Consider the following 141,031-nt stretch of genomic DNA (forward strand, 5'->3'; position numbering starts at 1 on the left):
CATTGCTCCCTATGGAGGCCTCACGGAGCCATCGGATTTCAACTAAAATATCTTAATTTGTGTTTCGAAGATGAACAAAGGTCTTACGGGTGTGGAACGGCATGAGGGTAATAAATAACAGATATAACAGTAATAAATGACAGAATTTTCATTTTTGAGTGAACTAACCCTTTAAGTCTGTGCTCCAAAACATTCAAGATTTGGGACAGTTTAAGTTGGAAATTTCATTTTCAGGTCTGTATATGCTCAAAAAGATTAACACATAATAAATGGATCATTACTATTCCATAAATATAATTTAGTACAATAAACTCCCCTAAAAATACAAAATATGAAATAAAAACAATATCGAACTAAAATGTAGTACATTCATTTCATTGAAAAATTTGGTCATTTTTGACAGCACCAGAGGGTTAAAAAATGCTGCATATAGGAGAGAGATGGACAGAGATCTGGGCTTCCAACACTAAGTTCACACATTTAATAGCCGGTTGTGGAGCTCCAGGAACTAAAGAATCATCTAACCAGCTGTATCATCAAGATAAATCTAACAGATTTTATCTTCTATATGCTTTTTGTAATATTATTTGAGGTTCTTCTGATTGGAAAACAGTAATTCCATAATCTTCTTTGTATTCCTTCTATGATGTATTATTTACCTTTTATTATTTTGGTTGGTTCTGTTATTTGCTGTTTTTTTATACATGCACGTTTCATATTTTGACAGTTTATATGCAATTTAATTGTAAAGCAACTTAAGCCGCATGGCATAATATGAAAAGATGTATGATTAAATAACATTAATTATTGTTATTGCTGTACATGTATTTTATATTCACAGGTGCAGGATTTGTCTGCACTGTTGTTATCATCACATAATCTGTATTCATTTAAGCACAAGTAAAAATAACTAGGACAAAAAAGCTAAAGCGCTTGTGGCAGTTGGACTCAATCCAGAATGACTTTGGGCTGAATGGCATTGTATTTCTAAAGCAACTTCGCCATTAAACAAAGGAGCACAACATTCTAGCAATAAAAAAACTGCACTCCAGCTGTGGCACAGATGATTCACTATGAGGTTACCTCTTCCTTCTTTTGTTCATAAGATATAAATGATTCTTAGGTTGAGAGTAGACAAATAAAAAGAGAAAAAGGAAATAAAATTGATAACTGATTGATTTCAGCTGATTTGACAGTGGATTTTACTTCTAAAGTCATGTAGTACAGTCACTGCGTACAAAACTCCCTACTGTACAGCAGGTACCAGCGGCAGCTCGTCTATATTTGGGCAGAGACCCACCAAAATATTCATCCAAAATATATAGACCTCTATATAAACTGAATCAATTATAAATTGTAAATGTGTTCAGCATTCTGTAACAAATATTTTTGGATTTCCTAGACTATTTAAGTCGCAAAGTGAACAGGGTATATTAAAATTTAACGTATGGCTTCGGCAGGTGTGTATTATGATACTAAGTGGCAGCGGGTGCCTGAGCCCTGCCCAGCTCTACAGTGCCCCACCATTTTCTAATGTAAATCTGTGGTAAAAAAAAAAAAAGGAACTGCAGCGCGCACCCTGCTTATTTAAAGCGGAACTCAGTAAGATTTGCGAAGCTCCCCCTACAGGTTCCTTCAGTGAATCACACTGTCGTAAAGATGGCACAACAATCAAATGACTAGACGTATAGAACTCCTGCTACAAGTTTGGAAAATTCTGCATACTTTGCTCTGGCCAGCGTAGCGCAAATCGCTTTGTATCTGAAGGGCTGCGCTGAACCCAGCAGTGAGCGCAGTTTCTAGCAGACCAATCACAGCACTTGTGGTCCGTGTAGAATTGACGCGTTGTTACAATTTTGGAGAGGTGCATGTCAGGCTATGCCATAGGCTACGCGTGCTACACAGCCCACAGACCTATGCTGTAGCCTCTACGCTGTAGGCTATGCATCGGTTTTCATTTATACTTCTGTGCCGTGCAATTACAAATGCAGACCACTAGTAGGCAGCGTCCACTGGCATATGAGGAAATGCTCCAAGTCCCTCAAGACAAACCAAGCAAACCAATCACAGCGCTTACGCTCTGTGTAGAATTGATGCGTTGTTACATGTTTGGAGAGGTGCACGTCAAGCTACGCCATAAGGCTGATTTATACTTCTGCGTCGAGTGTACGCCGTAGGCTTTTTGTACCACGCGTAGCCTACGACATAAGGCTGATTTATACTTCTGCGTCAGACCTATGCCGGAGCCTCTGCACCGTAGGCTATGCCTCTGTGTTCATTTATACTTCTGCGTCGTTGTCCGCATCGACGTGCATGCAGACCACTAGTAGGCAGTTTCCACAGTAATGTTGAGTATCAAAACAAAAGCCGAAGAAGAAGCAGCTTGTCATGTACGTTGTCAGAGAAGCTTACATAAAGAAACGGCAGAGAAGCGGCAAATAGGTAACGACTTTTGTTACAGTATGACTGCATGTGTCACCTGAAACAGAGTGTTTTTTCATTCTTATGTAAGCTGAAAAGGCTTGCTCTTCTCCGAGTGCTCCACGCCAGTTTTTTGACCCGAGGGAGGGGTTCTAGCAGACCAATCACAGCGCTTGCGGTCCGCGTAGAATTGACGCGTTGTTACATTTTTGAAGATGTGCACGTCAGGCTCGGGTGTGTCTCATACGTCCTGAAAAGTGAAGCTGCGGGCTCTTTGATCGCCCCCTGGTGGCTGGATGCAGTACAGGTCATAAACCCCGCCCGCTCAATGCAGACGAATGAGACTTAAGTGAAAACTTAAAAATAAATTCTGCTTCAAATAAAACTTTCTGAAAGATGGTTTTGGTCATTTAAGGTAATTGTTATCACGCTGATATATATTCAATTGTTCGTTTTTGTGATGATTTAGATTTTAGCTAGAAATTTGATGCTATAAAAACGGGGCGTGTCGTCATGATTCGAAGTTGATTGACAGCTTGTCTGAGGACTGTCGGAGCTTCGAGGGATATTGAAGATGTATTAACCGTTAATTTTCGATTCCTTTGTTATTTAACACCAACAAAATGAGTTGTTCAGCAGTAAACTGTACTAACAGAATCTGTAGCCTACTAACCTACAGGATCTGACGGATCACTGAACTTTTTCTCTGTAACATTAAATGTGGGCGTTATAAGCTAATTAATAAATGTTATTAGTTAAGATAACACACCTAATGTTAACCATGTCGGGAAAAAGCAGGTGATCGTTATCTCGCAGTTACTTATTATTTTTATGGGTATAAAATAATAATTAGCAGGACAAAACTAATGATAGCTTACTCTAATTACAGCAATCGATCTCCTGTAACGTTAGTTGAACTTGATTTAAAATGGCAGGACCGTTTCTGACGATTTAGAGTTGTTTCTAGTGGCATTATATTGAGTTTATCTACTGAATTTGCGGTCTCAAAAATATTATTGCTCTAGAAACAGAATAGCCTATTATTTTATAGGTAGAATTTTAAATTGTGTATAATTTTTATAGTCTATTTAAAATACATGAATGATGACGCAGTCCTCTGGGCGGAAGTTTGATACAGCGGCTCCGCCTCCGGTTCCACGGACGATACCTTCTGCGCATGCCCAGGTTGCAAACCTTTTTTTTTTATGACGTTTTTGCGTAACATGTCAGCGCCCATCGTCAGCCATTTTGGCCTCAGTTCATTACAATGGAAGGAAGCGGCGTCGCGTCGTCCATCTTTTTTTACAGTCTATGGTCAGGCTACATCGTAGGCTACGCGTAGTAAAAACAACCTACGCCGTACACTCGACGCAGAAGTATAAATCAGCCTGTAGTCTGACGTGCACCTCTTCAGGCGTAGGTCCGACGCAGAAGTATAAATCAGCCTATAGAGGGTATGCATCGACGTCACTTTCCCGCCGAAAGCGCGCTCCTTCAGCTGGACTGAGTGGCAAAAGAACCTGCTGCATGACTGGATTTAATAGAGGAAACTGCGAAAACGCGAGTAAAACAAACGAATTACACTAAAGGTTGGACTCGAAAATGTTTCTCACAACTTGTCAAATAAACCTAATCCATGGATATTGACATGCAGCCAGGAGTCGTGTTTCCTGACATTTATATGTGCCTGATTTCGACACCGGGGAAATACAAGCAAATCTGCCTGTGAATATTTTATATAACTACAATATAGGTAGGTTTAAATCCACGTAATCACTTATATCAATGTTATATATATATCGTCATATTGTCCAGCCCTAAAACATATATAGTTTTATAGTATAGTTTTTGTCAGTGTTTATTTAAAAACACCCAATTATGCAGAATATAAGATGGAAAATATTTAATTTATATTTAATTGTTGTTTCTGAGAATTGCGATCCATTTTCTTCTTTTTTCTGTTGGTTTCAGCAGTTTTTAAATATATACCTCAGGGTTTGTGTCAAAGCTATTTGTACAGTCAATCACAAAGCTCTTTCCCGTTTTGGATGTATTTTGTGTGTTTTTTGCTGCATTCACGCTGAAAACCAATGATGCCGCTCAGTCTTTTGCCACTCAGTGGGCGTGACCGCAGTCGTAACGGTCGACATTGACGTCACGTGCATACCCTCTATAGGCTGCTGCACACAACCTACGACGTAGCTACGGCGTTGCTTACGTTGCACGAGTGCGCACTACTGGCGGAAATCTTGCAAAAGGTTTAAATGGAGTGCACTAAGCCCTTGATCACTTGGAATTCACTATAGAGCTGATTTATTATTTTATACCTCCTTTTTTACTTATGCACCTTTCAATACACATGTAAATTGTTGGAGAAAATATATAAAATCCTATAGATATAGCCTAAAGGCTGTTGGAGAAAATAAAATTATACAAAGGAAAAAAAAACATTAATAGTATAAACTTTGACTTTGAACATAAGGTAGCTACAAGTATTGTGCGATTAAATTTATAATTAATACATAATTAATATATTATACACTTAAGCGATTAATTCTTTAAACAATTAATATATCATACAGTTAATGTGATCTGCTGTGACGTCACAATCAAGTTGAATTGTGGGATATAGAGCTGCTTGAAGTGTACATTGGAGTAAACTCGCTCCTTCGGTCAAAATCGAGGGGACGAGGTTCTATCAGCATAAACTTCCCTCACCTACTTAAAGTAAAACCCACTTCAAAACGGTTGCGGGCATTCCCCTGAGGGGAAATTCTTAGTGAAGTTTGTGAGTGTATGTCTAAAAGCGAAGTGGAATGCACCCAAAAAGTCCATCAGATGTGCACTTCAGAATCTTGCCGGAAGTAGTAAGACATCTGTGAACTTTTCACCTGCTATTTAATGAATACTATGAATTCAAACACACTGTTTGGCTCACATACTGTTTTTTTGCCAACTATATAGTATGGAAGTAAGCACATTCGAAGTTACGGATATGAGACTGGTTCCCAATCCTGTTCCAGCAGGGCCCACAAAAGCACACATTTTGGATATCTCCCTAATCAAACCTAATTCAACTCATCAGCGCATTAGTAGAGACATCAACACCTGAAATAGGAGCGTCTGGCAAGCGAGGCATCCATAACATTGTGGGGAACCTCCAGGAACAGGCTGTGAAATAGTGCTGTTGTAAGTAATTAACAGAGTAAGATACCTTAGGTAATATAATATTAACCATGTCTCTGAGGTTCTGTAACGACGACACTGGATATGACTCTGACATCAACACTGACATTTCTGACAAACATTTTGTTTTAAAAGAAATTAATATTATTGATTAAATTGATTGTTGCAAAAGATTTCTATTTCCAATAAATGCTAATCTTTTAAACTTTCTAGTCATCAAAGAACCCTGAAAAAATCCTGAAATTGTCACAGTTTCCACAAAAACATACAGCAGCACAACTGTTTTCAACATTGATGGTAATAAGAACAATGTTTCATGCGCACCAAATTAGCATATTAAAATTATTTCTGAAGAATCATGTGACACTAAAGACTGAAAATTCAGCTTTGCCATTACATTGTTAATAATGTAATAAATTATAAATTAAAATAGAAAACTTTTAAATTGTAATAATAGCCTATGTATTATAAGCTCAAATATTTGAGAACAGTAGGCTATACAGAGAGAGGGTGTTACACTGGCTGACTATGCCCACTGTTGCCAGGCAACCAGGTTTCAGGTGAAACATTACACAAACAGTGGGAGAGAGAGAAGTTAAAGTAAACTAGAAAGGGAGGGAGATATAAACAAATCATAAACATACAAAAAGATAGCAGATTAAACCAATCATAAAACCATGTATGAGTAAAATGATTTAACACTATATTTCACTCTCGAGATATGCTGCAGCTCTTTGCATTTGATTTCCAAATTAGCAACTCTTTTGCCTAGATATGAAAACCACAGCGACAAATCACTTACCAAGAGGAACTGTGCTTATGACAATAACAGTTTTCCTGAAGAGCAATATCAGACCTGATAACAACAGCTCACGCTGCTTACAACCACAATTACTTTGTGTGCTGCAGATAGCCTAAGTCAAATAAGTGATGCTTGTAATGTAAATGTTTAAATCTGTAAAATTGCATATTATGAAAAAACTATGTATTACATTATATATCGTTATTATTTAAGTCAAAAATCAAACTAATATTCAAATACTTGTCTCGGTTCACACACTGTTGAATTGATCCCCCCCCCCCCCCCCCCCCCCAGATAGGACAGATAGGAATGTGATTATGACTGACATCTAACCTGTCTCGCATCATCTCCTGTCCCGTACGACACTTTCCTCTTTCCTTATCAAAAATCTCTCCAAACCTGCTTCTTCCTGGTAACCCGGATGAGGCTGCCCACTAATATCCCTCAACAGTCAAGAGGATGTGAGAATGAAGACTATGGCCGTGTCAAAACCCAGTGAGCTGTCCAACATTTGGGCTTTACGCGTTTCCGGTCCACCAAATACTGTTTATATTGGCAGCTCACTATAGTTTTTGAGACGGATCAATTTTTTATGCATCAGTGATCTTCTTCATATCGTGACATAACATAACATTCCTGGGTTTTATGGGACACTTGTGTCACTCGCCATCTAAAACGAAACTCCTGACAGAAAATCTATTTAACTAGTTGCTTTATAACACTATGAGATTTATAACAAAAAAAGGTTTAACTGAGTGTAGCCTAAGGACAAGCGTAAGAATTACATTTTATAATTCACTTTTGAAAATGTGCGTGAAGCCACATTTTCCGATGCTCGGTGATCGTACCTCTTTCTAACCAAGACTTTATTAAATATTACTCACCACAAAGGAAACTCAAGCGAGTAAATGTTCCTTTTTACCCTTTGTAGTTTCGTTAGTTATTTCCCAGTTAGACTCAAACTTCTGGATAACTTATCCCCCATCACAACTCCCAAGGCGTAGGTTTGCTGTTACATCCAACGTAGACAAACTTGAGAGGCCAAATTACCGTAAAGCCCCGATAATGATCTCCAGAGAGAATGAATCCATAAGTGCGTACGCATCTAACGTTACCTTTTATCTACCCGTTCTGGCGCATATAGAAATGTGGCCCGTTTAGAGAAACATTCCATAGATAGACGATCTCTATAACTGTTGGCTGGTTTATTAATACAAATATTTCCCGATTGTATTTGACATTGGCGCAAACGTCCCACAAACACACCGTAATTTGCGTAGATGTGACGCGTGCAGCTGCAGCGATACGCAGCGTCTTGAATCCTCAGAGGCGCTGAAGGAGCATCTGTACTGATGGAACCGTGGTTTTAAAAGTACTCAAACAACACAACACACCGATAATATCCACATCAGAGGAGACACTCATAAAGCTCGGACAGCAGGATGTAATCCTACACGACAGAGTTACATTTGGGGTACGGCAGGAAACATAACACCCTCTTACTCAGTGCACTAGGACTAGCAACATTACAGGAAATCGTCATTGTGGGATTGAAAATACCGATTAAACAAAAGGCTCAACCTTTTCACATGAAACCATTTTCACTGTGCACTGTAAAAGATCCTTTTCACCTTATCTTGAAAACCACTACGTTGTGTCTGTAACTTTAAATATCGAGACACATCTCCACATTAAGGTAAAACTGCTCTCAGAAAAAATACGACAAAAGATGTCACTGGCTCTACGCCTTTGTATTTACCCCTTAAGGATGCGTATTAGTATACAATACTACCCCTTACTATACTACCCCATAGAGTGCACCATTTGTTCTGCGTGTGTGGTAGCCGAGCTCAAAAATAAATCAGCTAGATCTTTACCTTGAACAAGTCCGTCATTTTATTTACAGCACAGTGCAAGGATTTAAAATGTTATTACAAGCAGACTTTATACTTTTTTCCGTGTGAATTTGCAGTGCATATATTAAGACAGTGTTAATTAAGAAAATCAATTTATTCACTGCAAATTTCTTTACAGGACACGTTTCTTACCTATATGTGTGTGTGTGTGTGTGGTAAAGTTTATAGTAAATAATAAACAATGCAATGCAATTAAAAGAAAAAAACATTTTAAATGAAATACATAAGATAGAACAAACAAAAATGAACATGCATCTCTTTCTAATACATCTATATAATACTAATGCTAAATACTACAGTACAATCAGTAATAAAATTGGCTGATGTAACACACTGAACAGTAAACACACTGTAAACAGAGACTATAACCTGGGTTGGGGTACTGCAAAATGCAACCACAGTGAGCTGGAGAACCACTACATGGTATTAAATGAGCTGAAATCCTTAGCTAATTTATTATTATGAATTTATTATGTTATTATTTCACTAACATTTTTTGCACAAGCATAAGCAAAACGTACATTTCTGTAAAATCCCCCTTGTGTAAGTAATATTTAGTACAAAATGTTAAAGGAACACCCCACCTTTTTTGAAAATAGGCTCATTTTCCAACTCCCCTAGAGTTAAACAGTTGAGTTTTACCGTTTTCAAATCCATCCAGGCGATCTCCGGGTCTGGCGGTACTGCTTTTAGCATAGCTTAGCATAGTTCATTGAATCTGATTAGACCGTTAGCATCTCGCTCAAAAATGACCAAAGAGTTTCAATATTTTTCCTATTTAAAACTCGACTCTTCTGTAGTTACATCGTGTACTAAGACCGACGGAAAATGAAAAGTTGTGATTTTCTAGGCCGATTTGGCTAGGAACTATACTCCCATTCCGGCGTAATAATCAAGGAACTTTGCTGCCGTACCATGAGTGCAGCAGGTGCAATGATATTACGCAGCGCCTCTCACAAATGTCTCCATGGTTTCAAGGCACGCCGGAATGAGAATATAGTTTCTAGCCAAATCGGCCTGGAAAATCGCAACTTTTCATTTTCCGTCGGTCTTAGGATGGATCCGAAAACGGTAAAACTCAACTATTTAACTCTAGGGAAGTTGGAAAATGAGCCTATTTTTTTTTTTTTTTAAAGTGGAGTGTTCCTTTAATGCATGCATGAACACCCATAGTTCATAATATGAAATATAAGACAAGATCACATATCAAGTCGAACGATACTGTTCATATCATGTACAGCTTGTTGTACTTCAACTCCAGCTATAAAACTTGTCCCGGTATTTATTTTATGTACCAAATTATGTTCCATCTCTAGAGTCTTCAGAGCTTCTTCTCTACTCAGGTAAGTACTTTTTGTTCTCCCAAGGAAATGGGTACTCGGGTGCCTGGTTGAAGTGACCCATGAGGAAGATGGCCACTGTTCCAAGAGAGAATAGCGTGATGGCTGCCCAGAAACAAAGCTTGTCAATCATCTTTCCAATCAGCACCCAACTCTCCATCTCCTGAGAAAAAATGAGGATCAACATTAGGAAAAACAAGATGAATGAGGAAAACAGTGTGTGGATGGAGACGACTGCACTTTGGAGGTTTATAAAAGTGTTCTTTTGCTAGGACACAAACACACACTTACAGATCCGATGTCATTCTGCTGCTTAGTGGATTCAGCAATGAAGTTACAGGCATCCACACACTCTTTTATTTCTGGTGCTGTCTTTGCTAGACTCTTGTAGAGGTTTGCCGTACTGCTCACATCAATTTCATCCACTAGAGGGAGACATACACAAACACATTAGAAACTACAATGAAATTAAAAGTTTTGTCACACTACACCACTAATTCTTAAAATCAGCATGAAAGAGAGGTTGCAATAGTCTTTTCTTCCCTATTCTGATGTACATTCGAGTGTTTCTGGAATGAGAAAAAAATGTTGGACTGGATTTCATCCCCGGGAACCAATTGGATGGATATGAATGCCAGTTTACAGTCAGTGTTGTGGAGATGATTAGAAACAGGTTGATGGTAAAACCTGCTGGGCATCACTGCCTGATGCAACTCCGCCAGTGCCAAAGTGGCGGAGTTTTAGTTTACAGTTAGTTGTGGAGGATATTTAGTCCCACCTTCCGCCGAGGCATACATCATTAAGAGAACAAATGCTTTCGAGGGGGAGGGGAGATTAGCGTTGTTGATTAAAGATTACAAGTGCACATTCATTTTTTTTTTTTTTTTTTTTTTTTTATGAAATCAAAGTTTTATGGAACATTGCAGTGTTTATTATAAATGATTTATTATGTTTATTATAAATTATGCCTCATAATCTTTACTCAAAATAACTTCCCCTCCCTCTTGTAACGAAATCTCTTCTCTTATGACGTGTTTACTGCCGCAAGGGCGGGACAACCTGTCACTCGCATGAGATCACAGCAACAGCAAACCACAATCATCCAATCAATTCCCAATGCACAAGATCAAGTCCCGCTCTATTTTTTATTTTTTTGTTCAAGAAGACGTTTCACTTGGATATACATCACAATGGGCAATAAAAGACTATCGCAACTTCTGTTTAATTCCGACTGACCACATGTATGCATCTGTTGTTCACGATATTCTTATATAATAATCTTATCAATGCTTTAGGTAAGTGAATGTTTGAATTTGTGTTACCAATTGAGCGCATGAGTCCATGTCTCTCTCTTTGTTTATCAAACATCATCTCACTGCGTGGCTGTTTCAAAACATATTCCTCTGCCCTCTGCATCAGCCCAAATGAACTGCGGCGCCTCTCCCTCATTTCATACGTCACACCACCACCTGGCTCCTCCTCATCCACAAATGATGCCATGCCAAGGAAACGAGGGACCACCACGAGGAAAATCTAATAAATATATATATTTAATAAGATAAGTACAGTAAAAGAAGGACTACAGATTCAGTGATAATAGGAAATATGATATATTTAAGACAAAACACACATAAACGCACATGTTTGATGGTCTGTGACATGTTGTGTGTACTAGGACTGCGGAGGGAGAAGTTGAGGACAATAATGCAGTTGGTCACAATCAATGTGGTCATACACATGACGAAGATTAGATACCTAAAACAAAGCGAGAAAGAGTGAAATTAGATGATAAGACTGATAAAAGATGGTTTAAAAAATTAAACTGTCTGCACACTGACACTCACTTGCCAATAAGAGGCACGGAAAGTGACGTTTCTGGAATCTTCTGAGCAATTAGGAAGAGAAACACAGTCTGAGCCAACAGTACAGAAATGGACACGGTCAACTTCTGCCCTCCAGCTAAAAGACAGAAAGAAAGGAAAACAGTGTACAGGGACAGACAGAGTGCAAAAGAGAAATGACAGACAGAGGGAGTACCAACACTGTAAGATCTTAATATTTTGAGGCATACTGTACATTAACCTCAGAATATCTGCACATGCAAACACCTTTTGCAGGTAGAAAAAAGGCCAGAACAACCAGTGAGGAGATGAGAGAGCAGGGCAGGATGATGTTGATGATGTAGAAGAGTGGTTTCCGCTGGATGATGAGATTGAAATACACCTCCTGGTACTCCAGGTCATCAGGGGAGTAACGCTGGTCTGTCAGCTTACGGGCGGGCCGGTGCTTGATTGCCCACTCCCCGTTTTCTGCAGTGAAATATTACAATTTCAAATAACTCTCAGCATTATGGACTTTTAGTTTCCCTTCACTAGTTTGTCTTCCTTGACCTAGTTTCTCAGTTCGTTTGATTAGATATTTTATTTATCTGTTCTCTTTGTTTGTACCATGCATTTAAATCCTGAGTAGTTCTGCCATAGTCTCTGTCCATTCTCATCAGTGTTAAGTTGGTTGTTTTACATTTTCCTGGGTATTCCTTTAAGTGAGTTCTGAATTAAAGGCTGTATCTGTTATTTCCTGACAATAACTGTTTTCTATTTGAATATATTTATTAGGGATAAATATCGAGCACCGATGGTGTGAGGACCCTATTGTAATTGCTCGGTCAATTCTTCTTCTTCTCCGAAATGAATCGCATTTTTGAGGGCCTAAACATGCTCGAAAACTCAACTTTGCACACTCGTCAGAAGTGGTAAAAAATGTACGTCTGATATGGATTTCAGAATTAGGTATGGCAAAATGGCTCGATAGCACCACCTACAAAATTTCAAATAAGCGCCCTTCGCGCTACGTTTCACGTACAAGTATGAAATTCGGTAGACACGTGTAACATCTCAATACCTACAAAAAAGTCCTTTGGTCCAAAATCTGAAAACCCAACAAAAAGTGAGATATTTTGAATTTTGTCTGCAAAATGTTTGCAGTTTTTGCCATTTCCAGACATTGTATTTTAACAAACTCCTCCTAGAGCTTTGATCAGATCATCATCATATTTGGTCAGTCTAATCTAAAGGCCTTTGCAAAGTAAAATTTTTTTTGCAAAAAAAAGTTTTCGTTTAATTGTGTCTGTGGCGGCTTGACAAAGTCTGATGTTTCGCCATGAAAGAGGAAGCTGTTGTCAGGCATACAATGTCCGATCTGCCCTAGACTTCACATGTGTGATAAGAGTCTTGCCCTGAACATATATATGCAAATATTATGTTAGTCACAATGAAACACATTCACATTTAAATATGCCATAAAGTACCAAACATGCTAGAAACACGTTAAATCATGCAACACTTGGCTAAGTGCTAATGTAGGCGATTAACGCCACAAAAAAGGAAGCTGTTGTACATGTTTGGGAAGAGTCCTGCCCTGAACACATCTACATGACAGTATTCAATTACAGTAATAGTGCCACCCACTGGCAATAGGAAGTGATGTGTTTAACACTGTGATGCACTACTAGCAACATCCTAATACTAAAATATGCAATTGAGGGCTAAACATGCTTCAAACATTCTAAAACATGCAAGCGACACTTAGCTGAGTGTTAAAGCATGCTATTATTGTGAACAGGAAACAGGAAGTTGTTGTAACTCAAGCATACAATGTCCAATCTGCCTCAAACTTCACATGTTTGATAACTGTCCTGGCCTGAAGACATCTACATGCCAAAATTTAGTTATAGTCATATCGCCACCAGCTGGTAGCAGGAAGTGTGGCAAATAGAAATGACTTATGTAGTCCTCCTATATTTATATAAGTAAATGCATATTGCCCATCATGCTCTGTTTCCTAAAGCCACCGGGTGGTGGTGCGAGGGCCCTTTCATCACTGCTTGCAGCTTTAATTTAAAATGTAATGTATTCCTGTGATGGCAAAGCTCAATTTTCAGCAGCCATTACTCTAGTCTTCAGTGTCACATGATCCTTCAGAAATCATTCTGATATACTGATTTGGTGCTTAAGAAACCTTATTCTTATTATCAATGGTGAAAACTGTTTTGTTAATATTTTTAAATATTTGTTTAATATTTTTGTGGAAACTGGGATACATTTTTGCAGGATTCTTTGATGAATAGAAAGTTAAAAACAGCATTTATTTGAAATAAAAATATTTAGTAATATTAGAATTGTCTGTACTGTCACTTGTGTTTAAATTAAGCCTGTCATTAAATTAAGTATTAAGTATTAATAAATTAAGTACTAATGTCTTTAAAAAAATCTTTGTGACCCCAAAGTGTGTTTTTTAGTGTGAGTGTGTGTGTGTCTGTTTAATAGTAAATTGTCCACATGGCACCTGTGAAGGCCTCAGGGTCGATGTCCACCCACTCAATAGGCTTCCCTGTTTCTGCATCTTCTGCCAATACCATATCAATTTCATTTGCACTGTATGTCTGAGACCTGCAGATGTAAAATAAAATAAAATTTAAAATATATACATGCTAACTTTAAAACCAAAATTAAAACAAATTGTCATGAATCTCTATGAACCCATGAGACATGCATTTAAACACAAATCTCACTCTATGCCAACCTGAAGACTAGTGTGCAGTTCTGCCAGTCGAAAGGGAAGTAGGTGATCTCAATGGCACAGGTACTGCGGTAGATGGCAGGGGGAAGCCAGTACATGGAGCCATCACTCGAAATCAGCACATTGGCGTAGTATGCCACATCAAACTTGCCGTCAATGCTGTGAAGAGAATAGAAAATAGGTCATTACTCAAGTGACAGACAGAAAATAATGGAAAACTTACTCTTTTACTAACTCACTTGTTTTCCAAAACTATATCTGGTAGCCACACAGTGTTGTATGGCACACGGATCAGATCAATGCCATGATATTCAGATGTATTCCATGCAAGACGGTAATCATGCCATTGCTAAAGAGCAGAAACGTGAAAGAAGAAAAGCAGGAATTAGCGGGACATAGAACAGAAAAAAGAAACTGTAAAGTGCAGACAGACGCATGTACCGCATTATAAAATATTTTAGATAATAACTGTAAACAACTGAATGAGCAAAAACAGGACAGAGAACATTTTTCAGAAAAAAGGATGAAGTAAATATGGAGATGATGCAGAGGAATAAGAAAAAGCTATTTACTGTATCTAAATATTTTACATATTGAAATGTAGTATGATTAAGATAAACAGTTATAAAGATGAATTATTTCTTTGAAGCATCTTGAGGGCCTTTCACACAAAACAAGTTTTTGCATCCTACTGCAATGCTTTTCTATTGTTTTTCTATGTAAAAATACACAAAACAGATTCCTTTAAATGTTATTCTCATGCATGAGTGGCACGTTTGTAGAATGCCATGCCAAGTTTAACTTTTTTAAAAAGCTCAACTTTTAAAAAATGCTATTTTTTTTTAACACTGTGTATCACATTTTTAAAGTCTGTATGAAATGGAAATTCACCTATTCTAAATGCATGTTATTAATCTTATGTATATAGATTCATCTGTTTATACTTTTTTAGCACATCATTTTTAATCAAAATGTCATAACTGAGTGTTCCAGAGAAAAGTCTCTTGTGATGTATGATTTCTATAATAATTTAAATCTGCTTAAACCCCACCTCTTTCTAACAATCAACTGCAAGCTCTAATTCAGAACTGTCCTCACTGAACTTCTCATTCAGAAGAGTATGTTTCCCCACATTGTTTTCATTTTTGATCATCTGTTTCACTTGGATATATGAAAAGATGTTGTTACTTCTGTTACAATGTGACTTTAAATGTAAAAACACGTTTTGCGTGAGCGGCCCCTAGGAGGTTCCATAAGATACTTACAATCTCAATCCAAACATTTGTAGTGAGAGTCTCCTCTTTTTCATTCTGTTCAGGGAAGTAAATTTTCCAAATGTAAATAAATTACAGCTATTACATTGTGCACAGTCCCTATTGAATAAATTATTAAATTAACTAAAAAAACAAACAAAAAAATCTAATTATTACAGAAATATTATATAATATAGTAGCAATGACGTACATACAAATTTCTAAAACAAATTTTATGTTATTTGTTATATTTCAGCTTACATTTATTTTTTCTGCTAGTTATGCATAACATTTAGATAACCAATATAATGTAATGATATGTACAGGTGCTGGTCATATAATTAGAATATCATCAAAAAGTTGATTTATTTCACTAATTCCATTCAAAAAGTGAAACTTGTATATTATATTCATTCATTACACACAAACTGATATATTTCACATTTTTATTTCTTTTAATTTTGATGATTATAACTGACAACTAAGGAAAATCCCAAATTCAGTATCTCAGAAAATTGGAATATTGTGAAAAGGTTCAATATTGAAGACACCTGGTGCCACACTCTAATCAGCTAATTAACTCAAAACACCTGCAAAGGCCTTTAAATGGTCTCTCAGTCTAGTTCTGTAGGCTACACAATCATGGGGAAGACTGCTGACTTGACAGTTGTCCAAAAGACGACCACTGACACCTTGCACAAGGAGGGCAAGACACAAAAGGTCATTGCAAAAGAGGCTGGCTGTTCACAGAGCTCTGTGTCCAAGCACATTAATAGAGAGGCGAAGGGAAGGAAAAGATGTGGTAGAAAAAAGTGTACAAGCAACAGGGATAACCGCACCCTGGAGAGGATTGTGAAACAAAACCCATTCAAAAATGTGGGGGAGATTCACAAAGAGTGGACTGCAGCTTCAAGAACCACTACGCACAGACGTATGCAAGACATGGGTTTCAGCTGTCGCATTCCTTGTGTCAAGCCACTCTTGAACAACAGACAGCGTCAGAAGCGTCTCGTCTGGGCTAAAGACAAAAAGGACTGGACTGCTGCTGAGTGGTCCAAAGTTATGTTCTCTGATGAAAGTAAATTTTGCATTTCCTTTGGAAATCAGGGTGCCAGAGTCTGGAGGAAGAGAGGAGAGGCACACAATCCACGTTGCTTGAGGTCCAGTGTAAAGTTTCCACAGTCAGTGATGGTTTGGGGTGCCATGTCATCTGCTGGTGTTGGTCCACTGTGTTTTCTGAGGTCCAAGGTCAACGCAGCCGTATACCAGGAAGTTTTAGAGCACTTCATACTTCCTGCTGCTGACCAACTATATGGAGATGCAGATTTCATTTTCCAACAGGACTTGGCACCTGCACACAGTGCCAAAGCTACCAGTACCTGGTTTAAGGACCATGGTATCCCTGTTCTTAATTGGCCAGCAAACTCACCTGACCTTAACACCATAGAAAATCTATGGGGTATTGTGAAGAGGAAGGTGCGATATGCCAGACCCAACAATGCAGAAGAGCTGAAGGCCACTGTCAGAGCAACCTGGGATCTCATAACACCTGAGCAGTGCCACAGACTGATCGACTCGATGCCAGGCCACATTGCTGCAGTAATTCAGGCAAAAGGAGCCCCAACTAAGTATTGAGTGCTGTACATGCTCATACTTTTCATGTCCATACTTTTCAGTTGGCCAAGATTTCTAAAAATCCTTTCTTTGTATTGGTCTTAAGTAATATTCTAATTTTCTGAGATACTGAATTTGGGATTTTCCTTAGTTGTCAGTTATAATCATCAAAATTAAAAGAAATAAACATCTGAAATATATCAGTCTGTGTGTAATGAATGAATATAATATACAAGTTTCACTTTTTGAATGGAATTAGTGAAATAAATCAACTTTTTGATGATATTCTAATTATATGACCAGCACCTGTATGTTTGTTTACTAAAAACTCACAACACTTGTTACTGTTGGCAGGGAGATTAGTTACCAAAGAGATGAGGTTGGTGAGGGTTAACTTGACCTGAACCTTCACTTTTTCATCAATGTTTCTTGCTGGTCGAATATTTTTATTGTAGTTCTTAAACTTATCTGCAATCAACTGCCTCTCCTCATTTCCACTGACTGCAAAGTAAAAGAATGAAAGACAGAAATTAGCTTACTAACAAACACATTGTTGGTCGACAAATGAAATAAATTAAAGTGTGAAAATTGAGAGTTTATACATTTTATTACTAAAAGTCCAGAGGGCCTATAGTTGAAGAAATGGCCATTACAAGCACCACATCCATTTAACATTTTATATATATATATATATATATATATATATATATATATATATATATATATATATATATATATATATATATATATATATATATAATGCTTCTTCAATGTTTGTGAACCCTTTAAAATCTTCTATATTTCTGCTAAAATATGACCCAAAACATTATCAGATGTTCACAAAAGTCCTAAAAGTAGACAAAGAGAACCCAATCAAACAAATGAGACAAAAATAAATACTTTGTCAATTATTTATTGAGAAAAAAGATTTGGAGTGAATATTGTGCCATAATTAAACAAATCCAGCATTTTGCAAACAAACACGATCTGCTTTGCAAAGGAAAACTCGACTCGCAAATAAACAGAAAGTGATGTGCAAATACAAAGGTCAGTTTGAGTGAAAAAGCAGAGGAGTAACAAATATATGTATTGTGTTTTACAAATAATGTAAAGTAAAAAAAATAAATGAACCTACATCATATTTCACAAATAAAAACAAACCATCCTACAAATGGCATGTAACCTTTGAACAAATACCAAATCTAGTGCATACAAACGCACACCTGTCTGTTACAATTGTAAGACATTTGCCTTTTTATGAGATCTTTTGGCTTGATTTTCTCATAAATGTGTGCAGGCAGATTTTCTCACAAATGCAGTTGAGCAACTTCCTCTTCCAAAACAGCAGATGGCACTTTGCTATGGGTCAATTTACACTATTCTCCCGAGAGAAGCCCCAAAACATATTTATAATAATAATAAACTTTATTTTATAGTGTCTTTAAAAGTTGCATCTCAAAGCGCTTTACAAGAACATATAAATAAAATACAATAGGGGAAATAAAAGATATAATCAGTGGCGTGCAGTGGTGTTCTGAAATGAGGCACATTTTTTATTTTTTATGAATCAAATGTAAATTCATGTGCATTACTCTTAATGTTGACACATCTTCCTTGTTAAATGAACATTACATTACATCAAAAAAAAAAAAAGAAACCAAATACAATTCTATTTTGTAATTTTACATTAACAATGTAATGTTATCAAAACCAAGTCAGTCTCATCAAGTTAGTGTTTTAAGCATTTCTACATTCATTCCAAAATAATAACTAAAGGCTGTAACAATTTAAACAATAAATTTTATTTGTGTATTGATGTTTTCCTTTTTAATAGACAATTTAGGCTATTTTGGATCATCAGTCATACTCCATAAACACCATCTGATGTATTTTTACACGAAGATGTATTTTTAATTTCACCAAGCTGATTGCACTAAAAAACCCCACAGTCATCATGCTTTCAGTTCATTTCAAGTTTGATTGTGACGTGACATAAAGCGGTGATATCTAACTGGGTGATCTGTTTACTTACTTTTCAATTACTTTCTTCCCATTGACGCCATTATATGTTCATTCAAATTACATCCAATGGAGACATTGTCTCCTCTCACATGACTTTCCCCCATTCATTCTCAATTACCCCCCACAAAACCCACCGCACCGGTCTAATGGTTTTCTATGAGTGGAATTTTGCTTGGGGATGTCGCTGTTGGGCAGTGTTCCTTTAGAAATACGAGTGACTCGCACTCTTTTTAATGTCATAATTTGTAATATTTGTGTTGTTTTATATGTAATATGGAGTAATTTCTCATCCTATTTTTTTGAGAAGGCACTGCCTCCCTTGCCTCCTCGGAGGAAACGCCCCTGATATATAGATAGATAGAGATATAGAGATATAGATATACATATGTATATAACACAGCACCTTAACACAGAGACCTCAATACTTGATACACAATGACGGTAACATGTGATGGATCGTTTTTGAGTGTGAATGTGCCATTTTGAGTCGAAAATGGACTCCAAATGTCACAAAATGGCAAGTTACTAAACATAACCACAAAAGCAATGATAAAACAGTGTAAGTACAACTAGAAAACAGCGAAAAATCGACCTCATTAATTATTCAAGGAAAAAGTTGAGTAGTTTTACTTAATTTTATAATGTTGATTTACACTTTAATTTCTAAAAAGCTTAAATTGAGTACTAATATAAAATTTACTTACTTTTTAAATTCTTGCCTGAACTAACTTTTTCATGTAAAAATTACATTTGTTTTTTTCTGTAGTATTTACTATACCATAAAATATATATATATATATATATATATATATATATATATATATATATATATATATATATATTTTTTTTTTTTTTACAGTGTATGAAGTAGGAAAATATCTAACTGTATATTGTGTCACTTTGAACATCCAATTACCGGTTTATTTGTGGCCAAATAAGATCCTTAGCTCATACATCTCTTTAATTTGTGCCGTCCTAAATGCCTTACGCACTTTTGTAGTAAACTGATCTCTTGAATTTACTTTTGTGCAAACACGATTTTTAATTTTAACTAAGGGTTTTACCAGAGTGTGGAATGCTTTTTAACAACCTCAAACTTTGATGAATGTGCAGGTTTCAGTGCAATAGTCAGATGTGATCCAGTTGTAATAGTTTTAAGTGTAAAACAGCATGGCTTACTTTTCATGTGATCCTTCATCATAGATAACTGGAAATGTGCACTAAACGAAATATCAATTTAGTCAAACACTCTCAAACAGAAGGACTATCACTTAAATCCTTAATTTTCATTAATTCCTATAAACACTGAACGTTGTCAGCTCTCAAAGAGTCTTCACCTAAAAACATACAGTCCAACAAACAAAATATGAATAGTATCATCTGCTATCTGAACAACATGACTAAAAAATTATCATTTACAAAACCATATTGACACACTTTAACAATTGCTCACAAATGGATTTGTGTATTTACTGTATTATAAACAGCATCACAGTGGTGTGACAAAATATGCCGGCGTGTAGGCAACAAATACGATTTTAGCACAACTGTTTAAGCACATTCAAAGTAGGAGAATATGAATGTTCCAGTTTATTTGGGGGCAGAGAAGATCCTTAGCTCATACATCATGGGGTGGATGTTGAAGTGTTAGTTGAAATGTATTAGTAAATAACAAATAAAAATCTTTAAAGCAACATGAAACCATAATATTCATATTGAAAATATTGTATAACATGTTGAAGTACACTCGCAGTTTGACTTCCATAATATTTTCTCTTAGTATGAAGCTTTGTCTAGAGCACCTAACTCAAAGTTGAAGTGTTCTGGGTGAGAGCTCACAAAGATGACACCAAAATGAGCTTTCTTGAGCACTGCATGTTTGAACTATGCCTGTAGTGATCAACATTTTAGGCCTGAAAAGTACAAAATAAAAGTAAAAAACAAAACAACTATAGGCCTGTAGCTAACTGGGAAAAATAACTGTTGGGGGTAAATGAAACAATCTTTTTGTTTTGTTTCAGTAAAATAACAGTACTTGATAAACTAAAAGTTGCAGTAATGTTATCGTTTTCATCAATTTCTTGTAGAGAAAACCTACGTTATATATAGGTTTACAATGCCAAACAAAGTTCAAAATGCTCTCCCAGATTCACCAGAGCTGTTGTAAAACACCCCGAAACAACCTTAGATGTCTTACAGCCTTTGAAGAGCTAATATCCATGCGTTACTGATTCTACGTCCCGACCAGACATCCTTTCTCATTATCTAACAGATACAATCACTCGCGATTGTCGTAAAAGTTTAGACGTTCAACTGTGTGTGTGTGTGTGTGTGTGTTGTTGTTGTGGAGGGGGGAGAGCCTTGAAAGGATCTAAGAGTAAATATAACTAAATTAACTAAAATGAACAAAAATCATATTTTTAAATGTTATTTCATTAGGCTATTTTGTTTGTTGTGTGTAGGCTATGTCTTTCCTTTGGATGCACATGCCGCTTTACACACTATCCTCTTTCAAACGTTTATCGTTTGCGAGTGATGACGTCTCAAACGGGACAGATTGAGCTACTGTTAAATGTTCAAAACAGGAAAACTTCTTGTTGGACATATTTTAACCACTGTTGCATGTTATGTTTAATGCTTTATGCATTGTAAAGGTCACTTTGATCATTCACGGTAATTTGAGTTAGAATGACAACTGCGCATGTGCATAGAGAGTGTGTCTGTAAGAGACATAGCAGGTGAGCAGCAAAAGAGATAACTGCATCTCTTTGTTTAATTTTCCTCTTTTATTTGTGACCCGAGTTGAATGTTTATATACTTTTTCTCACTCAGTCCTCCATGTATGTGGACGAGTGTAATGGTGTTTAAGTTTAGCTATATTAGCCTTTTAAACCATGGGGAGTGGGGAAATTACGACAGCTCTCTCTCTCTCTCATGCATCTTTTCATTCGGTACAATAATGTTTTTCTCTCTGGACTAAGGAACATTTTAAAGGTGCCCTAGAACACTATTTCACAAGATGTAATATAAGTCTCTGGTGTCCCCAGAATATGTCTGTAAAATATATATGTAAAAATACCCCATAGATTTTTTATTATACCATGTTTTAACTGCCTATTTTGGGGTGGGATTAAAAATTTGATTTGGTGTGTGTACACCTTTAAATGCTCCCCGCCCCCAAGCTTGCGACTGCATTAAACATTGCATAAACAATACTGAAGTTCACAATATAACTCTCAAAATGGATCTTTACAAACTGTTTGTGATGCAGCATATCAGATCACGCAAGTATGGCATATTGTGGATGTTTACATTTGATTCTGAATGAGTTTGATAATGCTGCATGGCTAAAGCTACACTGTTGGAGAGATATATAAAGAATGCAGATGCGTTTATGAATTATACAGACTACAAGCATTTTCGGGTTAAAAATGAAAGTAACGACATGGCTCTGATCTCCGTGAATACAATAAGAAACGATGGTAACTTTAACCACATTTAACAGTACATTAGCAACATGCTAACAAAACATTTAGAAAGACAATTTACAAATATCACAAAATATATCATGAACAGTTATTATCGATCCACCATTTTCGCTATTGTCATTTCTTGCTTTCCTCACAATACCTGCATAACTTCTGATGATTCGGCTCTGCAGTTCCACAATGTTAATACTGGCTTGTCTAATGCCTTGAACATAGGCTGGCATATGTAAAAGTTGGGGGCGTACATATTAATGATCCCGACTGTTGCGTCACAGTCTGTGTTATGTTGAGATTCGCCTGTTTTTCCGTGGTGTTTTTCACGCACAAGATTTACATATGAAGGAGGAAACAATGGTGTTTGAGACTCACTGTATGTCATTTCCATGTACAGAACTCTAATTATTCAACTATGCCAAGGTAAATTCAATTTTCAATTCTAGGGCACCTTTAACTTTGCGTTACAGCATGTTTGAAACATTGTTTTAGAAAAACATTTTACCTCTTCTGAGATTGTTTAACATCATGTGAAAAACTTAACCGTTTTGGCTTTTTTGTTGTTGTTGTTGTTTTTAAGATTTTTAATGTTGTTTGTGGGGGGAAAACACTCTTCAAATGTATTTGTGAAAAGGGTAATCAATCAATCATTTTTGACAGATGGTGGCCTATATATCTCTCTAACAGGTGAGTATGATGATTTCTGAAGGATCATGTGACACTGAAGACTAGAGTAATGATGCTGAAAATTCAGCTTTGATCACAGGAATAAATTACATTTTGAAATAAACAGTTAATTTAAATTCTAATAATATTTCACAGTATTACTGTCTCACAGCCTTGGTAAGATTAAGAGACTACTTTCAAAAACATTAAAAAAACCTTAATGTTTACAAACCTTAACCGGTACTGTACATGCAGTGAAAATAATCAATGTAAGCGCTGCATGAACCAAATTTGTGTGGCTATTAATATGTTTAAATGAAAACGAAAAAAGGCAGATTGGTGATTTATAAGATGTTTTGTATTACATGTTGCTGGCAGTTATACAGAGATAACCGGAGTAGCCAGAGTGAGCCAAGTGATGTTATTAAGATTGCTGCTTTTGCATTTTGCAGATAATGCAGAATTACTGAACTTTGCATACTTGGTATAGAGAAATGCTCAACTCACCTGTTCCCCGCTCATTTTTGTCAGCTGTAAACTCCTTGTAAACTTATTTTTTCAGGCTATACGTGATTATTTTAGTTTTATATATAATTATATATGTCTTCAAATGTGTTTTGATGTATGTTTCTATCTGTCACCAGTTCAATGGAGCCATGCCCACACTCCCACCACTGAGAGTGAATTTCTGGCATGCACCATAGACTATTATTTTGATTTTGGAGAGGATCCCCTACCCCCTGCAATCCTTCCTGAGCCTGTCTACTCTATTTTGGATGAGCTGGTCCCGCCCAGCCTCCCTCTTCCTCCTCCTCTCCATTCATCTACCCAGAATTTTTTGTTTTTCTCCAGTCCCTCTGTTCATCATCAGTCCCTTCTCCAACCCTCAGCCATGCCTGTTACACAGCCTTCGCTGTCTCCCATCACTTCCTCAGTTCCGCATCAGCCTCCTCTCAGTGGCGCGGCTACACCTGGGGCCTGCTGTGAGCCAGCTTCTTCTGGCTGTGGAGATCCTGTTGTGCCAGCCCGGCCCATCGTCCTGACTCCTCCGCCTTCGCTCCTTCCTCCCTCAACTTCAACAGCTACCATCGAGCTTTCAGCTCCGCCGGACTCCCTCGGACCATCGACTCCACCTGGCTCAGACATCGGCATCACATCGGCACGAACTTGTGGTTCGTTGCTCTCCGGCCCTCCACCCCTACTGCTCCATTTGGCTCCGCCTTCCCTCAAGCTCCGCCTCTGCCCTCAGTCATTCCAGCTCCACCTCAGCCCTCCGGTACCCTGCTTCCGTCTGCGACTCCGTTGCGGACTCAGAGACCTTCTGCATCACTCTGCTCCTTCGGCTCTCTGTCTGCGCCCATGGCTCCTCCCTCCAGCAACGCCGCCAGGGGATGCCATCCTGGCCGTGGCCTGGAGCAACATCAGGACATTCCTGCTCCATCACCATCTGCACCTCCCTGGACTTCCCTCTGTTCCAGCCCTCTCCCGGACTACCGTCCTCCACAGAAACCTTCTCCATCCATCTGCCGGCGCAAGGACGCACCTTTCCGGGAGGGGGCGTTATGTCACTAGTTCACCCTGTTTGGACTTCTGTTTTGCACCATTTCCCGCCACTAGTCTGTCACCATAGTGGCTGATCACTATCATAATCACTGCCAGCTGTGTAGCGTTATCACCTCATTTGTCTGTGTATATAAGTCATGTGTTTTCAGTTCCCCTTTGTCAGGTATCGTCTATGTATGGTTGTGTTTCATTGTTTGCCTGTGTGGATTTACTTGCCTGTGGATTTATTAAAGACTGTTGGACCCTTCATCTTCTTCTTCATGCGTGTACTTACAACCAAGTGTGACACTATCTTTTATTTCCCTTATTCCATTGTATTTTAATTGTATGGTCTTGTAAAGCGCTTTGAGATGCAACTTTTAAAAGGTGCTATAAAATAAAGTTTATTATTATCATTATTATTATAAATGCATGTTTTGGGACTTCTCTCCGGAGACTAGCGTAAATTGACACATAGCAAAGTGCCATCTTTGGCGCCATTTCTTTGTTTAATTATGGAATAAAAAGATCCCGTATTACATATCTGTGAGTGGAAAAAGTATATAAGGGTTTTGGATTTCTGAGTACCTCAGAAAAAGAGTTGTTATTCCTCATCAGACTGGAAAAGTTTATAAAACCATCTCTAAAGAGTTTGGACTCCACAAATCCACAGTCAGACAGACTGTGTACAAATGGAGGAAACTAACATCCTCAGGAGTGGTCGACCAACAAAGATCACTTTAAAAGCAAGACATGTAATAGTCCAAGAAGTCACAAAGGATCCCAGGGTAACTTCTAAGCAACTAAAGGCCTCTCTCACATTGATGATGTTAATGTTCATGAGTACACCATTAGGAGAACACTGAACAATGGTGTGCATGGCAGAGTTGCAAGGAGAAAGACACTGCTTTCCAAAAAAACATTGCTGCTTGTCTGCATTTTGCTAAAGATCATGTGGACATGCCAAATAGTTATTGGGAAAAAAATTGTGGATGGATGAGACAAAAATAGAACTTTTTGGTTTAAATGAGAAGCGTTAGCCCGTTTGGAGAAATAAAACACTGTATTCCAGCATAAGAACCTTATATATGTGAAACATGGTGGTGGTAGTATCATGGTTTGGGACTGTTTTACTGCATCTAGGCCAGGATGAATTGGCATTATTGATGGAACAATTAATTCTGAATTATACTAGCAAATTCTAAAGGAAAATGTCAGGACATCTGTCAGTGAACTGAAGCGCAAGACAAAGTGAGTCATGCAGCAAGACAACGAGCCCAAGCAAACAAGTCGTTCTACCAAAAAATTGTTAAAGCAGAACAAAGTTAATGTTTTGGAATGGCCAAGTCAAAGTCCAGACCTTAATCCAATTGAAATGTTGTGGAAGGACTTAAAGCAAGCTGTTCATGTGAGGAAACCCACCAACATCCCAGAGTTGAAGCTGTTCTGTACTGAGGAATGGATTCAAATTCCTTCAAGCCAGACTGTTCATCAGTTACCGGAAACATTAAGTTGCCGTTATTGCTGGGTCACACCAGATACTGAAAGCAAGAATTCACAAACTTTTGCCACTCACAGATATGTAATATTGGGAAATTTTTCTCAATAAATAATTGACAAAGTATATATTTTTGGCTCATTTGTTTGATTGGCTTATCTTTGTCTACTTTTAGAACATCTGATGATGTTTTGGGTCATATTTTTGCAGAAATATAGAAAATTCTATAAAGGTTCACAAACATTCAAGCAGCACTGTATATATTTAGATTTCCTAGGAAGATTGATCAATTATACTGCAGTTTGCAAAAGATTTCACTTTTAATAGCTTATGTGTGTTCCAAGACTACAAATCATAACAAAATATTCATAATAGGCTATACATTAGCCATTTAATTTTTCACTGACTCAGCACTGTGAATCCCATACAGTACAATAGCTTATACTGCAGTAACCCCTAAACACAATGTTAATGTTTGTAACAGATATATATCAAAAGTTTATAGCCTATTAAAATACCCACAAGATAGAAAGGACATTTAGAAAATATTAAGCACTTTTCCATGTCTGCGGTCACAGTGCAGTGGTAACGTTAGTGTGATAACGACGGACAGCCAAGTCAGTCACTCAGTTTTGAAGTACACAACAGCACGTACCTTGTAATACAGTGACCACGAGCGCAAACGCAATTACACACGTCCTGCCGAACCGGTCAGTCATGGTCAGCAAAACACGGTCCTAAAAGTTGGTAACAAAGAGACAGACACTTTACTTTCCAGCAGTCAGTAACCGAGCTTTCTCTTCTCTTCGGTGCTACAGCTGTCACTGCACGAGGCTCGAATTACAGCGCTCGAGCGCTTACAGCGCTCTTAAAGTCACATTCACTAATCGCCAATATCAAAATGGCTCTAATTCGCAACAATGATTCAGATTATGTGAGTTACTTTTCAAGTATTACTGTGAGTGATATCAGATATTATGAATAGAGCCAAAAACATGCTGATAGAAGGAGCATACTTCAAGTGCCAATTGCCAAGACTTCGGTTCTCTCACTTTTGCGCGTGCTCATGATGATGCTTACAGTCGTACATTTCTAGTATCACATTGGCTTAATGACGATACGTATAACGGTTATTGATAGTGTTGTTCAGCCTTGGGGAATTGTGTTTCAGAAATAAGCAATGTTAACAGGTGTACGTGTGGGAGGGGGTTTAAGGGCCATAGTGTTGATGTCGCCCATGCACTTGGGTATAAATAACCAGTGTCTGTCTGGACAGTGTGGTCTGTTCTGTATAGCACTGAAACGAAGTAAATGCAGCGGTTATAGAGCCAAGGGTGTGTTTTGTTGTAATATTTGCCTATACACTAAGAAAAGTCCGTAAAATTAGGCTTCAATGTAGCCTACGTAATATGAAATATTGATTTTTATTATTATTTTTTTTTTTACATGTGTTTTAAGCGTATTTTGAATTACGCATTGCATCGTGCTGTTTTCAGGTTAAACAGTTTGAAACTTAGATATCGTCATGGCAGAAATAACCAGCAGCGTACCTTTAAGGTTTTCTAAAGTCTTGTTTTTCTTTCTCACAGCTACATAGTGACCACATGTCCTCAAAAGAATAGTAAAACCTGGAATGATCTACATTGGTATGTCCTAATGAGGAAAACAGCTAGTAAACACTAGTAAGGACTTTATAAAAATGCATTAAGATTTGGCATTAGGAGACAGATATTAAAGTTCAGTATCAAGCAATAAATGTCAATAGAAAAATGTGTGTGTGTGTGTGTGTGTGTGTGTGTGTGTGTGTGTGTGTGAAAGGGAACACAGAGAACTGTTAAAGTTTCTTTTTGTTCCCAGCAGGTCAAAAGTTCAACAGTAAGTTATGAGAGACGTCTAAGTGGTGAGCTCATGTACAAAACTGTCCTGCGTGTCAGGTTCTAAATGATTTATGAGGTCCAACACACACTATGATAACTGACACTATCAGTTATATATCAGTTATTAAAGGGCACCTATTATGCAAAATTCACTTTTACATGGTGTTTGACCATAAATTTGTGTTGGCAGTGTGTGAGCAAAACCACCCTAGAATGAGAAAAATCCACCCAGTGGTTTTTTTACAATCTCAATAATTCATAAGCACTGTCTCAGAACCATAGACTGTAAAAAAATATGGACGTAGCGTCCGTGACGTCACCCATAGAGTTCTGAACAGCAGTTCTGACGCCTAAATGAGGCCGCGGCCATCTTAGCTGCGCGTCACCGCACGTCACTCCCGGATAACTGAAAATGGGCAAAGAGGCGGGGAGGTGGTTTGAGCTGATATGACTGGTTGCTGAAACCACGTCTGCCTAGCTCGACGTGACCATGTTAGCAGCAAAGGAGCTATCTATCTATCTAAGATACGATCTAAAATATTAATGAAGATAAGTTTTATCATCAGAACGTTCTAAAGGTTTACTGTCAATCTACTTTGTTTTTTAAGATATAGATGCTCCAGTAGTGTTGGTTGTGCAAATAACAACATGGAAAATCAAATGGGACTTCATACCTTTATAATGAAATAGAGATCGCGAGATGAATCCAATCCGTGGCACTTGGGTAAAATATGAATGTCCATTGCAAAACAAAAAAACGTCACATTTCTTCTGAATGATCTGCTCTCTGTCATCGTTCTTCAAGAAAGGATGCAATCTGAGCAGCGATCGTATCTAACAAACAAATAAGCCTGTGTCCAAAGTATATTTTTTTCAAAATAGTGCAGCAGTTTTAGTTATAATATCCAAGCAGTGCTGTCGGATTTTGATATCCTCCCACCATTGTCATTGCAGTAAATCTCACAACCAAAACTTTCAGCCAATGCCACGATCCAACAACGTGTGTTCTGTGTCTCTTCCCCATGCATGCGCATCTACACAGACACACATCAGTCTTGAATATTATGCAGCAAGCCATATTTTATAATTGTATAAAATAATCGAGCACAAATACGGCTGAGATGCCAAATTCAGCGGCAGCTGAGGTAAAGTGATGGCTCACAGACAGCAGCGCAATCCACCTGTCACTCAAGTGACCACGCCCTTAATTATGCAGAACTTTAAGGCTTAATATAATTTAAACGGATAAGTTATAAAAAAATCCACCCCCCTCAGAGTTGTCATGAAGGGCAAAAATAGCAGTATAGACCAAAACCACAATTTGAACCAACTTGTAAACATGTTTTTTTCTGCTATAAACTTGGCCAATTTAACATGGGACTCTATGAGATTCTGCTCTCTTTTGGAGCCTGTCCCTAGCGGCCAGTCGATGAATCGCAGTTTAAGTTACTTCCGTATTGGCTTCACGAGAGAAAGGGGGAGGTTGCCGCTTGCTCAGAACGCCCTGTTCTAAGATTGCTCTCACTGTGACGTAGAATTGCGCTAAGCCCCACCCACGTGGTTTGATTGACAATCTGGTTTTGGCATAGACCCCGACCTCGGTGATCTGTCAACCATCCTCCATTGTTTCAACGACAGCCGGTAATGTCTCCTAAGAAAGTGTTCTGTTGTGGGATGTAATAATGAACATAGTAGTTTTCACTTACTTCCGACATCAGAGCCACTGAAAACGCAGTGGATGGATTTTATTGACGAAAGAAAGGCGCCACTCAAAATTCCAAAATACGTTTATGTTTGCGCGAATCATTTTTTGACTGACTGTTTTGAGAACGAGGGTCAATTCAAAGCAGGTCTTGCTTCAAAGTTAATCATCAAGTGTGGATCGTTGCCTACTGTTCGCGATCCAACGTCACCTCCAGAAGAAGTAAGTGTATTTAATGTTTTTTGAGCAAATAGTCATTTCAGTCGATGTCAGCCAATTCAATAACAAATGCGTCTAAAGTTGTTGTCGTCGTCGTAGAATGTCTGTGTATATAATTTAAACCTTGTTTGTATAGTGTGTATCCACACACACACACACACACACACACACATATATATATATATATATATATATATATATATATATATATATTTCTTAAAGATATTGTATTAAAAACGGTGTATGTTTACTTAGCAAACGTTATCACAGTATTTGTGTTTGTAGTTTCAAAAAATTGCGCGAACGTTATCACAGTGTGTGTGTATGTGTGTGTGTGTGTGTGTGTGTTGCACATCCATAATTGCAAAGGGGACGCGATTAAAACTCTATAAGTAAATACATGTATCAAATAACCATTCAGAGACGTCCTGCTCCATTCTCAATTGTGTTTCTTCTGCCGGAGTCTCTTCATCATCTGGGTCTGATTCCGGTTCAAACATGTACGGCTGAATGCCATACAAAACAGCAAGGTCTCTCACTCTCAGCCATTCTGCTTCTACCCTCTGTTTATTGCCATAGGTATGCAAGTTACGCCCTCATCCAAAGGCAGGGCGGGGATATGCAGCTCATTTATATTTAAGGTGGTACACACCAAAACAGCTCTTTTTAAAACAGGCCCCAAAAATGACATTTTCAAATGGTTATAATAAATTAACTGTGGGGTATTTTGTGCTGAAACTTCACAAATACATTCTGGGGACACCCAAGACCAATATTACATCTTATAAAAAGCGGCATAATAGGTGCCCTTTAAGAATGTCTGCAAAACGTTTCAAATTAAATAGCCACCATGATCTACAGGATGTTTCAATAATCTTATGCACACAGACTTTAAAAGCAGGAGAGGCAGGCTCTTTAATGCCATTTAAATTAGATTATGACACAAAAATTTTTTTTACTTCATGGATATTTGTTTTGTTTACATTCTGTATAAGCCAAATGGCATCGATGCATTGCTTGGCCAGTTGCTGGCCACCGGGCTTAAGTGGGACATGGTACATGGGCTTAAGTGACACTGGATTGCAAAGCTTGTCGGTGGGCTTACCGGAGCATGAATTCCTGTCTCCTTTGTGTACTATTAATAAGACCTGAAATTGAACCGTGTTCCGTGTGGGTAACCGGAAACTCCACATCCGGGGAAACGTGACACAGTGTCTTTGCCAAATGTCAAAGATGCATGTGATAAGTGTCATGAGCAGTGACATTTTGTCTTAATTTGTCTTACCAAAATGTATTCATCATGTTGGATCCACAGGTCTCAAAACAGGTCTTAATCTTACTACTGAGGATGTAGCAAACATCCCAAATTGTTATACAGATGAAAAGCCTCCTGCAAAAATGTTGAAGATAATGGTTGCTTGGCTTACATCCCCACACCTCCTGAACTCCACATTTATTCTAGTTTTTTTCAACTGAAGAAATCTACAAAAGAAATCTTATTGAGAATTAACAGAAGTTTAGATGTTGATATTTTGGTGAAAATGTTTGGTTTGTTCACTATATTAGTGAACTAATGTAGGGAATAGTGAATGAGGGTATAGGGTGTGATTTAGAACACAGCCTCTGAGTGTTGACTTTGACCATTGTTAACTCACAGTATATTCCTGTAGGCTATTGGATGACAAATATTACCCAGAATGCAGTGTTTTCTACAGTATATTACTGTTTTAATGGAAAATGGTTTGTTACTGTCAGAATTTGGCTGTTTTTCTACAGCAAGGTCTAACAGTGTGTCTAAAATACCACCCTTATAAACCAATTAATCAAACACAGTCATCAGGTGTGCAGACACTTAATTGTAAACTCAACAATCAGGTGCAAGTACTATAAAAAGGAAAAAGGTGAGTTTATGTATATTCAACAAAATGGAAGGCATTGTTGCAGTAAAAGGAAGAGGGAGAAACATCATTGGCCACAGAGCTATTTTGAATATCCCGAGACAACGTGGTGGTAACATCACAATGTATGTTGCAATCACGCAGAATGTGGTCCTCCACCAGCATGCCAACTTAGGCCCTTACAACACGGCCCACATATTCACATTTTAGACAGACTGCACAAAATCGTCACAGCAGAAGACCAAATGAATATACTGTCCCTTCCTTAAACCCATTGAGGAGTCTTTGTTTTGTTTTGTTTTGTTTTGTTTTGTTTTGTTTTGTTTTGTTTTGTTTTGTTTTGTTTTTTTTGCCATGGAAGGTTTGCAATCTCTGTCACAGACACGTCAGGTTCCACCTCCCTCCAATACCCACGCACTCAGTCACCGGAATACTAATCACCGCCACCTGCACGTCATCAGCACAGCAATCACCACCACCTCAAAAAACCCACACTCACACACAGTCACTGTCCGGTCTTGTTCGTACCACAGCTACATGTGTACTTACCTCAAGGACTCCTACTTGCTACTTACCTGTCTCCAACGTCTCCAGTGTCTCCAGTATTCCTTGTGTGCTTCTCCAACTGTGTGTGAGTGTTCCCTGTCTCCAGTCTCCAGCGTGTTCATCCAGACTCTTCCTTCAATCAACAAAGGACAGTGTCATTCTTCTATCAACACCTCAAGTTTCAGTAATTGCCATATACTCACCCGATTCTCTGCTGATATCAATAAATATACTTTACTTGCTTTTACATCTGCCTCCGAGCCGTCTCTGTTGTAACAGAAGACTGGACCATACCAACTGGATATCAGCATGAGTCAACAGGACCCGTTTCAAGAGCTCGTTGACGCTTTGCGCCGAGCACTCACCCCACAACCACCGTCACCGTCACCATCACCTGCTGCCGCTTCCGCATCCACTTCTTCCACTCCTCCACCTGCGATACACGCCAATCCCATGGCCAAACCGGCGCCCTACTCTGGATCGGCGGAGGATTGCAGCGGATTCCTCCTGCAATGTGAGTTGGTCCTGGAGATGCAACCGCATCTCTACCCTACTGATACTGCAAAAATAGTGTTTATAATCTCCCAACTGCAAGGTAAAGCTCTTCACTGGGCCGACTCTCTCTGGACCCAGAAAGGCTCCGTGGTCAAGTCATATTCCTCCTTCGTCTCCCATTTCCGTGAGGTCTTTGGAAAACCCCTGACTGATTCATCTATTGGTGAGAAACTCTATAATTTAAAACAAGGATCCAAATCTGTGACTGATTATGCCTTGCAGTTCAGAACGCTAGCCGCTTGCAGTGGATGGAATGAACAAGCCCTCATCACCTCGTTTCGTCAGGGGTTGGAACCCAGAGTGCGGTTGCATCTCGCTGCATACGAGGATTCCATCGGCCTCGAACGCTTCACCCAACTCGCCATCCGCGTAGGCACTCGTATGCAGGTGTGTCTCAATGAGCACCAGGGCCAGCCACTTCCCAACATCTCTCTCCGTCGATCCGAACCCGTCAGCTCCCCAGAACCAGCCAGCGAGCCCATGCAAGTGGATAATTCCCGTCTATCACCCTCTGAACGTCAAAGAAGGCTGACCCTGAATCTATGTGTATATTGTGGCTCTCCTGGGCATGTAATCTCCGCATGCCCAATTCGTCCTCCTCGACCAATGGTGAGTGCCATCATTCCCTCCATTAAGAAGATGAAACCACTCACTACTGTTGTAAACCTTACTGCTGCTGATGTATCTGTTCCAGTGGTGGCGCTCCTCGATTCAGGGTCAGCAGGAAACTTCATCTCAGGCTCCCTCTGTCGACAACTCAAACTCAAAACCTCGCCCTCTCCGACTATCTATCAAGTCCACTCCATCACGGGCAAACCCCTGAGCCGTAAGAGGATCAGCCGTTGTGTGGGACCCCTTCAGCTCCATGTGGGTATTCTACACGTCGAGGACATCCATCTGCTGGTTCTGGAGGATTCCACCGCTGACGTGGTTCTAGGGCGAGATCCTGAAGTGGGGCAAACATTGCTTCTCCAATTGTTTCTCCGAGTTTGAGGTTCCTAAGTCTCCACGTTCCAAGAAGATCTCCATCTGCACCACTTCCAATGAAAGCCCCATAGAGAAACGCTCCATTGACATTCCATCCTGTTACGCCCCCTTCAGTGACGTCTTTTGCCCGCAACGAGCCTCCAAACTACCTCCACACTGGCCATGGGACTGTGCCATAGATCTGTGAGGATTTCCAGTCAGGATTTAGACCATACCATAGTACTGAGACTGCTCTCGTTAGAGTTACAAACGATCTACTCCTATCATCCGATCGTGGCTGTATTTCTCTATTAGTGTTATTAGATCTCAGTGCTGCTTTTGACACTATCGATCACAACATTCTTTTAAAAAGACTTGAAAACTATATTGGCATTAGTGGAATTGCTTTGGCATGGTTCAAATCGTATTTATCTGACCGTTATCAGTCTGTAGTAGTTAATGAAGAGATGTCGTATCGATCACAGGTTCAATATGGAGTACCACAAGGCTCAGTACTAGGACCGTTGCTTTTCACTCTGTACATGCTGCCCTTAGGAGAGATAATTAGGAAGCATGGTGTTAGTTTTCACTGCTACGCTGACGATACTCAGCTCTATATTTCCTCGCGCCCTGACGAAACCTACAAATTCACAAAACTAACAGAATGCATAGCTGACATTAAAAACTGGATGACAAGAAATTTCTTATTATTAAATTCAGAAAAAACTGATATCCTAATCTTTGGACCAAAAACTTCCTCACGAAAAAACCTTGAATACTCTCTAACACTTGACGGATGCTCCATTAAACCTTCGTCCTCAGTTAGGAACTTGGGTGTGCTCTTCGATACCAATCTTTCATTTGAAAGTCATGTTTCTAGTATCTGTAAAACCGCCTTCTTCCATCTAAAAAATATATCTAAATTACGACATATGCTCTCAATGACAAATGCGGAACAGTTGGTTCATGCATTCATGACCTCAAGACTAGATTATTGTAACGCTCTACTGGGTGGTTGTTCTGCTCGGCTTTTAAACAGACTACAGTTGGTCCAAAATGCGGCAGCTAGAGTTCTTAATAGAACCAGAAAGTATGACCATATTAGCCCAGTTCTGTCAACATTACATTGGCTCCCTATTAAACATCGTATACATTTTAAAATCTTGCTACTTACTTATAAAGCTCTAAATGGTTTAGCTCCCCAGTACCTAAGTGAGCTCTTAATGCATTATTGTCCTTCACGTTTATCGCGATCTCAGAATTCAGGCCAGTTGATAATACCCAGAATATCAAAATCAACTGAAGGCGGCAGATCCTTTTCCTATTTAGCACCTAAACTCTGGAACAATCTTCCTAGCATTGTTCGGGAAGCAGACACACTCTGTCAGTTTAAATCTAGACTAAAAACACATCTCTTTGCTCTTGCATACACATAACACATTATCAATACATTAACATTTTTCAAATCCGTTAAAGGATTGTTACGCTGCAATAATTAGGTCGGCCGGAACCGAGAACATTTCCTATAACACTAGATATACCTGTACATCAGAATAAGAATGGCATCTACGCTAATATCTGTCTCTCTGCTTATCCCGAGGTTTGCCGGGTGCTGGATCCAGGCCGTATCCAGATCAGATGGAGAACCTGTGTCTGGACCTGACTACAACGTAGCCCAGGAGACAATGGGCCTACAGATCCAGTTCTGGCTGCATCTATAATTTAGATTTTTAATCCCCGTATCTGCTTACATATATTTATATATAATCTATTTTTAATCTCTATAATAAAAATGTATAATTCAGATTTTGATCTCCATATCCATTTACATATATTATATATATCTTCCAAGGGTTTTTTTCCCTCCTAGGACTTTTTTCCCACGCTGGGTTTTCTCCTAGGGGGTTTTTTCCACCCCTGGGAGTCAGCCGACATTGGCTTAATGTAGCACCATCTTGTATATGTTACATATTACCACGCTTGTTTGTACAGCTTATTTTTAACCACTTCCCTTTTTTCTGTGCTTCTAATATGTAAAGCTGCTTTGAAACAATTACCAATTGTAAAAGCGCTATATAAATAAATTTGACTTGACTTGATTTGACTTGTTACCGGGTGAGCCAGTGCCTAGGGGAAGGATCTACCCCCTGTCAGTGCCGGAGGAGAAGGCCATGGAAGAATACATCGAAGAGGCCCTTAACCAAGGATACATCCGCCCGTCTACTTCCCCTGCTGCTTCAAGTTTCTTCTTCGTGGCAAAAAAGGACGGAGGCTTGCGGCCCTGCATTGATTATCGTTCCCTAAACAAGATTACAGTTAAGTTCCGGTACCCACTTCCCCTCGTCCCAGCGGCCCTGGAACATCTCCGTGGTGCCACTGTGTTCACTAAGCTGAACCTCCGCAGCTCGTACAACCTCATCCGGATACGCGAGGGGGACGAGTGGAAGACCGCCTTCGTCACGCCCACCGGCCATTATGAATATCTGGTCATGCCCTATGGACTTGTCAACGCCCCCTCCGTATTCCAGGATTTCATTCATGAGGTGCTCCGGGAGTTCCTCCACAAGTTTGTACTGGTGTACATAGATGACATCCTTATCTACTCCCGGAGCCTGGCCGAACATCGCCACCACGTTGCGGAGGTCCTCCAACGCTTACGGCAATTTCACCTATTCCTCAAGGCAGAAAAGTGCTCCTTTCACCAACCCTCAGTCCATTTCCTGGGATACTTAATTGATCACAGTGGCATCCAGATGGACGAGGGGAAGGTAGAAGCCATCAAGTCCTGGCCCATTCCCACAACCATCAAAGAACTCCAACGTTTCCTAGGCTTCGCCAATTTCTACCGCCGCTTTATCAAGAACTACAGCTCCATTATCCACCCACTCACCAACCTCCTCCGTCACCAGCCCAAGTCTCTGTCCTGGTCCGAAGATGCCACCAACGCCTTCGAAGCCCTCAAGAGTGCCTTCACCACCGCTCCCCTCCTCGTCCATCCGGACCTTGACCTGCCATTTGTCGTGGAAGTGGACGCCTCCACCACAGGAGTGGGAGCGGTACCGTCCGCCACTGAGATCTCGTAACCATACAAAACTGACAGCCTTTGTCTACAAAATCTCGTATGAAAACGAAGGAATGAAAGCGGCTGTCTTTTGAAAGCTTATAACTGAACAAACCCCACCACCACTAAGATTGCATAACCTAACAAAACCGGCCATTAGTGAAATCTCGTGACAGAACAAAACTGACCGCCTTTGTCTTTGAAATCTCGTAAGACAGCGAAGTATCAAAACTGTCCATCTTTTGAAAGCTCATGACAGAACAAAATCCCACTGCCACTGAGATTGCGTAACCAAACAAAACCGGCGATCAGTGTAATCTCGTGACAGAACAAAACCGACCGCCTTTGTCTTCGAAATCTCATGAAAGAGCGAAAAAAATGGCCGTCTTTTGAAAGCTCATGACAGAACAAAGCCGACCGCCACTGAGATCTCGTAACCGTACAAAACAGATGGCCTTTGTCTCCAAAATCTCTTAAGTGAGCGAAGGAACAAAAGCGGCCATCTTTTGAAAGCTATCCTACCGCCACTGAGATTGCGTAACCTAACAAAACCGGCTGCCACTGAGATCTCGTAACCGAACAAAACCGATGGCCTTTGTCTTCAAAATCTCGGAAGCGAAGGAACAAAAGCGGCTGTCTTTTGAAAGCTTGTAACTGAACAAACCACACCACCACTGAGACCGCGTAACCTATCAAAACCAGCCATCAGTGAAATCTTGTGACAAAAGAAAACCGACCACCTTTGTCTTCGAAATCTCGTAAGAGAGCGAAGGAACAAAACCGGCCATCTTTTGAAAGCTCATGACTGAACAAAGCTCACCGTCACTGAGATTGCGTAATCTAACAAAACCGGCCCAATGAAATTTCGTGACATAACAAAACTGATGGCCTTTGTCTTCGAAATCTCGTAAGAGCACAAAGGAACAAAACCGGCCGTCCTTTGAAGGTTCATGACAAATCAAAGCCGTCCACCACTGAGATCTCGTAACCAAACAAAACCGATGGCCTTTGTCTTTGAAATCTCGTAAGAGAGCAAAGGAACAAAACTGGCTGTCTTTTGAAAGCTCATGACAGAACAAAGCCGACTGCCACTGAGATCGTGTAACTGAACAAAGTAAGAGAGTGAAGGAACAAACAAAACTCTTTCGAAGATTGTTTACCGATTCAATTATCTTTTTTTAATCTCATTCTTTCTGCGTGAACTGAGTACATAACACTTACAGGCATACTTTTAAATTTCAGTTTTCACAATTATTTATTCTCTCTCTCTCTCTCTCTCTCTCTCTCTTTCTCTCTCTCTTTCTCTCTCTTACACACACACACACACACTCACTAAAGTGATCATCTTAAAAGACGAATGGGAAAGGTAGATATATTATCATGGTATATATATTGGGAACACCAAACTCCGTGTAAGCAGCATACTGTATGACTTGTGATCTCCCAAGTGTCGTACATTAGAGGCAAAGCTTTGCAGCAGCACGATTAACACATTTATTATTTAAATTTCAGCGAGTGGTGGTTCATGTGGTGAAAAAGTGGGATGATTTGTCAATGCCATACCGACTGTTATTCTACCTGACAGAAATAAGGCCGTCCTGAAAACGGCACGGTTTGACCAATCAGATGAAAGGGGTGTTTCAGCACCACCCATGAAATATCAAAGCCATAAACTAATTTTTATAAATCACAAACGAAAAATGGGAAATCGGGCCAAAATCTAAATTTCCGTTTGTTAGACTAAACGAAAAAAAAATTAGCCGTCTTTTCATTTCTCGTTATTCCATTCCAAATAGGAAATGAAATCAAAAACGGACACGGTCCGTGTATCTTTTGGTCATTCGTTTTTTGATTTAACATAGAAATTGGAAAAATTAAAAACGGCACCTTTTTCGTTTTTCTTTTTTTTCAAACAAAGCGAAAATCAAGAATTCGGCTTGATTTTTCGTTTTTCGTTCAGGGGTAGCAAATGAATAAACAACTTGAATATTTGATCTCTATGTAGACAGGAATGAAACACCCCTTTCCGCTGATTGGTCAACCAAACATTAAACCGTACCGTCATCATTTCTTCTGCAATTCAGCGCAGCAAAACAACAGTCCTCCACTGCTATGGATTCTTAACGCATTTATTGCAACTACATTCAATCTCTTTCTCATCAAACAGCCAGACTAACGAATGGCTTGACACATACCGTACCGAGGCAGAGCAAGGCTTTCTTCTGTGTGTCCATAAATGCGGCAACCTACGCGTGTTTATCTCAGAAATATTATTATTATACTAGTTTATCTATAATTTTATAAATTTCTTATAATTTCAAGCCATTTGTAATAAAATAAAAAAAATGTATTTAAAAAATAATTAAAAAGAGTAGAAAGAAAACACATTGTTACGAATGCGCAGACATGAGACAGAGTGAGAATCCAAATGCAAGCACCAACGTTTAGTAACAAAAAGGTAATCCATAAACAGGAGTAATCCACAGGCAGCAGACGAGAGCAACGGCAAGAACACACAAGGGCAACGACCAATAAACAACAACTGAACGTAAAGGTTTAAATAGACATTAACAATGGGCTGATAAGGGACAGGTGTTGGTGATATGATGTCATGGTAACAAGGCAAAACAGGAACCAAAACACAGGAAGTAAAGATTGAAACAAAGAAAACCAAGATTACGCTTCAACATAAAAGTCCTACAAAACACAAGACAACACAGGGATCGTGACACACATACAGCAATGTGAAAATCAAATAATACAACAGCAAATAAGTAAAAGTTCCTTACTGATCAATTAGTTTTTAATGGATCCAGATATATACTGGTGTCCACCTTTGTAAGAAGATGTCCATTTTCAGTTGGAGTTGGGTAGCTGAATATTCCATTTTATAAATAGATTCAAGTTTTTCTATCTATTGGGCCATTGTTGGAGAATGTGGCTTTCTTCCAATTAATTTTCATAGTTTTTTGTGCACTTAATAAGAGTACAAGCAAAATATAAAATGTGGATATTTTCGGACAATCCCAAAATATATGCGTGTGGTCTCCTACCTTCCCACAACCCCTCCAGCATTTCTCTGCTTCTGGACGGTTAACAAATTTTAATATTGCCAATGGTGTTCTAAAAAACCTAATTTTTGTTTTCCAGTCAAACTCTTTCCAGTTGTGACTATTGATTCCCTTGTGACATTTTGCACATATACTTTCCTATGTCTCATCCTCAGTTTCGTTTAGTTCAGACTCTCACTTTGTCTTTATGGAGTTTCTATGTCTCTATGGAGTGTATTATCTGTTGAATCAAGAAATAGTCTGCTATATATGTGTGACATATGTCTATTAATAGATATTGCTTCTTTATATCAGTGAAATACTGTTCTGCTTTAGTTGGGGCTTCCATAATTATTTCCTTGTCCTTATGAGTTGTAATATAGTTTCTTATTTGTAGGTACCGAAAGAAATCACTTGACGATAACATAAACATTTCTTTAAGATCAGAGAATGAGTGCAATGTGCTTCCCTTAAATAACTGATCAATTATGATAAGACCCTTCTCAGTCCATCTTTTAAAAGTACCATCTTAACTGGAGGGTAGAAACTCAAGGTTATCTGCTATAGACATGTCTCTTGATAAGGTTGCCACTCCTCTCAATTTTTTTGTTTTGTTTTCTTTTTCTCTTTTTAAATGTTGTCCAAACTCTCAGAGTTTGCTTAACCCAGATATTTTTTTTATTTTCATCTTTTTCTTAGATTGGGGTGTCATAAAACTAGTGTTGACAATGGCATTTAGTACAGAGCACTGTTCTATGTTAATCCATTCTGTTAGAACAATTTTTAGAACTGTATCTTTATCGTTATCTTTATCGTTCTTGGTGCGAACGGGCCTTAAAGGAGAGTTTGCAAAGAAACTTCTGTTGAAAGATGAATCAGCAAACTGCATTGGCTCTGACAGTAGCTGCATCGTAGCAACTAAACTTTTACCGTAAGTAAATTATTTAACAATGCTTTGTTTGTAAATGACAGTTTTATATGGATAATGTGTTCAAAACACTTACTCACGTGCAGAAATGAGTGGGTGTTGATACTGTTGTACTGTGTTACTGATAGCTTTGATCAGATAATATCACCCTTGATGAGTGACTATGTTTGCTTTTGTGTAAATGAACTGAGGTCTATAAATTAGCAGCTCTAAATATAGTGACACAGAGTCAAACTGCTAATGCCTACAGTCATACTTACTCTGCCAAACTGGGGCATTGAAATTCATCATCTTTCAAACCGGAGGGGTAAGGTTTTTAGGGCATGACAGCTTTTTTTTAAGGTGCTCACTGACATTTCAGGTCAGAGTGACTGTCCAGTGTTGACTTGGTTAACACGGGCCTTGTCATGCAATTTTTAACAATTCTAAATTAAACATCATGGTCTCTTTGAAAAGTGTGTCAGCTTCACTAAAATTATACTAATATATGAATTTAGGGTAATTAAAGAATAAAAACCAACATTATTTAGCCACCTAACCAGAACATTTGAATGTGACGCATTTGAATTCAACATTTGAATGGGACATTTGAATCTTTTAAACAGTGCTTATTTTTCGTATAAAGAAATCTCTCCCTCTTTTGCTGAGAGATGCACATATTGGGAAAATAAAAATGGGACCTTCCCCTGAAAATTTCAGAATTTCACAATTTATTTGTGACACGGGCGTAGCGTCTGTGTGCGTTAGTGTAAAGGTTACTACAGTTTGCTTAGGGCTTGCCTAATAAGGAGTGATTTGTTGTTCCTGACTAATCTATGGACTCTCAGATTGAGCAACATCACTGGAGACTGACAATACAGAGAGCAGGACAGGAGACGAAAGAAAGAAAAACAACATAATGCAAAAATCAACTTAGCATAAATTAGGCTGGTGGACTAAACTGGAGATACAGAAAGAGAGGAGTAACACAAAACAGGAAGTAACATAGAGACTGTCTGTTCAGTAGTGTAAACACATGAGGGTTAAGATTTGCCTGGCAGTTTGTGTTTGAGTGAAGATTGAAACCCAATCAAAAACACACCGTGTAAGAGAAGAAAGGTACTGAGCACAGTGGCGGTGGAGTAGAGATGCTGAGGAGAGAGAGTATGTGTGAATAGATTGAGAAGGAAAGAGAGGCCACCCGAGGAGCAGAGAAGAGGACAGTGGATCATTATGGGAGTCAAATTCAGGGCTTGTGTTGCTATTGTCTTTATCCTCCTTTTGCTTGGCTCCATGTGGCTACGTAAGTTTTGCAATTTTTTTTGAATAAAATATATTTGGTGAATGTAGAATTGGTTTATAGGCCTCATTTTCTTCCACACCAAAGCTACCTTACGGGGTTAGGTTAATAGATTTTTTTTTTTTTTGAGGTACTGTTTTCTAATTTGCATCTTAATAAGCTTGTAATTACATAAATATCAGTTTTGTTGATATTGAGTTACTTGTCCATCAGTATGGCTGTTACAGCAGAGCTAATTGATCTTGACACTGTAAAAGATTTCCACCTATTTCAAGTGAAAATCTTAAGTTCAGTTGCTGCCTTCAATTATTAAGTATAATCAACTTAAATTACATTAAACTGACATATTAAGTTGAAATTGCTTAAATCATTTTGATGAGCTAATATAAAAACATATGTTGTCATGACATCAAGGCAATAAACATGAGCAGATGCTGAAAAGACATTTTTATCCTGTTTCATATCTTAAATATGTTTAGAGTTCTTGAGAGAAGTAGCAGTGTCCAAATGACCAAATGTTGAAAAAATATATTTTTAATGATTCAGTGTACGATTTGTTCATGAATCAGAATGATTTAGTTCTCGAGTTCATCTCACCGGCTGAACAATCTGGTATGAGCGATAATATATGTTTGAAACGATATAAGGAAGAGCAAAAGATGACAGTTTTTTTTTATTATTGTTCTGGAGCTAACTACTCCTTTAATATTGAGAGAAATATTTACAATTGATTTCTTTATCTCATGCAAGTCAGTAATACAGTTTATATACCTTCTGGATGTGTTTATGTGGGAGTCTGATCAACTTCAACTCTGCGAAGCTAAATGATTTAACTATGTTATTTAACTAAGTATTGCTTTTTTTATTTTCTCTTCCTGTTTAAAATTATTTATTCTCTCATCTTCTGCCTCTCATTGTAGATGGGAACCTGGAGCACTGGAATACTTGTCCAATAGCTTCTAGAGTAAAAAACAAGGTAAGAATGGTGAAATATAAAAGAGAACACAATATAACATGAAGCTGTCAATAGGTCATTTTCAGTCTGTGCGTGGTAACAGGAACTTTGCCCATTTATTGTCACTCGTTTTATTGCACCACTCTCCTAGAAATCTGTCCTCCTTACCTCACATTTCCATCTCTTGTCTTTTCCCAGGCGCTGTCTTTGACTATAGTTAATAGTTCCGATGAAGGTGTGGTTCCACTGAGGGTGTGTCCTGGTCAGAGGTTTCAAATTGCCAAATTGCAGGCTCATCTGCAGGAAGCACCAGTCTCTGCAAATGATGTGCTACTAAAGCCGTACCTCGCAAGCTGGGATGAGCTTATCAAGTAGGTTAACGTACATAATTTCATCATAAATGAGGCTAGGCTATGCTAAATATTCCAAATTCTATAATTAAGCCATATATGAGCAAGTGTGCAGCATGATCACAAACACAAACTTTATTAAAGGTGCCCTAGAACTTTTTTTTAAAAGATGTAATATAAGTCTAAGGTGTCCCCTGAATGTGTCTGTGAAGTTTCAGCTCAAAATACCCCATAGATTTTTTTTAATAAATTTTTTTAACTGCCTATTTTGGGGCATAATTCCGATTCAGGGTGTGTGGCCCTTTAAATCTCGTGCTCCACGCCCCAAGAGCTCGCGCTTGCCTTAAACAACATAAAAAAAGTTCAAACAGCTAATATAACCCTCAAAATGGATCTTTACAAAGTGTTCGTCATGCAGCATGTCTAATCGTGTAAGCACAGTGTTTATTTTGATGTTTACATTGATTCTGAATGAGTTTCAGGCTGTGATCCGTGGCTAACGGCTAATGCTACACTGTTGGAGAGATTTATAAAGAATGAAGTTGTGTTTACTGCACATCCAGACGTTAATACTGGCTGCCCTTGTGTAATGCCTCAATCATGGGCTGGCATATGCAAATACTGGGGGCGTACACCCCGACTGTTACGTAACAGTCGGTGTTATGTTGAGATTCGCCTGTTCTTCGGAGGTCTTTTAAACAAATGAGATTTATATAAGAAGGAGGAAACAATGGTGTTTGAGACTCACTGTATGTCTTTTCCATGTACTGAACTCTTGTTATTTAACTATGCCAAGGTAAATTCAATTTTTGAATCTAGGGCACCTTTAAACAAGAAGTTATCACTGAGTAACTTATATTTTAGATACGTTATTTAGTGTATTTTTGGTTCTAAACTTTGGTTCTCAAGGTTCACTTTCCTGTAGAGTTTAGTTCCAACCTTGATTAAACTCACCTACCTGCAACTTTCTACTAATCCTGAAGTCCTTATCTTTCAGTGTATGTTTGATTAGGGTTGGAGTAAAACTCTGCAGGAAAGTGGACCTTGAGGGCCTGAGTTGAGAACCACTGTACTATACACTATTCACTTATAATGTGCAATACATGCATCCATCTATCGCATATTGATAAGATTATTTTGTCATCTGGCATCGGTGACTGATAGCCCCTCTCCCTCCGCTGCAAGGAAAGCTGTGACAATTGAGTGCATAAAGTGTCCAACATTTCATACTTTTTTTGTTGGTTAATTAAGTGCATCATCTGGGTATTTTAGGTACTTTTTCTTTTTGGAACTTTCACTGTGAACACACTACTCACAATATTTATACTACAAAATATACACAATATTTATACTACATGAATTGAGACGCACCATATGAATTCAGACATACCACTCTACAACACCACCTGGACAATCAAATCCAAGAACTGCAACTCTTTGATGATAATAATATCTATATGCAAGTAGAAACATGTTTAAAATATGTCTCCTCTTTTCTGTGCATTTAAGGTTTTTGGAAGCCTTAGGGCCAATGGTGGGTTTAATTTCACAAGAAATTGAGTCAAAAACCACCATCATCCGTGACCTGGCCCAAAAAGCGGAAAAAGAGGCAGAGAAGAAAATGACTCCGCAAAGAGACACAGGCATGGTGATATCTCATAACAGATCTTCTAACTACTCTGAATTGAATCACAGACTCTCATTTGGATACACTTCTATCCGGTCTATGATTAAATGGGAGTTAGAGAATGGTTTAGTAGATTTTCACCAGCAGACGAACTCAGGCTGCAGGACTCTGCTGCGCTTACACCGCGCTCTGCTTTGGCTGCAAAACTTCCTGCAGGAATTAGGGAAGGATGCAACTGAAGGAGAGCGTCTACAAAGCCCTTCTGACCTCTGCAAAGAGACTTACCAGCGCACGCTGGCCCACCATCACACCTGGTTGGTGAGGAAAGGAGCAGAGCTGGCCTTTCTTGCTATGCCTGAACGACCTTATTTCTACAAGTTGGTGTGTGTGGGAACGCAGGCAGAAGCCTCTGTGGTGCTGAACAGGGTAGTGAGAGCGATAGAAGAAGTGTACAAGAGAAACGAAGTTGCTCTACAGGAACACGGAATGCTGGATCTACCCTGAGCGTAGAAAGAGAGAGGGAAAAATGAGAGTGTGACCAACCTAAAGAACAGGACACTGAAATACAAGATTAGAACACTTATGAGAAAGAATGAAGACAGCTGGATAAATACATAAATATTTTTTTCCATCTTACTTTTATACTCAAAGAAAGGTCAATGTTCTTAAAGGATTATTAATGACAAAATTCATGACAAGTGGAATAGGCAATTTCATCTGAAATCTGTTAATGAAAAAATCTATTAGTGAATCAAACAAACGCCTTACTATCAAACATGTAATAGTTTTTGTATATATGTATATAGCTACTGAGAATCAGTGCTAATGAATGACCAATGGCAATGACCAGCACTTGAGTCCTTGTTGCATAAAGAGAACATAATAAGGTACAGTTTGTTTTACATCATATTGAATTACATCTACTTATTTATTTTATATCCAAGCACTTCTAAAGAAGTTTTTTTTTTCTCAGGAGACATATATTTTGTAATGTATTCGTCAGTATAAGACAATTTACATAAATACAGAATATAAATTAATAATAAATACTGTAAACATAAACATAACTATAGTAACTGTAGAGGAAACTGATGAACTGGTAAACATAGTGTTTGTCATCTGTTTTCCTGATATTGGAAAAAAAAGCCATGCATTGATTTTTGTGAAGATATTAGCAGATTTCAGTAGGTTTGCACCATAATAGTACAAGTTGATTATGAAAGACCCAGCAATGCAGACACAGCAGAAGCGACAGACTTGGTTATGTAAGTTCTGTTTCAACAGAAAAACATTTTTACAATCCATATGCTTATCAAATTCAGTTTTATAACTGCGACTGATACCTAATGATTGTCAAGGCGATATTCAACTCTCACACACTCATACACTGTAAAAAATTGTCCTGTGAATTTACAGGTAATTACTGGCAAAAAAGTTGTCAATACTTTACTGTTAATTTTACAGTTCTTTACCATAATCTACATTACAGTATGTTGCTGTAAAAATACCATGCACTCAATTAATAAAACTCGTCAACTAATTTCATTTGCAGAAATCGATTACCTTAAATTGTCTGACTGCCATTTAAATTCATCAACTTATATTTATAACTATATGAGCATATTATTCATTTGAACTTATTTCATTTGAGTCCACTAAACAAGAAATAACCAAATTAAATAAAATCATTAAAACTTGAAACATCATGTCAGCTATAATCTCTTGCAGATAACAGCTAGCTAATAACAGCACATATACAATTAGCTAAAAGATTGTCACTGCATCAGCAACTACACAGTTACTGCCTTTAAATAAAGCAACATGCAGCATAACATCAGTGAGCCTGGATCATCATTGACTGAAAACACACATAAAAAAAAAAAAACACTTCAATTCAACATTTACTCTGATCAATTATTGAGTTGTATTAACTTTCACTAATACTTCAGTGAAATTAACTTGTTTCATTTAATAAATTTGACTGTTACATTTTACAGTACATTGCTGTTTTTTCATGATTTTACAGAAAACAGTAAATTACTGTTTTTTACAGTTTGTTGCTGTAAATTAATTTACAGTTTATTACTGTAGAAAAATGTTTTTTCATCTTCCACCTTTGACCCTTTAAACGCCACAACAAAATCCCCCGTGTTTAATGAACACTTATTTGTGTCCACACTACAGAGTGTTAGAGTAACACTGAAGCAGTGTTGAAGTTAATGAGATAATTCAGTGATTAATTAAGTGATGATTGAGAATTAGTGATGAACACCTGCTGTTAACAAGCAGAATCACTGAAGGAAAAGAAAAAAACAATCAGATGAAATCAACTGAAGATAAAAGAAGACATTAAATCGCTCAATATCTCAGCAGAGGAGGGTTAAACAGCAAAAATAATATCACCAGCTTCACTTATTACTAACCAGATTGACTTTATTTCTGTCAGACATCTACAGAAGTTCTTATTGAGAACTAACAGATGTTGTTTTATTGTTTCATTTCACGTTACCATGATGGAGGTCAGTGCTCGCTTTAGTTGTGCTCATGACACTTGACTTGACTTTCTCTTCTGCTGCTGTAAATGTGTTTTTTTTAAAGACACATTTGTTATGACATGAAGAAGCTAAGAGAAAATAATAGTGTGTTTTTGGTTATGTAATGCTTAATTCACTGAACTTATCCAGCGTATAATTAAACCATTAAAAATGTGTGTGTGTGTGTGTGTTTTTAAATACATTTACTTTTATATGAACTTTTGTATTACTTTTATATTATCACTGTGATACTACAACAAAGGATGAAGCAGTGCTGAGCAATCAGTTAAGAATTTTTAAACATCATTTACAAAAAAAATTTAATCTATGGCACCACATAGATTCACACAGACATCAAGAATCATCATATGAATCTCAACAACGGTGACAATCAACAAAAAAAGATAAACGTCATAAAACACACTACTAAAAGTCAACACAAAAACAACAGCAAAAATAACCAGGCAATTTAGCTGCATAATTTATTCATGCTGCAATGCATGCTGGGAGTCATGGATGATTTTAGTACTATGCTGGTACCCAGCATGCATTGCGGCATGAAGCTTTTAATTGTCACCATTGTTGTGATTCATATGTCAATTCTTGATGTCTGTGTGACTCTTTCAGTAGTTCAAAATGTTTTGAGCACAAACTGTATTCAAAAATCCTTAATATTTTCTGGTTGTAACAGCACTGATAAATCTTATGTGTATAAAACATCACCTATATAATAGATTAGACTCTGATGAGATCAATTTGAGTCTATAAAATGATGATTGCAAGCATTAATAATGGGCAAACATCATCTGATCACATTTACTTTTTTTTTGCCATAACAAATGTTTTGAAAACACAAGTACAGCAGTCAAAGAAAAACTAATGTTAAATAATCAAGGGTCAAGAGTACAACTAAAGCAAATGCTGACCTCCATCACGGTAACATCAAACGAAACAATAAAACAACATCTAAACCTCTGTTAATTCTCAATAAGAACTTCTAGACGTCTGACAGAAATAAAGTCATCTGGTTAGTAATAAGTGAAGCTGGTAATGCTGTTTGTGGAGTTGTTTAATCCGATCTTGAGAGATTTAATGTCTTCTTTTATCTTCAGTTGATTTAATCTTTTTCTGTTCCTGTTTCTCTTTCCTTCATTGATTCTGCTTATTAACAGCAGGTGTTCATCAGTGTCCGAATTCAAACACGTGTTTTTATTCACTCTCTCAAGTGGACTATATTAGTGAACTAATGTAGGGAATAGTGAATGAGGGTGTGATTTGGAACACACCCTCAGAGTGTCGACTTTGAGCACTGTTAATTCACAGTATATTCCTGTAGGCTACTTTCTCGAAAACCTGGCCTTTTTTTACAGGAATTTTTTTACAGTGTACATCTATTCTGGCAAGATGACAAACTGGATAGCAATGCAACTTTTATTTTCTTTCACCTGTCTTCTTTAGTCTGCTAAATTATATTATTTTACAATCATCTTGAACGGTAAACTTGAAAATGTACTGAAATATATTGTTTAAAACAATGTAAAAAAATTATTTTAAAATAGTTGTGAATATATGATGATGAAAATATTTATAAAATGTAATTGTATTGGATATTTAACCTTGCATTAAGTCACATATGCATATTATTTCAGGAAACCAAAGCTTGTGCAAATAAAGAAAGGTTCTCAAATCAAAACTCTGTATTTGCAAGGTGATCTCATGAGAGTACGTTTGTATTTTTACGCAAAGTGTGGTTCTACCACATGCACATTTACTTACGTTTTTTTATACACACAAAAACATACAATATTGATGTATTTATAGCAGTAAAATATAAAAATACTTACGTATTAACAGCAATAAAATTTAAAATCATTTAGGTATCCAAGTGTGAATGAATTCTTATGCATTATTATTAAAATCATTATTAATTAGTATTGTTTTAAAATAATATTATTCAATTACCATATCAATACATGTTTTAGTCGAATATATTGAATGCAGATTACTCATCTAATGTTACTTAATATGAAATAACTTTTTTGTTTGTGACTAGTGCTGCAAACTCATTTCGGAGGGTTACACAATGACAAGACTAACCTTAAAATTACTAAAATTTCTGTAATTGTTTAACCATTTTGTAATATTTATTTTGTTTGCTGTGCGACACAGAAGGCGTTTTCTCGTATGCAGCGACTGACAATACAACCATAGGATACACCAAAGCACAACATAAATTCACAAATTACATCAATGTTATTTGCTCGCTGTACTCCAAATCTTTAGAATCCAGGGGCCTCATTTATAAAGCGCATGCGTACGCACAGATTTGATCTTGATTTGAGAGATTTGAGAGTGTGCGTATGCTTAAATCCACGCCAACGCTCATATTTATAAAAACAGTCTTTGACGTGGAAAAGTGCTTAGAGACGTCAAAACGATAAAAAATTATACATATATCTTTATGACATGAAAGATTCGTAATATTGTACTTTTTTCGCTTAAAAAAACGTAAGTATTATTACGTTTTAGGGCTATAAATATGTCAATATTGTACGTTTCAGCACCTTTCTAAATGTACAAAAATGTATGTTTTGTGTCTTTGAAAGTTACGTATTTATACCTACGTATTAAAGGTGATAGAGAGGATTTTTTTGTCGACTGAGAATCCAAAGACTGTTACTGAGTTTTTAAAATGAGCGCATGCGTAAGAACAACCCCCCTCCTTCACAACACATTTCAAAGGAACGCCTCCCAAAACTCGTAAACACTCGTATTGGAACACGAGTGTTTACCACCGGCATTCGCTGTGTCGTGTTTTTTGGATTCATTATGTCGGACTCACCGCAGGTAACTCATAATCTGCAGTTGTTACTCTTGTCTCCGGACAAAAACATTGCATGCAGCGCCTGTAGAGTGTGGAAAGTTACTGGAGAGCGCAGCCGCGCTCGTCTCTCAAAAGGAACGTCACGGCAGTGATTGACAAGCCAGACGGCCAATCGTTTACGCGATGATCGCGTAAACAATTGGCTGATGTTTTTAAGGCCCTACCTCGTGCACAGATGATGTATATTAATATTATTACTTTCAGTGCACCTAATAAATAGTATTTTATCAGTTAGTAAAGACAGTTTCAAGTAATATTGCAAAAATTTATAAAACAAAACATCCTCTTTAGCACCTTTAAAGGTCCCGTTCTTCGTGATCCCATGTTTCAAACTTTAGTTAGTGTGTAATGTTGTTGTTAGAGTATAAATAAAATCTGTAAAATTTTAAAGCTCAAAGTTCAATGCCAAGCGAGATATTTTATTTAACAGAAGTCGCCTACATCGAACGGCTAGTTTGGACTACATCCCTCTACTTCCTTCTTTAATGACGTCACTAAAACAGTTTTTTGACTAACCTCCGCCCACAGGAATACACAAGAGTTGCGTTTGTAGAGTGTGTTTGTCGCCATGTCGTCGAAACGCTGTTATTTTCATCCCGCAGTCCAATCAGGCGGGTCTGATTCCGGCTCAAATTGATAGGGTAAAATTAAAGACATGTTTACAATAACACTGAGCGCGTGCATCTCCACGTTATGGTAAGAGGCGTGACCTTTCCGGGCAAGGAGCGTTAAGCTGCTGTCGAATCACAACACAGGAACCGCTGGCACAATCAGAACTCGTTACGTATTTCTGAAGGAGGGACTTCATAGAACAAGGAAGTCATCAGCCCGTTTTTATGACAGTGGAAACAGCGGTATACAGATAAGTAAATTATGTGAAAAATACTGTGTTTTTTTACACGTGAAACATGAACACATGTTATATTGCACACTATAAACACAATCAACGCTTCAAAAAAACACGAAAAACGGGACCTTTAACAATGAGACCAGGCTGGTATTTATTGAGATGAAATTGGCCATGATTGGGATTAAGCAGAGACAACTCCTCGTGAAGTTCCTTATAATGACCACAAACTAACATGCATGAGCATAATTTATAAGGGCAAACTTACCCACACATTTGCAAGCTCAGCATTTCATTGTCCATATGAGAATATGAATGCAGTGTGTGTGTATGTCAACTCTGCTCTTTTTTAGTCTCTTTTAGTTGAACAAATACCCCTAATGTAAACTCATGAAACCTATGTTTTAACCATTTTTACCTCCAGTATTGAGTTCTAGAAGTTGACTATATTAATGAAGAGGAGACAGTGTATATATTTGCTCTTTTTATTAAGTTTGTTATTTCAATACATTAGATTAAGCTTATGAACATATACAGTATCAGGTGTTTATATAATTAATTCAACTAACTAGGTAATATAATTTCACCCTCTTATTGTTCATCAAACATTTAATCAAAGTTCTGTGTGAACCACTGAACATTGAGCCATATCGAATGAACTGCAGTTTTGTTCTGTGATGTTTCTGGGCCTGTTCACACAACCAACTCCATCTGTTCAAACACATCCAAACCACAGCATTTACTATATATACTTATTCATATACATTAGGTGAATGACTTGTTTTCAAAAGCTGTTCATTTGGTTAATATGTTCACAGGAGACATTTAATTTGTTCTAAGAGCCATGATCTATATTGTCACTGTGACATTTGTGGTTTTATGAAACATAAAAGTTGCATATATTTTGGTATTTCAAAGGCTACGATGAGATCCAGACTATTAAAGTGTCAATAAATGATTACATTCTTGGGTTAACACAAAGTCTTGTGACTTCCTTGTATTTTATTATAAACACTGCAAAGCTTAATGTGTATCATACATTCCCCAGCTGGTACATGCTTTTTTCATAAAATGGTCAACAAAAATAGAAATATAGGTTCTTTGAAAATATACAATCTTTTCTATATTGCATGTGATTTTACAATAAATATAGCCGTTTAAAAAAATCTCCAAGCCTGCATGCAGCAAAATCTGCACTTATAATAGTTGTTCTCTTTTGCCTTTTGTTCATGGTATTGAAAAAAACATTAAAGAGAGAAATGAGATTTAAAAAAAAAAATGAAGAGAAATGAGGTGGGTGACCATGTTTTTTGTTTTTGTTTTATTGACTCATGCAGGGTAAAGACTGGGTTGGATTCACTTCTGTCTCCCTTATCAGCAGAAACATAAACTTTTATTCCTGCTCTTAGAACCTCTCTATATGTCTCTATTAAATCACTTTCCCCAGTTGGTACATGCTTTTTTCATAAAATGGTCAACAAAAATAGAAATATAGGTTCTTTGAAAATACACAATCTTTTCTATATTGCATGTGACTTTAAAATAATTATAGCCATTCACATTTATATATTCACTAATAAATAATTATCTTCATGATCAGCCATTCTAAAGGAAAATAGCATATATTATGCAACTTTTCTTTATACACGAAATGGACACAAAATATAAATATATTGCTTTTCAAAAGATTCCTTCCTGTATTTTAAAGGTGCTCTAAGTGATCCTGGGTGGATGTAACTTCCTGTTGACGTTCAAAGTGTTGTCAAACAAAACAGAGGCTAGCTAGACCCTCCCTCCTCCTCCTCCTCCTCCCCCTCCCCTCCGTGCTTCCTGAAACAGTCATGAACGCGCATTTAAAATCATTCTTGTCGGTTATTGGCTGGAGCATGTTTATTATGATTCGTGGTCCAGGCTGCACCAGTTTGTTTTTATTGCCGTTTTTGGAGCTTGTGGCGACTACAGAGACTGCGTTTTTTTACAGTGTGTTCAGGGGACAGGCAGCTAGCAGATATTGAGGAGATGTTTGCTGTATGTGACAAAAAATGTTTTGGCCTCAAAACGCGTGACATCACTTAGAGCACCTTTAAAACATATGCTATAATACTGTATGAGGCCTACTATTAAATGCGTAGTTCACCAGTAGAAACAGTTGATGGCGTGGGGGCGCTGTTTACAAAATCTCCAAGCCTGCATGCAGCAAAATCTGCACTTATAATAGTTGTTCTCTTTTGCCTTTTGTGCATGGTATTATAAATTAGCTGCATTCTCCAAAAAAAAAAGAAAAAAAGTACAATAATTAGAATTAGTTGATTTTTCACTCCAAAGTGAACTATTGTACAGGATCAAGTTAATGAAATGTGAGCTGGGGCCTAAGGTAAATGAATATTTAATTTTGTTGATTTGAAGCTTTCTCTGCTGGGTCAGATAACATCCTCGCCGTGCACAAACATAAAATATGCAATATACAGACATCACAGATGTACATGTGAAAGTGATCAAATGTGATGAAGCATTCTGTCACTCGGTAAAATATTCTTCAGTAAATGTCTATCTATCTGTCAGACACTTTTGGGGAAATGTTGGTGTAGAGCGCCATACCTATTTAGGATTATCCTGTGAGATTAAAGGATTAGGGCATTAGAGGAAGTGTACACACTCAAACTCTCGTCAGAGTGACTATGACACAGAGAAGCAGTGTGTACATTCTTATGGACGATCCATTCTCTGTATGACAGTAGCCTTAGCATGAAACACAAGACACTTCACAGCATGGAGCATGAGGTGTATGTGTTCAGAGAATGAGCTTATGTGCTTAAAAATATAAAAGAGAGAAATGAGATTTATAAAATAAAGAGAAATGAGGTGGGTGACCATGTTTTTTTGTTTTATTGACTCATGCAGGGTAACGACTAGGTTGGATTAACTTCTGTCTCCCTTATCAGCAGAAACAAGCCTTCTGTTCCTGCTCTTAGAGCCTCTCTATCTGTCTCTATTAAATAACTCACAACAAAATCCAAAAATACTCAGAAAGTAAATTGTGCACAAAGATTAACATAAAAGAAATGAAATCAAATCAAATAACACACATATGCACATATTCTCACACACACACATACTGTATCAAACACACTTTTTCTACCTATTTTTCAGATTTTGAACTGAACTCAGGCCTGCTGTCATCCATCTGAACCAGTGCAAATCAATACAAAACATCATATCCCCTCACCATGTGAGACAGATTGGATTACACATGCCAAAAAAAAAAAAAAGGAAAATACTGCAAAATACCTATTTATACATATAAACAAACTTAAATAGACATGCCTCATGACAAATGAAACGTGACACATATGATAGTACAGTCTGTGCCGAAACCAATAGGAATGCAGAAATGTTTATGAATGTATCAGTTTTTTTTCCTGTGTGCTAGAGAGGAATGTAGAACTGACTTTCATCAGTCTTATCTACATGTTGATATAAAATATCCTCTTCATTTATAAATCAGGCAGAGGAGAGGTTTCAGTACCACTCTTCACAACTGATACATGCATACACAAAAAACAAAATAAAAAAAATTCCTAGCACTCAAGAGCATGAGATCCAAACATGAGATTTCACTCCGAACATGAGATCATGCCAGCGTAGCACATTAATCCATAGACACCTGCTTTGGAATCATAATTATTAATTTCTTCTAAATTAATACAGATATTGATGGGGGTTCTGAATTTTTCTCCTTTTAAAAAAACGATATCCCTTTATTCTTAATATTGCTTAATAGAATAATATATTATTTAATAAATAGCTCTGACAGCTGAGCATGCAATTTAAATTTTGTTTCAGAAAATAAATGCTGTAATATCTCAACTCACACATGCAAACACACACGCACACACAGATGTACAAAGATTAATACACACAAAACCACAACTTTGCTAACTCTCTACAACCTCACTAAAGTCTAAAATGAAAAAAAATAAAAAATAAAAATAGATGTATATTTTTCTTTGAAATTTTAAGTAGTATTCTCTGATCTGTCTGTGCTGAGGATTACTGTTTCTGGCTTATGTCTCTAGCTTTGCTCTCGGTGAATAACTGTACACTTGTACACTGCTGTGTGTGCGTGTGTATATGTGTGTGTGTCTCTGTGTGTGTGCGTATGTGTAAAATAGAGGAACACACTTTCATCTGTTTAATCTCTGGAGTTGATCCTCAGTTTGAAGGAAACGCGTCCAGCAAACTTGTCTCGTTCAGTGCCCTCAGGAATCGCATTAGAGTTGATTTTGCACTCCACGTTTACTTCCTCGTTCATGGTGATGTTGAGGAACTTAATGGCCACTAGAGGCTGAGAGTAGTTTACCTGCAGCAGAAGAAGAGTGAGATATTTAGTTTTTATTAAAGGTGAATGTATCAGATAGTTTATAGCAACATGTATAAAAGCTGTATTATTTTACATTTGCTCATGTGAGCCAACATGTTAAGATCACATGACCAACGGGATATGACTCGCTTTTATCTCAGTTGCCTCCTGTTATCGGACACCTTAGCAGTTTTGTGACTATACATTAGTAACTGACAACTTTTCCTCTGCTTTTTCTTCATGTGATGCTACATCCATATCACTAGGTGTCAGTAACAGATGAATACCATAACAGCACAACTGATTGCACCTTTAAAGTCCGCGTGAACCGGAAGTTGCAAACGACTTTTCTCCAGTGCTGTGACGTATTTCCAAGTGAAACGGAATATTGAATAGAGGGCAGAGTTTTACTTCAGCGCTCCTCCTCTCCATCTCTCGCTAATTGCAGACTAACGGTCGGAGGGGAGTGGTTTAAGCATTTTCAACCCAAGCCGTCAAACTGACGTTATCAGAGAAGGGGCACCGTTGCAGAGGGGAGGAGCATTTTCAGATTTTGATTAAATATTACGAAGCCAAACAATTTTTTTTTGTGTGGATTGACTTGCACGGATGAATTGTTCACCACAAAACTAGCAATTTGAGCTAACGAAATAAATAAGGTCAATTTTGATTTCATGTGTACTTTAAAGTCAGCATGAAATGGAAATTGTGAATCTCTTTTCTTCCATATTGTCACGCACATCTGAGTAAAACAGTTTGTAGGGAAAAAAAAAAACATGTAGTATGAGGACTATCCTATCCATCAATTGTTTATTGGATAGGGGCAGATCTGAATGTGATCTTTTGATTGTAAAAAAGGGAATATAGAACATAGTTTATGTGTGATACCTAGCGCCACCCGGTGGCTGATTTCTTTCATACTTCACACAGGCCGCTAGAGTCAAGAGTTAAACAGGCCCACCAAGTTTTGTTTTGATCGGCCTCTGTTAACCTGGTCTAACAGGTTTTTAAAATTTCATAGGCCAATGGGAGCCATGTTTTTTGAGAGACAAGAAGGTCCTTATAGATATTCATAGTACCTTTTTTTTTTTTTTCCTGTTATTGCGCCACCAAGTGGACAATCACTTTACCATCATGGCAACTTGTGCATGCAATGCATGCCAATTTTCAAGTCAATCAGATTGACCGTTGTGTAGTGGCCTGTTGCACAAAGCCGGTTTCAGTTGCTACCCAGGTAAGTTCAAGATCAATTTGAGCAAACTCTGGTTTTTCGGGCTCATGAAGGTGGATTGGTTTTTAGCGGGTTTCATTGCTATGGTAACTTATGCTACACGGCTAACCTGCTCCGGAACAGGTTTTATTCTGAGTTAGAAATCACAAACCCAAAATTGACCAATCAGCTGTGAGTAAAGTGACACATATCTGATGCAATAAAGCCACTCTCCCTGTATCTCTCGCTCCAAATGAAAGCATTTTATAGTAAAAACATTTTAGAGACAAAATTGCTCATCTTTTGCTGCAAATTATTCATTATATTTATATTAAATAAATTAAAACTATGAATAATTCATAAGACATATTCATATAATTAGGAATATTATATTAATTGACAATATTAAATGCTTTTAAATTAAAATAAATATAATACATGCATAATATAAAAAGCTTTTAAACAGATTAAGCTTACATGTATTTTTTTGAGCTCTTTGTGAAACTATATTTACTATTCGCTCTATTTGATTCACATGCATTGATATAATCAGATATTTTCTTTCAGCTGCCTTCTCAAACTTTCACAGCAGCAGTATTTATTCCTGCTTTGTAAATGAGTTTAATTTCATATTTTTCATAACGATCTCTTAATCTTCAGAAGAGACATGAATTGCGCGGCTCTCTCGCGAGAAGTGAATCAAACTGACGTTCTCCATGTTCCGTGTGACTGGCCGTTTGCCGCACGTGTCACACTTTCAGGTGTACGTGCTTTGCAAACTCTGTTGAGTTGACAGAGAAAGTTTATACCGAGTGTTGTGCAACAGTTGATCCTGATCTAAACCAGGTTGAATTTATCTGGATTTGTCAACTCCAAACCTACTCTGAAAATCAGAGTTTGTTCAACTAGCTTTATGCAACAGGCCACAGATGTAGTGGTTTTAATGTTTTTTATTTATCAAGCTACGCGCTTGAACCCCTAATAATAATGAACCATATGCAATATTTAATTTCATGCCAACATTTATTTACATTATGTAAGATGTGTGTCTGTATATGTGCTTACAGGTGTATTCTCCAAGTGTGTGTGTGTGTGTTTGTGTGTGTGTGTGTGTGTGTGTGTGTGTGTGTGTGTTGTACCTGGGCTTTCTTGCCATAGTAAGGGTAGTACATAAGGTTGAAGGTGCCATTGGGGGGAAAGTACGCCAGTTCACCAAGTTTATCTGAGTCATCCGCCTACAGAGGGAGGGAGACATTGAGTTCATCTCAGCTCAGCATTTGATCTGAGGGTATCAAGCTCTTCTAACACCAAAACTGCTATTACTGTATTACTGTAAAAAACTAATTGCCCCTTAAGATGATCTTATGCTGGAATTATCTAGCATATGATCTGACTATATGAATAATCATTTTATTTTTTTGCTGCAAAAAATATATGTAACTCTATATATAGGCTAACTATATAACTTATATAAAGATTGGTCAGTTTGATAAAATTATCCAAGTCTGGCTTCCAATTTTTCTCTCATTGCAGAATATCAAAGCTGTAAAATACAGCTAGTAAAATACTCTGTTAAAATGATTATTCTTTATTCTGTCTTTTATTCTTACCCACTCGTCTTTCCCAACTTTGTATTTCTGACAAGAATGGAGGGGGAGAACAGATGAGACAGAAAAACAAAAACAAATCATCCACATGAAGCATAAACGAAGATGATGAGCAATGGTGTAAAACAACACACATTGAACAAACACTGAAAACAACAATTAAATGACAACAATGCAGAACACATGAGGATGAATTATGAGAAAGGGCAAGATATTTTTTAATGAATAAGTGATTTGCAGTTGACAGAAGACAGAACTCGATTGAGGAACATATCTGCATGAGCCTGAATGGCACCATCAGATTAAACCGCCAGTCGATATCCAGCCTGAACCCACACAAACATACTTGATCCCAGTGACACACACGATTGAGAAAGCTCCGGGAAAGAGCATGAAAAACTTCCACTCTAATGCAATACAGATCAAAGAACTGCCTGATAATGTGTGGCATTACAGCGGGGTAACAACAACCTACAGTATGTGAATGCAAACAAGCAACAGTGCTGTTAACTAAAACTATTTCTAAACTCATTCAAATAAAACTGAAATTAAATAAAATATAAATATTAAATGGAAAGCTAAAACTTGAAATGAAATATTTTAAATGTTGCATTGGCAACTGAAATGAAATAAAGCTAAATATTTTAAACGAATAAACTATAACAGTGACCAGTCACCTGATTAATACCTGCACTCTAAAAAATGCTGGGTAAAAAACAACCCAAGTTGGGTTGAAAATGGACAAACCCAGCAATTGGGTTGTTTTAACCCAGTGGTTGGGTTAAATGTTTGCCCAACGTGCTGGGTAGTTTTATTTAACTCAACTGTTGTATAAAAATTACTGTATTGCTTAAAATGAACCCAAAATATGCTGGAAATTAACATTTATTAATATGTTTAATAAATGAGCATTTATTAATAAGATAATGAATAATAAACAATAAACATTTATTAAATTGCTTATTAATAAATGTACATCTTTTGATTATTATTGTTGCCTCTAGTAATTATGTGTCTATTTTGGATTCATTTTAAGCCAGCCATGTAGTCATTTTTAATCAGTAGTTGGTTAAATAAAACTACCCAGCAGGTTGGGCAAACATTTAACCCAACCACTGGGTTAAAACAACCCAATTGCTGGGTTTGTCCATTTTCAACCCAACTTGGGTTGTTTTTAACCAAACATTTTTTAGAGTGTGCTTAATGAATTATGCAAATGAGGTAATGGCTTAAACACGCCCACCTCTCAGTCTCATGGAATTCGAAAACAGACTGAATTTTGCATGAATGAATGAGTGAAAATGAACGGGAAACACCAACCTTACTTAACTTGCTCTCATTTCTGTTTGTTTCTTCTTGTTTATTTGCATGTGAATCAGCAGCACATAGTCTGTCATGACAGCTTTTCTCTGAAGCAGGCCACCGTTCTAATTACTAGCTAATTTAATCTGTTGGCCTTGTTGAATGGCTCATGTAACTTTAATCTGAAATCAATCCCTTTCTAAAAGACTGAAGGATAAGAAGAGAGTGGGAGACTGAAACAGAGCGCTCTTACCTTAGCGCCACAAGTGACGTAAGGAGGCTGCCCGTCCTTAGTAGGCAACAGACCTATCACCTGCAAAAGAGGAATAAAGACAGAAAGACTGAAATTAGAGAGAAAAAGAAAGAGACCCACAGATAAGAACAAAAAGAAAGGTCAAATTGGGTCTCATTAAAAAGCTAAAGCAACTCTGCTTAACTATTATAAACAGTCAGGCCGCTCTCTTTAATTCTGTGGTTTCAGGTCAAAGCCATCACTCACTGTTCAATAATAATAACTGGAAAAAACTCACTCAATGCCCTAAAATCAAATCAGACATTTATTTTGATTACTGTTTGTAATATAAAATATATTCAATTAGATGTGTCAAAACACTATGTCAGGGTTTGGTGGGAGAGTTCGCAGGAATACTTGACTCTGATTTGCCAATTGAAGGATTGAGAAGTACAGCATTTTTGCATTATAAACTGTAACTTTTTAGATATTATTGTAAATGTTTCCGACACAAACATTTCACTCAATTCTATTTCACGTCTTACACGGTTGAGCTTGATGATGACGCAGGGCTTGCCCTCGTTGTAACCATAATAACGATCTGTGAGCCCAGAGCAATCCTCCAATATGGTGCGGTTGAACTGGCAGGAACGCTTGGGGAAGTTTTTCAAACTGCCACTGTCCTCCTGGATGAAGTACCGATCCGGTTTACACTCGTAATTCTTCTGGGCCTGGACTGAGTCATTGTAGGCTGCATAGAAGAAGCAACAGGACATGACCTTCTGTGAACTTCTTGCTAAATGGCATGCGGAATTTCAATAGTAAAATAATTGTAGCAGTTTCTCTGTAATACATACTGTATGCGGTTGTTCGAAAACCTCCTGGTACTCACGTGAGAGGAAGTTATTGAGGGCCTGGACATATCTTTCCCAGGTCTCTGTGAACTCCACAGTGTAAGCGATCTCCAACTGGTCTCCTTTAGGTCTGATCATCATCCCTACAAAATAACAGAAAACCAAGATACAGAGTCTTTAAGTGTGTGTATTTTTGGGTCACAGTGATTTTACCAAGTACAACATGTTCCTGGATCAACATCTTTGTTGATCCTGGAACAACATTCTAATCAACCAATCAGATTTAAGGGACACGTTTACAGTTTATATCAAGTTTAGGCTTACAACCAGGGTTAGGTGCTTCTACATTAGTGTTATTCTCCATCTGATTTCAAGGATAAGTTATGGGTAGGGTTATGACTAAATTTTCAGACAGGAATGTTATGCAGGATCCACAAATTATGTTTATCCAGGAACATGTCTTACTTGGCAAAATCACGGCGACCTAAATCACGTTCACCACAGGTTTGCATTTATTTTACTTGTGAATGGTCTGTGTGTATCACCTGGAGTTGAAAGTCTATCTTGGTATGTTGGTCTGTGGTCATCGAGTGTCTGCAGCATTACGTACATGGTGAGAGCAAATAATCCAGCCAGGAAAATGTAGAATGCCAGATAAAATAACAGGATCAGACCTAAAAAGACACACATATTCAAATACAAACTCTATAAACAAACACATACTGCACTCAAGCTCTTGGAAATGTCACTGGAACACTGGTCAAACTTAGCATTTTACAAGAATTCTAGGAGAATAATATGAATATTATTAATTATTAATAATAATTACTACTACTACTACTACTAATAAATATGCCTATTAATTTAGATCGACTAATAAATACAGCTGAATGCAGTAATTATTGGAGTTTAAGCACTATAAACCCACATTTTGCACAACATGAATCATTTTTGACAGAGAGATAGCACAATGGCAATGCCCCATACATTTAAAAAAGCCTATGGATAAGGCCTTTTTGATGCCACCTACTGTCCGAGCATCATAAGCAAATTTTACACTCCTCCACATACTCACATTTTATATGTGTACAGTAGCCTATATTAGTTTTGAGTGGATCATTTTAACCATGTCTACAGCCAATACTGATTGGCTGATGGTGGCCATATTTTATATCTGACTGTCCTTATTGATGGAACCTTAGACAAGTATACTACATACAAAATAGATTTGACTACGTGTCTGTATAGTCAAAGCGGTTTTTATGTTTTTTTTCACTGTGATAGTGCCGCCAAGTGGCCAAGTCCCTCCAAATTTGTCACATGTCCTTAAATTGATTAATATTAATGAGTGATAAATGTTAATTAAGAAATATTGACAAAGGGACTTCAATGAATTTTTCAGATCGAGCCAGCAGTCTAGGAGTAGTTCGCAAAGTATGTTTTGCAAATAAATAAATGACAGAATTTAAAGGTGCCATCGAATTGAAAATTGAATTTTCCTCGGCATAGTTGAATAACAAGAGTTCAGTACATGGAAATGACATTAGATGAGTCTCAAACTCCATTGTTTCCTCCTTCTTATATAAATCTCAATTGTTTAAAAGACCTCCGAAGAACAGGCGAATCTCAACATAACACCAACTGTTACGTAACAGTCGGGATCATTAATATGTGTATTAATATTTGTATATGCCAGCCCATGATCGAGGCATTACACAAGGGCAGGCAGTACTAGGTAAGCAAGCAAGGACAATAGCGAAAAATGGCAGATGGAGCAATAATAACTGACATGATCCATGATAACATGATATTTTTAGTGATATTTGTAAACTGTCTTTCTAAATGTTTGTTAGCATATTGCTAATGTACTGTTAAATGAGGTTAAAGTTACCATCGTTTCTTACTGTATTCACGGAGACAAGAGCCGTCGCTATTTTCATTATTAAACACTTGCAGTCTGTATAATTCATAAACACAACTTCATTCTTTATAAATCTCTCCAACAGTGTAGCATTAGCCGTTAGCCACGGAGCACTATCAAACTCATTCAGAATCAAATGTAAACATCCAAATAAATACTATACTCACACGATTAGACATGCTGCATGACGAACACTTTGTAAAGATCCATTTTGAGGGTTATATTAGCTGTGTAAACTTTGTTTATGCACTGTTTAAGGCAAGCGCGAGCTCTGTGGGCGGAGAGCGTGCGATTTAAAGGGGCCGCAGCATGAATCGGCGCATTTCTAATTATGCCTCAAAATAGGCAGTTAAAAAAATTAATTAAAAAAAATCTATGGGGTACTTTGAGCTACAACTTCACAGACACATTCAGGGGACACCTTAGACTTATATTACATCTTGTAAAAAAACGTTCGATGGCACCTTTAAATCAGAGCTATTGTCATGGAAAGGTATAACATGCACGACTCAGAATGAAATATATGGTTTAAGTACAGGGAGCAAACAAAAGGAACTAATTAAGACCAGCTGAACAGAATGATGAATTAATGGGTAACCTAGGTCACAAACTAGGAAATCAGATCAAATAATGACCGGAAGACAAAACAGAACTGAATCAAATCACACTAAACAAAACCATGAACCTAACAGCTATACATTTTGTTTATCTTGACCCAATGACTTAATGAAATTTTATTGCACAAAACTTGTAACTTCTCCAATTTAACACTCTTTAATAAAAACATATTTGATCAGAGTGTTTGTAATAAGATATGCAGAATACTAGGAACATAACACCATATATTTTGCACTCTGTCTTGCTTCGTCTCTCTCATTCTGCTGATGTAACTGAGTAAAGAAATAAGGCAGGCCTAATCCTCTTAACTTCTCACCAGAGCACCCCAATCTCCTCTGCTCATTCATATATTTATATTCAGTGCATACATACACATTCACTGCAGCTCTGTCTTACACATATTCACACTTTTACACACAAATGTCCCTTAGAGGAAGTCTGGTAATCCTTTCTGGTCAATGTCTAGTCTTTGACAAAATTGAATTACTGCAGGGCAGATGTGGGTATTAAGAGGGGTGAAAAGGGGAGGGATGGTGACAGGAGGAGGAGAAGAGGGCAGATTAAATCACAAGGGGGATTTTCAGGGAATATACTGTATTATAATAATAATTGTATACACTACCGTTCAAATGTTTAGGGTAAGATTTTTTAAAGGTTTTTGAAAGAAGTATTTTCTGCTCACTAAGACAATCTAAGTATATTATTGTGAAATATTATTACAACTTAAAATAATGATTTTCTATTTTCATTTAGAATGATTTCTGAAGGATCATGATGTGACACTGAAGACTGAGGTAATAGCTGCTGAAAATTCAGCTTTGACATCACAGGAATAAATTAATTTGTAAAATAATATGCTGATTTGGTGCTCAAAAAACATCAGTTGCGCTGCTGAAACTCTGATACATTTTTTTATTAACAATTCTTTGATGAATAGAATGTTCAAAAGAACAGAATTTATTTGAAATAGAAATGCTTTGTAACATTATAAATGCCTTTACTGTCACCTTTAATGCATCCCTGCTAAATAAAAGTATTAATTTTCTTTAAAAAAAAAAGTATTAATCCCAAACTCTTGAACAGTAGTGTACATATATCATTTATATTACATATCAGAAAAAATATGCACAAAATATTATAGCTTGCAGGACACTTGGACAGCCTAAATTTTTTAATTAATTATTTAATTTATTTAAGTAATTACTTTATTATGTAATTATATTATTTGTTATTATTTGTTATTATTTTATTATTATTATTATTATATTTCAATTTAATTAATTATTCATTTAAATTAATGAATAATTTCAAATAATTGATAATTACCTGAATACTCTGATAAAATGTAGAGATTTCATAATTCATTAATTTGCCTCTGTAAAATGAATATACTTCAAAACATATTCATCAACACTAAATAATTTATGGTTGCTACACTGTAAAAAAAAATCCCAGTAAAATTTACGGTAAAAAAACGGCAGCTGTGGTTGCCAGAACTTTACCGTAAAAAATACAGTAGCAACGTAAAAAAAAAAATCTGTTAAATTTACGGTAAAATAACGTATTTCATTAACTGATATAATGTTAATTTACCAACCTAATGAAGTACTAATATCTGTTTTGTACCTTTATAATACACTGACAGTCACCAAACACAGTGGTGATAAGAGTTACATGATGAATCAAAATTCATCACAAGCAGATTTTCCACAAGCTGAGAAGGACAACACTAACATATAGAAGGAGCACACAGTGTCATTCACACACACACTAAACACCATCATGGTAACATGCATGAAATTTTAAAAATGCAATAAACATTAATTTAACAGCATTAGATGTAACATAAAACCCTAATGTACATAACTGATTAGAAAAAATGAGAAAAACTAAGAAGTAACATTTATTTCAACGAAAATATATCAAATGTGAAGTGTCACGCAGGGAATTGTGGGAATGTCAATGTATGGTTTTTCACTGTAAATTTTTACAATTAATTGTTATTTTTCACTTCCAAAAACTGTGAATTTAATGGTATTTTACCGTAAAATTACATTAAATGTACCGTTAGATCTATTACAGTTATTCACCGTATATAGTACGGAAACTTTCTGAAAACCAATCGACAGTTTTTCACCGCAGCATTTTTACAGTCTTTTACTGTTAAAATCACGGTCATTTTTTACAGTGTATTTTGAACAGATCAGGCTCTATCATTCCATAGAGGGGATATGAGGGATAGAGGAATATGTTTGTACACATATATGTGCACGCTTCAGTATGGTGGCTAGCAGGAGTGTGTACGCCTGAGGAGAGCTCATTAAGCTACAGGACACCTGAGCTTCACACAGTGAGGCCCCTGGGGACAGTCGATCAGGTTGCCCCTGGCCGAGGGAGGAGGGATACCGGATCTCTGCCCCCTGTTCTGCTGCATCCAGGAGCTCCCCGCACAGACAGGCTTTCACTGATCAATAACAGCAGTGCAATGTGAGGTTACTCTACAGGCTAGGATTACACAGGAGTGTGTGTTAATATACCTGGAGAGAGTGAAAAAGAACGCAATGGATGCGTAAGAGAGAAAGCGAGCAAAGATAAGATGAGAACGTTGTCTTATGCAGGAAGACTAACAAAGCCCAAATGATCAAACCATTAAGCATTACTTAATCTAACAGCAGGAGAGCCTCAAAATAACCACCATCTCTCTCAGGACTCCAAGTACCTGCATTATCAGACATTACTTGCTGAACTTGGTTAAGGGGTTAAAATTTGGTACATCCTCATTAGCTGTGCTGGCTCTCCTCGCGATCCGTGTAAGTGTGTGTGTGTGTGGCGAATTCTGCACCAAGCGAGAGTGATACACTATCGGTGCTCTTCTGTTTCTTTATCTGTCTCTCATCATGATGAAAGTCACCCTCCCTCTTTCAACCCTCTAATTTGAACGCAACCTGAAAGACAGGAACAAAATGTGCCGCTGTGATCTGCTATTCGCATGGTCATGATCATTAATACAGAGAAGAAACATACAAACAATCTCTTTAGATCTATCCTTTCTGATTTATCAATTCTAAAGTCCATCAAACCTACCATGCCACCATACTATCAAATACAGCTTCAGAGGAACACACAGCTGTGATATAGACAAAGGGAGCAGTCCGTCCACTGTTATTTCTGAATATCAATTTCCTGTTTTGGCAGCAAGAACTTATGCAAATAAATATAGAGATAGTAACTATACTGATTTTTTATTTTTTTTATTTTTTACCTTATAATGTGCTTCACATGGTAAGTAAATTAAATGATTTTATTCATTATTTAACATCACTGAATCAACCCAAATAGATTAGGTTACACCAACAAAGATAAGGATTAAATCAGGTAAATAAAGCTCCTCACTATAGCAGATAGCTTTTTATTACATAGCTAGCTCTCTGGACATTTGAACATTCAGTCGTCCATATGCTGTACTGTACTTGCTCAAAAACTGAACTGAAAATGGTGCTACTTTCAGAAGAATTCATATTAATATTACTGTCATTTTGTTACACTGTTTGCCATGCAAGGCTCATTGTTTTGTACATTGTAGTAGACTATTTTTGTAGTGCAATATTAAGGATAATAAGAGGGTAAAATTACATCATCATCTCTATGTATTTATCTATGATGTGTGCAGCTGTATAATAAGCTGGATTCATTTGAACAAGAATTCTGTGACTAAATTCAACAAGAAGATCTTAAAATACAGTATATCGTCTGAAAAGCTAATAATAATTATAACATAAAAATGAAAAAATAATTCAATAATTTTAAAACAAATCATTTTAAAAATAAAAAGTCAAAATTAAATACTTATTTAAAAAGATGATTTTCTTTCACTTGCATTTATTGTGACCGTTAACCAACATTGCTTGTGCAAATGTATTGTTAAATTATTGAAATACTAACATAAAATCTAACTTATTTACTTCAAGTTTTTTATGTCAAAGGGATTTGGCTGATGAAAAAAGTTTTGGAATCCCTAAAGCTAGAATATCAGTAGGCTACCACTATAATTATTCAGTCCCTCCAGGATTTCGCGATTCTGCGATCGCTGAATTTATTGCAAAATCAAGCAAACTCTGCAATATTTGGAGGAGCTTGCATTTTTTTCTTAATTGCCGCAGATTTTTTCCACAGATTTTGGGCTTAGACAAGTCCCGTGATGTCATCGCAACATGCATTTAATCAAATCGTTTGAGCAGCGCAGCTCGGACCAATAATAGACAACGCGACAGGAGTTCAGAGCAGCGGGCCGATCTTGATCACACGACAATATTTCTACACAGCGATGTGAAGGAAGCACTTGAATTCACTGCGGAATTAATAACATCGCTGTGAAATCTTGTGAGAAGCATTCACATTCGTCGCAGATTTCTCTGTTAAACCACAGATATCAGATCAAACAGTTTGATCTGATAATCTGGAAATCATGATAAACATTGTGCCACTGGTTACTCCACTCGAAAAAGTTTGGGACTAATGTTTTCGAGTGCTTTTACATGCTTCACACAAACTTTTCCCAGCACTTCAAAGCTTTAAATATTGCCCAATTTGAATGTTATTTTTAATGTGACATCCAAAACATTATTTGTTCATCCTTCATAGTTTGTGAAACTAAAGGTTTCACAAGGAAAGCAAACCCTTATTTAGAAATAAAAAAGACAATAAATTACCACTGTAGTGGATGCTGCAGAGGAGCACTTATTGGCGTATTAGCCATTTCCACAGCACCCTAGTATATATTTTTAATATTTATTAATAATAAAATAAAAGTTAATATTATCTGCATTTCAACTAAGGCTCAGTGCTTTTCTGTCAGTCCTCACAGCTCTGCCAAATCAGGGGTTGGTGCCACCTTAGAACTTAAAGGGTTAGTTCACCCAAAAAATGAAAATTCTGTCATTAATGACTCACCCTCATGTCGTTCCAAACCCGTAAGACTTTCGTTCATCTTCAGAACACAAAATAAGATATTTTTGATAAAATCTGATGGCTCAGTGAGTGCCAAAAAAACAAAATAGTGACTTTATTCAACAATTTCTAGTGACTGCTTCATGAAGCATTGAAGCTTTACGTATCTTTTGTTTCGAATCAGTGGTTTGGAGCGTGTATCAAACTGCCAAAGTCATGTGATTTCAGTAAACAAGGCTTCGGTATGTCATAAGTGTTTTGAAACATTTCAAAATTTCAGTGGTTCACCACTGGGGGCAATGATCTCTGTAAACCCATGAACCCACATGCTGTAAATATTGCCACAATTTTAAGAAAAGCCGTCACAAATTCAGTCATTTTAGGCCACAAAAATCAGAAAAAAAAGTCCTGTTAAATCCTGGAAGGACTGGATAATACCTTCAGAACTTTTCTAGGCAGTTAATTTCCAGGAAACCTCAGGGACTGTTCGTAAGCGTGCTTATAATAGAAGCGAAGCGGTCATGATTTGCAGGCGGTGAGACACGCTCGTTTTTTCCAGGCGCAGCAAAATGAAAAAATCGCAACTTTTCAGAATGCCGCAAGCGCACCACAGATCATGTGACAAGAACCAACCGATCAGCTACGGCCTTTCCGTAACAACATCGAAAGCTCAACCGAACAGCTGATCATTGCTGTACAGGTTTTTATTCCTCATCTCCATAAATATAATCTAGCAGTAAAGCCAATGCAAGGGCTAGAAATCAATTTATCCGTTGCTGATACTTTCTTCGTCATCATGGAAAGTGCAGTTCATGGTTGCATAGGAATGACGGACGCCACGGGAGCGCAAACGCTTTGGAAAGGAGGAGAAAGCGGCATGGCCGTGCTTTCCACAGGTTTTAGACGTGATATGTGAACGGCCCCTTATGCTTCTTTGAAGGTGGTATTAAGATCTTCTGATATCGGTTGCTGCATTATGAGCTGTAATTCTCAGGAGTGGTTTAGATATTCACTTACAGCCTTTGCAAGAGTGATGTTTAACAACAAGATGGAACAAAGGCTCTATATGACCCTCCAGAGGGCTGTAAGGTCAAGTGCTTTTATCGGATGTATTGACCCCTCTGTGCCCCATGGGTCCTGACAGCAACCCTGGATATGTTTCAATAGAAGACACAGCTGTATGAATGTAGCTACAGCTTCCACCGTCCTCCATAGGTCACTATTAAGCTTCAGTAATGAGGATGTACTTTGTTAAAGAATCTAAGCATACCCAGGTTCACTCTGGTTTGGGCACAGACAAAAATAGACTAATTAAGGAGTCTTAGAGAGCACACTGGCTTAACTAGGCAGCTAGTCCTCAGAGCATCACACACACACACACTCACTGAGCTGCCACACACTGAGCTCCCTAGAGCAAAATGTGCTGGCATACAGTCTTGAGGGCAGTGATCTAGCATTTTTCTAACTCAAGCATATTCACGCACACACACACACACACACACACACACACAGTATCCCATAGCATTGACAGCTGAGTTATAGATGCCCGACGGGCAGAGTCCGCTGATAGCTTTAATGCCATCACACCCTGATTAAAAGATACATTCAGTTCCAGAATTAATCTACGGCCCTAGAATAGGCCGCGTCTCTACATGATAGCCTCACCAAGGCAACCAATGAGCCTATTAGTAAAGGATTACATCTTACACTAATTCACCCCCCCCCCCCTCCCCCTACACACACACACACACACACACACACACAAAATGGCCCTTGGCTAGATTAAATCATCTCAATGTCACTGCAAAAGACAATTTGCAGCAATATGCAATGGGCTAAAGGTGTTTTATGGTTATTGTATTTAGTGGTTTGAATATGTTTGGAAAGTTTAAACAGGTTTAAACCAAATGGCAGAATGTAAATTTGTAAAACGTGAAACTGTAGGTAAAAAAACAAAAAAACTGGCAGCTGATGTTACCGAAATTAAGGGTGGCCATTTGTTGACTGTATATTTTACAGTTCCTAAATGTCATTCAATTATATTAAGTTTATATACCAACCTATTTTAAATATTAAAATCAGTTTGTCATGATAAAATGTACACTAAATGATACAGGTTGCACACTGGGGCTTAAAGTTGGCCTCCATAGCAACTGTCAGGGTAGCACAGGCTAACACACATGACAGTAAAATAATGCAATTAACCTGATAAAATACATCATAAAGCCCTCCAAACTACATAACTGATACCAAGAAAGAAACTAAAATTTATTATATGATTAGGAATGTTTAAGAAGGAAATAAATTAAAGTGATTCATACTTTTGACAAAAACATCACTTATACAGCATTTCACTATATTTGTACTGCCTCTTTAAAAATAATCGTTCACAAAAAGTATATAATAATTCATACTTTGTACTTCTATAAACATATAGTAAGGTAGCCTATTTAACACATTGTTACTGCAGAATTTTAAAATCCTTTTGCTTTTTAAATGACTGTTCTTCACAGAATGTAGTTGAGGAAATACTGATGTGTGCAAAACGTTTTGCCTGAAGCGCATTTTGGAGTTTTGCAGTGACTCGACGCATCACATTTTTTCGCGCTGTTCACTGTCTGATACCGCGCATTCAACGCTTCTATCCAGAAGAAGACAATAGGCTAATCATTAAGTATAGTAACTTTAATCTGTCTGTGGATATCAATTTCGTTCATTTGACAAAGATAAACACATACTAAGGCCAACGTATTACGTTTTACAGCTGCATAAACGCGCTGGAGAGGAAGAGAGGAAACGCAAGTGACGCATTACAGCCAGGCAACGCAACTGGAGTTTCAGCACCTCGGACAGCGATCAGTGAACTTCTCAGCACTGACAGAGTGAGGCGATTGCACCTCAGGTTCATATTATAATTGCAAAATTATGTGGCACTAATTAGCATACGTGCATGAGTATAATCCTGTCAATGCTTGTAAGACTTACCCCAGCTGCTCGCGGTCCTCCCGCAAAACTCGCGCGTCCTCGGGTTCCAGAAGAACTCTTTCCACGCGCTCTTCTTTTCATCTTTTGCCATTTTCCTAGACGAAATGAATGTGCACTCACAGAGTCAACGCCTCGAGGCTAACACTCTCTTTGAGAGTAATAAACAGCTATTCAGCCCTTGAATATTGTAGAGAAAGGGTTAAAGCGGTCTTTTAGGTCTCAATGGAAAGCGTTTTTAAATGAAAAACTGGGTAAAAGCGATACCCAAGGCACTCTGCCGAAACCTGAGCACACAAGCGAGAACTGAGTGAGAGTAGATCTCGCTCCCTATGTAACACCCGGTGTTCTGCACACTCACCAGTGCAGTGCGCATTCCGCAGAGAGAGAGAGAGAGAGAGAGAGAGAGAGAGAGAGAGCAGTGCAGCACTAATATGCCGATACTGCAGTAGAACAAGCTCTGCCTGCTCAGCCCCCCCCCCCCCCCCCAAAAAAAAAGAGCCCCTCCCTGTGCAAAACTCAAGTCACTTCTTGGCCAATAGCAGCGCTATGCGGCGCAGTTAGCCCCGCCCCCTCAGTAAAGTTACAAACTGTAAAGGCTGTGATGGCAGAGACTTGTCGGGGCATCCGTCTGTCTCTAGTGAGGCCGTTGCCATGGAGACACTTGCGTGCCCTGCTTTGGGAAGTATCAGGTGAAGCCAGGGAAAGCTCTCTCAGGATGTGTTTGGTGTTTCGGTTCTGGACTGTTTCGTGCAAAGAATCCCAGTGGCCTCAGATTTTCAGATGCACTGTAAAAACATAATCTTAGATCAAGGAAATGGTACAGAAAAAATAACCAAAGATTGAATTGATTTAAACAAAACAAGTAATGTAACTTGATGCAGCATTTGTATTACAAAATTGGCTACTACTCTGTCAATTGGCATTAGAGATTGGCATTAGAGATTGATACAATTGGATTAATGCATTCTTTTAATTCAGAGAGTGCTACATTAAAAAAATATTATTTGGCATCTTCCCAGCACGCACTGGGGCATTAATACTAGCCTATGTGGTGAATTCAGAACTGCATACTACCAGTACTATTCCTGATATAAGATATTATAAAAGTAGTAATAGTATACTAGTATGCGGTGGAATTCAGCAAGGGTCACATTGTTTGGCCACTTGCAAGTTTTATTTACATTGCCATTGATTTTATCATGTTTAAAACCTTGTGTTGATGTCAAGAATTAATTTTTAAAATGATAGCAGATTAATTGCAACGTGACATTATGTTCAGTAAGATAATACTTTAAAATAAGTATTATTTCTATAACTTCTTATAATAAAATAATAATATATAATCAAATACTAATTTAAAATTAAAGGTGCTCTAAGTGATCCTGGGTGGAGTAACTTCCTGTTGACGTTCGAAGTGTTGTCAAACAAAACAGAGGCTAGCTAGACCCTCCCCCCTCCTCCTCCTCCCCTCCGTGCTTCCTGAAACAGTCATGAACGCGCATTTAAAATCATTCTTGTCGGTTATTGGCTGGAGCATGTTTATTATGATTCGTGGTTCAGGCTGCACCAGTTTGTTTTTGTTGCCGTTTTTGGAGCTTGTGGCGACTACAGATACGGTATGTATGCGTTTTTTTACAGTGTGTTCAGGAGACAGGCAGTTAGCGGATAGTGAGGAGATGTTTGCTGTAAGTGACAAAAAATGTTTTGGCCTAAAAACGCGTGACATCACTTAGAGCACCTTTAATAACCCAAAAACACTTAAACTCTTGGTTTCTTTTCTTCAGTTCTACAAACATCCCAATTTTACAGAGCAGAATTAAGTAGTACCATTTTCCAAATTCAGGGAAATAAAAGTACTGGGAAGTGGCCAAGCAATCTTTTATTTAAGTAACTTTATTGGCTACTTTATTATATATGCTTTGAACAGCAAACCATTAAAGGGTTAGTTCACCCAAAAATGAAATTTCTGTCATTAATTACTCACCCTCATGTCGTTCCAAACCCGTAAGACCTTCGTTTATCTTCAGAACACAAATTAAGATATTTTTGATGAAATCCGAGATTTTTTTATCCCCCATAGAAAGCAACATAATTACCACATTCAAGGTCCAGAAAAGTAGTAAAAACATCATTAAAACAGTTGATGTGACTGCAGTGGTTCAACCTTAATGCTATGAATCAAAGATAACACTTATTGTGTGCAAAAACTAAACAAAAATAATGACTTCATTTAATCTCTCCCTGTCAGTCTCCTATGCTGTTTACGTTGTAGTGCAGTGCTTCTGTGATCTACATCAGAATGCTGACTCAGTACTGGCTGATGCTGTTCACGTGAGCAGATACTGTGTAATACTGGCGCTGGAGCTGGCCAATAATGAATCACCGTTCTGACGTAGAACACAGAGGTGCTGCACTGTCTATACAACGTAAAAAGCATAGGAGACTGAGGGAAGAGACGAAATTGTTGAATAGTCATTATTTTTGTTTTGTTTTTGCACAATTGCCCACATTGAAACTGGATGCTGAAACAACCAGCCTAGAAGGTCAGGATGAAGAGAAAGTGAATGAATGAATAAAAACATTACCACATCAGACTGTGACAGCAGATATCCAATTGGTCGTATCATGAGTGGTCTGCAGGACAAGAAGACATTAAATGTGGTTGCAACAGTTTGTTTTACTCCCTCTCTCTCTCTCTCTCTCTCTCTCTCTCACACACACACACACACACACACACACACTGTTACTCGCACACATGATGTTATGTTCATCATATAAAATTTATTTCATGACGATATCAATGCAAATATAGCACTACAGTGATTCCAAGGTACACCGTATCTTACCATACCAATATATTATGGCACTCATAATATGGCCACCGTTTATGTAGACACGCAAAGCCGACAGTTTCTGTAAACTAGTTTACCCAATAATACTTAAGTTACCCTTTTCATCTTAATAAATTGCCACTAGATGATTATTTAGTATATCTGAAGTACAAACTGGGCACAATTTATATAGACTGGGACGCAGCCCAACCTTGAACTGAATCTTTAAGGGAATCCGTCAAGAATTCCCAGCATGCATTGCACCAGCCCTCCTCTACTGTGGTCCTCCGTACTGTTTGATAAAGACTGTATTTCAAATGGCCACCCAGGTATTGTAGTGAAACCCCGGTGTCGTGGTGACAACGTGTCAAACCCTTGGCGACATCACTGCAAATGTTGTCATCGCGTTTACAGTAGTGTTGCCAGGGTGAGAACTGTACAGGTCGGTGCTGTTAACTATTCAAAAAATAACAACAACTTTTAAATACAACCACAACAACAACTGAGAAACATTCAATTGCCAACAGTTACAAAAGGATCCACTCCCCAAAACTCCATTGCATCCAAAAAGTAAAACATAAAAAAATTATAGAGCAGTCAAAAGAATGAACAAGAGAAATGAAATAACAGCAGTGAGGGATATGTAGGCAAAAGTAGAAATTCAGTATAGCAGCAGAAGTACTTCAAAAATATCCAACTGATATTCCAACGAGCCAGGTGGAGTGTGTTCATGAGGGTATGAATGCGATCAGAGTTGCTTAAAGGGACTTGCATGACACTAGCTGGAAAAACACTGGTGTGTGTGAGTGTGTGTGTCTGAGACTGTGCCTTTAGTAGAGAGGGCTCGCCTTTCAGCGGTCCATTCAGTACAGTGTAGACAGGTAGCCACAGATAAAACTACTAAATTTCTTTATAAAACAATTAAACACCTTGTACTTTTATACATTATATGCTACAATATATTTATTGATTACAAGTATGAAAGTGGAAATAATTGCTACATAATCAATACAGTTGTACATGTTTATTTTACAGATTTTAACACTTGTGTGTGTGTGTGTTTTTTTTATCTTAATGTCATGTGGTTCGCTTTGTTTTGTGCGGAAAGTTCCAACATCGGTCTGAGGAGCGCCCCTGCATGTTCATTTTTCCCAATAGGGCGCTGCGAGTGTGTGCGTTTGTGTGTATATGCATGTGTACATGAGCATTGGACAGTGTGGAAAGTTTTTTTTTTTTTTCGTTTGTTTTATTCTCAGGGTGACTGGATTGCTCAGTCTTACTGTACTTAAGATAAAACTGACAAGGACCTTTTATATATGTAACTATATGTTATTAAACGTTATGGCAACCCCAGTTGATTGACATATGTGACTGTGCTGCCAAAAGGACTGAAAAGTACAGTTGGATGTTAGCTTCAGATATGCTCAGATACAGATTAATTGTAAACAGATGCATAAATATGGTGGTTCGACAGTTTTTAGGTGAATACAATGACACCTTGTGTTAACGCAGCCCATGCATCGATACTCACTCTCTTTCCTATGATAGTTTTTGTAATGAAGCTCATCCTGTGATCTTATTGGTTGCTATTTTCATCAAGTAAATTTCAACAACTGATTTGCTCTTGCAATGCGGATCTGACCTAGGCGTTCTTGGTTATCTTTGTGATTTTGTATTGGACTGGGCCAAATGATCAGTTTCCTGCTTTAACAAATATTGCTACAAAGGTCACGCAACTTCTGCTGAACATCTTTTCTTATACTCCCCAGATACACAGACACACGCGTCATTGCACTCAGCAAATTGGCACTCAATCAATAGGCAGTAATTACACTTAAAATGGATCTCTTCTACAATCTACGACAGTACCACACAGCACTTCATCACTGTTTCCTTCATCATGTCTGAATGTGTAACAAGAGTTTGACTTTTTCTGTGTATACATATGTCGAATTTTGTATTTTATTAATGTTTCCCTGTATTCCTTGCAATTTTGTTCTCTGTGTGTCTGAATTTCCTCTCGTCTCTGGTCTACTTCCAACCTCACATGCCTCTAATGCAAAGATACAATTACAAAGTTCACCATGACACACACACACACACACACACACACACACACACGCACACACACACACACACACACGCACGCACTCATTCCGACACTCCTCTGGAATGTAAAAAAACATCAGTCTAGTGGATGCCCAGGAAACAGCAGCATAACTGAGTAAATCTGGTCAGTAAAAACACACAAGCTCAAAGTCACAGAGAGTTTATGATATGAAGAAAAGCCCCGCTATGATCTTTCAGCGTCTCTTCATTCTTTACGCATCAAGTTTTGATCATTTCTTCGATCCTAGGAGGAAAAAGCATGTCTATTCTCCTCGCTAATTGATTATATTTAGAGTACGAACGTTACGATGCTCCAAAGATTTCCAGTGTGTTTCAAAAAGGTTGTAAACTCAGCAGCACAGGTTATTTTTGCAGCAGGTCAGAGAGAGTTCAAACTCCAGTGTGTGTGTGGCTGCTGCACTTATATGGCACATAAACACTCTGTGAACAAATTTTTTCTCCTGCTTCTACAGAGAGATTTAATCTAAATCATGCTATTCTCTCTTGGCAAAACAGTCTCACTTTGTTTTTCCAGTTTTATTTTAATCTCTTCACTCAAAGGCCTCTTCTCTCATTTCCCCCGAAATTCCAATTTTGTCTTTTCACACCAAAAAGAAAAAAAGAAAAGAAAAGATTTCCGCTCACTCTGTCTCTATCAGTCATGACTTTCATATTTCCTAGCCTTTCCTCTCTCTACCTCGGTCAGATGGCCGTGTCCCACACCACAGCCTGCGGCCTCTGGCAGGGCGGCGTTCCAGTCTTGCGGGGCTCTGGCGTTCTCCTCCAGCTGGGTAAAATAGGCATACTGTCCTGCTTACATAAGCTTTTATCTGGCCGGCGATGAGCCTTAATCTCTTTACACAGGCAGCGCTTTCTCTCGATCACCTCCAGGAGCTTGCCGTCACGCTGGGCCGGAGCTGCAGAGGTGCCGGCTGTGCCCGCGCTGATGGGAGCCTGGGCCTGTGCGGCGAGCTGAGCCAGCTGCTGGAACTGGAGCTGGATCTGCTGCTGGTGCTGGTACTGCTGCTGCCGGCTTAGTGACGGACTGCAGGGAGCCTGAGACTGAACCTGCGAGAGAGAGTGGAACTACAGATGGTACAGATGGTTGAGAGGTGAAAGGGAGAGAAAAATGGAAGAAATGACTTTAGTTTGCCTAGATCAGAGTAGATAAATTACAGTGGTTCATCATGTGATTGTTTGATATAAAGATACAAAGGTTTGGCTGGTTAGCATGTATAGTCAGCCTCTGCTGGTCGAAGCCATCACTACACCATCTGGCTGCCGAAAGTGAGAGGTGCATTGAGGGTGATCAGTCCCATTTCAGTATTATTTATAAACTATTATATTATTTATTAATATTTTAAATGAGCTTTTATTTGTTTAATTCATTTCAATTAATTCATTAATTTTGTTTAGTAATTTTACTGTTTTTTATTTATTTGTATTTTTTATTAATTCTTTTTAGCTTTATTTTTATTTCAGTTTTAGTTCAATAATTTTAGCACCTCAACTTCAACTTTTTTTAATTTCTTATTTTTGTTTTTCATCTGATATTTATATTTGATTATATTTCAGCTTTATTTCAATATGAATCTTTATTTCAACCGAAATTATTTTTAGTTTTTAGTTAATGATAGTCATATATTTAGATGGAATAAATTGTTTCACAAGCAACTAATAAACAGAAAATACTTTATTATATTATAGTAGATATTTCAACATTTTCAATTTTTTAATTATTTAATATATATATATATAAGCATGCCATATGGCAGTTACAGAATCACTCACGTCAGGCTAGTCGAGACTAGTTATTACAATTTAACTTAAAGTTACTGGCAAGTTTTATTCACATTTTCCACTTTTTTTTGCACTCTGGGTGTGTGCTTTATGCTATATCAAAGAACGCCACCAGATAGCGGCATAGCGCCAACTCACAGCATCCATCCCATCCCCCTGCTCTGAGAGGGAAGGTCATATCAGCTCACAGAGTCAATCTCTGTGGTGTACACAAACACTATGACTGCGTCAGCATGTGAACTTTTGCCAAGAGACAACAGCACACCAGGGGAAAAGAACAGAGGCTTCTGTACAGCAGCTAACGTTCAACAAGATTGAAAATGAAAGATTCTTTCCTGCATGTGTTGCCAGATTCACACCAGTCTGTCTATAATACAACCCACATGCCGCTAGAACTATAGGAAGTGGAATATCCCTGTCTGTTAACACTTAAACATGAGCTGCTTTGCATGTGCGCAGTCTCTATGGATTCTCCTTGCTACTTTTCACACATTCAACAAACTAAACTCCAAAAATGTCTCTTTAACAAACTGCTGACAGAGATAGTCAGAAGGCAGAATCAAAGCCTGTCACCGACCGACGCGAAGAGACACCGGCAACGGAACTAGTTTTGAGTTTGATCATTCACAGATTGTTTGTCTGCCTGCCACAGACTGACAAAAAACACTCTTTCTTACTGCTGCACCTGTTTTCTCTGCCCGTGCTGCATCTGTCCCCTCTCTTTCATTGTCGCCTCTTTTTTTCTATTCTATGCTGCATTTTTCTCCCCCTTTCTCTCTGTCTGTCTTTCCCTCTGCTGCATTTCTCTGCCTCGCTCCTGCTCTGTATTCATCCCCCTTTTTCTCTGCACTCATTGACCCTGCAGCGGAGTGCAGTGCAGCTACAGACATGTTTGGGTGGGGATGCTGGTGACTCAATGGGCTCTGCGATTTACCTAATGACTGTCTGGAACAGCAGCCACAGGGGCACAAAACGGAATGAAATTAGTTTCAGATCACCTGCCGTAACTGTCAAGCTTGGTGTCAATTACAGTTACGCATGTTAACCAGTTGAACTGAATTTAATTAATTACTGCAGTATCTACACCGACTGAGGCTGAACAAGCCTGTGCAAATTCACAGCATTTCCTGAATACTTTGAACTGAAAAGCACAATATGCTAATACACTCTTGTCTTGGGGTTTTCTCAGAGTGTCAGGCTGGTGAAGAAGGTGAATTAAAGGTCATTGCAACAGCATCCACAGTACTATAAGCAGGCCCAGACAGAATATGCAGGCTTGTTTTTCAATTTTTGAGAACAGCTGTGGAGTTAAATATGGTAAAACTTCCTGTACTTTACACTTTTGCTACATTAAATAATTATCTTATTTTACAGCATTTATTTAAGTCACCATGAAATCAAAATTGACAACTCTTTTTATGGAATATTAAGGTATTTGTTATAATTGATTTGTCAGTGCACATCTTTATTTTTTAGAAGATCATGTGCCCTCATAATCTTTAATCAAAAAGATTAATTTCCCCTCCCCCTGGCAACAACATCTCTTCTCACAACTTGTGTTTCATGCCAACTTTTATCTTGGCTAATGTTAATTTCTACATATTTTCAACATATACAAATACATTATTTCAAGATACATAAACTAACATTAGTTAAAGGAATTGTTCACTCCTAAATTAAAATTCTGTTATCGTTTACTCACCCTCATGTCATTCCAAACCTGTATGACTTTCTTTCTTCTGTGGAACACAAAAGAAGACATTCTGGGAAATGTTTTTTGTCCCTACCATGGAAATCAATGGCTTCCAGTGCTGTTCTGGACCCCACTGACTTTCAATGTATGAACAAAACCATTTAAAACATTCTTCAAAATACCTTTTTTGGAGTTCTGCAGAAGAAATGGCCATTGGTCTAAAGTAAATTCATACTCAAAACGTAATGTGATCACAGTTTTACCCGGATGAGTGTGTTTAAACACAGCTGAGGAAACACTGCAGGTATATAATAACTCTCTGAGTGTGTGTTTATGTGGAGTTAGTGACAGCTTTAATAGTGCTGGCGTGTGTTACCTGGTTGAGTGCTTCTCTGGCCGGCAGGCTGCTCTGCCTTTGAACGTCAACTCCCGCTTGTCTCACTCCTGATGTGGAGGAAGACCTGCCAAGGCGACCCAACTCTAAAAAAGATCATTGACAGAGAGTCAAGCTGTTGTTTTGCAAGGTTAAGTCTCAATAAGTCTCAAGAAGAAATCTAAAATAATGATGGAAATAGTACATAGTCAGACAGTGTTTTAACCTTGAATCAGTTCCTATTGCCATCTTGCAGAAAGCAAAATTAATATTGTTAAAATGTACACTGATCAGGCATAACATTACAGGTGCTGGTCATATAATTAGAATATCGTGAAAAAGTTCATTTTTTTATTGTAAATTATTTTTAAAAATGAAACTTTCATATATTCCAGATTCCCTACATGTAAAGTAAAACATTTCAAAAGTTTTTTTTTTTTAAATTTTGATGATTAGAGCGTACAGCTCATGAAAGTCCAAAATCCAGTATCTCAAAATATTAGAATATTTCCTAAGATCAATCAAAAAATGGATTTTCAAAACAGAAAAGTTCAAGTTCTTTAAAGTATGTTAATTTGTACACTCAATACTTGGTCGGCAGTACATATTACAGCAAATGACTTGCTCCTAGCACAAATTACAGCATCAGTGAAGTGTGGCATGGAAGTGATCAGCCTGTGGCACTGCTGAGGCACTATTGAGCCTTCAGATCATCTGTATATTGTTGGATCGACTGTTTCTCATCTTTCTCTTGAAAATATCCCATAGATTCAGGGGTCAGACATGTTGGCTGGCCAATAAAGCACAGTAATATCATGGTCAGCAAACCACTTGGAAGTGGTTTTTGCACTGTGGGCAGGTGCTAAAGACCTGCTGGAAAAGGAAATCAGCATCTCCATAAAGCTTGTCAGCAGATGGAAGGATAAAGTGCTCCAAAATCTCCTGGAAGATGGCTGCATTGACTTTGCACTTGATAAAACACAATGGACCAACACCAGCAGACGTCACGGCCCCCCAAATCATTACTGACTTCAGAAGCTTCACACTAGACTTCAAGCAGCTTGGATTCTGTGCCTCTCCAGTCTTCCTTCAGACTCTGGGACCATGATTTCAACATGAAATGCAAAATTTACTTTTATTTGAAAAGAGGACTTTCGACCACTGTTCACTGTCCAGTTCTTTTTCTCCTTAGCCCAGGTAAGATGCTTCTGACATTGTTTCTGTTTCAGAAGTGGCTTGGTAGTCCTTTTCCTGAAGATGTCTGAGTGTGGTGACTCTTGATGCGCTGACTCCGGCTTCATTCTACTCATTGTGAAGCTCTCCCAAGTGTTTGAATCGGCTTTACTTGACAGTATTCTCAAGCTTGCGGTCATACCAACTTTCATTAGCTGTACACTCTAATCAACAAATTAAAAAAAAAAAAACTTTTATCTCGTATAATCTAGTATTCTAGTATAAATGAAAGTTTCATTTTTTAAAATAATTTACAATAAAAAAAATGAACTTTTTCATGATATTCTAATTATATGACCAGCACCTGTATGACTATCTTCCTAATATTGTGTTGGTCCCCAGTTTGTAGCCCGGTTTGTAGCCCCGGTTTGTAGCCCTGACCCATCGAGGTATGGACTAAACTAGACCCCTGAAGGTGTGTTGAGGTATCTGGCACCAAGATGTTAACAGCAGATTCTTTAAGTCCTGTAAGTTGCGAGGTGGGGTCTCCATGGATCGGACTTGTTTGTTCAGCACATCCCACAGATGCTCGATTGGATTGAGATCTGGGGAATTTGGAAGCAAAGTCAACACCTCAAACTCGTTGTTGTGCTCCTCAAACCATTCCTGAACCATTTTTGCTTTGTGGCAGGGCACATTATCCTGCTGAAAGAGGCCATAGCCACCAGGGAACACTGTTTCCATGAAAGGGTGTACATGATCTGCAACAATGCTTAGGTAGGTGGTACGTGTCAAAGTAATATCCACATGAATGGCAGGACACAAAGGTTTCCCAGCAGAACATTGCCCAAAGCATCACACTGCCTCATAGTGCATCCTGGTGCCATGTGTTCCCCAGGTAAGCAACGCACCCGGCCATCCACGTAATGTAAAAGAAAACGTGATTCATCAGACCAGGCCACCTTCTTCCTTCACATGCTCAATGGTGGCGCTTTCAGAGGTGGACGGGTCAGCATGGGCACCCTGACTGGTCTGTGGCTATGCAGGCCCATTTGCAACAAACTGCGATGCACCGGGAACACCCCACAAGAGCTGCAGTTTTGGAGATGCTCTTACCCAGTCGTCTAGCCATCACAATTTGGCCCTTGTCAAACTCGCTCAAATCCTTACGCTTGCTCATTTTTCCTGCTTCTAACACATCAACTTTGAGGACAAAATGTTCACTTGCTGCCAAATATATCCCACCCACTAACAGGCGCTGTGATGAAGAGAAAATCAGTGTTATTCACTTCACCTGTCAGTGGTCATAATGTTATGCCTGATCGGTGTACATGACAGCATTCAGGAGCACGGAGTATCACTAAGAAAGAATTGTTCCCACTCATAGCATTATTAATTTAAAGGAATTATGCAAATAAGCTTATAGAGCTAACATGGACAAAAAATAAGGCTGATGCAATTTGCATGGTGCAGTTCCACAAGGTTGTGGAGGATGGGATGCAGTACACCATGATCTGGCATGTTTGACATGCATGCTGGGACTGTACAGCATCACGCCGCCACTGCAATCCAGCCACCTAAATCATTTTTTAAAATGCAGAAAGGGGGCTCAGCTAAAAGCTCCACCTGGATTTGTGCTCATTTATAACACTCTTATCCTTCATTATCATCATTTGATGAATTGTTGCTGCCTTGATGAATAGAAGCAGTACACAAACTGTTTCTACACATATTAATGAAATTCTTTTTTTTCAGCCTGCTTTCCACCCTACTTTCCACTAATAGCGCAACATTAATTGCAGCAGGCGAATAGCGCTGACGTCTGTGAATGTGTTGCATTCTATAATGAGCCTCATTTGCATTGAAAGCAGGTGTGTCTGCATTGTAAAAAAATGACACTGACTTTATTTAAATGTGCATTGCACAATGTAATGCAAATATTGCTTGGTTAAGTTGGATCGCGGGTGGTATGTGAATAAAACGCATGATGTGCAGTGCAATACTGTGTGGCTCAAGTGTTTAGTCAGTTCACTCCCAGTTCACTGCCATGAATATATCATGGCATACAGTTACCAATTTTTAAATATCCAATAATTCATGGTGCTTAACTGAAACAGGTACTGCAGCTAGTTAGTTTGGCTGTTTCTAGCTAACACTGTGTGCTGCTTAGCTAATTGTGCACCATTATTTTTTTGCAGGTTTTAGTAGGTTTAAAGTTTAAAAGCTTAAAGTTTACAGCTTATAAAGCAACAAACCTTTTCAATCAGTTGTTTATTAGCTAAGACTACAAATGTTTTATCTCTATCCTAAACATGTTTGAACTAAATCCAGAGTTTTAACTACTGAGGTCATGGCAGAAAGCCTAAGCTAATGTCATTTCATTTGGATCTCACCACCATTGCGGCATGCAGGGAAGGTTTGGCAGGGTAAGGGCAGTCCCGCTCGTATCAGTCCTCTCAACCCTGGTGGTCCATCTGCCCCAGCCAAGCTCTCGCTGTGTCTCCCTGTTGCCCGCACAGGTATTCCAGAGTGTCCACCACCCCGCATGGCTGCTAGGTCATCCTTCTCTCTTCTCAAAAGAGCATCTGCACTGCCATTCCACACACCTCCGTCGTCCTCTACAGAGTATTAGAGAGAAAAACACAATTAAACATCTATGATAGTACAATAGAAAGAGAACCCCCTCAATAATCATCCCTCATACTCATTCCACCCTCGCTACAACCATTACTCACTCTCAGTGTCTCGACTCCCATGACTGAATGATAATTTTCTGTGCATAGGCCAGTAAGCCTGTTCTTCTGTGAGCCCCAAGGCAGCTGCACTCTCCCAGGGAATGAACCCAGCCTTGGCCTGCAATGCCTGGGCTGCAGATCCAGTTTTAGTGGGGTCTGTGTGCAAGGATGGCAACTGCGAGCCCCCTCGCAAGCTATCGTAGGCAGGCGGTCGGCGGAAGCCAACCGAGGGGTAGGTCCAGAGCAAGGGGCTGTCAGAGTGGGGAGGTTTGTAAGCAGGAAGGCCATGAGACAAGTGCGGGGTGTGTGACCGGTGCATGTGAGAGCGAGACGGAGGGCGCTGAGTGGAGGAAGATGAGGAGGAAGGTGGCGTGGCTGCTGTGGACGATGACGACTGACTCGGGGTTGGAGTGGTGCTCGTGCCAGTTTGAGAAGTGTGTGTGTATGTGTTTGAGGAGGGGGCATCAGAATGACTGGATGATGGCGTGCTCAGGTCTCTCTCTCGATCACGATCCCTCTCTCGGTCCCTTTCAGATTTTTCGGACTTGAGCAGGAAGCTGACAGACTTGCCCTCCTTAGGTTGTGTTTGCGTCTGGGTGGAGGACTGTCCTGACCCCTTGCCCGCTGATGACATCTCTTTCTCAGGCTTGCGGTAATGGTGATAGTGGGAAGGCCTGTGGTGAGGGTGGTGATGATGATGATGGTGCGAATATGGAGAGGATGACTTTGATGATGGAGGAAGAGGAGTGGAATGACTGCGGGCTCTGAGTCCCGGTGTCGGCCCCAGCTGTCCTTCCCTCCTCTCCTTCTCTCGTTCTTTCTCGACTCCAGAGGACTCTTTGGAAGTGCTGGTGGAGCTTGTGCTGGAGGAGGTGCTGGTAGATGTTGGCAGGCTGGAGGCTGATTGCACACTGATCTTGGCCGAACTGGACTTGTGTTGAGCCCCTACCCCACTAGAGGCAGCGGCCGGCTGGGGAAAAGCCAGGAGAGGAGGCTTGTGTTGGAGCAAGTTAGGGAAGGGTGCCGGGATCTTACTGGAGCTGGGCTCATGTTCAGGCTTGGACCCTGGAAGCAGGAAGGGTGTAGGAGCACGGGGAGGGTGTGGTGAGGAGGAGAGGACTTGGGGTACTGGAGTGGATGATGCAGAGGAGCAGGATGAAGGCAGAGGAGAGGAGTGAGAAATGGAGACGGTAGCTTTAGGCTTGGAGGAGGAGCAGGCGGGAGAGGAGGAAGAAGGGCGCGGGAGCGAGGAAGAGGTGGAGGACGAGGAGGACGAGATGATGGAGGAGTGGTACGCTTTAGAGGACTTCATACGCTCATGTTTGAGTGGCAAGCGGCGGTGGGCTTCTCGAGCCGCGTCGTCTGGTAGGGGGTACTTCATCTCTTCATAAATGGCCTCTCCTTGGTCTGAGTCAGAATCAGGCGTGGTGGCGGAGGGCGTGAGTGGGTGAGGAGTCGGGGCACTGTGAGTCTCTCGGGTGAAGACCTGGCCCACCATCTCGATGTAAACTGGCTCGTCATCTCCACCCTCATCGCGTGGTGAGGGCTCAGAGCTCTGGAAGGGAAGTGGTGTGGTTGGGGGCGGGACCCGTGGGGGTGGAGGGTCAAAGGAGAGCTGTGTGCTTGGACTCCGTTTGGGCTTCAATGGAGGAACCTTCCGTCCTGACATTTCACCTGAATCAGATTTTTTCATTGCTGTTTAACAGAGAAAGCAGAAAAAATGTGAAAAAAGAGTGGCAAAAAGGCAAAGAGATTTTTACAAAAACCACAGGTCTTTGTACAGCTTTTTCCATTAAATCAAAAAGGACTCTTTTTACTTCTATTACTATATGTTCCTGGTCTTATTGTGCATGATTTTATTCAAAATAAAATTGCACCTTTTCTTTTTCTCACAATGAATCAAAATGATAGTGAAATACAAAAGGAGAAGCTGCTTTCATAGATTTTATCTTATGAATAAAATCATGTCCGGAGCCAGAAATGTAATATTCATTATCATTCATTTTTAAGTATTCTGATTGTTCACAGAACAAAGGCCCAAATTACAATTTCTGTACATATAATAAAGTTATCTTTGATTCACATCAATTTCATAATAGTTCAATCAAAAATATATATGAATGACTAACAAATATACTGCCATGGAACAATGAATGGTTTAATAGTCATGAATCATTAGCACTTATAATTAAAGGATTAGTCCACTTTTATATAAACTTTTCCTGATAATTTACTCGTTTCGCTAGATAAGACCCTTATTTCTCATCTGGTATCATTTAAAGCCCTTTGAAGCTGCACTGAAACTGTAATTTTGACCTTCAACCGTCTGGAGGCCATTGAAGTCCACTATAAGGAGAAAAATCCTGGAATGTTTTCATCAAAAACCTTAATTTCTTTTTGACTAACGAAAGACAGACATGGACATCTTGGATGACATGGGGGTGAGTAAATTATCAGGAAAAGTTTATTTAAAAGTGGACTAATCCTTTAAGAACCAGAAATGGGTGATTCCAAGATTCTTGGCAACAAATATTTAAAAATAATTCACTAATTTAGACGCATTTGATAACAAATAAACATTATACTTTTGAATCTTTGCCTAACTTTCATTGTGTTCTAAGTTCTATCAGTGGTACCATCTTTTTCAAATTTACCCACCCCTAAACTTAAGAAAAAGCAAACTGTTAATGGTTTTGTTACATGTGATTCAGACAGCTCCATATTGATATCCGAAGCATCCAAGTTCCAGCAGTTTATGAGAACTTTCCTCCACACAAGAATCATTCCTGGGCAAGAATCATTTCTGAATCACATCCCTAATTTTTACATAAATATACAATCGATTGGCTCACTTACCATTCCGCTTCTCTGGGTGTTTGGGTGGGTGATTGGGAGGTGGAGGTGGCGGAGTGTCAGGTGGTGCATGGACCCCACGGGAAGGATGCTCCTGCTGGGCCGTAGAGCTGAGACGAGTATTGGGGTGGCGTTTAGGCTTGGCTGGGGGGCAGCGGGATGGATTTGACTGGTTTTGGGGGTCTGAGTCTGGATAATATCCGTTCTCTAGCTCCTCTCCCTCACCGGTGCCCACGGCATGGCAGGATTGAGAGCGTGGGGCCATGGCAGCCGCACAAGAATGAGGCGACAGGTCCTGAGACGCTGGCATCGTCATAAATCCCATTCGGAAATGACGCCGAAATGACGCCAGATCCCGAACCTTCCCGACTGTTGCAGAGGAGGCATCTTTATAGCTGGAGCTATGAGAGATGGGAATAGAGAGAGAAAGATCAGGGAATGAGAGATGGGATCAGAAATGAAGAAAAAAAAGGAGAGATTCTTTATGAGATAAGAATAATAAATTTGTTTCTCATTGTGCTGTAGGCCTTTCACTTTCTCCTCTTTTCTCTCCCTTTCTCCTCATTTAAACTGATAAAGGCCCTATTAATAGCTCACAGTCAATTTCATTTTTGTCTCTACAGCCTCCGTTATACACTGTCATTCTCTGCTCATTTCCGGAGTTAAAACATCTCCCCTACTACTGCACAGTCAAACAGACCAATACAAATAAAACATACACTCTGTGTCATAACAGGGATTTTCCATTGACTTATATTGTTTTTATACTGAGTTAATGATTTCTGTATTTTAAACCTAAACCAAACCCTCACAGACATATGTTTAGACTTTCATTAAAACAATATTTAATATGTTCATTAAGCTGTTTTGTTGTGGTTCTCACAATGAAGGTAATTTCAGGTTTTACTATCCTTGTGAGGACATTTGGTTCTCACAATGTAAGCAAAACCAGACCACACACACACACACACACACACACACACACACGCTCAGTATGAATGATGAGAGAGGAAACAGTTCATGCCAGGCTGTGAGAGACCCAACAGCCTCCTTCACCCTCCCATCCTCCTCTTCTCCTCTATTGTCCTCAGGTCCCCTTCCTTTTTTCTTATTCTTTCATTGTTTTTTTTCTCATCTTCTCCCTCTTCAATTTTCTTAAAGTCAGCATAAAATCGCAATTCACCCTATTTTCTAAATTCATGTTATAGATCTTATTGTGAATGATCTATCCATGTATTTGTTTATTTTATTTACTTAAAAAAAAAAAATTCTAAAAGTCATAACTGGATCTTCCGGTTTAACAACACACTCCTCTCTGGTGATGTATGCAGGACTTATCTGATCATTTAGTCTGCTTAAACCTGCTCCTGCAACCTTGCATTTATCTGCCTCCTTTTCCTTTTCGATAATCCACTACACTGTGATGTACGTCACAAAATGGAAGAAACGATCTAACGCTTCCATTTCATTGTGACTTTATATCCCGATTTCTTAGGGATAGTTCATGCAAAAATGGTTGACCTATCCATTTAATATTTCCTCATGACATGTTTGCAAGCATTGTTTAATCAGCTGATCTTTTGCTCTCATCCTTTCTCTCTTCCCCAACACAAAAAAGACTTTGTCCACAGGCCCTGTCTTTCGTTTCATCCCTCTCTCTGCATTTTTTCTTATTCTCCTGAATCTACTAGTATGCTCTCCCCGTTTCCAAGGCAACTAGCCTGTCATTTGTTTATTGTTTGCCGATTTTTTTTCTCTCTAAACACACAAATTCACAGCACACTGGCATATGTGCTTGTACGCGCACACGCGCACACGCACACACACACACACACACACACACACACACACACACACACACACACAGAGTTGCTAATTCAGGTGTGGCAAAGCAGCATATTGTGGGTGGTAAATAGTGGGCTGCCATTAGTACACACACACACACACACACATACAATTAAAGAGAAATGAATCACTGATGCTGTTTTCTGGCGGTGGGGTGAGTTAGAGGATTATTTGGAGATATTTAGAGATAGAGATGTTTTTCCATGTTACAGAACCACCCAGAGGAAACTGATATTGCTAAGATACTGCTCTTTTTATAGCTCAAGACTTAATGGAGTTTCAGCTAAGTATCAAGTGTTTTCTAGATGTTCTTCTAACATTTCTTTGAATGAATAAAAAATGAGAACAGAAAGGAGACAATGCTTACAGTAAAATTATAGAGCAATATAATTAACGTGGATAGCATTACAGATAATGTGGTCTTTTCAAAAATTTGATGAGAAATGTTTGATTTCATGTTAAAATTATGAACTCAAAATCTTTGTGATTTTTTTTCTTCCTACAAGCATAACTGTCACATTACAAATTCACAAACTTCCTCATGTCAACTTTTATGATGTGTAAACATGTCTAGAGACCACCGTGTCCTGCTTGTCTGACCTTTATGAAGGTTGATGTGCACAAAGTCCAGATGGAAGCGACTCATCAATACACTGTTCTGCAGTGTGTGTGAGTGTTCATGTGTGTGTGAGTCTCTGTTGTCAGGCAGAAGGCAGAGAAGATGCTGAGCTAGTAGAGTGTGACACACACTAACAGAAAAGAACAGCACCACAGGACATGATGTGCAGGCAGGACACAAAGCGTATGAGTTGGCAATGGAGACCTCACAGTACAGCTGTCTTCCAGGTATAAAAAGACCTGAATGTCTTTAATCATCCCATCATAATATCCATAAAAGACACACAGTTTCAGCTATACACACCATAGTAATATATTCAGAACAATTTCTGAATTCTCATTGTGTGATGTTTAATTTACTCAAAAATCCCTTATTCCACACTAGATCAGTCTAACAACTACATATGTGTGTCACCTTCTGGTAGTTGGTGATAAAATCAGTGAAACGTCCTAGTGCTAAATATCAACATCCCTGGAATGTCACATGTCCAAAACAAATTAGATGGCTGATAATATTGCGCAATACCATTCAAAAGTTTGGGGTCTGTAAATTTTTTTAAATGTTTTTGAAAGAAGACTCTTATGCTCACCAAGGCTGCATTTATTTAAACAAAAATACATTAAAAAAGTAATACTGTAAAATATTATTGCAATTTAAAATAACCGTTATATTCCTGTAATAGCAATACTCCAGTCTTCAGTGTCACATGATCCTTCAGAAATCATTCTAATATGCTGAGTTGGAGCTCAAGAAATATTTCTTATTATTATCAATGTTGAAAACTATTGTGCTGCTTAATATTTTTGTGGAAACTGATACTTTTTTGGGGATTCTTAAAGATAGAAAGAAAGGAATAGAAAGTTCAAAAGAACAGCATTCATTTGAAATCTTTTGTAATAATGTTACTGTCACTTTTTATCAATTTAATTCATCTTTACTGAATAAAAGTATTAATTTATAAAAACAAAATACTGATCCCAAACTTTTGAACGGTAAACTTTTATGCTAATCAATGCACAAAATAAACGCTATGGTTTGTAACCCATTTGCACCAAAAAATCTGAATGTTTGAAAGAAAATCTGTCTTTGCCTGAAAGCGATATGAGAGGGAACAGACTGTGAGTCAAATGAGGTTTCCTCTCAAAACTGAAGATTTTGGGTTGTTCGCTTGTATTTGACACGATGCTTCACGTGGCAGAATGAAAGCTCAAAGGTATGGAAACTGAAGTGATTTATGTCTGCTCTATTTCTGTTGTTTTGCTTAAGGCTACACAACATGTGGCTCTTACATGGCTTTCTCTGAGTCTCGAGTTTAAAGGCACATTAGTGTCAGAATCAGTTTACTAACATACTAAATGATTCACTTGATTCATTCATTCATCTGCTGCCACTCAAATGCAAAGACTAACAGCAAGATGCGAGAACAGCAGAGGGGAACTGGAAGAGATGGATAAATGAATGAGAATCATCTGCATTCAGCAGCAGAAAGGAGGAGGATGGAGGGATTGAGTGGGAGGACGAGAGAGGAAGTGGACAGATCCTCCAGACAGAAAGCGAGCATGCGTGGGTGACCTCTTGTGTATCTCTTTACATCTGTAAAGGCGAGAGAAAGAGCTGGAAAAAGATCGAGATCATTGCTTAAAGATACTGTGCATTTATCAAAGCATGTTTGATGTGACAGCACGTCTGTCTGCATGTGTGAGCAGTTTATACTAATAGCAGGCGTGTTTGTCTGAGCTCAGGATGTGTTGTGGGTTCTGCGTGTGTCATGAATGTAGAACACAGAGTGGATGAAAAGCGCTTTGATGTCCATTTGCACAGGTGTCAGAGACAATCATCTAAATGCATTCTCCTCTTCATCCAGAAACACAGAGATGGAGAGAGAGAGAGAGTAACTCAAAGGCGGCAATCAATCCTGCTCAGCTAAAAGGAATTAAAGAAGGAAAAAAGCACTCGAAAGAACACAGCTGAAGATGTAAACAAAGCATTGCAGAATATGGTAAAATACAGACTTATATATGAAACTTTATGGCAAGGTTTCACAGACAGGCATAGCCTAAGCGGGGATTAGGCCTTAGTTCAATTTGGATATTTAAAGGTGATAAAGAGGATCTTTTCGTCGACTGAGAAACCAAAGACTGTTTTTGAAATGAGCGCATGCGTAAGAACAACCCCACCTCCTTTCGAGGGAATGCCTCCCAAAACTCGTGCACGAGTATTGGAAAACGAGTGTTTACCACCGGCATTCGCTGTGTCGTGTTAGTGGATTCATTATGTCCGTCTCACCGCAGGTAACTCATAATCTGCAGTTGTTACTCCTGTCTCCTGACAAAAACATCGCATGCGGCGCCTGTGGAGTGTGGAAAGTTACTGGAGTGCGCAGCCGCGCACGTCTCTCACAAGGAACGTCACGGCAGTGACTGACAAGCCAGAGGGCCAATTCGCTGATGTTTTTAAGGCCCTACCTCGTGCACAGATGATGTATATTAATATTATTACTTTCAGTGCACCTTATAAATAGTCTTTTATCAGTTAGTAAAGACAAGTTTCAAGTAATATTGCAAAAATGTATAAAACAAAACATCCTCTTTAGCACCTTTAAGTATATTTTATAAACGTACACTAGAAAAACAACAACAACAAAAAAAACATTACTGGTGTACATCTTGAGACAAAACAACGGCACTGACACATTTTAATATATGTCAGTATAAGTTGCTTTCAGTTAAAATAGCTCAAACAAGCATTTTAGTCTAGCTTAAGCCTTGTCTGTGAAACTGGGGGAACTTTGTCAGGTTTTTTTCTTTTTTTCTTTTTTGCCCCCAAAAGGAGTTTTTGTCTGATTTAGCTCACTTCTGGGTTTATCTTTGTGATCATAATACATTTAATAATGCTGAAAAATCTAAATCTGAAAAATTAATCTCAAAATGAATATCCATTTTTCATGCATTATGTTGTGCCTAAATTCACTTGTCACATTTACATCAAGTGAGTTTATTATTTTTTAGTCTTTTAGTTGAATACATTTAGATTAAATATAGGAGTGTAATATCTTGGTTATCAGCCATGAGATTAAAATAATTATTGGTCAGAATTTTAATATCGGTGCATGTAGCTGATTTTTCCCCCCTATTAACGACAGTCAGATTCATCTGTTGATATATTTAAATAACATGTAACTTATTATAATTTAAAGTTAACTAATTAAAAGTAAAAAACTGGATAAATTGATATGGCTAATTGTATTTGTTGGTAAGATAATTAAACAAAAAGTCTGTTTTTAAAATCTCCAGCTGCTGATCCACTGAGACACCAGAGGGGCAGATTGTGTTGGAATATATCCTGTTCTCTCCCTCCTGTCTTTCTGTCTCTCAGACGGAAGGAAGATTTAGATGTTTGCATAAAATATGAAAGACAAATGTCTCTATTTCAGAGTTAAGACTTCTCTTAATCGTGTTGTATTCCTTTATTTCACTCTCTCTTGATAATCTTTTTCACTCTATACTCTCCTCCTTCCGTTTCACCTTTTTCTCACCTTCTTTATCAAGTCAGGATTTTACTAATCTTCCTCTCACTCCCTTCTTTCCTTTACCTTTAATTTTTTCACTGCAAATCATCTCTGTAACCCCTTCCTTCCTTCTCTCTCCTCACATATTCCTTTATTCTATCACAGCAGGCTCACAGATTTCTTTCTTTCTATCTGATTATTGTCTACCTCTTTTACCTTTTCTTGCCCTCCTGATCTCTGTGTCTCCAGTCCAGTCGACTCTTGCGGTACAACAGGTTCATGTCGCCACGGGGATGCTCCTCCTCACAGCCAATAACAGCGCAGTGCAGCCACTGGCCCCGCCTCTCTATGTCACGCAGGAAATTCTCCACCGCCACATCCTGGGCGGAGCCAGAGCTCATGGTATAGAGAACCAATCAGGAGCAGAAGAAGGTATTTTAAAGCTTTCCCCTGTCCCAGTTACCTGTAAAAAAAGAGGAAAATGCAGGCCCTTAAAGGGGTACTTCACTGGCAAAATAGGCTTTCAATAAAACTTGGCTGCTTATACAGTAGTAAGGACAATTTTGTCTTTTGTCTCCCTTTTGGTCTCCCAAATAGGTAGGAAAACTTCAACAGCCATAATGCACAGAGTATGCGGCCGTCCAAGGCCACTCCCACCAGTCTGCTATGGATACGCTAACCAGAGTCAAATAGCATCTTGCTTTAGTAGGAAATACTTCTTTGCAAACTTTTAGTTATATTGGTGTCGACTTGTATTGTTACTGGGTGCATGGATTCAAAGAGTTAATATTCAGCGAGTGAATAACTTTCGGTTTCCATTTAAGGATCCAGGACTCATCCAGGCATTTTAGAAGAAGACTTAGAGCTGTTATCTTGGAAAAAGGACGTTGCAATAATTGGGTGCCAATAATTGTGGCGCCAATAATTGTGGCCAACGTGAACTACAGAAAAACATTTATTTCATAATGTGAGTTTCCCCCCACTTTCAATTGTTTTACTTCGATGAAAGGTTAGAATTTTGTGAATTTTTTGAATGAAAGAGCAAAAGGATAAACTATGCAGATTTATTTTCACAGCCGCCTTTGCTCATATTTACTAAGGGTGCCAATAATTGTGGAGAGCACTGTATTTTAGGCAGTGGCTAAAGGCCGCAAAGAACTGTAAATACAGAGAGAATGCCACGACTGAAAAACCTGAAAACATTGTTCATGTACATATACATACTGACAACAATAATAAAAAAAAAGGTTGAAAATCAATTACACTTTAATAGTTTGCATTTTCAGTTCTATGCAAATTAATTCCAATCTTTCTGATAGAATAAAATCCCAGCCGTCCAAATGAACTGAAACAATTAAAAAAGCACAGACGCTTTAAATGCTTCACTCAGCCTTCTTTATATTCTGCATTTCCTTGTGCTGTTCATTTCCTCTTGGAAAAGGAAGACAGTTTTGACCAAGTGTCCATAATAAAGTCCCTTCGTCCCTGAATATAACAATGACTGGAGAGGAGATAGGGGTAAGCAGCTGTTTATTTTCCCTTCATGATAAGTTAGGTTATAAACACATGCTTCCTTAAAAAATTCATTAGGAGCTTCATTTTCAAGCCCTTCACAAGGCCTTTTCATTTCCCTCAATTTTTGACCAATTAATTTATAAGACTTTACAATGACCTTTCTAGTTGTTTGTGATTACTATAGGGAAAAAATAATTAAAAATCATTGTGATTTGCTAATTAATCATTTATACAAATTAGTTTGACTAAACTTTTTGTTAATTGAAATAAAGCTGAAATAAAATACAATATAAATATTAGAAAAACTATTATAACTTTAAAATATTATTAAAAATGATTAAATATGAAAAACTTGAGAAAATTAGATACAAAAAAATAAAGAAATATATATAAAAATTACAGAAGCAAATAACAAAATTACTAAACCTAAACTAAAATTTAAATGAAATTGAAAATACAAACTCAACTCAACTCAACTCAACTCAACTCAAAAAAAAAAAAAAATATATATATATATATATATATACATATATATATATATATATATACATATATATATATATATATATATATATATATATATATATATATAAAATCACACTATTATTTTTTGACAAATAAGACCTCTTTACTACAGAAATCAGATCAAAATCTGTGCCAGAATACCAACTGGAAAATGTTATATTTATCTTAAAATACTTCTCACACTTTTGCCTTCAGAGCTGTCTTGCACATTTACACATCACACATGCAATAAGGTGGGAACATTTCAGGTTGTGACTTAAAATCATCACCACTGCACTTTTATTTTCATCTTTATCTCAGCAGACTGTAAAGGGCATGTACCATCTCTCTCTGAGCAGAAGATCCGAGTAAGCATGAGAGGCTCAGTTGGCTGCAGGCCCCCCGGGCTGCCCCGGCTGTGCCTGTGTAAATCTGTGGTCTGTAATGCAGCCTGTCACATGTAGTACACAGGCATTCTGGCAGTAGATAGAACAAGCAGTAAGAGAAAAAGAGAGAGAGTGTGAGCGCGTTCGAGCTGCTTGTTGTGGGGCAGATATTGTACAGTGCTCTGAGTTTGAGTGCCGGTTAGTACGAAAGAGAGCTCTGATTGGCTAAAAAGGCTACAGCTGTCAACTGCTGTGCTTTTCCAGTGTTTTTCCAGCACAGAGAAAAAGGGAAAGCGCGGGAGAGGAGGAGAGATAGGGACTGAGAGAGATAGAGAGCAATGACGAGAAGAAGGTGAGTGGGTTAGCTGAGTATGTTGCTGAATGTGCAGATACGTGTATGTCCAGCGCATCAGCAGTATTGCTATGTAACAGGAATATAGCTGGCCTCCAATGTTTTCACACAGTTTTAGTGTCCTAAAGACAACAAACACAATTAATACACACACACACATACACACCACATAATGATTCATGTGCATCCAGGCACCCACTTACGCAGTCATGCATCACTAACCAGTTCATAAAGTCAAACACGACCAAACACACATGCAAACACACAAGCAGATGTAGTTTATTTGGATCACATTTGCAGTTTTACTTTGCCTAACTCAAGGAAGAGCTATGAATGAAAAATAAATGAATTTATATAATTACTCATTAAACCCATGCCTGCAAGTTAAACTTCATAGTAAACTGGGTCAGATCTTACAGTAGAGGAAAGCTAGAGATGAATATGGAGCAATACAGAGTGTCATAGATGAATACAGCTTACACTGACTCAAACTTTTTATACATGGCAGCTTTAACTGCATCAACTGAGACACATATATTGATACTTGACTGAGAAAACAAAATGATCAATGAACCGACAAAGTCACTTTATGGACTGATGGATAGAGATCCAGACATATTCCAGAATAATAATCATACAATCCTGCCATTAAAATGTTAGATAAACAGCCTATGCCTACAATTTATCAGTGTTAAGAGTGAGCCAAGCTTCTGTTGTCATTAACAGGGGTGTCCAATCCTGCTCCTGAAAGTTTCTAGTGATCCTAAAGACCCTTCTTGTGTCCGAATTTGTAAGACCAGATTCTGAAGTGCACATCCACTGGACACTTTACTATCCCATGAGGCCACAGGAGAGGATTTGTGAATGCCAGTGAAGCGACGCAACTGACACACAACAACATGGGGAATGTAGTAGGCCTATGTAGGAATTTCTTTCATACTACACACAATCATACTATATAGAACATACTTTTTAATGGTTACGAAGCAAGTTTCAAACCAAATGTAGCACCTAATACAGTATGTGATTTCTGACGCAGTGTTTGATTTAGCTGGTTCAGGTGTGTTTAATTAGCAATAGAGCTAAACTCTGCTGGTAGGTGGCCTTCAGGAGCAGGATTGGACACCCCTGGGGCCTGATGTATAAACATTGCGTACACAAATCATAGAAATGTGCTTATGCAATTTTTCCCACACATATTGGGATTTATAAAAAATAAACTATGCAATAAATCAAAGCATAAATATGTGCACATTGTCCTTACAGCAAACTGCGCGTATGCACAATTTTAATGGAGTGAGCGAAGTAATGAAGTAAACAGAATGCTTTTCATTTTGATATAAATATTTAGAATTAATATTCTCTCATTAATGGAGTTAAGCACTCAAATTTAATAAAGTCATTATCCAGAAGTTAAAAAAAAAATATATGAATTTAAAATATTTGTAGTGGATGCGCTGCTTTTGATTTTGATTTCTTTCTGTGAGCTTCCAGACATTATGAAAAATACCACTGTATTTGAAGGATAGAATTTAAAGGAAACGGTAAGATTGCATGTTTTATTTTTAAAATATTTTGTCAGTGACGTGCTTATCTGTTTCCATTAAAGGTGCCCTAGAACTTCTTTTTAAAAGATGTAATATAAGTCTAAGGTGTCCCCTGAATGTGTCTGTGAAGTTTCAGCTCAAAATACCACATAGATTTTTTTAATTCATTTTTTTAACTGCCTATTTTGGGGCATCATTAACTATGCACCGATATATAGGTTGCGGCCCCTTTAATTCTCGTGCATCATGGATCATGTCAGTTATTATTGCTCCATCTGCCATTTTTCGCTATTGTTCTTGCTTGCTTACCTAGTCTGATGATTCAGCTGTGCACATCCAGACGTCCTGCCCTTGTCTAATGCTTGAACATGAGCTGGTATATGCAAATATTGGGGGCGTACACCCCGACTGTTATGTAACAGTCAGTGTTATGTTGAGATTCGCCTGTTTTTCGGAGGTCTTTTAAACAAATGAGATTTATATAAGAAGGAGGAAACAATGGAGTTTGAAACTCAGTGTATGTCTTTTCCATGTACTGAAAAAAAGAAAAAAGAGAATAACTCTTCTCTGAAAACTTTCTCTGAAAAGTATTTTATGCAATTTGTTTTTACAGATATTTTGATGTATTCTAAAACAAGACAAGGATACTGAATGATTTTTAACAATGTAATGTGACGGCACAAATGGCATTTATAGTTTGTATCTCATATGCAGATGACGTTATGCAATAGTAAAACTAGCCGTTGTAAGCTCCATGTACAGTATGTTTATTTCGGGGGGGAGATGGGTTGAGATGACCTTCCTCTGATTGGGTTTTATAGATGGAATTTTGGAACTTTTTGGAACTTTTAGAATGAAATCTACAGAAAGTTCTATACATGAGGCCCCAGGTTTTTATATTTCTAAGTGTCACATCAGTATGGTGATGCTTCAACTGAATAAAAAAATACAAGGACAGCTCTGTTTTTCAGTTACCTTTCAATTGTTTCAAATGTCAACTTCATTGTGTTCTCTACAAACAAAAAGAACCATACAAAATAGAGGCAAAATCTGTGGAACTCAAGAAAAAAGACAAGAAAATCTATCTGCAGAAATCAAAGGAAGGAAAGAATGGATAAGAGTTTAGAAGAATGTGCTCACCTTCATTGACTTCCGACCTCTAGTCTGGTCTTTACCCAACCTGAACTCCACCCTTTAATCAACACTTAATGCTCTCAGTACTATACTGTATATACAGTTGTTCTACCACACTCATAACCACTTCATCGATCTTTAGGACTCAACAGAATACCACAACATACATCAGAGAGGAAATTTAAAGGGGACCTGTGTTATGCCCCTTTTTACAAGATGTAATTTAAGTATCAGGTGTACCCGGAATGTGTCTGTGAAGTTTCAGCTCAAAATACATCACAGATCATTTATTATACCATGTTGTATACCTATTTTTGAGTGCTAGCAAAAACGTGTGGTATAAATTCCCCTACTCACCTGACTTAAGTTAAACTAAATGAAACATCTCCTAATCGACACATACAAACTCCAGCACTTCTACTGGTGACAACTTGCTTCGAGTCGGACAGCGTCTCACCATCTATGAACATTAAGATCTTGGGATTAAGATCTTTAGTGTTCCACTAACCTGCTGTGCAGCAGTAACCAGACAGACTCCAGACAACGCCTTCGAATATGCTTTAATCACGGCCAGGAGGATCTCAGACCAATTTCAGAGAAAATCCCCCGACAAAGAAAGTACAACAGTTTTTATAAATATAAAAAAAACATGGTAAAGGTGACACGATTCATTACATCATTTTCCTCCAACTTGATTGGTTCTACAAATGTATAATTCTTTGTTACTAGGTAGGAGCAAATCTGGATACCTCTACCATGAGGTTGGACATACATAACAAAACTGGACACCTGTCTAGTTTTATTTCTCCTTTTGTTATTTTCAGACACACACTGACTTTGGCCAAAGTGTTGGGGACATTTACATTTCTAAAGCATATAAATATTGATCCTGCAAGAAAAAAAAAATGTTAGTTATGATTAATTTAAAAATTCCTTCAGTTTATGATCACTTTGCCCAGAATCTGCGAAAGGCTTGTTCTGAGACACTGCTTATAGTTTATGGGGATTTAAAAAAAAAAAAAAAGGAGTGGATGCATTTTTATCATTATAGGGTGGTTGTGTACACACACTGCCAACACACATTTATGTTCGAACACCATGTAAAAGTGAATTTTGCATAATAGGTCCCTTTTAAGACAAGCAAGTACTACTAGTAGTAACCAGGGCTGTCGATAAGCCAGTAGCCCCTCACTGCAGAACACTCGAGATCCAGGGGGTGGAGACAGGTAGGTTAAGGGATATGTAAAGTGGGAGGAGTTGGATCCAGATCCAGGGGGTAGAGATGGGTAGGTTTAGATCCAGGGGGCGGAGACGGGTAGGTTTAGGGATATGTAAAGTAGGAGGAGTTGGATCTATATCCAACACTGCCCCCTGGATCTTGTGTTCTGCAGTGAGGACCATCTCCAATAAGGGGTTAAAACTGGCCCCTTTTTCTCGAGCCCAGGACATTTTTTAATGTTCTACCTGAATAATGGTAACTATCAAGTCAGTTGGAGAGGCTCACTCTGTTCACCACCTGAACAACACATCCATCCATCCATAGAAGTAACCAGGGCTGTCGATAAGGGGGTAAAACGGGACCTTTTGTCCCAGGCCTATAGACTTAAGGAGAACCTGGACTGGATTGCTGAGGGGGGTGGATAGTAAAGGTTTCACTGCTAGAGTTTACTTATTCAAAACAATAACGATAGCTTGATGACTCAGTGATGGAGCATAGAATCATGGGAGTTGTCGCATTTACCTTCAGCCGTTTTCGCTTGGGGGTTATCTTTGGCAATAGAACTTGAAGCAAAGAATTATTAAAGGGTTAGTTCACCCAAAAATGAAAATTCTGTCATTTATTACTTACCCACATGCCGTTCCACACCCGTAAGACCTTCGTTAATCTTCGGAACACAAATTAAGATATTTTAGTTGAAATCCGATGGCTCCGTGAGGCCTCCATAGGGAGCAATGACACTTCCTCTCTCAAGATCCATAAAGGTACTAAAAACATATTTAAATCGGTTCATGTGAGTACAGTGGTTCAATTCAGTTCAATCAGTTATCACTAAAGTCGTTATTTTGTTTTTTTTGGCGCACCAAAAATATTCTTGTCGCTTTATAATATTAATATTGAACCACTGTACTCACATGAACCGATTTAAATATGTTTTTAGTACCTTTATCAGTGCTTCCCACACATAGACTTTACTTGGGCGGGCCGCCTAGGTATAATAACGGCCACCCAAGTATATTGGAAACACATTTTTGCTTGTATTATTTTTATCCTCTTATACTTTTATATCCGCCCAAGATAATGAAACCATCCGCGATCGATTAACTAGTCGTTCCGTACCTGCTCGTTGTGTGTGCGTCAGAACTGTTTACTCCTGCGAACATTTCCACAGGTGCTGCATGTTGCAAAGTCACAAGGGGGCGCTGTTGCGAGTCCTACAAGCTCACGCAACAGCGTTTCAGTCTGCTTCAAAGTGATTCTCAATCAATGAAAAGCGCAGATTTATGCCAAGCGATTGCTAATGAACTCAAGTTAATGAATTATTACAATTATTGTTTTTTCTTTTTCTTTTGGGCATTATTGGTATTTTGGTTACACAATAAATTGTATTTAATTTGATTTCTATTTAATTCATATTAAATTATTGTAGTCTCCCCCACAGGAAGAAAAGACTAAGAACATTATTTGACACAAATTATTCATTATATAAATTTTACTTGTAAAATCTGTGTCCCATTCACTGAGAGAGACACTATATGACAGCAAGGAGAACATAGAAAAAGGATAACCATTTAAGTGCTGTAATTTTGCATAATAATGCATAATATTAGTATGTAATTAAATGTAATAGTATGCTATGTAATTAAAATTAAATGAATAAAAATAATGTTAAAATCACACATTATTTGTTTGTCACATGTAGTAGACCATTTTTGTGCCGTGGGTAATAGGAGATTTTTTCACCCGGCTACCACCACAAGTATACTTCAAACCTGTGGGAAGCACTGCTTTATGGATCTTGAGAGAGGAAATGTCATTGCTCCCTATGGAGGCCTCACGGAGCCATCGGATTTCAACTAAAATATCTCAATTTGTGTTCCGAAGATTAACGAAGGTTTTATGGGTGTGGAACAGTGGCGGCTACTGGTCTGTCAGAGAGGGGAAGCTCATTTTCGGCCTACATCATAAAATTGTCTATTTATTTAAAAGTAAATTCTGCCCTACGTTCCTTTTCAAGAAAATGGTCTGTGACCCTGTCGTAACAACTAGGAGTCTTTTCAAGTGACTTGACCAGTGTCCTCTCAATGGCCAGCAGAGCTAGGCTGCTTAAACGGCCTTGGCCCATTGTGTTTCGGGTGTAGGACTTGAGTCGCTTTAAACAGGAGAAGCTCCTTTCTACACCTGCAGATGGTTTCATCAAGAGGCATGGCCAGCAGTACATTTTATTTGTCACAGCACTTCCAGTCAGCCAGCTAACTTTGTCATACCAGGAGAGCTGAAAAGACCTGTTATTTTTCCCTATCTTTTGCACTAAATCAATCTTAGGTGTTGATCTGCCCTGCTGTTTAATTCTAAGTTTTTCCTCGTAAGGAACACTTTCAAATGGCTTCGCCAAAATCAGGTCGACAATATTAGCACCGTCTGCCATCGTGCGCAGTTTCCCCCACGACGCTAGCCTAGCCTACTAACGTTATATGAATGAATGAATGAATGAAGGAATGAATGAATGATCTAAAAAAAAAATATTAAACTCTGTAAAACTGAAACAAGGAATGTGGTGTATAATTGTGTGAAATGTATGATGAAAATCAAGCAATTTCGCCAAGCAAATATCAAAGAAATAGGTTGCAGCAGTTTTTATTTCGACTGAACTTGAGAAATCCGTGATGGGACTGAGCGCGAATGGCTTCAGTGATTCCTTATAGTACAGAATCGCTGTCAGTCAAAAGGCAGTCTTTCGACAGACCCTCCAATCATCACGCAGAAGCTCGGAGTCCGGGCCAGCCCACTCCCCATTCACCCCCAGAGACGCTGAGCGTCCGTGGGCGGGACATAATCGCAGCGTTTATCCAATGACCGTCTAGTTTCGAAGCGCTGAAAAAAACCGTTCAAAGCAGCCCCATTGAAGTCAATGGACGCTGGGCTTCAATAGGGAAATGCACTGTGACGCTGCGGGAATGTATGAGAAGGAAATCGAGTCAGCCGACCTGCTATATGTAACTGATTCTGAACGAACTCGTCTTTGAGATGAACGTTTTCTAACGCATTTTTAGTCAATAAAATGTTAATACAATAGTACATATTTGACCATTAATTTTGTGACATTATAAGGGAAGCCGAGCTTCCCTTGCAGTCTTAAAGAAATCGCCACTGGTGTGGAACGGCATGAGGGTGAGTAATAAATGACAGAATTTTCATTTTTGGGTGAACTAACCCTTTAATAATTGTGGTCCATCAAAAATGTGCAAAACAAACAACTGTGGCTTGCTAGACACTACCAGAGATTGTTGGTTTTGATGCTACAACTTTGATGCTAACTACTTACATACTAATCTTACATATCGCACCTTTACTTCTGTCCGAACATGCAGAACCATCAGAAGGTACAGTGCATATAAAGTGTAATGTTGTGTTTAAAAGCCACAACTGGTAATACAATGAAAGGTACATGTATAAAATGTATCAACCCCTGAATCACTTCCCCAGCAGACCTCAGTACATACCACACCTTTCTCCATATTCCTCCAGAATTTTTTTGTCACCACGAATCAGCAAACACATGAATGAACCGTTTAGCCTCTAACGTATGCCCGTTTTCCACCTTCTCATCTTTCTCTATCCTCCCCCACGTCCTCCTGCCTCCACACACACTGCTGAAACAAACACAGAGGCAGAGTGAAACATTTTGAACAGTGGCCATCATTTGCAACTCCACCAACACTGACACTACCCACCACATGGTCCAGTCATCCACCCCGCTGATGACTGCCTCAGATGAGAACATATTCTAATTCTTCTGGAGATTTTGAAACTGTGAATTACACACTTATGATCTCCAGGCTGACATTTCTTGACCACTGTTTTATGTTTTACCTGAATAACATTAACTACCAAGTCAGCTGGAGAGGCTCACTCTGTTCACTCTATATTGCTCACCATCTGAGCAACTCAGCCAATGCCTTCTGCTTCTAAACCAGACTTCTCCATTGACAGTTTTTCTACTCACTACTATGCTGATAAATCAGTTCTTCATATTATCCTATGGTCCACATCTCATCTGCAAGTTCAGAACTTCAAGCTCAGTCTAGACCATTTTGACCATTTTCATCTATCCATCATCCATCCATCCATTTTTTTTTAGCAGGCATCATATGTTCCCATCTGCCTGTCCCAGTACTTGCTTTTAACATGATTTCTGTGCTTTATTATGTGTCCCTTTAGGTAGAAATAATATTAACATAAATCTAAACGCAAACAGATAAACAAAATCAAGATAAAAAAAAAAGTGAGTAATGCCAATGGCTTTGATGGCCCTCTTTTACATTATACATTACAGCTCTCTTCTGAGTATGAACTCTTGAACCAGAAAGCAAACCAAAGCCCTACCCAACACAGGGACTGTCATACATAATCATATCATGTATTGATTAGTATGCATGTTCGTGTAACACACATGAAAGCTCTGGAGGGGGTTAGACAGGTTTGTTTTGCCATCTAATGGAAACACATGAAAATGGGAATCAATGAAAGCTCCCCTAGGCTATAACTATGATAAGACAGACAGATATCAAGAGAGTTGTGGAAGTGTGGATATTGTTTTTCCTGGCAGGCTTACATGGACATGCTCCCCTCAAAGTTTTTCCTCCCAAACCTAACAACAGGACTGACGCCACAATAAGCAGAGATCAATACTCTCCACAACATGAAATATATCACTATACGTAACACAGAGCTTGATAAAACACAGTTACTTTACCAAACACTGAGGCTATTGCAAACACGGCATCACAGATACAATTTCAAACTGCACAGAAAGTGACAGAGTCTAATACTGTAACTGATACAACATAACTGATCGTAAAGGTGTGCTTCAGTATGAATACAGCACATAGAGCTTTGAGCATCACTATAGACATATTTACTGATTTATTAAAGCATATTTTACGTTATGACAACATAATCAGTAAGACATGTTTTATAGAGACCAATCCCATCTGCATGTATTAATTTATATTTTTTATCTTTCTTTTTATATATATATAATTGTAGTATATACATCAAGCATCACAAGACCACTAATGGAAATGCTTCCATTTGGTATCTTTACATGTATTTTGGGTGAAATGAAAATTCACCCTACATTATCTTTTTTTTTTTTTTTTTATATTTTGATCATATTGATTTATCCATGTGTGTTTATTTTATTTTATTTTATTTTATTCATTTATTTATTTGACTTTGTCAAAAACATTAAAATGTCACATGACATTCACATGAAATGACAGACTTCACTCTGGGGACATATGCCAGCTTCTACAATCAGCATAACAATTGTGATAAGTTGAATTAAAAAAAAATCATCATTTCAATTCATGAAAAAAGCACCACAGGTTTGTGTAAAACCTGATGATCATGTTCTCCAGCATGATTTGAGAATGATCCATAGAGCATCTTAGGCTTCAATGGAGGAAGAATATTGTGTCATGTGTCTGTCACATGATCAATGTTACAAATTAAGACTTCAGATGCAAAAGCCTCTAAGTGCCGTCTGAAATTTTCTTCTAAAATTAGCATTTTTATCAAGCTCATATGTTTGGTTCAGTAATTTCACTTTAATGGCAATTAATAGGTCATTTTCATTGCCATTAAAGGTGCACAAGAATGCTTTTTCACAAGATGTAATATAAGTCTAAGGTGTCTCTTGAATGTGTCTGTTAAGTTTCAGCTCAAAATACCCCATAGATTTTTTTTAATTAATTTTTTTAACTGCCTATTTTGGGGCATCATTAACTATACACTGATTTTTTCAGCGCGCCGCCCCTTTAAATCGCGTGCTCCCTGCCACACGAGCTCTCGATTATATTACAGCACATTTACAAAGTTCACACAGCTAATATAACCCTCAAATGGATCTTTACAAGATGTTCGTCATGCATGCTGTATGCATGCTTCACATTATGTGAGTAAAGTATTTATTTTGATGTTTACATTTGATTCTCTATGAGTTTGAGGCTATATGCTCTGTGGCTAACGGCTAATGCTACACTGTTGGAGAGATTTATAAAGAATGAAGTTGTGTTTATGCATTATACAGACTGCAAGTGTTTAAAAATGAAAATAGCGACGGCTCTTGTCTCCGTGAATACAGTAAGAAACGATGGTAACTTTAACCTCATTTAACAGTACATTAGCAACATGCTAACGAAACATTTAGATAGACAATTTACAAATATCACTAAAAATATCATGCTATCATGGATCATGTCAGTTATTATTGCTCCATCTGCCATTTTTCGCTGTTGTTCTTGCTTGCTTACCTTGTCTGTGCACAGATCCAGACGTTAATACAGCCTTTCCTTGTCTAATGCTCGAACATGGGCTGGCATATATGCAAATATTGGGGACGTACATATTAATGATCCCGACTGTTACGTAACAGTCATGTTATGTTGAGATCCGCGTGTTTTCCGGAGGTCTTTTAAACAAATGAGATTTACATAAGAAAGAGGAAGCAATGGGGTTTGAAACTCAATGTATGTCTTTTCCATGTACTGAACTCTTGTTATTAAACTATGCCGAGGTAAATTCAATTTTTCATTCGAGGGCACCTTTAAAGTGAAATTACTGAACATAAACATACAAGCTTGATAAAAATGCTCATTTTAGAAGAAAATTTAAGATGGCACTTAGAGGCTTTTGCATCTGAAGTCTTAAAAATTTACCCAATTTACTTAAATTAGTGAAATATTTCAGATATCCTGTATATAAATGTTGTCCACACACATACTTAAGCACATAAAATTCCTTCAAGCAGTTCATTACAGGTGCAACATCCAGTTAAGACATACACACATGTTTATATAGATGTGTGGGTCATAAGGTCAGTTATATAGATCATTAAAGCTCAGTAGCAGATGGCATTTACACACATCATACACACACATAGCAATACATCCACTGCATAAATAAAGCAATACATAGACAAACGTGTATGTGTGTGTAAATTTGGTCTTGTATTTTCATGGCAGATTTTGCATATCTTCCCAAAACCTGTGCGTGCATGTGTGTGTAAACTGAAGTCACATAACCCGTCCCTCACTTATTGTCCTGTCCCTTTACACTGCACCTGGCTGTTGTCATGGTGACCGGCCAGCTGTCGCTTTGGCGACTGCTCTCCTGTCACTTCAGAAGCTCAGAGCGCTCTCGTGCCGAACAACAGTGTGAATGAGAGACACAGAGAGAGATGAATTAGATATATAGAGAGAGAAATGGGAAGAGTAGCTAGAAAGATGGAGAAAAAGAAGAAGGAGAGAGGAGACCACATCTGAGAGGTTGGGGAAGGTTAAAGAGTCTGGCGGGAGGTGCTTAGAAAGAGAGAGAGAGAGAGAGAGAGAGAGAGAGAGCAAAGCAAGACAGATATGAGCAGATATATAGATCAGAGCAGACAGACAGGAGGACAAGTGCAGAAAGATGAATGGAGGGGAATGTGGAGACAATGAATTCAGGAACGAGAATGAAAAAACAAACGGAGAGAAAAGGAAGTGTGTTGTAGGGATGGGGGAGGGATGTGAAACCATGTCTCTCACACCAGTCACTGTGTGCGGTCTCCTAGCAACACTGTCTACTGCCGTCCACATCCCTCTCTGTCTGTCTCCATCTCTCGTCTTCTAGCTCAATGCTCACACTGTAGGATTCCAGTCTGCATGTGTGTACGTGTTCGCTTCGCTTTACTTTATCAAACACACTCAATCTGTTAGGGCTTTGCTATTAAAGCACACTCAGCAACTCAACCAGACAGAACTGTCATGGGATGGAGTCAAAAGAAGAAAAACACATGCTGGGAGTGTCACCCACAGGGAAATCAGTTGGTACATATACACCGCAGCACCTGTGTGTATATGTTAGCAGTGTGTGTTTAGCAGTGGGACTATTGATAAACCCTATTCAGGTACTACAATTGAGGCAAACAGTGCTTATACTGCAACAACAAAATTTAACTTAAATGGATAGTACACCCAAAAATGAACAGTGAGTCAACATTATTTACTAACACACGTATCCAAACCTGTTTGACTTACTTTCTTCTGTGGATTACAAAAGAATATATTCTAAGAAATGGTTGATTTTTTTGTTACCAGCAAATCATCTTCAAATTATCTTCATTTTGTTCCACAGAGAAAAGTAACGCAGGTTTGTAAACACATGAGTATGGGTTAATGATGTCAGAATTGTCATTTTTGGGAGGACTATGCCTTTTGCTAATGTGACTGCATCTTTAGCATATACTGCTTTGACCAAAAGAGGCACCATAAGGTCTAACTTAATATGTAGTGGATTTAAATTATCATGAAAGGGAATCATAGAGCCCTCTGCTATTTGAAATCCAATGATGGATAGCAGTCATCTACTGCATCCTTTGCAGCCTATAGCACTCAGAACCATGAATTGCACTGTGCAAATATATATATATATTACTATATATATATATATATATATATATATATATATATATATATATATAGTGCCCTCCACAATTATTGGCACCCTTAGTAAATATGAGCAAAGATGGATGTGCAAATAAATCTGCATTGTTTATCCCTTTGATCTTGTATTCAAAAAAATCACAAAAATCTAACCTTTCATTGAAGGAAAACAGTTGAAAGTGGGGGGGAAACTCACATTATGAAATAAATGTTTTTCTCCAATACATGTTGGCCACAATTATTGGCACCCCTAGAAATTCTTATGAGTAAAATATCTCTGAAGTATATTGCCATTCATATTTACATTTTTTTTTAGCACACCAGGGTGATCATGAACATGAAATTGTCTAGCCATGACTTCCTGTTCCACAGGAGTATAAACATGAGGAAACACAAAGGCCAAATTCCCTTAATCATTCATCACAATGGGTAAAACCAAAGAATATAGTTCTGATGTGCAGCAAAAGATTGTTGGGCGTCACAAAATAGAAAGTGGCTGTAAGAAAATACCTAAAACATTGAAAATCCCCATTTCCACTATCAGGGTAATAATTAAGAAGTTCCATTCAACTAAAGATGTTACAAATCTGCCTGGAAGAGGACATGTCTGAATCGTCCAAATGTGAAGTGAGGAGGAAAGTTTGAGTAGACAAAGACTCTCCAAGGATCACAGCTGGAGAATTGCAGAGATTATTTGAGTCTTGAGTCTCAGAAAGCCTAAAAAGAATGATCAAACAGCACCTTCATCCCCACAAGTTGTTCGGGATGGTGTCAAGAAAAATCCTCTGCTCTCATCCAGAAACAATCTCCAGCATATTCAGTTGTCAGACACGACTGGAACTTCAAACTGGACCGGCTTCTATGGTCAGATGAAACTAAATTAGATTCTGCATGAAGGAATGATCTCTGATCTCTTGTCAGGTGTTCTCCAAACTCATCAGGCATTATAGGTGAAGACTCAGAGCTGTTATCTTGGCAAAAGGAGGTTGCAAAACGTTTTGAATAAAAGGGTGAGAATAATTGTGGCCACCGTGTTTTGGAGAAAAACATTTATTTCATAATGTAAGTTTCCCCCCACTTTCAATTATTTTCCTTAAATGAAAGGTTATAATTTTGTGAATTTTTTGAATGAAAGATCAAAAGGATAAACAATGCAGATTTATTTTCACAGCTGCTTTTGCTCATAATTACTAAGGGTGCCAATAATTGTGGAGGGCACTGTGTATATATATATATATATATATATATATATATATATATATATATATAGTAAATCATGCAAATGATTTAGAAAATGAAAAGTGAGATTTCTTAAAATCCATTATTACAGGTAATCGAAAGGATAAAGCCAATTGGGGAATGTCATAGCCCCTTTTCCTTTAGTAGTAACACTCTTCTACTTCACTTTCGCTTTATTATTTTCACTATTCACCACCTAGTGATAAAGCTTATTGACTGTATTCCACAGTTCAAAGAGTGTGTAATTCATCCTGTTTATTTCCCCAGTAATTTAAATATGAAACTTTACACTGTAAAAAAAAAAAAAAAAAAAAAAAATCCTGTTAAATTTACTGTAAAAACTGGCAGCTGGGTTTACCAGAAATCAACTGTAAATTATTTATTTAAAAAATGTGATATGTTATGTGTAATGCAGGGACTTCTAAGAATATTATTTAAATTTTACTGTTTTTTAAATTATATGGCAATATAATACTTGCAAAAACCATACATTTGACAACACAGTAAAATGTGATGTTAAACCATTTTCAGTTTTTCATTGTATATTGTAAGGTAACTTACAGTTAAGCAATTAAGATGTTTTTACTATAGCATTTTACTGCATTTGTCTGTAAAAACAAAAAAAAAAAAAAAAACAAAACAAAAAAAAAACACAAAAAGTTTCTACAGTGTACAGTAATTTTTAAGCTGTATGTACGGAGGCCCTGTAGTGCACAACACACTGTAGTGTATGAAAATACGAATAGGGTCAGGTTTAGGTTTGGGGGAAGGTTTTGTAACTAATTACCAAATAATAGGTATGCAGTGTTTGTATAATTTATTGCATTTTTCAGTAATAGTAGTTATGGAGGATCCAAAATGGTCAATATTCATATTCATGCATTTTATTAATATTTCATGTTAATCATTTATGGCTTATGATTTATTAATATTACTTTTGATTTCCTATATTCATGTACTCCTACTCCATATATTAATCCTCATCATATTTTCAAGTATTTACTCTTTAATCTACTCCTTTATGGTTATTCTTTTTATGTATGCTTGCTATATTCAATAGTTCTTCAAAGTGTTCCAATGTGACTGGTTATGTTGACACGTTTGTGGTTAGATATCTTTTGTATCTTAGATTTTCATCTATCTTTGACATTTGACCAGTCACTCTGACCTAGCCATTACACCAACTATAACATAATGGATAAGTCTGTTTGACCTTTTCTTATTAGACCAAAACATAAGTTTGAGTGGGATGTAAATTTTCCTATCCTTATGGTATAAAACGGACTGGGTCTTTGATAGTTTAGCTTTTTCTTTGCTCTTCTTGCTTCTCACATTTCTTCTACGTCTTCTGCTTCTTCTCTTCTACCTCTCATTTCATTCTTAATTTTGTTCCTTCTTTCTCTATATTCTGATCTTCATCTTCTAGATACAATACTCTAGATTTTATTATTAACTATTAATTACTTAATTTGTTTGTTCAAATTTGAACTCTGACATAATCATTGCTGGACTGCCTGGATCTCATTGCCTCAAGATTTATTATTTATACTTCATAAGATCTGAAATCAATATATTTTAGCCTTACAAACATTTCATACATAAAACATAAAATAAATGTAATTTAGATTTTCTATAAATGACACCCATGTTTTTTTTCTTTGTGGGAGGCATAACTTGTAGTAGTAGTTGTAACTCATAGGAGCATTGCTTATAGTAATGCAAACAGACCCTTCTCAGTCACTGGCTTGGTGCCGTGGCCTTCTGTGCATGTGTATGCTCTGTTTGTTCATGGTGGCACACTGACCTGCTTTGATCGTGTCTTTACGTATAATGCTAACACGCTATGCTAATAAATCATATCTGCCCTCCCTTTCTCTTCTATGCTAAATTTAATACCACTTAAAGGTCACATGATATGTGTGTAAATAAATAAAATATTTTTTTAAGTGTTAAAATATTGTGTTTTATTTGGATTTGTAGCTGTACTTAAAAGTAAAAAGTAAACTCTTTTTAGTTGTTTTAGTGTTTCAGTCTACATTTACATTCACACTGGTGTTCATTTATTGTTATTGTTTTAATTCTAATTATAATAATGAAGACAAAAGTATATTACTGTTGTAAATTAGTTTGTACTGTAAAATATATTATAATTATAATCATTTTATTTTACACTACAAGTCTTAATTTCCTAACTTTCAAAACGGTCAAAATCTCAAACTTTTAATATTTCAAATCCTCAGGCTTTTATTTTGGCAGTATACTGGCAAATGCTGTAAGCTTCTGTCAAACATGCAAATGTGTTCCAAATGAGTGGAGTGAACTGAGGAGAAGCACCACCAACATGGAGCTGGAATCTGAAGGATCTGGAGAGATTCTGCATGAAGGAATGATCTCTGATCTCTTGTCAGGTGTTCTCCAAACTCATCAGGTATTATAGGAGAAGACTCAGAGCTGTTATCTTGGCAAAAGGAGGTTGCAAAACGTTTTGAATAGAAGGGTGCCAATTATTGTGGCCACTGTGTTTTGGAGAAAAACATTTATTTCATAATGTAAGTTTCCCCCCACTTTCAATTATTTTCCTTAAATGAAAGGTTATAATTTTGTGAATTTTTTGAATGAAAGATCAAAAGGATAAACAATGCAGATTTATTTTCACAGCTGCTTTTGCTCATAATTACTAAGGGTGCCAATAATTGTGGAGGGCACTTGTGCAGCATAAGCAATGACATACATACGGGAGAACAAGACCAAGGGAAGATAGCGAGGGAAGGGCATAAAAAAGGACTTAAAGGTCCCGTTTTTCGTGTTTTTTTTTGAAGCTTTGATTGTGTTTATAGTGTGCAATATAACATGTGTTCATGTTTCGCGTGTAAAAAAACACAGTATTTTTCACATAATTTACTTATCTGTATACCGCTGTTTCCACTGTCATAAAAACGGGCTGATGACTTCCTTGTTCTATGAAGTCCCTCCTTCAGAAATACGTAACGAGTTCTGATTGTGCCAGCGGTTCCTGTGTCGTGATTCGACAGGAGCTTAGCACACCTTCCCCGGAAAGGTCACGCCTCTTACCATAACGTGGAGATGCATGCGCTCAGTGTTATTGTAAACATAGTTTTACATGTGGATTATAATTTTCGGGAACCAAGTTAAACATAAATTGTAACCATTGATCTCTAAGTACAGCGTCCCTGGGAAGGCCAAACAAAGGTGATTGGACTGCAGGATGAAAATAACAGCGTTTCGACGACATGGCGACAAACACACTCTACAAACGCAACTCTTGCTCTTCTCCATGGGAGCGCAACAAGACCACGCCCCCTTTTTTTGTGTATTCCTGTGGGCGGAGGTTAGTCAAAAAACTGTTTTAGTGACGTCATTAAAGAAGGAAGTAGAGGGATGTAGTCCAAACTGGCCGTTCGATGTAGGCGACTTCTGTTAAATAAAATATCTCGCTTGGCATTGAACTTTGAGCTTTAAAATTTTACAGATTTTATTTATACTCTAACAACAACATTACACACTAACTAACTATCACGAAGAACGGGACCTTTAAACTCAGCCCTAGTCTGTCAGTTAACAACACTTTAGATTTGTGTGCTTTTAGATTTGTAAGAAGTCATATATTTATGTTTATTAAGCAATAGTCCTCATGGGAAATGTTGGCAGCTCTCTATAACACAAGTGACTTCAGTTTTTACTATCCTTGTGGGGACATTTAATCCCGACAATTTAGGCACAACTTGGCCCACACACAAATACACATACCTTCACCACAGACCAAAAACACACTCCATAAATGATAAATATTTAATGAATTCTGGACTAAAAATATCCTGCTTTCTCTCCATCTCTATCCAAACTGCTATCTCATACATTAAACGTATCGTGTTACGTATTAACGTAGTAATTCTGCATCTCTGGGAATCTAAAACAAAATACCATGGCACACAAACTGCAGTCTGTCTGTCCAGCAGAGTAACACTCCATAGAGAGGGAAGCTGTGTCTGATTGCACCGTCTGGAAAACACCCATACACACAAGCAATCACACACTGAGCACTGCAGCAGACTGCCAATTAGTGAAGAACTGTGGAGGAGCAACCGCTTCCTTACACGCAGCACTCATCTGAACATGTGTCCAAGTGTGTTTTGTTGAAACAAAGTGCACCATCACTAGGAATTACCAGTATTTGCCTTATTCTGCAAGCTGACAAAATATATTTCCTTGTCCCGATTCTAAATCACTCCTCCCTTCCACTGCTGTTTCACTCTGTTCTCCTCCTGTTTTCTGCATCCAATTTTCACTCTCTCTCACTTTATTCACGGAAGCACTCGCTGACCTCCTCTCCCCCTCCTTCTCGCTTCACTCCTTCCCTTGTTCTCTCTCTTTTTCTCCTAGTTTGCCCTTGGCTTCATGATGCTCACTGGAATCTGCAGTAATCAAGGTGACATGCTACATACACATGCATGTCGATACATATGGAAACATGTAAAGCAAACACACTCACACGCGTCCTGCAAAAGCAGAATTGCGAAGACAATATAACTGAAAAAGGAAACACAATCTGGCATTGTAACATCTGTGTGTATTAGCGCACACCACACCGAAAAACCTTCTTAAGACATACATTAATGGGGCCTTCAACTCAAAAAGAAAGATTTGGATTTTAAAAACAATGTGTGTTTGGGGAAGGAGCACAGACATCATGCCTAAACATATGTACAAAAACATAGTGTACACAAACACAGCACACATGCTGAAGTTGGGGCAGACGGTGGAGTAATGGACCACTTCATATACTCATCCCTAGGGAAGACTTTGTTTTGAGTATTGCTTTGTATATGGTGTAAGTGTGTATTCTTGCACATCTGTTTCATGTGCTGAGTATATAAGTGAACAAAAGACTGCCCGTCTGTGTGTGCATCTGCATGTGTGTACAGAGGTAAGATGAGGACAAGGAGGTGGGTGCTGTGATGAGAGAAGTAAAAATATTTTCACTGCTAGGCTTACCGAAATTGGACAATTGGAGATTGGAAAAACGCTGCCGGGTCTGATGAGTGCTCCAACATTCAGATGGTAGGGTCAGTATTTGGCTTAGACAACATGAAAACAAGGATCCATCCTGCCTTGTATCAACGGTTCAGACTGCTGGTGGTGTAATGGTGTGAAGGATATTTTCTTAGCACACTTTGGGCCCCTTAGTACCAGTTAAGCATCATTTAAACACCACAGCCTACCTGAGTATTGTTGCTGACCATGTCCATCTTCTGATGGCTACTTCTAGCAGGATAACGTACCATGTCACAAAGCTTAAATCATCTTGAGCTGGTTTCTCAACTGGTTTCTTGAACATGTCAATGAGTTCACTATACTCAAATGGCCTCCACAGTCACCAGATCTCAATCCAATAGAGCATCTTTGGAATGTGCTGGAACAGGAGATTCGCATCATAGATGTTCAGCCAACAAACCTGCAGCGACTGCGTGATGCTATCATGTCAATATGGACCAAAAAGGAATGTTTCCAGCACCTTGTTGAAACTATACCACAAAGAATTAAGGCAAAAGGGTGTCCAACCCGATACTAGTGAGGTGTACCTAATAAAGTGGCCAGTGAGTGTATATATGTGTGTTGTACACTGATCAGTCATAACATTATTACCACCTTCCTAATATTGTGTTGGTCCCCCTTTTGCTGCCAAAACAGCCCTGACCCATCAAGGCATGGACTCCACTAGACCCCTGAAGGTGTGTTGAGGTATCTGGCACCAAGATGTTAGCAGCAGATCCTTTGAGTCCTGTAAGTTGTGAGGTGGGGCCTCCATGGATCGGACTTGTTTGTTCAGCACATCCCACAGATGCTCGATTAGATTGAAATCTGGGGAATTTGGAGGCCAAGTCAACACCTCAAATTCATTGTTGTGCTCCTCAAACCATTCCTGAACCATTTTTGCTTTGTGGCAGGTCACATTATCCTGCTGAAAGAGGCCACAGCCACCAGGGAATACCATTTCAATGAAAGGGTGTACATGGTCTGACACAATGGTAGGTGGTACGTGTCAAAGTAACATCCACATGGATGGCAGGACCCAAAGGTTTCCCAGCAGAACATTGTCCAAAGCATCACACTGCCTCCGCCGGCTTGCCTTCTTCCCATAGTGCATCTTGGTGCCATGTGTTCCCCAGGTAAAAGCAACGCACCCGGCCATCCACGTGACGTAAAAGAAAACTTGATTCATCAGACCAGGCCACCTTTTCCATTGCTCCGTGATCCAGTTCTGATGCTCACATGCCCACTGTTGGTGCTTTTCGGCGGTGGACAGGGGGTCAGCATGGGCACCCTGACTGGTCTGCGGCTATGCAGCCCTATACGCAACAAACTGCAGTGCACTGAGTGTTCTGACACCTTTCATATCTTAACTTCTTGAGCAATTTGAGCTACAGTAGCTCGTCTGTTGGATCGGACCACACGGGCCAGCCTTCGCTTCCCACGTGCATCAATGAGTCTTGGCCGCCCATGCAGTTTTGGAGATGCTCTGACCCAGTCGTCTAGCCATCACAATTTGGCCCTTGTCAAACTCGCTCAAATTACGGTTGCCCTTCTAACATATCAACTTTGAGGACAAAATGTTCACTGCCAAATATATCCCACCCACTAACAGGTGCTGTGATGAAGAGATAATCAGTGTTATTCACTTCACCTGACAGTGGTCATAATGTTATGCCTGATTGGATGTGTGTATATAAAGTGCAAAGTAAATTAATTTTATTCATTTTATGCAACAAATATTTTTACATTTATGGACAAAATTTAAATTACATCTTACACTTGAATGTATAGATCTTGCACACATTATATACACACTCATTTTTTCTGAAAAACTGAAAAACACTTTAGATTTATAATCATTTTTTAAATATAGATTAATATATAATAGATTAAAACTTTTTTATAATATTTATTTTTCTGATATATAAGTTTAACAAGCCAAAACCATAATTTTTAGGTACCCCCTGGGTTACATGCACTCCTGGATGGGAATCACTACCATAAATAAAGCAAAGTGGTAACCTGCTCTGCCCTAGTTGTGAAGGACTCCCCCGGTTCACAGCAACACAGTGGCTGCTTCTGACAGATGCCAGATCCAACCACATGATACTCCTCCAGTAAAACAAATCCCCCAAATATTTAGTGCAGAACACACTAATGCTTAGACAACTATTCCAAAAACCTCTACCTGTCTTCCTTGCTAAAAGCATTGGACTCTCTGACCTGAAAGTGTTTCTATGTTACACTGCAACAGATATGACATATTGTGCAACCAAGTGGAAGACTTTTTACGTAGCAGTAGCTATTTTGGACCTAGAACACACAACATGTGTGGTGGTAATTCTTCTGTTGCTTTTAAATTCCTTCAGTAGAAACCAGGTCCACAAATCAAACTAAAACCATGAAAATTTAATGTCCCCCTTCTTGTTTCCTCAGTCTGTATACAAGCTATGCTCTATTGAATCTGAAACATTGATGTTGCTCGTGAGGGTCCCCAATGACGCTGGCCTCTCCTCCATGTTCTTTCTCTTCCATTCTTTTTTTATTTTCTGCCTGGAGTCCTGAGCAAAACATGTTCTGCATTCACCAGATTCAGTGTGCCTCTCTTTATCTACAATACCTCCAAAGACAGACTAAGGGCGGGTTCACACAGAATGCGCTTTTGCTGTTAAAAACGCAAGATGCAGGTCAGTGGAATAAAAACAAAGCACAAAGTCTAGAGACATGTTTTTTAAAAGCTGAACTTTCAAATTGAGCGGCGCATTTTCAAATGCCATGTCATGCGCTGTTTACATTGAAAAACAATGGAAAAGTAGTGCAGTGGAATAAAATAAATAAATAAATGTGTTCTATCTGAACGGGCCCTAATTGTGGTTTTATGTATATGTGCAAGTGTGTGTACATATGAAAATCCACATATAGCTGCTGTCAGATAAAATCCTTAAAACTACCATTCTATCTGAGAGCACTACTTTACAGTGCTACATTAAAGCGTTATGCTTTACTAACCAAGTTATATTTTACATTAGTATGCTAAAGCACTTCACTAACAGAACATTACTGTGAAATACATGGATTGCTACTCTGCCAAGCATACAGTAAGCCTCAGTGCCTGAAGGGTTCATTCTAATGTACACCTAACCCAGCTTTCCCTTAATAATTCTGTCTTGCGTCACATTAGCGAACATTCATCTTTATTCATCACTTCTTCACCCACCCTTCCTACATCTCATTTGATTTAAGCCTAAAACAGACATCACACTGGTGCTCAGATGCAAACATGCCATAAAAATTCAATTCAGTCCTTTCAGGAAATCTACAGCATAAATCCTGAGCCTGGATCATCCAGACAGAAAGACAGACAGGACTAAAGCCCATCCCGAAAAATGAGCTTTACAACGGAACATCTGTCAAAGTCTAATCAGGGCCACACAAACATACAGTCTCTCCTTCAGTCCAACACACTGTATATTCTCCCCGGTTTCTATTCCTGTAAATCCTCAAGATCATTTGATGTTCTCTTTACCTTGTTCACAACTGCACTTCCATTCTCTTATTTTCCAATTACACAGTCTTTAAAACTATCTGCTCATTATCTTATTATGCTTATTCACCCTTTCTGCTCTTTGCTCATGTCTCTCTCTCTCTCTCGCTCTATCCCACATGCTGTTGTCATATGCTGTTTCATCAAATTTCAAAAACAAATTAATGGGAGCTGAGAGACAGAGTTGGTGAGAGACCGACATAGAGAGACAGTAGGTATTCTCTTACCGGCCACTAGAAGTCACTCTTATTGTGCTGCATGAATTTGAGTGAAGTTGCTATAGATTTTAGTTCAGAGGGTCTGTGGTGGCACTGCAAAGGGTCTAATTTTTGAGAAAAATATTATTACAATAAATATGTGAATGTAACATTTTCATTTTGATATAATACAATTATAATAAAATATATTTGTTTATATCATATAATATTAAGTTCATTTTCTAATAGTTAATTCAGCTAAATGTTTCATTGCCCCTCCCACATTGAAATGTATTAGCCTAGATGAACTAAAATGCATGTGCAAGTAAATGTTTCTGCAAATATATTGCTGATAGCCATGTAATGAAAGCATCATAAAGAATGTAGATTACAGTACAGTATTAATGTAGACATTACAGTACTGATGTAATTATATAACAGGCTTATAATGCAACACTTAATTTTATACAGTCAGCATATCTGTCTCTATTCCAACAAGGGGTGTCACCTGGACACCTGGTTTTGTTTGCATCCATCCATCTATCTATCTATCCATCTATCTATCCATGCACACACACACACACACAAATCTTAGAACACACCCATCACTTATTTAAATGCATCACTCCCAAAAGGGAAATACACATTGCTACAACTGCTTGATTAATTGAGGTGGATTGATTGAAGGTCTTGTCTTATGCATCCTGCACATTTTCAAATTATTTTTAATCCTGTATTGTAAAACGTCTCATAATGTGATAATGGCTCATTAATTATTACCTCCTGACTAACTGATCAAATTCGACTATTATTGTTTTAGAATTTTTCCCAAAAAAGCACTGTGTGAACGTTTCCACAACCCCCAGACAAGGTGGGGCTGGTCTCCTCATGTCTGCAGTGTACTCCAGTCTACTCCTCCTCGTCTAACTGGCTTTCCCCGCGCTCACCCCGCCTCTCTTGCTTTTAATTCGCGAATAATGTCTCCAGTGGTCATTCTAATTTAGTGCTATTAATCTTTACTAGGAATACACAAGACCGATCCGGAGACGTCCAGGTTCAAGCCACAGACTTACACGCACACACGCACGCAGACACGCCTCCCATCTACTATCACATCACGACTGTAATAAAATTGGCTGCAGTTGTAGCTTGTCGCACGTGCCATTGGCATTCTGATGCCACCTTCACGCGCGGTTCATGCAGACGTTACGTGAGACGAATATTTCTGGAGACACTCGCCGGTACAACAGACCAGGTTACACGACTAATCACACCAAAGCCTATGAATTACTAAAATAGAGAAAAAAAAGGTTAAAAAAAATGCACGCTTTTAAATAATTTCAAACGGATACTGAATATCTCATAAATCACCCGTTAACTGTTTATTTCCTAAACTCTAAAACTCTCGCGTGCACTCTACCTGAAGACGCTCCTCGAGACGCGTCACTTTTATACGCTCAAATGATCACAAACCCGCTCCCTTTACCCATTTACACTTTTACATTGCTTTAGGGACTCTGCCAGGTTTTGTGGAGGAAATATCGACGGTGTAATATCGAACAATATGTCTCATCCGAGACATATTGTTCGTTTTAAAAATTACTATCAGTGGCGACAGTGAGGAAAATACACTCCTGGTTTTACAAGACAACAGTTTTCATGGACAAGCTTTTGTCTCAAGAAATACAACACATGAATTAGGCAGTCAATGAAAACAATATTTATATATTGACAAACACGGTGATAGGCGGTTGGTCAATTCCTCTGTGGGAGATCGTATTGCTAGCCTTTCCTAGATGTTTGTAATTATTTTTCCAAACACAAGTCAATACCAATCGAGGTCGAATTTCGTCACAATTTGTATGATTTAAACATATCCGCCCTCAGTGTACACTGTACAGAGAACAAATGGTGCAAAATAGACTGACTTACATAAACGGCGTGAAGTCGAATTGCAGAGGACAAGTAGTAAAATCAGACAACAACAAATCCACGCCGGTCTGCTGACGATGACATTGCCCTCTTCATAGAGGAAAGACGAAGGTGACAGTAATTTCCAAACGTGTCATAAAAGATTAGATGAAAAAATGATATTCGGGGACACCGAGCATCAGTGCGCTGACGGCTGGCTGCTTTTTGTAAACAACATCCTCATCCCCATTCACCCTCCGCGCGGAGCACGATGAGAAAGCGCTTCGCTATCCATGGTGCAGTTCACTGCGACGTTAGGAAGAAAAAAAAAAACATCCGTTCAAAGCAGGCCCATAGAACCATTCACAAATGCAGTCTGTTGGTGCCTGCAAACTATAACCCCGAGACGACTTCACGATAATGAATGCAGAGTCCGCAGATAAACAGATATGTCGGCGGTGGCGGCGCACTTCGCGCTGATATCAATATTAATATTCTTGCTTTAGAGCTCCTCGGTCACCGGAGAAGCAGATGCATTGCTACTGACTCCGTTCTGATGCGCGACTCGCTCTCCTGAAATGACGCTGTATCATGCTGCTGTTTTTATGAAGGGAGACATTTTCTGCCCTCACCGTACTAAATATAAATTCCACCGACTGTTGTTATGCCGTTATTACGTTTACACTTTTGTGCCTGCCCTTGCCTCCACCTTTCTGACAGCTGATTCGACGAACGTATTTACAATTTTGTCCGCGTTCCCTGTGTGCAGACGCAAGCTGTCAGCGCGACAACATTTAAATCATATTCCATTATTCTCAAATTTATCTCTCTTTATACACTTTTATTCACTGTTTATCCTATATGAATTTCACTATAGGCATTTTAGGCACCGCCTGTCAGTCGTGATCCAGGTAACAGGGAACGTTCCCACAACTGTCACTAATGTTTTGCAAACGTTATGTAGCCTAAATGTTAAGATAAAACGTTTATTAAATAACATTTTTAGAATGTTTTTATAACATTATTAATATTTGATATGTGTTCTCGTGAAGTTGTGAGAAAAAACGTTCTTACAACAACATCTTTAAAATGTTTTTACTTGAACGTTCTCAGAACGTTGAGAAAACATTCTAGGAACATCATTTTATGAACATCCATATAATGTTTTTGTACTTGTTAACGTTGCCTTTATGGACTATTAAAAATAAACGTTTTAAGAATGTTCTAAGTAAAAATAAGGCAAGGAGAATGTTGTAACATTATCATATCATTTTCAATAATGTAATCACAACAAGAAAACTGGACATTGTAGTGTTTTAGAAACATTGCAAATCATTGTTCCCACATTTTTAGAACATAAATTTGTTAGCTGCAATCACCTGATTCACTTGAACAAGTATGTTATGGCACTCATCCACAGAATCACCTATACAGACCATCTATCAACTGCAAGAACAACTCATTATTGATGACAGGCAGGCCTATACTTTTCCATAAACCTAGGCATTTTCCCTTTTTTCTCTTACTCCATCCCAACACTTCCATCACTTTATTATTAGATGCACCTCTCCTTCGTGTGCTATCCATGCCTGGAGTGAGAAAACATTGTGATTTGAGCAAGAGACAAGCGATGAAGGAGAAGTGTGAGAAGTGAGACTTGAAGACATGGAAAAGAAAAGATAAAAATAACAGTGAAGCACTCACACTTCAGGATGGAGGAGAGTCATTGTGTCATCACACATTTAATTAGAGTAGCTCATGCGCATACGGCATGAGACTGCATCACAGAAATAGTCAGGAAGCAGGAATATAACCATTGATCAGTAATGAATCACACTTTGCCTTTGCATAAAAGAAGAACTTGGTATAGGCCTACACTGAAAATAGCATGTGCGGCCTCACAACATCAACTGAGTAATGAGTAAAGCTTTGTGAACACTATTGGTTACATAGGCATGTGCTTGTGTAAATGGAGGCCAGTAAGAGCTGAGTAAACCTCAATTCTGGAAAAAGATCTGAATCAAAAGTTGTTCACTAATTAGTTATTGCTACTAGATTTGCCTGATATTTAACATATCATGAAATTAAAATTGAAAAGTCACTACGAAATCCCCATTTTTCTTGTTCAAGAACTAAGCCAGGGAAGAAAAGACTATTGCAACTTCTGGGGAGACCCTACAGGCAAAAACAATTTTGAGTTTTTGTGCTTTTTTGCTTTTCATAAAGTGTTTTTTTTTTTTTTTTTTCATACTGGTGGAAAACATCCAAAATGTTCAGATTTTTGTTCTAGGAATGTATGCAAATTAGTGCATATTTAATTAAAAATGTATTATATATCTAATAATGCCTTATTTGCATACTTAAACATAACATTTCAGAAAACGTAATACAACAAATGTTTGCAATTCTTAATGTAATCAATCAGCTGAGGAAGTATGGCGATATATATATACACTATATTGCCAAAAGTATTGGGACACCCCTCCAAATCATTGAATTCAGGTGTTCCAATCACTTCCATGGCCACAGGTGTATAAAATCAAGCACCAAGGCATGCAGACTGCTTCTACAAACATTTGTGAAAGAATGGGTCGCTCTCAGGAGCTCAATGAATTAATGCGTGGTAGAAGCAGTCTGGCGATAGGTTGCCACCTGTGCAATAAGTCCATTCGTGAAATTTCCTCACTGCTAAATATTCCACAGTCAACAGTTAGTGGTATAACAAAGTGGAAGCAATTGGGAACAACAGCAACTCAGCCACAAAGTGGTAGGCCACGTAAAATCACAGAGCGGGGTCAGCGCATACTGTGGCGCACAGTGCACAGAAGTCGCCAACTTTCTGCAGAGTCAATAGCTACAGACCTCCAAACTTCATGTGGCCTTCAGATTAGTTCAAGAACGGTGCGTAGAGAGCTTCATGGAATGGGTTTCTATGGCCGAGCAGCCTTACATCACCAAGTGCAATGCAAAGCGTCGGATGCAGTGGTGTAAAGCGCACCGCCACTGGACTCTAGAGCAGTGGAGACGTGTTCTCTGGAGTGATGAATCATGCTTCTCTGTCTGGCAATCTGATGGACGAGTCTGGGTTTGGCGGTTGCCAGGAGAACGGTACTTGCCTGACTGCATTGTGCCAAGTGTAAAGTTTGGTGGAGGGGGAATTATGGTGTGGGGTTGTTTTTCAGGGGTTGGGTTCGGCCCCTTAGTTCCAGTGAAAGGAAGTCTCAATGCTTCAGCATACCAAGACATTTTGTACAATTTCATGCTCCCAACTTTGTGGGAACAGTTTGGGGATGGCCCCTTCCTGTTTCAACATGACTGTGCACCAGCGCACAAAGCAAGTTCCATAAAGACACGGATGAGCGAGTTTGGTGTGGAGGAACTTGACTGGCCTGCACAGAGTCCTGACCTCAACCCGATAGATAGAACACCTTTGGGATGAATTAGAGTGGAGACTGTGAGCCAGGCCTTCTCACAAAACATCAGTGCCTGACCTTACAAATGCACTTCTAGAAGAATGGTCAAAAATTCCCATAAACACACTCCTAAATCTTGTGGAAAGCCATCCCAGAAGAGTTGAAGCTAATAGCTGCAAAGGGTGGGCCAACTCCATATTAAATCCTATGGATTAAGAATGGGATGTCATTAAAGTTCATGTGCATGTAAAGGCAGGCATCCCAAAACTTGTAGCTATATATATATATATATATATATATATATATATATATATATATATATATATATATATATATACACACTGCTCAAAAAACTTCAGAAAAAAACATCAGATCTCAGTGGGGAAAAATATCATGCATATCATCTATACTGATCTGGACTGGGTAGTGTGTTAGGAACGAAAGGATGCCACATTGTTTGAAGGAAATGAAAATTATCAACCTACAGAGGACTGAATTCAAAGACACCCTGAAAATCAAAGTGAAAAAATGATGCAGCAGGCTAGTCCATTTTGCTGAAATTTCATTGCAGCAACTAGGCCTAAATTGCACCCCCACGTGCTTGTATGCATGCTGACAATGTCTCCTAGTGAGACGACGGATGGTGTCCTGGGGTATTTCCTCCCAGATCTAGACCAGGGCATCACTGAGCTCCTGGACAGTCTGAGGTGCAACCTGGCAGTGTTAGATGGACTAAAACATAATGTCCCAGAGGTGCTCTATTGGATTTAGTTCAGGCGAGCGTGGGGGTCATTCAACGGTATCAATTCCTTCATCCTCCAGGAACTGCCTGCATACTCTCGCCACATGAGGCAGAGCATTGTCGTGCACCAGGAGGAACCCAGGACCCACTGCACCAGCGTAGGGTCTGACAATAGGTCCAAGGATTTCATCCCGATACCTAATGGCAGTCAGGGTGCCATTGTCTAGCCTGTAGAGGTCTGTGCGTCCCTCCATGGATATGCCTCCCCAGACCATCTCTGACCCACCACCAAACCGGTCATGCTGAATGATGTTACAGGCAACATAATGTTCTCCACGGCTTCTCCAGACCCTTTCACGTCTGTCACGTGCTCAGGGTGAACCTGCTCTCATCTGTGAAAAGTACAGGGCGCCAGTGGCAGACCTGCCAATTCTGGTGTTCAGTGGCAAATGCCAATCGAGCTCCACGGTGCCGGGCTGTGAGCACAGGGCTCACTAGAGGACGTCGGGCCCTCAGGCCACCCTCATGAAGTCTGTTTCTGATTGTTTGGTCAGAGACATTTACACCTGTAGCCTGCTGGAGATCATTTTGTAGGGCTCTGGTAGTGCTCATCCTGTTCCTCCTTGCACAAAGCAGCAGATACCGTTCCTGCTGATGGGTTAAGGACCTTCTACAGCCCTGTCCAGCTCTCCTAGAGTAACTGCCTGTCTCCTGGAATCTCCTCCAGGCTCTTGAGACTGTGCTGGGAGACACAGCAAACCTTCTGGCAATGGCACGTATTGATGTGCCATCCTGGAGGAGCTGGACTGCCTGTGCAACCTCTGTAGGGTCCAGATATCGCCTCATGATACCAGTAGTGACACTGACCCTAGCCAAATGCAAAATTAGTGAAAAAGGAAAATTGGGGGGTTGATTAGCTTCAACTCTTCTGGGATGGCTTTCCACAAGATTTAGGAGTGTGTTTATGGCAAAATTAGTGAGTAGGGAAAAAAATGTCAGTGGCCACCACCTGTAAAACCATTCCTGTTTTGGGGCTCGTCTCATTGTTGCCCATCTAGTGCACCTGTTGTTATTTTTATTAACACCAAAGCTGCTGAAACTGATTAACAACCCCCTCTGCTACTTAACTGACCAGATTAATATCCCAGAAATTTAACTGACTTGATGCTATTCTCAGATTAAAAAGTGTTCCTTTAATTTTTATACACATATACATATATATTTTTTTTACACTATGGGGTGTCACGCCTTGCTGACATGCACAAAACTGGTCTGATCCATTTGTTATCAAGACAGGCTGAATGATGTCAGTCTGTCTTGATGCCTGCACAGATGTTAAATAATACCATTGTTCAGATCGAATCTAAATATTGGTTTATATTTAAATGTTCAATGGAAAGCTAAAAATTGTGTCTAACCGATATATATCCTAAATTAAGGGCTAAATATACTTTGCCAACCTTTGATTGACAGGGTCAAGTCAAATCAAAGAGCCAACAAACTAGTTAAGGAGCACTTCTAAGACACAAGAACCACAAGAAAAGGATGTCATGAATTTAAGTCTTTTAGCTATTTCCTGTTCCAATCCTTTTATAAGTTATTCAGTTAGAAGTATGCGAGTTTATGCAGTCACCGCAGAGATTATAAACCGCAGGGTTATAAATATTTCTATCACACCAGGTACATTGATACAATTGTGATTAGACAGGTTGCTTTACAAAATTAATTCACAAGTTATTAGTAAAATCTCATCTGTCTATTTCTAAAGCCAGGAAAACTGCCGACAATATGAGTTCTCATTCTTTCTTTTTTCCACCCCTGAATGGAACATGACAATGGAAAAAAGCCTTCCCATTTCATAAATACACCATACATGCCAATCATATTGATATGCAATATATCAATATTTGATGCTGAGAGATATTGGTAGCTACATAGCAAAAATATAGTATATTGATCAAAAGTTCTTTGAGCAGAAAACAGGTTTGGAGCCGTTACAAAAGAGAGATTACAACAATTTTTGTGAGCTTAAGAAGCAACAAGTCACAAGCATCACAAACACTATGGCACTAGGCATCATGATTCAAATGCAGCGGTTGAGCGCGCCACACTGTACGCGCGCGCGCGCACAAACACACACACACACACACACACACACACACACACACACACACACACACACAGTCGCTCCTCCTACAGTTGTCCGCACGCGCGCGAGGAGCGTTCATTCAACCAAACCGCGACGATGGCCGTAACGTGCAGCAGAGATATTTAAAAGAAACCTAAAGACCCCATGTATTATTCGGGCATATTATTCGGATTTGTGGCGTTTTCGATGCCTAGGCGTGACAACAACGACTCGAAATGCTTTCTTCATTGTTTACGAACGATTCGTGTTAAAGTAAAGGGCGATTGATTTAAACGGCTTTCAGTCATACGGACGCGGATTCCTAAGTGGCTGGAGATAAACACAAACTAGCCATTCCTGAAACTGCCCACATACATGTACAATAACGCGATTAGAAAGCGAATCGTTATCTGTTTGACCAATTGAACTGATCAAAGTGCAAACAAGAGAAAAGCGAGGCTTCTGTCAGAGAAGGTGAGGAAGAGGAATCGTTTGCTGGGATCACTAAAATTGGCCATTTAATGGGCTCAGATAACGGTAGGCTCACACGAATGTCAGTACTGTAAAAGGATTTGACTGGAGAATGATATAACAGATTTAAAAAAATGATTTAAAATGCAGTTTTAACCGCAAAGTTGAAAAGTAACACTGCAAAGCTGGTTAAACATTAGGCTGAAATGTTTAAATATCATTATTTCGTTGGTCTGTCGTAACACTAAAGGGTGCAAGTATGCACGTAAGTTACATATATTTCGCAATTTAAAATAAACCCAACTGTAGATTTGAATTGCCGAAGTTCGCATTACATAATATCACTGCCCAAGGTGGGGTCACGATGTCAGATTGTCCATATTAAAAACGATACTTGTTTATTGTCATATTACCCTGAAACAAGTTTTCAAATGCCACGTTTCAAATAACTATTTAAAGATTAATGAAAAGCATTATGGTAGGCCTATAACTGTACACATTAAGGATATAATGTTAATATGCCAATCTTTTTGAAGTAGTACAGCCTGCTTTGTGATACTGATAAGTACCATAAAGAGAGGTTGTAAAATAGAAAGCCACGTTATGAATTAAAGTTCATCGAGATTGGCCTTTTTATTAACAATTATCTAGTTTGCTGTATGGGCAATGCACAGCATTGACAGTGTACAGCATTACACACAAAATACCATCAGGATACCATACAAACCAACTTGATACAGACATTAAATAAGCATAAAATGTCATTTAAAACATGTATATAACATTATAAGACAGAATCAAAAAAAATCAAAGTGCACGTTGATGTAATGAGTCACACGAATTTCTGGGAACATCTTTTTATTGATCTTCACTGTAATTCTAAGTGATTTGTACTAGTATTTGCTTATTATAATTTATACTTAACAGTAATTTTTTGTTCTTATATATATATATATATATATATATATATATATATATATAGATATAGATAAGAAAAAAAATTACTGAAGAAAAAAAATTACTGAAGAAAAAAAAAAAAATATATATATATATATATATCCATCTATATATTTAGATATTTTTTAATATAAAATTTCACTGTGTGGTAAGATACAACTGACCGATTTCTGTAGTAACATTGCTACATTCTTTTCCTGTACAAACAGTGTTGATCATGTACATCCAAGTCTGCATTTTGAATCTAAAGATAACACCTATAGCTAAATGTCTAAATTTTAAATTTAAATGTATTTGCTGATTTAGGAACAATATGATGCCACACTGATTCACAAACATCTTATTTTTTTACAAATAAAAGCCATTTATGACCTTTACCTCAGTTAGAAAACTAAGTGATGGTGTCTGCTTCTCTAATGAGTAACAAGTTTTGTGCTCTTGCGCACACATCCCAGGTGCAACAAGAAACAGAAGTAGGTCCCGGCTCACTGCTGAACTTCCAAGTTTGACATATTTGCCCCTTGGACTTGATTTTCAGGGGCATTTTTTCTTCATAGTATACAAAGACAGCAACAGAGGGGAAAAAAATCTATATTATGGATGTTAACTATAAAATCAAATCAAAATCAAGTTAGTAGCTGTAAATAATTATCAAGATACACGTAATAAACGAGCTGCTAAAATCCATCTGAAATAACTAGACAGTCCTTCTATTAGATTCTACAGCTTATCCTGCGTTTCAGTTCTTGGAGTTGGTGTGAATGTTTTCTTCATGTTCAGTATAGAAGTTTTAGATATATCAGGCATTTTAGTGACTTTGTGTGGCATTTTTGTGCCAAGCTAAGGTTAATTTCTAATGTGCCAGATTGCCCAATTAAGGTATTTCACTTTGAATGACAGATTTATAGTGAGTGAATCTGACGGCTGTTATCACGCTGCCTGCACAGGTTCAGGTCAATGGTTCAAATACTGTACTAGCGCCTGCCGTTACAAATATTTTTCTAACCTCAAATGTAGTCAAATTTGACATTTGACAAAATCTTTTTAACACTCTCTTTGATAATTTTGGTGAACTGGAGCAGACATGTGATCAGCAGTTAAAACACTGAGAAGAATTTTTGACCAACCTTAATAAGTTCATAAACTGATAAATCTCTCAATCTGTTTTCTCTTCTCTGTTTTATTCCTTCTTTGTCAGCTTCAGAGTTAAAGGGGAAGGAGGCGAAGTCTCAATGGAAGTTGTTTATCGAGGATATCAGTGTTTTACAATTGGTGATTTCATTTCTCTTTTTAGGTGAGATCTGTTGCATGCACACACATAAACAGAAAAAAGCTAAGGAAACAAGTTACTTTTGGGTGCTATATGGAAATTTCCATGATGCTTCTCATTGCCTTGTGTGCCGAGATGATATTGTAACATTACTGACAATGCTGTGTGTGTGTTTGTGTGTGTGTAGGAGTGTCCTGTCTACTGTTGATGATCTACTTGATGTTCACCTCTCTGTGGCTCATCCCCATTCTCTACTTCTCCTGGCAGCTCTATGATTGGCAAACACCTGAGAGAGGTCAACCTATGACTATAACACATATTTCCATTCCAAATAGTCACAAAACATGTCACACACACACACAACAACAAATGTGGATCATTAAAGGGATAGTTCAGCCAAAAATGAAAATTCTGACATCATTTACTCGCCCTCATGTCTTTCTTCTGTGGAACACAAAAGATGATATTCTGGGAAATGTCTTTTTTTTTCTTTTTCCTCCCCAAGTTAATGGTCACTAAAACGGTTTGGTTACCCTCATTCTTTGGTTTCACAGAAGAAATAAATTCATACAGGTTAGGAACGACATAAGGGTGAGCATATGATCCCAGAATTGCCCATCTATATTCACAGGTTGACCTAAGATCAGATCAATTCTATTTAATATTTATTAAAAGAGCTTTCATTATCTGATTGAATTGAAAAAATGTTAATGTTTTCTGTCCACTAGGTGGCAGAAGAACAAAGTTTGTGAGAAACTGGGAAGTATGGAAACACTTCCGAGACTATTTTCCTGTGAAGGTAAATAACACAATCATAATACCCAGTAACTGACATAAAACATCAGTTGATCTTCAGCCTCACCACTTTTTTGTCTCCTACCTTTGCTCTTCTCTCTCTATTGATCTTTGACCCACTATTTCTTCAGCTGGTAAAGACTGCTGAATTGAATCCCAGTAAGAACTATGTTTTGGGTTGTCACCCCCATGGCATCATGTGTGTGGGAGCATTCTCATGCTTCGGCACAGACCATAACGGATTTGCGGAAACCTTTCCTGGAATACGCTCCACTCTTGCAATCCTAGCCGGACTTTTTCGCCTTCCTCTCTTCAGAGAATATGTTTTGTGTGCAGGTCAGTAAAAGAGAGCTACAACAAAACTCAGTGAGAGAGACAAGAAAACATGAAGTGTTTCTCCATCCATTTCTCATTTTCAGGTCTGTTGCCTGTCAGTAAAGAGAGTTTGGATTATTTGCTGAGCCGTACTGGTGTGGGTAATGCTGTGGTCATCATCATTGGTGGGGCAGAGGAATCACTTACCTCGTCTCCAGGAATAAACACCGTAGTCATGAAACACAGGAAAGGCTTTGTACGACTGGCCCTTGAACATGGGTGAGAAAGAGACAAGAACAAGACAAGATGATGTTCTCCTCGAGTCAAAAACATTAACTAGACAAATTTCTATTCATTATAAAAATTTCCATGACTTTTGTAAATTTCCCTCATATATCTAGGTTTTCCAATACTGTGAGAACTCTGTTTGAGTAAAAATGACAGTTGTTAAGGGAACAAAGTAAAATAAGTACAATGACAGCATTCATCTTGCTGTTTTAACCTATTTTAAAGCCTGATTTGTCTTATTCCCCCGATTTCACAGACAAGGCTTAAAGGGTTAGTTCACCCAATAATGAAAATTTTGTCATTTATTACTTACCCTCATGCCGTTCTACACCCGTAAGACTTTCGTTCATCTTCATAACACAAATTAAGATATTTTAGTTGAAATCCGATGGCTCCGTGAGGCCTCCATAAGGAGCAATGGACACTTCCTCTCTCAAGATCCATAAAGGTACTAAAAACATATTTAAATCGGTTCATGTGAGTACAGTGGTTCAATATTAATATTATAAAGCGACGAGAATATTTTTGGAGTGCCAAAAAAACTAAATAACGACTTATTTAGTGATGGCCGATTTCAAGACAATGCTTCAGGAAGCATCGGAGCACAGATGAATCAGTGTATTGAATCTGCTGTTCGGAGCGCCAAAGTCACGTGATTTCAAACCGTTTCAGTTTGACACGCGATCAGAATCATGATTCGACACACTGATTCATTTATACTCCGATGCTTCATGAAGCAGTGTTTTGAAATCGTCCATCACTAAATAAGTCGTTATTTTGTATTTTTGGCGCTCCAAAAATATTCTCGTCACTTTATAATATTAAACCACTGTAATCACATGATCCGATTTAAATATGTTTTTAGTACCTTTATGGATCTTGAGAGAGGAAGTGTCATTGCTCCCTACGGAGGCCTAACGGAGCCATCGGATTTCATCTAAAATATCTTAATTTGTGTTCTGAAGATTAACGAAGGTCTTACGGGTGTGGAACGGCATGAAGGTGAGTAATAAATGACAAAATTTTCATTTTTGGGTGAACTAACCCTTTAAGCTAGTCCTAGACCAAAATGCATGTTTGAGCTGTTTTAACTGAAAGCAACTTACATCTTAAAATATGTCATGTTTTGTCTCAAGATGCTCACAAGTAACGCTTTTAACTAGTGAACATTTATAAAAGCTACTAGAATGCCCTAATTGAACTAAGGCCTAATCCTGGCTTAGTCTAAGCCCTGTCTGTGGAACCGGGACATTTTATATCATTTTAAGCTTTGGAAGTTTGCTGACTCCCCCTAGTGGGTCCTGCCCCCAGGTTGAGAACCACTGCTCTAAATAGAGGATGGCAATAATTTTAACTAGAAAGACAGGAGGTAGAACTTGAACGAAACAGTAATGGAGAAATCAATTGGTAAAAAAATGTGTGGGAACCCTGAAAAATGCAGCAATAGCAACTTTAAAGGTTAAATAAAATGTACACATATTATAAGCAGAAACTGCCAACTTAATAAATACTTTCCACTTGCACGTTTGACTTAACTACATCATCTTCTTGCTGTGTACTCAGGGCTGACCTGGTTCCCGTGTACTCCTTTGGGGAGAACGAGCTGTTTCCGCAGGTGGTTCTGCCTGAGGGCAGTGTGGGTCGACGGCTGCAGGCTCTTTTTAAGCAGATTATGGGTTTTGCTCCATGTCTCTTCACTGGGGGGCGCTGGCTGCTTCTGCCATTCAGACGTCCTGTGACAACCGTGGGTCAGTTCGAAAGACTTCTTACATAATATTTTCTTCTCAAATTATTTTTCTGGTAGCAACACTTGCCATCTGTCTGCTGCTGAAACAGCGAATAATTGTTGCATGACTGCAGTGTACCTTTGTGTCTTCCAGTGGGCCATCCCATTACAGTGCCTCAGGTTGACAGTCCATCTCAGGAACAGGTGGATCATTACCACAGTTTATACATGAAGGCTCTGTCTGAACTTTTCCACAGACATAAAACCAGCTGCGGACTTGCCGACACACACGAGCTGCGCTTCATCTAGAAATGTTGGAAAGTTAATGAAAACAGCTGTCTGGAATATAATGTGGGACAGATACAAGAAAAGGAAAATGCACTTATTTTTGTACTGATGTCATGTTAATGTTTTAGCTATTTAGTTCTCCAAAGTGATGCTCAAAGCACAAAATGAACCAAATGGGGGCTGTATATGTGCCTTAAAAGAACTCACAAAAACACTTTAGTCATCCAGGTTGAAAGGATTTGCTCACCTTTATCACAGTTCTGTTTCAAAGTTCTCCCTGCTGAAGCACTCAAAATTTCATCCATGTTAGTGCTCATTATGAAAAGATGATGTATAAAGAGTATGGGGCGGGGGTGTGGAATTATTGCCAGTTCAGAATTATTTTAATATCAGAAGCATGGATGATTTATAAATGTGTTTCGCTGTTTTTCGTCAGTGGCATGTATAAGAGCAAAGTCTTTAAAGTACCTCTCTATGAAAAACGGATCATAAAACCAGCACATTTTTACCACTTCTAGTCATTTATTTGTTTCAGACAACAGCATTTTATAACAATAAGATAAACAATTATGTACATATATTTACATACAAAAGCTTAAACAATACTTTGTGTGAAATGACAAAACTTCATTTACAAAAACCATTGTACCCACTTTAATTGTGATAAAAGACATCCCTGAATAAGCATGTTGTTTTTCATAGAATATGGTTTAGCTTTTGTAACCATAAGATGGCTTTTCTTTCTGCCAACTGGGTTAATTTATTCCAAAAACACTTTTCACTGTCATTCTCTATATATTTAAAAACAAACTAAAGCTTACTGGGCACAGAATTAACGCCAAATACAACAATTCAACAGATGCTCTTTTTTTCTTTCTTTTTGGCAAATGCTTTGTTCGTTTCATCTGATTATATGTAATTTCAGTTGAAGTACAGCCTATTTGTTGTACAGAGGGGTGCAAGACCAACTGTTATTTTAACATCCACACCTCAATCTGTTTATTGTGCAGGTAAATGGCTGTGATGCTTTTGAGGAACATAAGATTGTACAAGTGCAGTATGACTCCTAAGCCTGCTTTGCTTCTGACAGGAGCTCAGGACAGACAAACTGATCACACTGTCCACTTTAGACACCTGAAAGGACAAGGAGCACAATTTACACTCATTTCATCTTGCCTAGTCCTATCAGTTTATCTTATGCCATATTGGGGTTTCATCTTGACCTTAAAGGGTTAGTTCACCCAAAAATGAAAATTCTGTCATTTATTACTTACCCTCTTGCCGTTCCACACCCGTAAGACCTTCGTTAATCTTCAGAACACAAATTAAGATATTTTAGTTGAATCCGAAAGCTCCGTGAGGCCTCCATAGGGAGCAATGGACACTTCCTCTCTCAAGATCCATAAAGGTACTAAAAACACATCTAAATCAGTTAATGTGGCTCAATATTAATATTATAAAGTGACGAGAATATTTTGGAGCGCCAAAAAAAACTAAATAACGACTTATATAGTGATGGCCGATTTCAAAACAATGCTTCAGGAAGCATCGGAGCACAAATGAATCAGTGTGTCGAATCTGCTGTTCGGAGCGCCAAAGTCACGTGATTTCAGCCGTTGGCAGTTTGACACGTGATCTGAATCATGATTCGACACACTGATTCATCTGTGCTCCGATGCTTCATGAAGCAGTGTTTTGAAATCGGCCATCACTAAATAAGTCATTATTTTGTTTTTTTGGCGCTCCAAAAATATTCTCGTCGCTTTATGATATTAATATTGAACCACTGTACTCACATGAACTGATTTAAATATGTTTTTAGTACCTTTATGGATCTTGAGAGAGGAAGTGTCCATTGCTCCCTATGGAGGCCTCACGGAGCCATCAGATTTCAACTAAAATATCTTAATTTGTGTTCCGAAGATTAACGAAGGTCTTACGGGTGTGGAACGGCATGAGGGTGAGTAATAAATGACAGAATTTTCATTTTTGGGTGAACTAAACCTCTAAATAAATAATGTTTATTTATCAATATTTACTCTCCCTCATGTCCTTCCATACCTATATATTATTTTAATCTCGTAAAATGGTTAAAACATTCTTCAAAAGGGCTTTGTCTTCGGCAGAAAAAAGAAAGCCATGCCGAAACGAGTAAATAATGAAAATGTTCATTTTTGGGGTGAACTGACTGTTATGTCTGTCATCTTTTCTTGAGGTGTCTGTGTGTGGTCACAAAATTGTTTGTGTTGTCTTGCATTACTATTATCTGGTATCACTTTGGACGAAGCGTGTTGCCTTCCACCCACACATGCACGAGCGAGTGTGTTACCTGGTCTCGTGGTGCGTTCCTAAACATCGGACACAGCAGTAGCGAGCTCCACACGACACACAGGTGTAGTTTGAAGGGAAGCCGCACACTGCACAGAAATGACGCTGAGGAAACTTCGAGGGCTCAGCACATGCAGTCAGATAGTTTGGACCCTCACTAACACTCAAGTCCTGAAGAAAAAGAAAAAAAAAATGTGTGAGGTTGAATGGCACAAATACTTCCAGGACTCCAAAGAGATTATATTTAGTAAAAAAAAAAAAAAGTAGTAGCAGCCTAGTTTTAGAATTAATCATAAGTTTGCATTGTTACACTATGCTCTGACATTTCACGTTTGAAGATTTTCAAATGCCATTTTCTAATTTATGAGTAATTTTTATAGTCTTACAAATAAGCTCATGTTCTTTGTGAAAAATATAACTTTTTTGAGGTTCCGTGACATTCATCATAGAAAAGAGAGGGGTGTGTGAGAGTTTCTCAGCTCGCAGTACCAATGAATGACAGATGCGATTGCGTTACCTCCTCCTCCAGAAGTGTCTGGAAGTTTTTGCGGAACCTCTGTTTAAAATGATCACCCCTTGTCTTCTTCCTCCGCTTGCCTTAAAATCAACATAAAGACAACAAAACCGTCAACGTTACTGAATCGGATACAGTTCGTAGAGATATATTTAATACGTGCAAATTGATGGGGACTGAATGATGCGTAAAACCGACTCGATTCGTTGCTCTCGTCGAACTGTGGCAGCCGCTTGACGAGCTGCGGGAGGCTCGCGTGAGGGTCGTCCTGGAAGTTGTCTTTCTCGAGTGCCTCGAGCTGGCGGGTCAATCGGCGTTGGCGCGTGGCGCTGTCCAGCACGCGCCGCTGGTTGGGATCCTGCGAGCGGACTGAGGAGGACAAGTCATCTGAATGTGAACTACAGCTGGATTTACATGATTACGGAATAGGACTGATAGTGTGACGCATATTTAGGCTGTTTACATGTTCTGTTGCTAATAATAAGGGACTGGGACATGGGGCTGGAAACAGATTTACAAGTATTGACTTATATTTATTTAAGCCTATTTATTTTTTTTTGCATGCACTATTATCATCCAACTGATACACGGTTTACTTGGAAGGCACACATACCGGCTATTTTCTTCTCCGCCATGTCCGGAAGTTTAGTAAGAGAACTACTCTTTTTCTCGTGTTGATTTGTGGTGGTTCGCGATCTGCGTGTACACTACTGACATCTAGCGAGCTGTGGAGCAATGATCGTCCGGATAAAACTCTCTCGGGGTCCCCTAGATGGCGCTAGTAGACTTACAAGGGGGCTGTATTTTCTAATTAGTCAGTAGGATAAAATCAGCAAATCAGATGATGATGATGATGATTATAGCCTATAATACTAAATATGGGTTATTAACATAGGCATAATTTGTGGGTGGGACAGGTGGGACAAGTCCCCACCACTTTTCACCAAGGTCGATATTGTCCCTACCACTTTTTGAAACATCTTGCGGCATAGGCCATATGATTATGTAGGCCTAATCCAAATTAAATGTGCATCTCTTAGAGATGATGAGAGTGAACAATGTCAATCTTTGCAGCCGACACTGATTCAAAAAACATTATTTTATTAATAAACAATTAAAATGTCTCCTTGCTGTTTTTTGCCACTTTCATAATCATTACGTTTGCAGGTACTTAATGCAAGGTTTATGCGTGCGCTTCAGTGCTATATAGATATTGCGTAAATGCTCATTATTATGGTTTATTCTCTCCAGTATTTAAGAAATTAATTTAAATGTGATTAGTCAACTATTGGCTTAAATGAACTACTACTAGTCGACTAGAAATAACTTATTTCACATATTTTCGATCCAGTAGCCTATGTCACAAGGGTTGACTTGTGACAACCCTCGCACCCATGTTCTGACACAAACACAGAGAGAGCATCGTACATCATTATCAGTTTAAAATTATATTTGTGTATGACTAACCTGCACTATTTCTTTAGAACAAAACTGTGCAGCAGGTCTATCATCTAGTCACACACTTCAGCTAGCCTATGTGTCCCACCCCAACACTCACTGGAGAAAAAACTTTGCAGGTCACATGGCTGAGAGAGAGCATACTCACATTCAGTGAGCTTATAATGCCGCATTTTATTGTCAGTAAAGGTAAGGGCGTTGTTAAAAAAATGGCATAAGTGGAAAAATTAAATCTATTTTTTCATAAAAAGGCAATTTAAATACATTATTTCTATAGATTATACAAAAATGACCAAATAAAAGGGCTGAATAAGCTGATCTAGCATGTTAAATGGTGGCATCCTAATAAATGAATGGTACACCCCCTTAAGCTCACAGAAATGGTTTGATCCAAGTTTTCTGTAGCCAGTGACACTGAACCGTTAACGCGTGAAATACTCGCGTGGCCTTCCATAATGGACGTACCAATACACATGAAACATCTCAAATTGACTAGCAAAGCATTCATTTAATTCGTTTGTTACATAAGAGATGATCGGGCACTGGAATGTGTTGTTTTTGAAATCATGCTGAGCGTTCGTTGATGTTGCCACTGTTATCAGTGGCATGAAACTGTGCTCTCTTGGCGCTCGTGCACAGTTCACGCAGAAGAGCTTTATCACTCAACGCAGGTTTTAATGAGGGACGGGTCGGTGAACTTAAAAAACGTATACTGTTGTTAATTCATGTTTTTTACTGGTAGGAAGAGATGATCGGTTCATGTGCCCCTTGAACTGAAACGCAGTGATCACACACACACACGTCCCACCCACTTTTTAAAACAAAGTTACGCCAATGGTTATTAAATCATAAAAGTTAAAGTTTTTAAAGTTAAAGTTTTTAGTTACACTGTATTTTCTAATTACTAAGTAGGCTAACTCAGCAAATCAGATTATGATGATTATTATAGCCTAGTACTAAATATGGGTTATTAAATCATAAAAGTTAAAGTTCAAAGTTTTTAGTTACACTGTGATGCAAATACGGAAGTGGCATATTTTGTCTAATCTAGTCAAACTGCTTGCAACACTCTCGGCCTCTGAAGATAAACTTATTCTGTATGTCCTTTAATTCATTTTCATGATTTTCAGATAGACCTATCCCACTGGAAGATTCGTACAAACTTTACATGTGTTGAATCATCTGTGAATGTGTTTATGATATGTTAAAACAGGATGGGTTAAAGGTTAAACAGATTGGAACATGAGTTTATTTTGGGATTAAAAAAACCCAGAGAGATTTTTCTTTGAAGAATTGGGTCGAACAGATTATTTAGATCACAGGTTCTTTTTGAACTTTGCACTTTCTAAATATATTTGTTGTACTTTCATTTCCTTTAGTGTAAATGAAAGAGAAAGAGAATTTGAGTAGGGCAATAAAGTAACAAAATAATTACAATATCACACATCTTAATTTACAACTAACTATTAAATAAATTATTAAATTAAATATTTATTTTCTGTAGCTATAGCCTACTGCTTATTAAGCATGTTATAAAACAGACGCATGCAGCCTGCATGTGCTGTCACTGTGATTTTAGAGCTTAGCGTTATATCGAAAGTTGAATCGAAAGAACGTTAAGTAAATCAACTTAAAACGAAAGTGTTGCCCAGTGACTCGGCGCTCAAACCTCAAGCAGCACTCTCAGCCTCTGAACAAGAAACAGTGAGTAGAGTTTTGTAGGCTATGTTAATGTTTATGTATGTTAAATATCCCGCTGGAACTTTAACTGTAATTTCAAAGTGCATTATCGCAAAACTGTAAAATATAAATGGATGGAAATCTTCAATCAATTGCGTTTTAGCCGAAATGAAATTAGGCTACTGCTCTTCATATTTATTGTGACCAAATCCCAGTGCTGCTTTCTTGTTTCACCTAAATATTTGGACATGATTAACAGAGAGAGGTAACAACTAAGCACTTTAGACGAGAGAGCAAAAAAAGAAAAAAAGAAAAGAAAAAGAAGTATTGTAAGTATTTGAGTTGGAACGGGTAACCAGGGGCAGGCGAAGCGCCTTGGTTATGTTTTGTTAGAGTTAGGGCGTTTACACACTGGACTGCAGTCTGATTCCGAGCGCTGCTGTTCCCGGTGCCCCGTCCCGCAGCGTTGGTCTGGTTTCACATTTTCACACCTGTAGATCGATTGCATTGTTCCGAAACCGGGACTTAATTTGTTACAGTGTTGCAGTTTCTTCTTGGTTCGGTTTGCTTTCACAAGGCAATATTTCAAAGTGTACCAAAATGTGTTTATGCAAGTACAACTGTCCTCTGTCATAGTTTTCTCTGCGTCATCCATTAAAATGATTGACAAGTTCGCTTCATGAGCATATTGTGGCTTGTTTAATAGGCCTACCTACTGTCGAGACCGTCATTCCCGCTGTTATATTATGTACTACATCCGTACTAATTCAAGCGCTCTCTCTCTGTATCTCCCAGCGCTGTCTAATAGATTAACTGTGTCGAGACACATGCAAACACTATCCTATATGAATGTTATAATGCAGCTAGAGCGGGAATCAAGGCTTCGTCAGGAAAGCGTTCTTGCACGGAGAAGCTCGATTACACAACGTTTTGATGAAGAGGCGCTCTTTGGTTTTTAACTGCAGTAGCCTAACTAATGTGCTCACTCAAAGAGTCAAACACTGCTGAATTTTATATAGGCCAAACACATTTCCCGTTAAGCTATTAAATATGACATCTTTTGGTTCGTTGGGTTGGATTGCGTTCACAAAACAAGCGAACCGCCCCAGAGTTTGTTTTTAATAGGGCCGATACCGTCTCGTTCAGGCGATCTCGGAGCGATGCACAGGCGTAATTTGCGGGTGGGACGGGTGGGCCATGCCCCGACCACTTTTTGAAAGGGTCGATTGTTTTGGTGCGGGTCCGAACCCAATTGCCGTGTTCACAGTACAAAACCTAAACGACCATTAAAACGTAAAACATTAGCCTACCTAAACGACCCGAACCAAGGGAGAAAACGCACCAGGTTCCGAAACAAACGTTCAGGTGTGAAAACACCCTGATTCTATCGAACCCTGGTGCATCTGCGTTCATCTTACGTCTTATTGTTTTTGTTTGTTTGTTTTTTTGGTGCTATTATGCGCAGCTGAATAAATGACACTTGGGTTTACTGTAGCCTGGGTAGCATGAAGGCAGATTTTTACTGCGTGCCTGCAAACAGAGTCTTTAGAGGAGACAGTGGATTGCCATAAATTTGCTGCCCTGATTGCACTTGCTATGCGCGAATAAAAAATAAAAGTGAACGTGTAGCCAAGTATGGTGTTCCATTGAGTGATTGGGGGTTAGGTGCCTTGCTCACGGGCATCTCAGCCCAGCAAGCAATTGTATGTCTATTAGACGTCTAATAGCCGTCAAAACATAGCCCGGCCGTCTAGGCTAAAACAAGGCAAAATTTGGGCTGTCAGTGAAAATCTAATAGACGTCTAACCATAACCCATGAGTAGACTAGTCATCAAATAGACGATTATTAGACAACTACATATTTATGTCTAATAGACGGTTAATACGGGTCTAGGCTAAAATAAGACTGAATTTGGGCTGTCAGTGAAAATCTAATAGACGTCTAACCATAACCCAAAAATAGATTTATATCAATTGCACTACTAATGAATGATTACATCTATACATGCAATAGACAACAAAATAATGGCTAAAGGATTCTTTTCACTTAAATATAACAGGTTCTCATAAATGACAATCCGTCCAAACAAATTAAATATAAAAGGTTTTATTTAGAAAAAGAACTCAAGATAATACACAATGATAAAAAAAATAATAAATTAAATTTTACAAATACAATACAAATAAACATTACAAGAAAATTACAAAGTGTAACATAATAAAAATATAAAACATTGACAAAAAAAAAAGTTAAATAAAAAATGTTAACAATATTTTTTGGTTTATAAAACAACTTGATTAATTTTCAGTTCCATAAATTCCATGTTTTATGTAAAGCACTTTGAATTACCTTGAACATTGTTGTTGAAATGTGCTATATAACATAAACTTGCCTTGCCAAA

The 141,031-nt window shown here is 38.2% G+C and overlaps 7 protein-coding genes across 20 annotated transcripts in view; 2 read left to right on the plus strand and 5 right to left on the minus strand.

The window, feature by feature from the left end:
* The window catches only part of pld2 (phospholipase D2), a 37,398-nt gene extending 29,486 nt beyond the window's left edge, over positions 1-7,912 (minus strand). For 3 of the 6 annotated variants that reach the window (XM_048188120.1, XM_048188122.1, XM_048188121.1), the window contains exon 1: positions 7,294-7,666. Coding sequence is in view for 1 of the 6 variants with exons in the window: in XM_048188119.1 (XP_048044076.1) it covers positions 2,480-2,501 (22 nt within the window). In the remaining 5 variants the exon portion in view is untranslated. The other 3 variants (XM_048188124.1, XM_048188123.1, XM_048188119.1) reach the window with 3 other exon arrangements.
* A 1,264-nt stretch (positions 7,913-9,176) lies between these two features.
* Positions 9,177-27,461, minus strand: chrne (cholinergic receptor, nicotinic, epsilon). 3 transcript variants are annotated; one of them, XM_048188126.1, is made up of 13 exons: positions 27,337-27,461; positions 26,976-27,057; positions 17,478-17,611; positions 15,509-15,553; positions 14,483-14,592; positions 14,247-14,402; positions 14,010-14,113; positions 11,774-11,974; positions 11,510-11,624; positions 11,306-11,420; positions 10,988-11,198; positions 9,957-10,090; positions 9,177-9,828 (listed from the first exon to the last, which is right to left on the minus strand). In XM_048188126.1, the coding sequence occupies exons 2-13, from the start codon at positions 27,037-27,039 to the stop codon at positions 9,661-9,663; spliced, it is 1,557 nt and encodes a 518-aa protein (XP_048044083.1). In that variant the 5' UTR covers positions 27,040-27,057; positions 27,337-27,461; the 3' UTR covers positions 9,177-9,660. The 3 variants fall into 3 exon arrangements, with proteins under 3 accessions (XP_048044083.1, XP_048044082.1, XP_048044084.1); XM_048188125.1 differs by lacking the exon at positions 27,337-27,461 and having other exon boundaries at positions 26,976-27,284; XM_048188127.1 differs by lacking the exons at positions 14,483-14,592; positions 15,509-15,553; positions 17,478-17,611; positions 27,337-27,461 and adding an exon at positions 26,245-26,363 and having other exon boundaries at positions 26,976-27,289.
* Positions 27,462-36,145: 8,684 nt separating this feature from the next.
* On the plus strand, positions 36,146-47,332 carry gltpd2b (glycolipid transfer protein domain containing 2b). Of its 2 annotated transcripts, XM_048188128.1 has the most exons (4): positions 41,927-42,404; positions 43,322-43,377; positions 43,555-43,727; positions 45,216-47,332. In XM_048188128.1, the coding sequence occupies exons 1-4, from the start codon at positions 42,335-42,337 to the stop codon at positions 45,835-45,837; spliced, it is 921 nt and encodes a 306-aa protein (XP_048044085.1). In that variant the 5' UTR covers positions 41,927-42,334; the 3' UTR covers positions 45,838-47,332. The 2 variants fall into 2 exon arrangements, 1 of the variants encoding a protein (XP_048044085.1); XR_007184588.1 differs by lacking the exons at positions 41,927-42,404; positions 45,216-47,332 and adding an exon at positions 36,146-41,125 and having other exon boundaries at positions 43,555-43,621.
* A 4,735-nt stretch (positions 47,333-52,067) lies between these two features.
* atp1b2b (ATPase Na+/K+ transporting subunit beta 2b) lies at positions 52,068-72,016 on the minus strand. 2 transcript variants are annotated; one of them, XM_048188130.1, is made up of 9 exons: positions 71,635-72,016; positions 61,709-61,837; positions 61,202-61,306; positions 60,855-61,060; positions 60,331-60,390; positions 58,779-58,805; positions 58,308-58,403; positions 55,781-55,958; positions 52,068-52,309 (listed from the first exon to the last, which is right to left on the minus strand). In XM_048188130.1, the coding sequence occupies exons 1-8, from the start codon at positions 71,723-71,725 to the stop codon at positions 55,791-55,793; spliced, it is 882 nt and encodes a 293-aa protein (XP_048044087.1). In that variant the 5' UTR covers positions 71,726-72,016; the 3' UTR covers positions 52,068-52,309; positions 55,781-55,790. The 2 variants fall into 2 exon arrangements, with proteins under 2 accessions (XP_048044087.1, XP_048044088.1); XM_048188131.1 differs by lacking the exon at positions 58,779-58,805 and having other exon boundaries at positions 71,635-72,010.
* Positions 72,017-74,395: 2,379 nt separating this feature from the next.
* On the minus strand, positions 74,396-121,045 carry LOC125266967 (neuronal tyrosine-phosphorylated phosphoinositide-3-kinase adapter 1). Of its 3 annotated transcripts, none has more exons than XM_048188134.1 (7): positions 120,278-121,045; positions 93,390-93,636; positions 87,205-87,602; positions 84,349-86,043; positions 84,010-84,231; positions 80,444-80,547; positions 74,396-77,660 (listed from the first exon to the last, which is right to left on the minus strand). In XM_048188134.1, the coding sequence occupies exons 2-7, from the start codon at positions 93,572-93,574 to the stop codon at positions 77,277-77,279; spliced, it is 2,988 nt and encodes a 995-aa protein (XP_048044091.1). In that variant the 5' UTR covers positions 93,575-93,636; positions 120,278-121,045; the 3' UTR covers positions 74,396-77,276. The 3 variants fall into 3 exon arrangements, with proteins under 3 accessions (XP_048044091.1, XP_048044089.1, XP_048044090.1); XM_048188132.1 differs by having other exon boundaries at positions 84,007-84,231; positions 120,278-121,044; XM_048188133.1 differs by lacking the exon at positions 120,278-121,045 and adding an exon at positions 114,566-115,337 and having other exon boundaries at positions 84,007-84,231.
* Positions 121,046-126,619: 5,574 nt separating this feature from the next.
* On the plus strand, positions 126,620-133,160 carry mogat3b (monoacylglycerol O-acyltransferase 3b). 3 transcript variants are annotated; one of them, XM_048188136.1, is made up of 8 exons: positions 126,620-127,076; positions 129,172-129,261; positions 129,425-129,532; positions 129,966-130,036; positions 130,164-130,368; positions 130,452-130,626; positions 132,199-132,383; positions 132,516-133,160. In XM_048188136.1, exons 1-8 carry the CDS (start codon positions 127,061-127,063, stop codon positions 132,668-132,670), a joined length of 1,005 nt encoding a protein of 334 aa, XP_048044093.1. In that variant the 5' UTR covers positions 126,620-127,060; the 3' UTR covers positions 132,671-133,160. The 3 variants fall into 3 exon arrangements, with proteins under 3 accessions (XP_048044093.1, XP_048044092.1, XP_048044094.1); XM_048188135.1 differs by having other exon boundaries at positions 126,621-127,076; positions 129,166-129,261; XM_048188137.1 differs by having other exon boundaries at positions 126,623-127,013; positions 129,166-129,261.
* Positions 133,152-136,245, minus strand: znhit1 (zinc finger, HIT-type containing 1). Its single transcript, XM_048188138.1, has 5 exons — positions 136,105-136,245; positions 135,690-135,860; positions 135,495-135,574; positions 134,979-135,148; positions 133,152-133,783 (listed from the first exon to the last, which is right to left on the minus strand). The coding sequence occupies exons 1-5, from the start codon at positions 136,124-136,126 to the stop codon at positions 133,762-133,764; spliced, it is 465 nt and encodes a 154-aa protein (XP_048044095.1). The 5' UTR covers positions 136,127-136,245; the 3' UTR covers positions 133,152-133,761.
* Between the last annotated feature and the right edge of the window lie 4,786 nt (positions 136,246-141,031).

This window comes from Megalobrama amblycephala, linkage group LG4, assembly GCF_018812025.1.
Source record: "Megalobrama amblycephala isolate DHTTF-2021 linkage group LG4, ASM1881202v1, whole genome shotgun sequence".
Classification (NCBI taxonomy): Eukaryota; Metazoa; Chordata; class Actinopteri; order Cypriniformes; family Xenocyprididae; genus Megalobrama; species Megalobrama amblycephala.

Bases quoted from the DNA above. Each gene is read 5' to 3' on its own strand.
- chrne (XM_048188126.1), bottom strand. From the start codon at position 27,039: ATGACTGACCGGTTCGGCAGGACGTGTGTAATTGCGTTTGCGCTCGTG. The intron at 17,612-26,975 runs GTACGTGCTGTT...TTTACTTTGCAG, and splicing joins CGTGGTCACTGTATTACAAG to TCAGTGGAAATGAGGAGAGG. The intron at 14,593-15,508 runs GTAAGTATCTTA...TCTGCTCTTTAG, and splicing joins CAAATGTTTGGATTGAGATT to CAATGGCATGATTACCGTCT.
- gltpd2b (XM_048188128.1), top strand. From the start codon at position 42,335: ATGGGAGTCAAATTCAGGGCTTGTGTTGCTATTGTCTTTATCCTCCTT. The intron at 42,405-43,321 runs GTAAGTTTTGCA...CTCTCATTGTAG, and splicing joins GCTTGGCTCCATGTGGCTAC to ATGGGAACCTGGAGCACTGG. The intron at 43,378-43,554 runs GTAAGAATGGTG...GTCTTTTCCCAG, and splicing joins CTTCTAGAGTAAAAAACAAG to GCGCTGTCTTTGACTATAGT.
- atp1b2b (XM_048188130.1), bottom strand. From the start codon at position 71,725: ATGGCAAAAGATGAAAAGAAGAGCGCGTGGAAAGAGTTCTTCTGGAAC. The intron at 61,838-71,634 runs GTAAGTCTTACA...GTGTCTTTTTAG, and splicing joins GAGGACCGCGAGCAGCTGGG to GTCTGATCCTGTTATTTTAT. The intron at 58,404-58,778 runs GTAAGAATAAAA...CTCCCTCTGTAG, and splicing joins AAGTTGGGAAAGACGAGTGG to GCGGATGACTCAGATAAACT.
- LOC125266967 (XM_048188132.1), bottom strand. From the start codon at position 93,574: ATGAGCTCTGGCTCCGCCCAGGATGTGGCGGTGGAGAATTTCCTGCGT. The intron at 86,044-87,204 runs GTAAGTGAGCCA...TCTGTTAAACAG, and splicing joins ACACCCAGAGAAGCGGAATG to CAATGAAAAAATCTGATTCA. The intron at 84,232-84,348 runs GTGAGTAATGGT...AATACTCTGTAG, and splicing joins TGGGAGTCGAGACACTGAGA to AGGACGACGGAGGTGTGTGG.
- mogat3b (XM_048188135.1), top strand. The intron at 130,369-130,451 runs GTCAGTAAAAGA...TCTCATTTTCAG, and splicing joins AGAATATGTTTTGTGTGCAG to GTCTGTTGCCTGTCAGTAAA. The intron at 132,384-132,515 runs GTCAGTTCGAAA...TGTGTCTTCCAG, and splicing joins ACGTCCTGTGACAACCGTGG to TGGGCCATCCCATTACAGTG.
- znhit1 (XM_048188138.1), bottom strand. From the start codon at position 136,126: ATGGCGGAGAAGAAAATAGCCG. The intron at 135,575-135,689 runs GTCGGTTTTACG...GTTGATTTTAAG, and splicing joins CGACGAGAGCAACGAATCGA to GCAAGCGGAGGAAGAAGACA. The intron at 135,149-135,494 runs GTAACGCAATCG...CTTTTTCTTCAG, and splicing joins AGACACTTCTGGAGGAGGAG to GACTTGAGTGTTAGTGAGGG.